The sequence below is a fragment of the Clarias gariepinus genome, chromosome 13 (assembly GCF_024256425.1).
Source record: "Clarias gariepinus isolate MV-2021 ecotype Netherlands chromosome 13, CGAR_prim_01v2, whole genome shotgun sequence".
Classification (NCBI taxonomy): domain Eukaryota; kingdom Metazoa; phylum Chordata; class Actinopteri; order Siluriformes; family Clariidae; genus Clarias; species Clarias gariepinus.
In genome coordinates this window covers 20,381,295-20,525,473 of record NC_071112.1, presented here as the reverse complement: position 1 = coordinate 20,525,473, position 144,179 = coordinate 20,381,295, and the positions used below count along the sequence as shown (strand labels likewise).

General features: G+C 36.8%; 6 protein-coding genes across 13 annotated transcripts; 2 read left to right on the top strand and 4 right to left on the bottom strand.

Annotated features, from left to right (window-relative positions):
* Positions 1–18,229: 18,229 nt before the first annotated feature.
* On the bottom strand, positions 18,230–22,826 carry colec11 (collectin sub-family member 11). Of its 2 annotated transcripts, none has more exons than XM_053510203.1 (7): positions 22,732–22,826; positions 22,027–22,172; positions 21,557–21,628; positions 21,111–21,182; positions 20,960–21,013; positions 20,751–20,846; positions 18,230–18,661 (listed from the first exon to the last, which is right to left on the bottom strand). In XM_053510203.1, the coding sequence occupies exons 2-7, from the start codon at positions 22,154–22,156 to the stop codon at positions 18,252–18,254; spliced, it is 834 nt and encodes a 277-aa protein (XP_053366178.1). In that variant the 5' UTR covers positions 22,157–22,172; positions 22,732–22,826; the 3' UTR covers positions 18,230–18,251. The 2 variants fall into 2 exon arrangements, with proteins under 2 accessions (XP_053366178.1, XP_053366179.1); XM_053510204.1 differs by having other exon boundaries at positions 18,230–18,643.
* A 19,702-nt stretch (positions 22,827–42,528) lies between these two features.
* Positions 42,529–43,649, top strand: htr1b (5-hydroxytryptamine (serotonin) receptor 1B). The gene has a single exon (XM_053510131.1). It carries the CDS (start codon positions 42,540–42,542, stop codon positions 43,647–43,649), a length of 1,110 nt encoding a protein of 369 aa, XP_053366106.1. The 5' UTR covers positions 42,529–42,539.
* A 20,194-nt stretch (positions 43,650–63,843) lies between these two features.
* impg1b (interphotoreceptor matrix proteoglycan 1b) lies at positions 63,844–85,868 on the top strand. Its single transcript, XM_053510002.1, is given in 16 exon segments — positions 63,844–64,062; positions 67,945–68,166; positions 68,751–68,917; positions 69,047–69,075; positions 69,653–69,684; positions 70,329–70,381; positions 70,473–70,595; positions 70,977–71,035; positions 71,730–72,232; positions 72,428–72,537; positions 80,173–80,377; positions 80,473–80,683; positions 81,197–81,382; positions 81,566–81,749; positions 82,486–82,569; positions 85,383–85,868. Coding segments are annotated over 16 exon segments (2,322 nt in total). The 5' UTR covers positions 63,844–63,992; the 3' UTR covers positions 85,467–85,868.
* Positions 85,869–86,278: 410 nt separating this feature from the next.
* On the bottom strand, positions 86,279–125,628 carry myo6b (myosin VIb). 3 transcript variants are annotated; one of them, XM_053510000.1, is made up of 33 exons: positions 125,523–125,570; positions 122,149–122,219; positions 120,880–121,021; positions 119,478–119,547; positions 119,314–119,387; positions 118,454–118,583; positions 118,252–118,357; positions 118,039–118,094; positions 117,858–117,955; positions 117,258–117,422; positions 116,579–116,659; positions 112,635–112,815; positions 111,072–111,216; positions 107,156–107,313; positions 106,739–106,830; positions 106,442–106,514; positions 104,849–104,976; positions 104,531–104,626; positions 103,993–104,163; positions 103,056–103,094; positions 102,229–102,322; positions 101,386–101,516; positions 101,215–101,292; positions 100,963–101,092; positions 100,452–100,542; positions 100,151–100,301; positions 98,567–98,775; positions 97,978–98,056; positions 96,602–96,762; positions 94,103–94,206; positions 93,702–93,833; positions 90,874–91,092; positions 86,279–87,349 (listed from the first exon to the last, which is right to left on the bottom strand). In XM_053510000.1, the coding sequence occupies exons 3-33, from the start codon at positions 120,994–120,996 to the stop codon at positions 87,150–87,152; spliced, it is 3,759 nt and encodes a 1,252-aa protein (XP_053365975.1). In that variant the 5' UTR covers positions 120,997–121,021; positions 122,149–122,219; positions 125,523–125,570; the 3' UTR covers positions 86,279–87,149. The 3 variants fall into 3 exon arrangements, 2 of the variants coding, with proteins under 2 accessions (XP_053365975.1, XP_053365976.1); XM_053510001.1 differs by lacking the exon at positions 122,149–122,219 and having other exon boundaries at positions 125,523–125,628; XR_008361866.1 differs by lacking the exons at positions 86,279–87,349; positions 90,874–91,092; positions 93,702–93,833; ... (7 more) ...; positions 101,215–101,292; positions 101,386–101,516 and adding an exon at positions 103,628–103,739 and having other exon boundaries at positions 102,273–102,322; positions 125,523–125,589.
* Positions 125,629–126,885: 1,257 nt separating this feature from the next.
* Positions 126,886–134,471, bottom strand: senp6b (SUMO specific peptidase 6b). Of its 3 annotated transcripts, none has more exons than XM_053510381.1 (18): positions 134,407–134,471; positions 133,840–133,980; positions 133,697–133,761; positions 133,245–133,345; positions 132,965–133,120; positions 132,577–132,610; positions 132,172–132,324; positions 131,849–132,027; positions 130,957–131,081; positions 130,767–130,883; positions 130,567–130,689; positions 130,394–130,486; positions 130,085–130,269; positions 129,282–129,328; positions 129,133–129,185; positions 128,933–129,001; positions 127,931–128,081; positions 126,886–127,202 (listed from the first exon to the last, which is right to left on the bottom strand). In XM_053510381.1, exons 2-18 carry the CDS (start codon positions 133,962–133,964, stop codon positions 127,068–127,070), a joined length of 1,911 nt encoding a protein of 636 aa, XP_053366356.1. In that variant the 5' UTR covers positions 133,965–133,980; positions 134,407–134,471; the 3' UTR covers positions 126,886–127,067. The 3 variants fall into 3 exon arrangements, 2 of the variants coding, with proteins under 2 accessions (XP_053366356.1, XP_053366357.1); XR_008361884.1 differs by having other exon boundaries at positions 127,112–127,202; positions 128,950–129,001; XM_053510382.1 differs by lacking the exon at positions 134,407–134,471 and having other exon boundaries at positions 133,840–134,001.
* Positions 134,472–135,842: 1,371 nt separating this feature from the next.
* On the bottom strand, positions 135,843–143,248 carry mapre3a (microtubule-associated protein, RP/EB family, member 3a). 3 transcript variants are annotated; one of them, XM_053509526.1, is made up of 8 exons: positions 143,133–143,248; positions 139,886–140,008; positions 139,598–139,743; positions 139,021–139,216; positions 138,099–138,235; positions 137,588–137,740; positions 137,090–137,158; positions 135,843–136,889 (listed from the first exon to the last, which is right to left on the bottom strand). In XM_053509526.1, the coding sequence occupies exons 2-7, from the start codon at positions 140,004–140,006 to the stop codon at positions 137,090–137,092; spliced, it is 822 nt and encodes a 273-aa protein (XP_053365501.1). In that variant the 5' UTR covers positions 140,007–140,008; positions 143,133–143,248; the 3' UTR covers positions 135,843–136,889. The 3 variants fall into 3 exon arrangements, with proteins under 3 accessions (XP_053365501.1, XP_053365500.1, XP_053365502.1); XM_053509525.1 differs by having other exon boundaries at positions 135,843–137,158; XM_053509527.1 differs by having other exon boundaries at positions 135,843–137,158; positions 139,060–139,216.
* Between the last annotated feature and the right edge of the window lie 931 nt (positions 143,249–144,179).

The window sequence follows — 144,179 nt, the reverse complement described above, 5'->3', positions numbered from 1 at the left end:
AAAAGTTCATGCGTTTCATGTGTGAAAATGATTCCTCAAGCTCCCAGAACCACTGTTTACAGTTTGAGTGCTGGGATATGCCCGGGCCATTAGGGGGAAAAATACACTCAAGGGATAACCAGGTAATTTAATACATTCAGGTAGTCCGCTGACTTACATTTATATGGAGGGGGATCCTAATACGTAGTAAACAAATAGGTCTTTAGACAGTGCTTAAAGAATAACAGCTAAAGACTGATAACGGATTTTATTTCATTGACCAACTGATGCAACACCAAATCATAACACTACCTCCAGAGGCCCTATGCATGATGATTCAACCTATTCATGCTCTTCACTTCTTACCCTAATGTGCCCACTGCTCTTGAATAGGGTCGATCTAGACTCATTAGACCACATGACCTATTTCCACTGTTCCAAAGTCAGATTTTAGCAAACTAAAGCCTACTAATTAGCCTTTCCAGACAGTAATTTTCTTATGGTCACAAAGCTGTTTAGTCCCAATAATGTAATTTTGTTTGTCACATTGTGCATGTGAAAATTCTTTTTTTTCAATGTTATGCATATCATTAATTATGCAACTTCACCAAGTCACGATTTTTGTGAAATTTCACCACATTTCTTTTACAAAGGTGACAGTTCAGCACTATTGTTCCAGATTTTAATAATTCAGTTATAAGGATAATGAAGGACAAGATAGATCCTTATTCTTCCAATTTCCAACTTTTCATCAATCACCTTGGTTGTTTTATTTGCTCAATGCAGGCCCTTCTTAAACCGTCTCTCTTTTTTTGGCCAAGCAGCATGTCTGTTGGAAGGATATTTTAAAAACAGCTTTACAAAATGCATTTTGACTATCAAGGCGCAATGGGTTAGGTGCTGTTGTTTTGGGTGTGGTTTGCCATAGAAGAGTTGCGCACAAAAGAGTGAGAGAGTGCAAACATAAATTATCTTGAACAAAATGATTTTCTGCGCACAAAAACGAGTTTGAGACCGCGCACGCAAGAGAGAGATTCAGCATGCACAAACGAGACTAAAAGCACGAAAGAGTAGTGCACTAAATATAAGTACATTTAAATTTAACTGATAATATACTGAAACTACAGAATATTAAAAATTGTATTCTAATGTATACTTTCTGTACATTTGTACAATTATTATTTTAAAGTATATTTAAAGTTAAATTCCAAAATTTGGTAAAAGCGTGATGTTAGTATACTTTTTATATATTAACTGATGGTACAATTTTTTGTTAGCATATTTTGAGGATTTCAATATATTTTTAATACACTAAAGTGTATTTTTTTTTCACTGGGGCTATCCATAGCACACAAATTTCTATGGCTGTGTACTGTATATGGTATCCTGATACTCCAGGGTTTATCAGTTTGTAGTTTTATTAAAGAATCTTTTCATTCTGTATGGTGTTCACTAGATTTCTGCCAAAGAATTCAGTAGAATGGAATTCTATTCTTCGTCAGTTATCAATGTTTGTTTATTTAATTTTAATCATGATGTTTAATCCTGAGGGTACTGTGTGTGAGGGATTGCCAGTTCTTTTCTTTGGCTGTGTCTGTTTCCTCCGGGTTTCTGGTTCCGTTCCAATTCTGGTTCCGTTCCAATTCTGGTTAATATTTTACTGTAGTTGGTGGACTGGTAACTCTAAACTGCCCCTAGGTTTGAATGAGAGTGAGAATTCCAGGATAGGTTCCTCAAAACTATCTGTTCACCAAAAAGTAATTTAGTGGGATCAGAATAATAAAAATAAATATATCTTTATTATCCTCAATTGTCTTTATTGATTATCTTTGCCCAAGCTAAGAGGTTTCCTTGCCATTCTCTTGCCACGATAAAACAACCACCACAACCTCATTATATCCTTCTGACTTTATCTTCACAGCCTGTTGAACTCTGGATCGGTCCCATGTTCAAATCCCAGCGTCACCAAGCTACCACCGTTGGGTTCTTGTGCCAGTAACCCTCAACTGCTCATACAGTATGTGTAAATGCCGAATGCTATTAATGATTTTTTTTTTCCATTTTACTCTGTATCTTCATCTTCTTTAATATCCTAAACAGTGCTGCTCCTTAGCTCCAGGCTCCTCAGTTCCATGCTCAGCTTACAGATTGTGTGGATTTCATGTTCTCCCCTCTGCATGTCTGTTGCTCAATTCCTTACAGTTTTCGTAGTAGTCCTCCCACTTCTCAGAAACATCTCAGTACTCTAGATTTCTCCTACTGTAGTTGTGAATAAGTTTTAGAATCTGTGTATATGGCATATTCCCTCCTGGCACCCAGAGTTACTAAAATAGATTTTGGATTCTCAAAAACATTAAATGGATGACTTCTATTTATAATAATGCACCTGTTTAATGTCGTTTTATGCTAAGTGCTATGTAAATGATTTTTGAGTTTTGCCCAATCATATATTTTATCTTGAGATGGCAGGGTTCTATCAAAGATAGAATGTAAGTACATATGTACTATAAGTACATGTTCTCTCTCTCTCTCTCTCTCTCTCTCTCTCTCTTGCGGGCACTTGGATGTTCTTTTTTATTCTGCATTACACACATGCACAAACATTGAGAGACCTCTACAAAGTTTACCCCGAACTAACCAAAGCCGTAGATTTTATCAGTAAGTAGAAGGGGAAGAGATTCCGAAAAGAGAGCAAACTATCTAAACTGTCTCACTTACACTGTGCAGTAAAAAGTTTTGGGATTTTTAAAACACGTTTCTGTTGTTTTGCTTTGTCTAGTCTGGAACAGCAGGTCATATCTCAAAGTACAATACTGTAAAAGAGGCAGCCATCAACCGAAGTCCAGAACTTTCAATCATGTTTTGAGTTACTAAGCCACTATTTGTCCATCTCTAATCCAAAGAAAAAAATAATGTCTTTTGGAACCCAAACTGGTTATCCCTCTTTTCCCTTTCTTCATATTTTTTATTGACCTCAATATTTCACATGTTGAAATTCTTTGTGGCTCCCCAGTGACTGATGTGGTATTGAATTTGTCTGGTTTCAATACATCCTGTGCACAAGCTATCAATCACCAGAGAGTTCAGCAAACTGATCATTTATTAATGAAAAAGAGCAGCCATGAATTTCTAACTGCATTCGTCTAGTCGTCTTATTTATCATACCAGATCAAACAATGGGAGTCAAAACAGACTTTAAAGGGGAGGCGGTTGCAGGGAATAACTTATTCTTAGGCAGACAGTGGAAGGTTATTAATGAAAAGGAAAAGACTAGGGGACTTGAATGAAGAAAGTGAGAGAGCTCAGTAGGGAGAGGAGTTATTGGGGGAATGATGCTTTGACAGCAGGATGCATGTCTGCATTAATGCTCCCACAAAAGGCAATTTCCCTCCAGCTGGCAGTGCATATCCACCATAGGTAGCAAGGTGAGCTGTTTTTGTCCCAAGTGAGGGGAAGGAAAGACTTAATGTATTTTTTCTGCAGTTCGGCTGCTGTTAGTTGCCTCCATAGAGAGGCTGCTCAGGGGCACTTCACTGATCTTCTGCTTCCACTAGAATGCACTCCAGGCTGTGGAGTTTGCAAACCCACTAACACAGGGTCTGGGGAATAGCTGAATATTTGGTTTGCTCTCCACTGGTGGGCAAGAAAGAAATAAAACAACAGACGAACAGATAATTCAACAGACATATAAGGCATATCTAAGTTCAACAAAGGTTCATCAAATACTTCCTGATAGAACAATTATAAAGAAAAATAAAATGCAAGATGCTTTGCGATCTTGTGCCAACCTTTGCAATTCACTCATGTGCCAATGTCCTCCGTGATGATGTCGAGTCAGTGAGTCTGTTGCCAGCATGGGCTCCCTGTTCCACTGACCATTCCTACCATGAGATCTTTTTTGAGCAAGTTAATATGCATTATGTGTCCAACGTCGGCTCCTGGTGATTTCTGCTTCTAATCACATTTTAGGTTTTACACGATCAAGCACAATCTTTGTTTCTCACTTTTGGCCTCCACAGTACATTATGTGCCAACGCTTTCTCCAGCATGACATTTTAAAAGCTTTAAATTTCCATAAGTCTGCCTTTTTCAGCTAACACTATAGTTGTGACAAGTCTCTACTTGGTCCGGTACTTTTGCAGTTCCAGTCAGAAGTTTGGAAACACAATCTCATTCAATGTTTTGAATTGGTTTCCACGATCTTGAAAGAAGTCCCAGTGGTGTTGAGTACTTGTTGGTTGCTTTTTTTTGTTTTTTTTTCGTTTCGTACCAAACCTCAATTGAATTTTGTTAGGGTGATTGGTGAGACCAGGATGAAGCACTCCTTTTTGGACAAATATCTCTTACATAACATGATAATTCATGACTGCACACCAGATGGGACGGCATGTCATTGCAAACTACTATTAGTAGCCATGCTGGTTAAGTGTGCCCTCAATTTTGACTAAGTAACCAACAGTGTCCCCAGCAATTCTAAGGTGCTGTATATTGGTGATTTCAAAGGCTGATCGTTCTAACACGCTTGTTCTCTGCTGGAAAAGTAAATCTTGGTTTTCCTTTGCTGGAACAGTCCTCATAAAGGCCAGTCTTATCATAGCATTTGATGGTTTTGGTGACCTTAGGGATACATTCAAAATTATTAAACATTCACTGACCTTAATCTCTGAAATCAATGATGGACTGTCTTTTCTCTTCACTTAACTGAGAGTTTCTTGCCCTAAAATGGATTTGTACTGTAGTCGTATTAGCATCAATAGGGCTATTGTCACAGCGCCCAGCTTTCTCCTGCACAAGACAACTGATGGTCTAAAGCACATTAAGAAAGCAATAAATGCCACAAATTGGGTGAATCTCTTGACAAGGTTTGTGAATTCAAATACATTCCAGGTGACTACCTTGGGAATCTGATGAGAGCATGTCATGAGAGTGCCAAGCAGTCATCAAAGCTAAATTTAGTTTAAACAGTCTAAAATACTAAACATATTCTAGCTGTAAACATCCTTTTTTTGTTTAAAACATAAATACATGTTTTTTTTCATAGTTTGGATGTGTTCTGTAGTAATGTACTATGTTGAAAATAATAAAAATAAAGAATAACCACAAAAGGAGAAGGTGTGTTCAAACCTTTTACTGGTACTTTGTTTGGTAATCTTTGCTTTTCTTGACTTTTTTCATTCTTATCAGGGTGTTTTACCCTGGCACAACTGTTCTTTAGATCTCAGAACTAGGCTTTCTATCTCAGATTATTCTAGACCTAAGAAAAATGAATTCTTTGATTAATACAAGTTGTATGGAAAAGGAGACAGGATGCAACCCTGCTGGACTCCCTTGCCAATGCTAAACCATTATGTGTACCATAGACAGTTCTGACAGTTGTTTCTGGATTTGTATACAGTAATTTGTATACAGGCCTCTGGCAGCTTCCTTTGCACAATTGAACTAAAGTGCTGCTGGAAGATCTTCAAAAGAATTTTACTCACATGGGAAGACTGCACGAATAATTTAAGCAGGCTTTGGTGTTGAATTTTTGTTAGAATTGAGATGAAGACCACGAGCATGTTCTCCAGACTTGTTGGCACAGAGCTATCACTGCCTTTGTTGATACCAGACATAGCAGTTCTGCTGACATCCCATCAATCCTGAAGCTTTGTCTTTTGGCAGATGTTCCATAGCCCAATTTACCTCTTCCAACAAGTGGTCCAGCTCCAGCATGTGAAATGTTCCACTGGGCTTGTCTCGTGTAGTCTTGTGGGCACACAGTTCTTCCATGTATTCCCTCTGCCTTTGTTGGATTTTGTGTTGGTCACAGAGTTCTGTGCAGTCTTTGTATTTTATTTATCCCTGTCTCACATTAGATGAAGGTCTAAGCTTTTAAATCTGATAGAAGATAGACTTGGTGCGATTATTTGGTTTCTTGTACAGAACATGCTTTTGGAAATGTTTTGGACAATGATGATGCTGTTGAACAACTTAAATCTGTTCTTGACCTTGACTGCATATTGAGGTGGAATTTTCTCAATGTTGAATTTCAGCAGCCTGGTCTTTCTTTTGATTTGGCACAACCTGAGCCTGACTTTGGTCACAAGCAGTTGATGACCCGGGAAAGCTATTACAATCATAATCAAACTCTTCAATTTTGGCCTGCACAGGATGTAATTTTTTTAGTTTCTATGCTGACCATTTAGAGACATCCACATATATAAATGGCTCCTGTGCAGCTTAAAACATGTTTATGATCCACAGATGGTTTTCCAGGCAGAATTGCACCAGACGGTGTCCTATATCATTTTTTTCTCCCAGATTATAATGTCAGCATCTTTAGATTTCCCCACCTTTGCAGTAAAGTTACCAATGATGTGTCCTTTTTGATGTTTGGTCAATTGCTGTTTGGATGTCAACATAAAACTGCTTGATTCCTTCATCTGATGCACCAGTGTGGTGTCGAGTGGCTGTCTAGTGGCTTTCCATGGATGCAGATGGCCATCACTCTGGTGGTGGTGCTGGCCCAATTTACTCAGGCTTGGGGTTTGGATATAGTTTGCACTATATAGTTGGTTAAAAAGCGCTAGCAATTGCTTTTAAGTTGCTGCTTGCTGGTATAGACTAGAAAATCTTCGACCCCAAATAATAACAAAGTATACAGCACTAATCAAAAGTTTGGACACATGTTTGGATTTATTTTTTACATTCTTCAAAAATACTGGAGATTTCAAAACTATGAGATAACACAGATGTTAATAACAGTCTGTAAGGGTTAACCCCTAGAGGGCGCCAATGCGCCCAAAGACTCTGCTGGTTTGTTGTGTTTTAGTTATAGTTTGTGTGAAGGGGACTTCATTTCCCATAGGGCACCTGGGTCAGGTGATGGAAGCATGCACCTGATCCAGGTCAGTCATTAGTTGAGTTATAAAAAGCCTGACTGAAGCTCAGTCAGGCGTGTAGCATTTGTTATGGTTATTTTGTGTTGGTTGGTTTCAGTGAGATGTTATATTAAAGATTTCTAAGTGCTCTTTGAAAAGAGCGTTTGTTTTTGCCTTAATAGATCAATAAAAAAGAGTTTATCTGGAAGTTCTCGTCTCAGCCTCTGCATCTATGCCACAACGCCGACACAGACAACCAGAACGTGACACAGTCAGTTATTTTAGGACATAATACTGTAAGGAATAGTTCTTGCAAGAACAGTATTGTAAATGCATTTGCAAAAATATAATGAAGAAACTGGTTTTTATAAAGACAATAGCATAAAAGAAAGACCAAATCTTACCTCTAATACAAATGAGTTAATTTAGTTAATTTAAATTTAAAGCCTCAAAAATCACCTATTAACAGCATCTTAGGTTAGAACCGGTATGAAGGCTTAACAGAGCATAAGTAGCAGACACATCTCAACATCAACTGTTTAAAGGAGATGATTGTATATTTTGGATGCCTTCAGCATTGTTTTACAAATAAAAAATAAAAATCAGAAAAGAGAATAGACTTAAAAGGTCTATCCAAACTTTTGACTGGTAGTTTATTAAGTCATATCAGTTGATATCAGTTATGTTTATTTGTAAAATTAGCAATCAATTATTTATTAATTAAGTATTTATATAAAGTATCCTGAATAAATTTACTGTATGTCCCACACATATCAGATAAGAGAATGTTTAGAGTATAAACCTATAGATTAAACGTGGTCTGAGCGCTGTAGGCTACATGTGTGCTCCTGTCAAAACTGTCTAATCATTGAGCTCAGACTGATAGAGCATCAACCATTCTGCTTCAGTGGCAGAGCTACTTTTGGCAGCCTGGATGATGCAACAAAGTTTATAAATAGTATGCCATATAGGCCATAGAAAGGTGATCATGAAGGGATTTCTGTTAACACACAAGATGAGCAGTGTTTGTCCACACAGAACAATATATTTCGGCAACAAAAATTAAATTGCTTGTACACCTCGTTCACATTACATAACTGTTTTGTCTTAATCAGAGTCATGGGCACATTTGCTTGTGAGGAATTGGGTTTCTTTCAAGATATGCAAACATGTAAATACACACACACACTCGCACACATACAGAGCTGTGAGAAATAAATGAAAGTCATCATGCTACCAACTTGAAAGTATTCATAACTGTTTTTTGTAATCAAGCAATGTTTAAAAATTTTAAGAAAACATGTTTTTTATATTCAAATCCTTATTTTTTTCAAACATGTGCATTTTTTTTTTAGCATCAGAGCTCTAATGTCACAAATCCCTTTTTGCACTACTGTTCTGAATCCAGTATTTTTGCATCTATTTAACAACTAGAGCAGGGATCTTCTACTGTATAACTAAGCAATTCCCTCTGCTTAACCACACTAGCTTGGCAAGAGACCAGATGAGGGTCAGAAACAACCCCTAACACGGACTGCTTCTCGAACATAGGAGGCTTACTGTACAGTATGTTGACATGTCTGAAAAGGGCAACGACTTAGGGCCTAGAGTGCTACTGTATAAGTTTATACAGTTCACTTGGCTTGGCCTACATAATAACAGCTGAAGTCATTGAATGTATGACAGAGGAATATTTGTTTTATCTGATTTAGCTGTACTCTACCCTCTAGTTTAACTTCCACTATTCAATCACTCAAATTGTCCAATGGCAGTGGGAAAACACACCATGATGCTGCTTTTATCTGCATCCCCAGTGGTGCCTTCATCCTGTCATTGCCATGCCACACTCTAGTGAATCTTAATAAATTAGAATAGCACAAAAAAAAATATTTTAGTAATTTATTTTAAAAAGCAAAAATCTCATATGTTCTAGATTAATTATATATAAAGTGAAATATTTCAAGGCATTTTTGTTTTGTTTTTTTGTTTTGTTTGTTTGTTTGAATTTAAACAATAATGGCTTACAGATCATTAAAATGACAAATCCAATATCTTGAAATATTAGAAGATCAATCAAAAATGCTTTTCTTATGCCTTCAATACTTTGGCATTGTGGGCAGGTGCTATGTCCTTCTGGAAATGTAAACAGGCATGTCCATAAAACTTGTCAGCAGAAGGAAGCACAAGGTTCTCTAAAAGTTTTTGTTAGATGGCTGTGTCCGGATAAGACAGAAGTTCTAGTCATAGGACCGCATACAGCTAGGAGTAAAATTTTAGATCACACCGTAACTTTAGATGGCCTTTCTGTTCCATCAAATGCAACAGTGAAAGACCTTGGTGTGATTATTGATTCCAGCCTTTCATTTGAAGCACATGTAAATAATATTACCAGGATAGCATTCTTTCACCTCAGAAATATTGCCAGAATAAGAAATTTATTGTCGCTAAACGACGCAGAAAAACTAGTTCATGCTTTTATCACCTCTAGGTTGGACTATTGTAATGCCTTACTGTCTGGTTGTTCAGCTAGATGCATAAATAAGCTTCAGCTAGTCCAGAATGCAGCAGCGAGAGTCCTCACCAGAACCAGAAGATATGAGCACTCCCTGTGAAATTTCGCATTGATTTTAAAATACTACTCTTGACATATAAAGCATTAAATGGTCTCGCGCCGCAGTACCTGAGCGAAATGCTAGTGTCTTACGATCCGCCACGCCTACTTCGATCAAAGGATGCAGGCTGCTTGTCAGTACCGCGTATTATGAAAAATACAGCTGGGGGCAGAGCTTTTTCTTATAAAGCCCCAAAGTTATGGAATAGTCTTCCAAATAGTGTTCGGGACTCAGACACAGTCTCAGTGTTTAAGTCCAGGCTAAAAACCTATTTATTTAGCCAAGCATTTTTATAAATAGATTTGCCATAGGTAAAGGAGCAGATCTGGGGGACTCATGGACGTAGAGTATTATGGTGAACTGGTATGTTTGGATGCTGTCTTCCTCACTCTCATTGATCACTCAGGTTTGCTGACGGTGAGGTGATTGTTTGCTTTACATGTCAGGAAGCCCTCATTTTTGTGTTTCCTTCTGGCTCTCCCTTTTAGTTATGCTGTCATAGTTAGTCCTGCCAGGGTCTCTGCTTGCACTCTACAGTTAATATACATTCACATTATACATTGTGTGACTGTGACCATACCTAACTGCCATCTCTCCTCTTCTTCTCTTTCCCCCCTCTTTCTTTTTCCTCTCTCCTCCTGTCTCCCCCTTTCACTCTTTCTCTCTCTCTCTGTCGAGCTACACATGTCGTTCCTGAGCTGCCAGTGATCCAGACTCCCTCTGCCCTCCGGACCTGTCTGACCCATCCTGGTGCCCCGCTTCTGGCTGAAGATCTCGTCACATGGATGCCCCGTGTGTCTCTCTGGGATGCGTCTGGTGTCTGGGGATGATTCTCTCTACCTAGAAAATGGTTCTGGCCTCGACTGGTGTTGGCAACTGTTTCTCTGGGGACTTGACAGTTCCATAGTTCATGACTGGAACTTCTTACAAGTCTACCTGGGTCTTCAATAACTACCTGGACTCCATATTAACATCAATTAACATCAGCTATTATAGCTGAACTGCCTCCCACCCTACACACTGTATAAATGCAGATCATTTACTGCTTTCTGTTTCACCCAAATGAGGATGGGTTCCCTGTTGAGTCCGGTTCCTTTCAAGGTTTCTTCCTATTACCATCTCAGGGAGTTTTTCCTTGCCACTGTCGCCCTCGGCTTGCTCACCAGGGACAAACTGACCATTTTGATTCATACAAATTCACATTTCATACAAACTTAAATAATTCTTTTGACTATGTAAAGCTGCTTTGCGGCAATGAAAATTGCTAAAAGCGCTATACAAATAAAATTGAATTGAATTGAATTGAATTGTGTTGACTTGAAGAAAACAGTGGACCAACATCTGCAGATGACATCATCATCAACTGTGGAAACTTTAAGCATTCTGTGCCTCTCCACTCTTCCTCCAGACTGTGAGAGCTTGATTTCCAAGTAAAATGCTAAATTTACTTTTATTTGAAAAGGAAGACTTTGAAGCACTGAGCTGGGTCCAGTTATTTTTCTCCTTAACCCTGATAAGTCACTTGTGACACTGTCACTTGATACTAGGAATGCCATAATTGCAGCCCTTTTATTGAAGATGCCTGCCATGGTGGCTCTTGTTGCATTTACTCTAGCCTCACTCTACTCAGTGTGAAGGTCGCAAAAGTTCTCTTCCATTCAACTTTACATGTTTTTGGGGGCACCCCGTGAACAGCCCGTTCTTGTGGAGGGTGTTAATGATCATCTTCTCGACAACTATCAAGTCGAGCAGTCTTCCTAATAATTGTGGTTGTGTGTGTAGTGAACTAGACCAAGAGATTCACTGTATGTATGAATAGTAACAAAATTAATCTCAAAATGAAATCTTAATATTTGGGGATACTGGATTTCTGATTTTCCAACAAAATTTACATTTACAAATTTAATTTTACATTTGCAATTAAATTACCACATATTTATACAGTACATCCACACAATTATAAAACCTGCTACAAAAAACACGGCAATCAAGGTATTATGAAGCAGGCAAATTATCTTAGTAATATTACAGCTAGGTGGCACCATGTTGATAACAGCTCAAGTATTTCTTTAAAACATGACATCATTGGATGATGTAAGGGTCTGGAGAAAGAAAGAAATGCATGGAAGGTGTGATTTGGAAGGGACAGCCAGGAAAAGCAAGAACTGAGACATTGTCTCCATCTGGTGGAAGGTCGAGCATCACCAATATACAAGATGTACAATGTTGCAGGTGTAAACTAACAACAGAATGCATTCGGAAATAGTATCAGCATAATTTAATATATTACGTTTTGTTCATTTTGGGAATGCATTTAGAGACACTGATAAGGGTCACTCTACTACTTACTGTTTAAGTATTTGAATGAATCAGGGAATTTGCAAATCCATAAAACGTGGTGCACCATTTAAAGTTTTTAACGAAGCCTTACTTTAGGAATAATCATGAGTCTTTCCCATTGAAAACTGGATGCTTGACGGGAATACACACTGAATGACACGAGTCCACCACATGGCAAAATGGAAACACATCCATACTCATTCACACCAAGGGGCAATTGTACATAGTCAATGCACCTGTTTGTTTATTTATTTGTTTGCAAAGGATTAATTTATGAATACAGAGGTCACCCACATGGACATGAGGAAAATTAACACATTATCTCAAGCTCAGAATCGAAACAGAAAACCCAGGATCTGTGAGGTGGCAATGCTACCCACTCATTTGTAAAGAGAATATGTTTTAAATTGCATAAAATATCAAAAGAATATAATAGTCAAAATTACAGTTCATTAAACTGTGAATAGGACTATTTCTATTCTGAATTAATACAGGTAAATGCGGAGAGATAATGCAGCTAAACCATTGCGCTTAATGACAATTTAATGAGACGTTGATGGCTCTTCCATCTTCATTCCACCAAAGATAATTTGCCACTTTCTCCAAATTATTTCCTCTTCTCAATCAAGTTGATGATGCATGAGAAGTCCATTAAAGAGCAACACCTATGGAGCGACCGCAAGAGCTTTATCACCATTGCATCAAATGGCACACACAATGTCTCCATTTTTCATGCTTAGAATAAACAGATGTCACACACTGCTCTATGAAGCAGTCCCAAAACAAACACTGCTGAGGGAGCACTATTTCTCCAACTCCTATTTGTGAGGTCTTATCTTAGTGTGGACTGTCCTAAAGCGCCAAGTGCAAACTTACACCCACAACTCTATCACAAACCAATTTATCCTCATTGTGTGGGAGTGAAGGAGGATTTCAGTATGCTCCCTTGACAAAAGTGCTCAGCCCAAAAGGCTGGTTGCACTTGATCAAGTGGAGCGCGCTTGGAGCTTTGGGACCACTGGAAGATATGGAGCCATGAGGAACTCAATGCCTCCTAGAGACAGTGATTGATGAAGGGAATCTCCCTGTGTGCGAGTCCTACTGCCAGGGATTGGACTGATTGGAGATGTTATTGAGATTCTGTGAGAGCAATATGTCTTTCATCTAAGTGATGCTCCATATACATGAACAGCAAAGAACAGAAATATTGTCAACGCATGCTTTTTCTTCCAATCAGAAGGGTAAAAGTGCACTCGCACTGAGCTTGAGTGGATTTCTGGTTAGGATGTATTAAGGTAGACTGTTCTCAGCATGATCTGAGTAACTAAAATCTTTGGAGACGATTCTATATTTCTTAATTATGTTTGTCTTGTACAATTTGTGGACATCTCCTAAGAATATTTCCCTTAATATTGGAGTTTCCATTCCTTTCATGGTTTCTTTCTTGTGGTGTCTCAGAAAGCTTTTTTCTTGCCACAATCACCTATTGCTTGCTCACTAAGGAAACAGATCTACATTTGGATGTCTCTTGTCTCTCCTTTCAGCTGCTCTCATTAGGAATCACCACAGTGAATTTCCTTTTTTCCGGATATTTGATTGGCACAGGCTTTACCCTGGATGCCGTTGATGATGCGACCCTGCCATTTTATCTAGACTTGAGACTGGCTGGCCACCCGTGTGGCAACTGAAACAGGGCCACCCACATGGCAGGCAAGTGTCCTACCACTGAATCACCAATGACATCTAGTGTTTAAAGTACTAAGTAAATAAACTTATTATATTTGCATTGATTACTGCTTTCAGTAACTTCTTCACTCACAACCGCCTGAGTAAATGAGTAGCTGCATACGAGAAACATTATCATTATTGCCATTTCCCCACTATTTTTACTTCTACTTTTTTTTCTTTTATTTTTATTTCTTGAATTTTTTCCTTTCTTCACAGTAAATTAATCAATGTAAATTAAACAATGCAACTGTAGACAAAGCAATTTCCCTCTGGGAATAATAAAGTTCTTTGAATCTTGAATCTTGAAAAACCTAACCTTTTTTAACCTTAACCTGTTTATGTAAGATGTCAATCACTGTAATATACTGTTGTGTGTTTTAAGTCTAAGGAGTGATAATTAATAATCATGATTATAATTTTATTATAATAATACTGTGATTAAGATTATAATTGTTGTTGGGGCTAGAATCTATAGCCTAGTGCTCTCACTTAATCCAGGTCCTGGTATACCTCTTTCCTGCATATTTCTGTGTTTTTTTTTTTTCTCTCTCTCTCTGCCTAACTCACTTAATTTATTTGGTATGAGCTTGATAATCAGCTCATACATTACATCTAGTGAATGTGGAGCAGGAAAACCACCAACTTGAAGTACGATGCAGTAGTACTCCAGGACCAGGAATAAGAAACCTATGGCTTAATGGAAATGGAACCATTTCTATCTTTAACAAAAAAATATATGTTATATACAGTATACAGTACAATATATATTATCTACTGTATGATTGTGTGGAAAATAAAAGGAAATTCTCTTAACTCCTGCCGCTGCGTAATACTGGCTGTTCTCCAGTTCTGGTGCTTCATGTACTGTAACAGCATCCCATCCAACAGACATGTCCTACAAGAGAATTATCAGTCCTGTAAGTCTACTTCCATTTCTATTTAAAATCCATACTGTATGTGATAGCAAAATGCAAGTATCCTTTATATGGTCAGCTCCAACATAAACACTGAACTTTCACACTTTATTTATTAAGCCGATTCGTATGTACTGTATTTGGGAGTATCTGGGCTGAAAGGAACTAGGACATATCTCCACTCGTTAACAAATGACTTTGTTAATCCGATGACATTTATCACAAGTCAATTTAGAAATTGTAAACATGCTTTAAATGTGATAAATTTCCTAAACACTAACTGAAGGGACCAACATCCCATGATGGTTTGTGTCATTTGAACAATTATATATTCAGGGCAAGAATGAAAACAGCAAATGATGGTCTGACTTGGACTTTTTATTTGTCATGAGAACTACACCTCACTTTTGCCGTAGGGTTGGCTATTAAAATATTTCAACAGGGAGAGACTGAAATTAAAACTCACTTGATGGTGCATGGCTCATTAATGTGTTTCCTCCAGTGTGCCAGGACAATTATTTTGCTGTGAACCACAGGTCAAATCTGTGATGGCGACAAAATGAACAGCTCCCTGCTGAGTGTCCGTTGGACATATTGAGCTGTCATTTATTTAGAGATTTGACATATTTCCACCCCTTTGAAGCATTAAACGGGCAGGCTTTGTTATTTGTGGTTCAGGTATTAGGCAGCCATAAAGACATGAAAGGTGACCAACAGTACGACTCAACCTTCATGCAGAATCAATCATAATTACAGAGAGACTTATTCCATGCTCAGTTAATCCTGGCCACATAAATTCAGGTGACAAATCATAAAAAAAAATACTCTGAAGCATAAAACGAATAAGGGCGTGTAGAAAACCAATCTACATTTACAACATCTCATAAGAGACCAGCAGGTGATAAACACCATTGCAAACTACATTTCATGATGTAATAAACAGATGATAAACAACATTACAGACCGCTTTCATTACGTGCACTATTATAAAGAGATGTTCTAACGAGACAATTATTCGACTTGAGGATACACAGCATTTTCATTCTTCAGCTGTACTCCTACAGACATGAAGTCATTCGAGCCCTGCAGTGGTCACACACATAATAGTAGTTCATTTACAAGAGCAATATTGATTTGAGGAAGCAAGTCATTTCTGAGTGCATGCTTAGAAATAATGGTGCACTGACAGACTAAATCATATTGCAACACTGTTACAGCTACAGTATCTCTTACTGAAATCTAAGTTATGTTTACTAAACTGACACAAAAAAATCTTAATGCAGCAAGGATCCATCCACTGAAAGACCCTGAAACACAATAGCTAGAATTTCTTTAGAAAACATACCCAGTGCATTTCCTCTAATAGGCTGATGTAATGTAATAGTAATATAGTTATACCTTTATTATGTGTTTTCAAGGTTAGTAGAGCAGTATTGTATAAGCGGCACCATTTTGTAATATCTTTTATACATTTTTTTTTATATTTCTATTTGGTGTCTTTGTTGCACATGCAGACTGTTTTAATTTGATTTTACAGGGACTTCATGTGAACTATTAGAATATCTAACTGTTGATTTTAACTAAAATAATAAATCACAGTTTAGTTTTGTTAGTTTTAGATATTAAGATGGATTTTTAGTGTGTGTGTGTGTGTGCGCGCGCGCGCGTGTGCAAAAAAAAGAGAGAAAAGCATTTTCTGCTTTGTAATTTTTTTTTTCTTTTTCTGTTGGCCAGAGCTTAAACATGCCAATTTAATTTTTAGCCTATTGTGACCTCATATACTGTAAGAAGATACTGTACTCTGCAGCAGTTTGCTGCTCAACTCTGCTGATCTCTTGTGGAGCACAGCTCGACAGTAGATCATTTACATAGACACCAACAAGGCTGAGCCTGCTTTTCTTTTGCAACATAAAAAGGCATTAGCATAAAGGTTATTTTTTGGTAACCACATTGAGTTATTTAGAAACAATATCTTTTGTATGAAGAATGGAGATTAAGGCTGCATGCATTCCTCAAAATTCATTTAAACATACAGAAAAAAAACATCAACCAGCACCTCACATCCACCTTTAACAGTTGTTCGGGCAATGTCTAGAAATCATGCATATGCCCCAAACTAGCTAATACATCATCACAACAAAAATTTGTGTAAAGACACAAACATGATTTTATACGGCGGTTTGGCTATCTCACTCACTCACTGAGTCAGGTCCATGATCCCACAAATGTCCAGGACATCCTACAGATGCTTGATAGGACCTGGGAATCTGGGAAAATTCAAAGCCAAGTCAAAAGCTTAAGCTGTCATGGATTCTAATAGCTTATACAAAAATTATAATCCATTTTATATCAAATCTATTAGAGAAAACACATGCTTTAACAGAAGAAATCAGGCATGTGGAATATCTGACAAAGCAGATAACATGCTCAATTTACCATATGTGCTTACATAAGGGATTTAGAATTAGTGTAGAATCGTTAATATTATATATATATATACACAAGACGTTGCATTTCTTTGTTTTAAAATATTTCCAAATTCTAAAAACCTTCCTTTTATTTCCATCTTTTAATAAATAAACCCAGCTTTCCATCGTAGTCTCAGACTTTTGTGCCGCAAATATATACTGTTTGTTTGTTTGTTTGTTTGTTTGTTTGTTTGTTTGTTTGTTTTGGTTGTTCGGATGGTTTTATATCTTTGCATAGACAACAACCCAACTGAGCATGTACAACAAGAAGTAATACAGTACATAAAAGTGAAATGCATTACAAATATACCCTTTAATAACTTTTATCTGAGATTTTTATCCCAACAAAATACTGCATTTATGTCGTGTGTTTCATATAGTGTATTTCAAAATACATACTGTATACAATATCTGTATATTGGTATCTAATTTTTAAATGTGATATATTAACAAAATCAGTGTTTTACAAATAATGCTGGATTTAAAAGCTTTTTTCTTTCTTCATTCAGTCCTCGTTGTGGCCTCAAGAGGGCAGCACAGTAAAATACAATTCAGAGTTATTTCTCAATAATTCTATCATGGCAGCACAGCAGCTTAGTGGTTAGCACTGTCGCCTTGCACCTCCAGGAGCAGGGTCCGATTACTGTGTTCATGGAGTTTGCATGGTCCCCCACATGCTTGGTGTTTTTCCTCCGAGTGCTCCAGTTTCCTCTCACAATACAAACACATGCAGATTTGGCTAATTTAACGCTAATAGTGTATAAATGAGTGTGTGAGTGTGTTTGTATGTGTGTGCCCTGTAATGGATCGGCACCCCATCCAGGGTGTACCCCACCTCGTGCTCTAAGTCATGCCCAGGCCCCTTGCAACCATTGATACAGAATGGAGCGGTATAGACGAATAAGTAAGTAAGTAATTCTTTCATGCTTAAGCAATAAAAATAGTAATAATCACTAATATAGCTTTATTTATGGCTTAATGTCTACAGATGCAAAATAGTATCTGATACGGGCAATCTATAGTTCATAGAAAATGAGAAATATTATTCTTTACCAACGTATCTTAATAATTACATTTATAAGCCCAAACATTTTGCACAAATGTTGGATATTTCATATTTGTATAACAATACAGCAAAACTATTAAGCCACTAAAAAAAAAATAATATAAGGAGGCCACTCCTCTTGCACTTATCACTATGTAAAGCATGTACATATCAAAATTAAGTCTCTATTGGCATTTCAAAATAATCACAATTCTTGCTGTGAGTTGTGAGCAACAATGCTACAAAACCCACTATTTAACCCCCCCCCACCCCCCCCACCCCCTTCCCCCAAAAGTTAAAGCTACTCAAATCATGTCTTTGTCAAACTCACACAAAAAATACATGGTAAGAGAGCAAGCCACATCAACCCACTCCCCCGAGGACACGAGTTCCACACAGTCCTCTTCGTCATAAGCATTATTGGGTTCTCCTTCCCGCCACTTGGTAAAGGTGCTCATAGGTGAGCGCTCCACATAGACAAAGTGTCCCTCATGCTCCAGGTCATTAATGCCGATGTACACTCTGCTAAGTCCAGCTTCTGTTATGTAGCCAGCAATAGCCCTGTTTGCACTGGCATCTTTGGGCATGGCCAGGTGCCCACCCCTGCCTTGGCAGTAGAGCTCAGCATCTCTGTAACGCTTCTCCTCCTTCACCAGCAGGTACACCTTACTGTCTGTCTCTTTAATGCCAGCGACAGCTGCAGGGGAGGGCAGTGCTGAAAAGTGAGCACTGGTATTTCTGTAATCACACTACAACACCAAGTATATACAGCAATGCATGGTATTAAAGTAAGACCAAGCCGTGACTGGTTTCTTTTATTAGAATGTGCACTAAGATTTAAATATTGTTGGGTCATTTATGTAACTGAGATAACTAACATGATTGAAACCTAAGATAACAGAAGCGAATTTCTGCCATTAGACAAAAAAATCTGCATCTTTTTATTACAACAAAGTATATATTTTAATGGGAAAATCCACTCACTAGCTACTTCATTAGGTTCAACTGCTCATTAACACAAAAGTCAGGAAAATGGAAAGAAAAAATGGGGAAAGGTGATTTAAGTGACTCGGAATGTTTGTTAGTGCCAGACAGGCTAATTTGAGCATCTCTGAAACTGCTGATCTACAGTACTGGTATTTACACACAATCATCTCTAGGGGTTTACAGTGAATGGGCTGGAAAAGAAAAAAATATATACAGTGAGTGTTCAGTTCCTGTCAACCTCAAACAGAAAACTGAGGCTACGATTCGCATGGATCACCAAAATTGAACAATAAAATATTTTTTAAAAGTGTTGCCTAGTCTGACGAGTCTCAGTTTCTGCTGAGACATTCGGATGGTACAGTAATTTGACATAAACAACGTGAAAACATATAATGGTAGTAGTGTAATGGTGTGGGGATATTTTGTTAGCACACTTTGGGCCCCTTAGTACCAATTGAGCCTACCCAAGTATTGTTGCTGAGTATGTCCATCCCTTTATGACTGCAGGACAATATGCAACGTCACAAATCTTAAATCATACAGTATCAAGTTAGAATCTTGACCATGACAGTGAGTTCACTGTACAGTGGAACCTCGGATTACGAGTAACGTGGTTTACAAGTGTTCCGGAGGACGAGCAAAGATTTGTAATAATTTTTGACTTAAAAAACGAGCGTTGTCGTGGTTTACGAGCACCGAGTATGTGTAACGCATGCGCTTCTTGTTTTGACACTGATCGTCGCATCATCACAACTGAGCCAATGGTTTTTCTCTCTCTGGAGCTGCGGGTATTCATCTGCCCTGCTGGGTCTTAGTGCTCGTCTCTTACTGGTATAATCAATCCGTGTGTATGTGTGTGTGTTTTTTTTCTCTTGCGCGGCAGTGTGTGTTTGTTATTTGTGTGCGCGCGTAATTTGACACCGCGCAGGTTCTCTCTCCCCCCCCCTCTCTCTCTCTCCCTCCCTCTCTCTCGCCTTTAATGTGTTTGTGTGTTTGTGTGTTTGTGTGTGTGTGTGAAACAGAGAGGGGGTGCTTTACTCACACACAACCGGCACGGTGTCAAATTACGCTTGCGCACACACATAACACACTCAGCAGCGCAGGAGAGAGAAAAACACACACACACACACAGCGCCTGTGTGCATAAATGGAAACACTTATCGTGATTTTCAAACACTGTCGGGATTTTCATTTTTACTTTTTTTAAGGTAACGTGCAGGTTAATTTGTTTTATTTTTAATTTATATTTTGTGTTAATTATTTTTATGTATTCATTTTTTTTGGGCTGTGGAACAAATAATTTTAATTTCCATTATTTCATATGGGAAAATGTGATTTGGTTTACGAGGTTTTTTTTTAGAATACGAGCCCGCTTCCGGAACGAATTATGCTCGTAATCCGAGGCTCCACTGTATTCAGGTGGCCTGCGCAGGCACCAGATCTTAATCCTGTAGAGCACCTTTGGTATGTGGTGGAACAGGAGATGGGCATCATTGGTGTGCAGCCAACAAATCTGCAACAACTGTGTGATGCTTCATGTCAATATGATCCAGAATTTCAGATAAAGGTGTTTCTTACGCCTTATTGAATCTATGCCATGAAGAATTAATGCAGTTCTGAAAACAAAAGCAGTGTCTTACACAGTCCTAGGTGTAAGGTGTATCTAATGAAGTGGCCAGAAGTGTATACTGTTATTTATCTCCGTATATGAAAGGCATCTTTCTAAATGTCATAAAAACAACATAATTCGTCTTTTTTTATAAAACATCCTTTGTATTTAAAGATTTTTTTTCTTGGGCTTTATTACAAGGACATACCTTTTTTAATGAATTTCAGTTCACTGGTTAACTGCGTCACCTGATTATCAACTTCACCAATCATCTTTCGTAAGGGAGCACACTCGCACGAGAGCCCTGGTACAGATGTCATCTCACAAAGTTAGTCAAATCTTTGTATATTATAAATATTATAGAATTAAATAACATTTAATTGTCCATCTGATTTTTTTTTTTTTTTTTTTTTTTACCTGGGTCTCCATTTTCACCTTTGGGGCCTGGATCTCCCATATCACCCTTTAAACCTATAAATAGATTGCACATGTTTATTAAGACTTTCAAAGGCATCGAAAAAAAAAGTAATCATTATCTTGAATTCTCTAGTCCGCTGGTCTACTTCACCTTTTAATCCAGGGGGACCCATTTTTCCATAACGCCCCATGATACCTTTTTGTCCTTTAAGTCCAGCGGGTCCTACAGTATAAGGTAAAAAAAATAATAATTATTAAAGTGATAAGATTAAAAGTGTCTAAAATGTTATGTTAGATTTATGGCTATGAATGCTCTTTTCCCATTTTTACAGAGTAATTACTTTATCTTCATTAAAGGCTTTGGTAAACACTTGTCATCATTACTGAGTTCTAGCTTTTGCAGTAAGGTGACTTTTGTACTCGTGAAACATTTTGCAATTTTGCACTTTAGTAATAGCTTGTAGTCACACTGTCCATGATCAGCTGAATTATATTTGGTCTCCTATCTAACCAGTCTAAGGTTAGACAAAGCTTTATTTTTTTTTTTAGATGATTTGCTACATTTTACATTTTCATTAACAATAAGTCATAAAGTACCCATCTCTCCAGGTGGCCCCACTCTGCCAGGTCTTCCAGGTGCTCCTTTCTCCCCCTTCTCCCCTACGTCCCCTGTAAAACACAAAATCTCAGCATTAATCCAACACCCCCTTTTCCCCACTAAACCAGTCATTAACATTTACATTTACATTTAGGCATTTGGAAGACGCTCTTATCCAGAGAGACTTACAAAAAGTTCTTTAAGTTTACATAATAGAATAAACACTTACACTGGGTTAATGAGGTTAATAACTAAGTGGCATTAGTCAAACAACTGGGAAGAGTTTATTTTATTTTATTTTATTTTTTTTATTTGAAGCATCTGCATTTAGCTGACACTTTTACACACAGCTACTGACATTATCTAAAAACAGATACCCCTGTAGAAATATAGATTAGGATAATGGCAGAATTTCACAATAAGTTTGTTAAAGTATTCAGCAGTGTTTTAGCTGTGTATTGTGGTGTACCTTTAAGTCCTGGAACAAGGATTTGGACTGAGCAGGGCTCCTCTGCCATATGCTGACCATAACCTGACTTTAGTAACATCAGACCGGCCAGCGTGACCAACACGCACGTCCCCGTGCTTTCTCCAATCATACTGGAAATACTATTTCTATAAAATGTATAAACAATTTTAACATTTAAACATTACAACATGTAATTAAAATACATTTGCAAAAGAAGTTTAATGTTGCATGAAAGCAGATAATGTTAACTTTAGTCAGTATTGTATAGAGAAAGTACCATTAATTCACATTAGCTGTGTCATTTCTGCTGTATAGTCGACATAATGATGGACTATGTCTCAGGCAGCAGTGGAAAAGCAAATAATCCTACTGAAAGATAATAGTATTTTTGCTTCTAGTGTGCAAACAAAAAGCCATACATGGAATAATAGCGCCCACGCTAACCGGTCACCAAGAGGGAGACCATATTTGCCAGGCAAATATATAAAGCTCCTCAACGGCTTATAACATTCATTATACTGTAATCCACCCTCATTTACAATCAGAGAAGTATAAAATAAAAAAGCTGACACCTGAAGGTCCAATACCTCCAACAGGAAGCAATTACTGATACCACATGTTTTATTAAGTCTACTCTGTTTATTAAATCTAAATAAATATACCTTACATCCCAACAGCAGGATCTATTACGGGGAAATGACTTACCATGTGTAAGAAACTCACACCCAGCGTATGTGCAGCACTGCCGTCTTCAGACTAAAGCCTGAGAGAAGCTTATGGTCATCTTGGCATGTCTCGTCTCTCACGTCTGCAGCAAGAAACAAGCCAGAGAGCGAGTGTGTGCATAAACACACAGATAAGACTAGTTCTGCTTCACTTCTCTCCGATAAGAGCATGCAAAAGCAGCAGGGTCATTGGCAGTGCTCTTCTTCAGAGATAGCCCTCAACTCAAACTGAGCCCTCACAGGCATTCCTTAAATTCATTAGCATTTACGATGCCTATGGAACTGCAGATGAGGAGGGAGGTGGATTTTCTTTAAGCCTCCCTTAACTGACTTTGTTTAACGCACTACGAACAAAATTTTATTTAAACAGAAGTAACAATTAACTTATTAAAAATGTATTAATTTATTTATGTGTTTTATATAATAAACAATCAACCAGCATCTTTATAGACATTAATTACTGAAATGAGTAAAATGAAGGCCACAATGACCAAACATGTTTGCATGTAGAACAGGTTTTCTTTGTTATCAACTTTCAGATGCTTCATTGTTTTTTTGCTAATTTAGTGGTCAAGGACTAAATAAGTATTATTCAATGCAGATGTTGGTCATTAACTTTTAAGCAAACATCAAATTACAAATTACATCTGATTTATTACTGCTGAGGTTTATTGCTTGTTAATGCTAACTAATGCAGTAAAAATGTTAGTTAATGGAACTTTAATGTAAAACATTACTGATGTAATGCATAAGAGGCATTAACAACAAGGGAAAGGGAGAAAAGTGATTTTACATCAATCTAAAGGATTGATGACTGAAAACAGGCTGCAGTGTATACCATCTTCCACATGGTGACACTACATGTATTATGATGGATTGCAGTATGTACACAGTGTCAAAAGATCCACTGGGATCCATGCACTCGATATATTCCAGTCTCTAATTACTCATATCCGCATAGTGAAAAATGTGTTTGTGTGCCCTGAACTTCACTACATCTCCAAGCTTCTCAGTGTGCGGTCTGGGTCTCTGGCTATTAAGTGCAAATGATCATCCTCCATGTGGTTAGAAAATATAACATTGATGAAGTAGCCAGTCATTTCACAAGTCGCCTACAGCATCAGTGCATTGCATGGGATTCTGTCACTGACAGCTGAAACTTCCGATGAAAAGAAGCATAGCTGTAATTTTCCACAGATATCAGCATTGATGCCTAAAGATCAAAATGTAATAACGTCACAGAAAAATGATTCAGTTAAAATGTATTTTGATCTGTAACAGCAATCAATTTAACGTGTGCTTGGAAGATGAAGGATAATGTAAATTCTCCAATGTCATAATGCATAGACAGTATAGTGTATGCTTTTTTTCAGGGTTAACTAACAGCACCTCAGATTAGAGCAGGTATAAAGACTTTATAGAGCATAAGTAGCACACACATTTCAGTATCAACTGTTTAAAAAACATTATTGCATATTTTTGATGCCTTCCACATTGTTTTATAATGCAAAAAGAAATAAAAAATAAGGAACAACTATGGAGGTAAAACTCAAGAACATTTGGAAATAGCCGATTTTATACCTATATACAGCCAACCAAATTCAATCTTTAACTTGTATTATGTTTATAAAACTCTCAATTCTCCCCACTGTACACTCTATGATTCAGAGTTTATCTGACAAATTACTTTCCCAGCAGGTAATACACTCCACCACTGGTGAAGGGTTAGAGAACAAATGCTTAAAAAGTCATTCTTGATGAGAATAAAGAGTCCTTAAACACATCCTAAACTTTATACCTATCAGAGTGCAAAAAATGCAAATACAGTAAAATGTACTCCAATAATCCAGAACAAAGAATGTAAAAAAAATGAGCTAGAGCTGGACATGTTCCGGCAAGTGACATTGCATCATAAAATTAAAGAGCCTATCAGGTGCCAGTACACAAACGCATGTGATGCAACATGCCTGTTTTCTGTCATTATGCTTGTTTATCAAAGCAGTATATCAAAGTAAAGATTATCAACAGTGTTGGGGGACGTTACTTTTTAAAGTAACTAATTACATAACAAAATTACTGTCTTTAAAAAATAATCACAATAGTTATATTACAGCGTTACTTTCTGATGATAAAAGTAACTAGTTAGAGTACTTTTCCATTGCAGAAAATGAAAACTCCTTTGTGATCCTAATGCATGTTGTTAAGACAAGACTTATAATTATTCTACCATCATCACTGAGCGAAGTTTGGCTCATAATCTGTTAACTACTAATACCTCTACATGCAGTTTTGCGCTGTGGCTGTAAGTACAATTCATTATGATTGACCGCAAGTTTTGTTGCTGTAATTATGTTTCCATATGGACCTTACAGAACTTTATGGAACGATGGGCGGCTCATCGTGCCTAACACTGTTTCTCACTGCGAGCCAAACTGCATAGGTGAGATAGGGGTATAACAGCAGGAATAACCGGGAGTGCGGGTTATCGGGGGCGGGGCTTGTAGGACGACTTTCACCACACACACACTAACGGAATCACTGCTCTCTGGCTCACTGATTACATAAATTGTCTGAATAATGGATTACATTTTTGAAAATATAACTAAATAACTGAATACTTAAATGGCAGACCTAACATGTTAGATTACTCGTTACATTAAAAAAGTAATCCAAGTACTCCAACACACCCAACAATGTATATCAACCATAAAGTACATTCCACATGCCGGCACCTAAATGCTTTCTTCAAAAGTGTATTCTCGTCACTGCTTTGTGACCCTTACACATTACAGCATTAAAACGCTTTCTTAAAGAAGACATGTCCTCTTTCTTTGTTTCAAAAGGGTCAAAGTTTTGTCCTGCTTCAAGCAAAAAAAATAACTAAGAATATTGCTGAAACTATCAAATAGGTCTTAACTGGAACTGTCCAACACATTATTACAACTATAATCTTTGAGGAAGAAATGTGGTCAGGAAAAGAAAATGTTAATTAAAGATCACTTAAATCCTTAGTGAAATCAAATCATTTAAAAACAGTATAATTCATGACCATGTTTAATAGTTTAAGTATTATGTAAAGAGGAACTCAAGGGATTGGTATTAAATTGCTGTGTGGTCTGTGTGGAAAACCACTTAACAAGGATCAGTGAAGCAAACTTTTTTTTAAAAAAGCCTTCGATTTGCAGGAGAGCATGAAGAACGGACTGTGGAGTGTTGGAAAAAAATCCAGACTGATGCACACATCAGGGTAAGAAGAGATGCGATGAAGTGATCATTTCCTCACTTTTTTACCAACTGGTCATACTGTGTGTGACAATCGTAATTTTATACCGTTAGCATTAATTAAATTTTATCTATCCATCCCTCTACAGTAGGAACCTCTGTAATTCAACCAGAGACCATGGAGGCCGATGGTTGCCAACTGTATTTATTCCTGTTTTTACGACCGTGTTAGGACCTCCGGTCAACAGTCACACACGCATCCACACACTTTGGGCAATTTGGGAATGCCAATTAGTCTAATCTGCATGTCTTTAGACTATAGGAGAAAAACGGAGTACCCAGAAAAAAAACACCAAGCAGGGGGAGAACATACAAACTCCATGTACACAGACCCTGAGGTGGAAACCGAACCCGGACTCTGGAGTTTAATGGCGACAGTGCTAACCACTACGTACTTATGGCGTCTATTATTATTATTATTATTATTATACAAACCCACAAAGACTAATCATTTAATTATGGAAAAAGAAATGCAGCAGGATAAACGGAAGAAGGGCCGGTCTGTTTGCACATAGCCGTGAGCTATAAACAAACGCCTCTGCTGACAGAAGATTTAGAGTGCGTCACTCTTACGAAGGAAAGAATGTTTAAACACTGGAAGAGTTTTATCAGAGGATGAAAGCTGGTTTTAAATCAGTTCTATTTACCACAGCATCTTCTTTTGATGCATTGCAAGACTTCCAGCACGAAAGACAAAATTTCGGCTTCCTTAGTTCACAAATCATTTTAGATTTTGACCTTTGCAGGTGTGATTAGATGATAAAGATTCGTCATATTGGTGTAAAATTGAGTCAAAAACAAATCTTTCTTTCTGCTCATTCTTGCTTTCTATCCTTTTTGTTGGTTTTGTATGTTAATTTTTTTTGTTTTCCCAGGCATCTAAATGCTTTATCTTTTTTTATGTAACTTAGAAAATCTAAATAATATGTGTCCATAAGATGGTTTGCACTTTATTAACATACACATGTACATTCCCATTTACATTTACAGCCTTTGGCAAATTATCCAGAGTGACTTTCATACACCGATCAGCCATAACATTAAAACTATCTAGGCTTTGGGTTCACCCTTGTGCCAAACGGGTAGCACTGGGACCTCACAGTGCGGTTCCACAGGGCCTCTGTATGTGATGTGATCTGCTGCCTGGCACCAGCAGTGGATCTTATGGGTTGTGTGTGGGAGCCTCCTTGGATCGGATTGGGATCTGGGGAGATAGGGTCAGTGGCCTTGGGCTATTTGCCAGTTGTGCTATGGGCTGTAATTCACTAAGTGTTCTGATACCTTTGTATTGTGGCCAGCATTTCCTTTTTTTCAGATTGGCTTTTCTGTTGGATTGGATCAAATGGGCTTTTCTTTAATCCCCATAGGCATGCGCCCAGGTGAGCCTTAGGTGCCCATGATCCTGTCGCCAGTTTATGGGTGTACAGTATACAGTAGTTTGTGATCAGTGCAGTTCAGTTCACCTGTCAGTGGTCATAATGTTATGGCTGGCCAGTGTAAGTGCTTTTAAGGCTTTATCAATAAAAACATCTATATACAGTACTGTTTCACTAGGCTATTGAACACAAGTTCCATCAGTCTAAAACAATGTGATGAGAGTGTTTGTTTTTTTTTTTGTTTTTTTTTTGAAGTACTTGGAAAATGTAGGCCATTCAAGGACTGCTAGTGACTGCTGTACAGAAATCTAGAGAAAATTCCACCAACAAGGTGCCAGAAGAGAAAAGAGTCTTGATGCATAAATTCCTTGTGGCCTAAGAGATAGTGGGAACCAAAAAACTGTTACCATCCTTTACCTAACTATTGATATTGAGGCCCCTGCAAGGCAAGTGGAACTGACTTGTGTTTCGACCTATTCAAACCAGACATGCAGTGTGATGTGGTCATCATCAGTTCACAAAACTGTCTACAAAGACAGTGATGTCCTGTTACAGCAAAAACACAGACAAAGACATGTTATAAATTTACTGTAGTAATAGCCGGAATTGGATAGGACAGGAGTGAGTATATTGTCTAAACATTTTACAATAATTACTCGGGTAATTACTGTAGATGACTGGAAGGAAAATAGGGTTAGGATCATTCTGTGATTCAGTATACCAAATCTGCAATTGAGCAAGAATGTTCTTGCAAAACAGGTTGGGGGTTGGGGGTTCAAGTTGCCACCGTTGAGCCCTTAACCCTATCTGTAACAGGGACACTGTACTGTACAGATACAGTGGGATATGTAAAAAAATATATACTGTGTTGTAAGGTACATGTGCCAAATAATTTAATCTTAATATCACTGTTAGCTGATGAGAAAGAAGTACAGCAGTGATTTTTCACAGATATGATGATTAATGAATCAATATTAAAATGTAAAGTTACAGGGTATAGACTAAAATGAAGAATCATTTTTTTAATGTAACATATGCTTGGAAGATGAAAGGTGATAGAAGCACACAGATACTTCCCAGTTAATAATGCATTTATACGGTATGTATAGTGAGTACTACAGAATGTGTTTATCAGCTACGCAAGCAAATGACTGCAGTTTCCCTCTTTTTTTTAATGTAAGCATTAAATGTTTCCTTCCATCTTACACACACACACACACACACACACACACACATTTAAGGATTTCTACATGGGAAGTGTATCAGATAAATCTCAAAACTCACTGTTCAATGAAAGACTTATAATTTTGTCCCTTTATAATACATTGGTGGTCTACTTCTGTGCATATTACATCTACCAAGTTAACTGGTGCCTTCTCACACTTATTGGTCAATTAATTAAAACACTCTTTATTAAGCTAAATATAAAAACATTTATTTAGAAATTTAACATTTACACAGATTTAGCAAACAAGAATAAATAGTGTTTCTTTTGAATGGATTTCTATGCTTTTATACTGTATGTACAGTATTAGCTTATATATCAGTAATATGAAATTACTGCCTTTTTTATTTTATATTAAAAAGCCAGTCATTTTAGATTATTGCCATTATAAAGGAATATTAAAAAATAAGGCAAGCCATTCCCTAAATTAAGACAAATAAACCTAATCACTCAGTTATGAGAAAGAAATGCTGCCAAATAAATTAAGGATGGGAAAGTCTGTCTGCGCATAACCGTAAGCTATAAACAAATGCGCTTTGTTAACAGATGATTACGTGCGCCTCACTTTAATGAAAAAAGAAGACTCTTTAAAGATTTTTTCAGAGAATGAAAGCTAGCTCATAATTCAGTTCCATTTGCCATGCCAACTTTTTTTTTTTAAATAAATATATATTTTTCTTGGTATACAAATTTTTAAAAGCAAGACAAAGTTTTCGCTTCTGCCTGTGTGTCCTATTTTTCAATAAATAGTAACCACTTTGTGTTTTGTGCTTTACCCTCAATGAACTCAGTAAATGCAAAAGTTGCTTTTATCATTGAGTTATCAAAACAAACATGTAAAAACAAAGACAATTAGATGACTATTAGTTTTTAATGTGATTAAAACCATTTTTAGAAAATCATTATAAAATAATAACTATAATAGTGCAAAGCAAAAAGAGTGCTGTAAAAGTCTTTATAGAGTACATTGTCATTCACTGTGATGGTTCCTGCTGCATTGTGTAGACAAAGCCTGTCTACCAGAGCCTTATATCAAATGACCTCTGCCTAACTCAGACAAACCTTTGTAGGGAAGTGACACATGCAGACTTTTCAGAAACCTTTATCATCATCAAGTCTATGTAACCAATCATATACCTTTAAATTCACTGTGACAAGCGTCATTTACATTATAAACTAAAGTAATAAAGAATATTACACCAAAGAAAAACTTAGATCTGGATAAAAAAAAAAAACATGAATAAATAAGTGTACAGTTACCAGGGGAATAAAAACGTCTCGTTCAATTACAGTTAAATAATTAGCTCTGAGTGCCACTCTGGCAATTATCACTTCTCAGTGTCAGGTTCACATGGTTTGTTTTAATTACCTGTAAACCACAGAATGGTTTTCATATTATTTAAAGACCTTTATCACCTGCAGTTAGTATCACAACCAGAACACTTGATTAAACACACTGCAACTGTTTTGCATTGGGACTCTCTTTGGAAACATTTGCTGCACATTTTTACTGAATTTCTTTTTAGAATTGTTGAGCATTGTTTAATCCGATAAGTTAACTTTGTCAAAACTCTTCATATAACTAGCACAACCGATTAAACCGTAGATCGTTTTTAAATCGTCTTGACACAAAACGCATCCATCGACAACAGATTTAAAAAGTCTTCAATACTTATCTCACTCACAAACAACCACCAGCAAAACTCTATGGATTGACCACACATTTTGCACATGCTACTATTTTAAAATTCTTATGTTCATTTGATACATTTGCTGTACGTATATGGTAATATCATACTGAAATTGTCAAAAATGGGTTCCTTCGGGAATCCAGCTGCAGGTAAGGCGTGAGTGCAGATGTGAAGACATGTTTTAAGTAACATAAATGAAACAGGAACAGCAGCAATCCAAATTGTGGCAAACTAAACATACCAACAACAGCTTGCAAGCAACAACATAACAGCAATACGCTAGCTAATTTTACTTAACAAGGTACAGGTGAATGTGATTAGCATAAAATGGCTGAGGTGCAGTGTATTCTGGGAAGTGCAGCCATACATAAATGTCTAGACCCAAAATACAAAAACAAGAGTCCATGGGCACCGAGACCCTCCAGAGGTTATCCTTGTCAAAAATATATTGAAAATCTAAAAATAAAAATAATATTGAAGAGAAAAAAATGGGAGGTGTGTGTGGGGATAGTGGAAGACCATGTCTGGAAAGGGACTGATGTGATGAATCAGGGTCTCCCTGTGAGGGGTTAAATTGAGGCTGCACCCAAACGTACCTTGTTCAACAAGAGCAACTCGTGTGCACATATTTAACCAATATTTCACCAATCTGTGTGTCATTTTACCATATCTACATTATTTCCTCACAGAGTGATGTCACTTTTACCCCTAAACATGGGTGATGTCACTTTTACCCCTATCGAACTCATTGTTCTTCAACCAAAGAAATGATTCTGGAGTCTGTTAGGGCCTTAGGCAAAAATCCGCAACGGGCATCTCCAACCAGCATTCATCACCATTATCTTATAAAAAAAAATTGTCAGCCCTCAAGGCCCCCCTGTTGGTGAGGGGACCTCAAGCAGTTGCCTTGCCTGTTGATATGCAATGCCTGTGCCGAACCCTATAGAGGAGTTTTTCTCCTCATGGGGAAGAGTTTGTAATTTCTGACAATTTTAGCATGATATTACTATACTGTATAAATGTATCAAACATCTTAATTATTATTTTACCAATTTTAAAATGTTACCATGTGCAAAAAGTGTGGTCAGTACATAATTTTGCTGGTGGTTGTGTGTGATGTAATGTGGGTAATGCTAAAATATTTTTCATAAGTAATGCTTATTATTATTATTATTATTATTATTATTACTTTATAATCCTGCTTCTTATTATTATTATTATTATTATTATTATTATTATTATTATTATTTTGTTGTTGTATTTCTTTATATATATTAATTAAAACAAATGTTAAGGATGTTCATAGGCTGTGAATGTTAATAGACATAAATAATGTGAGTTAAGGGAACCGTAATGTTAAGTGTTACCAGTGCATTTAACTCAACACATTATTACATTGAGTGATGAGAAATAATTGTGGGATTATCCAAGTGAATATAATAGATTCAAAGAACTTGGTTCAAGAACTAACATTTGCCTTAATATAATGTGTCTGATATTGATTTATCATTAATTATTAATTAATTTACTCAATCACTTACAGAATAGTAAGTAGTGTGTTCTAATTTAAAATAAAAAAATCAATGTGTGTGTGTGTGTGTGAGAGAGAGAGAGAGAGAGAGAGAGAGAGAGAGAGAATAAAAATGTCCTGTACATTTAGCAAAATCAAATAAAGTGTGGAATCTTATATTGTCAAGTAAATGGGAAAGTTTTAAGTTTAAAAATACAGTATATGAAGTCACACAAAACTGTGGAAAAAGTGGAAAAGCATGTCCTTGTGGTTACTGGGTTTAAAGTTTGCATTATTTTAAGATGCCTAAAGAATTATTAAAATAGTGCTGAACCTTTAACAGAAGACATTAATTAAAAAAAAACATGAATGAATGATCAGAGATCACTTAAAGGCTTGGTGAAGCTGCATAATAAAAAATCACAGCGAAAGTGAAAAAAAGGCTTCAGTTTGTGAGGAAGCATAAAGATTGGACTTTGGAGCAATGGAAAAATGTGGTCTGATGAGTCCAGATTGATCTATTCCGGCATGATGGCTGTGTCATGGTAAGAGGCCAAGCTTTGAATGTCCCTGCATGAATACAAGAACTCATAAATGAATTCATCAGTATTAAAACTATGCAGCTGTATACTGTATTAGTGTAACGGTGGCCCAACAATATATTAAAGCTTGCAACTTTTTCTGGCCAGGCAGTTTAACTGACCTGACCATAAGCCATTGAATATATATATATATATATACTCAGCAAAAAAAAAAATGTCCCTTTTTCAGGACTGTGTATTTCAACAATAATGTTGTAAAAATCCAAATAACTTTACAGATCTTCATTGTAAAGGTTTTCCATGCATGTTCAATTAACCATAATCAATTAATTAACATGCACCTGTGGAATGGTCGTTAAGACCTTAACAGCTTACAGAAAATAGGCATTTAAGGTCACAGTTCTAAAAACGCAGGACACTAAAGAGACTTGTCTACGGACTGTGAAAAACACCCAAAGAAAGATGCCTAGGGTCCCTGCTCATCTGCGTGAACGTGCATTAGGCATGCTGCAGGGAGGCATGAGGACTGCTGATGTGGCTATGGCAATAAATTGCCATGTCCGCACTGTGAGACGTCTAAGACAGCGCTACAGGGAGACAGGAAGGACAGCTGATCATCCTTGCAGTATATATATATATATATATATATATATATATATATATATATATATATATATTGGATTCATCATATTGTATACTGTACAGTATTACTACAATTTCTAGTAAGAATATGACTTTTTTTATTTATTGAAATATTCAGTAATATCACCGATGAACAAAGAACTGTGCTTTCTATTGATATACAAAAATATACTAATATTGTATTTTTACCAACTGAACTTTAAATGTACTTCAAAATATTTGTAGCTATAACTGTGAGCTGTTGAGTGTATTATTTAATCCCCTTAAAACTTAAGTGGCAAATATATATATATATATATATATATATATATATATATATATATATATATATATAAATACATTTTGTGGTCATAAAAACAACAGAAACGACCATGAAAGCATTTGAGCGTCTGTACTGTATCTGTGCTATTTCTTTGCCTACAGTATGTGCCCCTTTTTTTCTTCTGCTCAGTTATGTTTGTATAGTTGGGTAAAATTAAATTTTAAAAAATCAGTTTATTGTATTGCCTATTTTTGCAACACAAAAAAAAAATCCTGAGCCCAATATATACTTATTTAAAAAATGTAAAAATTAGTCATGCTTATATTTCAGGTTAAGTGGTAAAAGGTATAAATGCAAGCATGGCAAGTTTTGTCATATTTTTACAAATTCACTGTAGTAGTGCTTACACACAATCTCGCTTTTGTTATTAAATCTCAGTTCACACCTTGTGTACAGAAAAGAAATGTTACCAAAACTCTCTGGCCAAAACTCTTCTGTTTGTTTGTTTGTTTGTTTGTTTGTTTGCTTTGATGTTTTAATCAAATCAGACCAATCAGAGCTGCTGATGAGATGCTTGTTGCTTGCTGACTTATTTGCTTGAATGTATAGTACCAGTCAAAGTCAAAAGTTTGGATACACCAGTCAAATGTTTGGATACAGGTTTGTATTTATTTTCCACAGTCTACAATAATGGATATAAACTGGATTTTTTTTTTAAATATGTGAAATAATACATATGGAATTATTATTATTAGTAGTAGTAGTAGTAGTAGTAGTAACAACAACAAAAACAGTCAGTTATTTTAAGACATGAAGGTCTGCTGTTTTGGAATAGTTCTTGCAAGAACAGTATTGTCAATTACATTTGCAAAACCTATTAAGCACCATGATGAAACTGACTCTCATGAAGACCATCTCAGGAAAGCAAGACCAAAGCTTGAGGAGAAGTTCATTTAGAGTTACCAGCTGTTTGTAAATCACCAATTAACAAAGAGCACCTCGGATACGAGCCGTTATGAAGGCTTTATGAATCATAAATAACAGACACACCTCAATATCAACTGTTCAAAAGAGTTTACTGCATATTTTAGATGCGTTCAGCATTGTTTCACAGTGTAGAAAGAAATAAAAATCAGGAAAGACCATGGATTTAGAAATGTCTCCAAACTTATGACTGGACTTTATGTAATGTATTTCTGTAACCTTGTAAACATGCTGCTTTTAGACTATAAAAAACTCATTTTGCATTGAGAACAAGTAATAAAATAACTGTTAGAAGCTAAAAAGTTCAGTGGGGATATGTTTATATGGTGGGAGGTGTTCATGTGGATGACAGTGAGTTGTTTCTCCAACATGGAGCCTCTCCATGGGGATGCACAAGTCAGTGCACCCTCTCTCAGTGCAGTCCTCTCTCTTAGGAGCACCTGAAAGAAGATTATAATGTAACTTTAAAGCATAGTTTTAACTACTTAAGATTGGCTAGAATTATAACTAACTATACTACTAGTGCAAACTGAATAATTTCATGAATTTCATTCATGTATACAGGGTCACAAGAGGCTTAGAGCACAAAGCATCATGGTACACCCTAGACATCCATCACAGGACACACACATACTGTACACTCACTATGGGCAATTTGGGAATACCATTTAGCCTAATCTGAAGGTCGTTGGACTGTGGCAGGAAACCCACCAAGCACGGGAACAAACATACAAACAGAGACTGAATCGAACCTGGCCGGGAATCAAACCCAGACCCTGGAGGTGCAAGACGACAATGCTAACCATACAGCACTGTGCCACCACATTTTTAACATTTTTAACCAATTAATTTTAATAATATTAAAATTGTACATTTAATTAAAAGTTAGTTTAACTAATCACTCCTAATCATTTTACACATTAATATTGTTAAAGTGTAAAGTACAAAGTATACCTAAAGTTGTTCCACTTTTATGAAAAAAGTATTTAAACACACTTTAAATTGTGTTTTTTGTAAATATTTTATATGCTTAGCACAAAATTTGTTTTTCCACAATAACAAACTTGAAGTATGCCACTCAGTATTATGGCTGCAAGTACACTTTAGATTAAACGTACTTAGCATAAATTATATGTACTTTAGCTTAGCAGGATCATAGTTCCCAAAAGCTCACAAACAACAACAGTGTGTGTGTGTGCGCATTACTTGTTTGTTCCTTTGTAAGAAATGTGATTACACACAGGATGGATTTTCACATGGTTCAGACACCCTGGCAAAATCCTCCAGAATATCAATGAACTCGTCCCATATATCACAAACAGCAATGCATACCATTAGCCACTACATGTTCAAACACAATGTTATTTTCTTTTGAGAGAAAGGAAAGCTTTTATCCAAACACAACAATTCTTTACATCTGCAATCAAGTCACAAAAATCTGCAATCCAAGGAATCCAGCATTTTCATGCACCTGTTCTTTGTTGGATTCTGTTTTCCAGCATCTGATAAAGACTTGTTATTTTATACATTAGAAAACCATTCACATAAGAACGGGTTTATTATGCATACTGTGTAGACTTGGATAAATAAACAGAAATTATCTTATAGCATACACAAAATACCTGTATGTGAAAGCAAAATCCAGCAATCAGTAAGGGCTATGAGGTAATGCATCTCCATTAGTCCTGAATAGAGCTACAAACAAACCGGTACTCTCATGACCCACCATAAAAAGCCTAATGGACAAATTGATTTGGGGGGAGGTAAAAAAAAAAATGACAGAAGAAGGAAACCCAAAACAGAGATAAAGGGGATGATTGTCTCTTCTAATGACTCTAGCATCACTGCCAACTCCAAAACAATTACTTGCCCCCTTAAGACAGCAGTGATAAAGATGATCAATCACCTCTGATGAAGATGGTGGGAAAAAACCAACAACATGAATCTATGCTGTGCTATATTGATACCTATTCAGGAAAAAAAAACATTGGAACATTTGTTCTCTACATAAGGCATTAGAAGAATGGAAGGGCTGTCAAACAGATCAATATCAAATCTGACCATTTACACAATTAGATAAGGAGCAATCTGGGGTGCTATCAACTCTCAAACTCAATTTTTCACATCTAAAATTTCCTGTCCTCTTTTTCAGAAGTGATAATTTTAGCATAGGGGATTGGACCTGAACAACTGACCTAGAATCAGCTGCTCCGATTCAAGTGTCAAAACATTCAAATGTTCAACTGAACTCTTGAGTTTAATTGCATTAATACTCATTCAGACAGATTACGTAAACAAATTATTGATTTGTGTGTTGTTGTTATCATTTATTTATTAAGTAGACACTTTTCTCCGAAGAATTTTACAGAACACAGTACAAGATTATTTATGGCAGAAATAAAGATGTTACATAGTGGTAGAAATAACAGCAAAAGTGATCGTATTACCTAATTTTATTTCTTGATATTCAGCGAAAGGTCTAGTTTTGATAGCCATCCTGTGCAAGATTCATAAAAAGAGCAGCAGGGAACAAGACACACTAATGGAACCCATATAGAGACACTTATGCTTTGTAGGTCACTTCCCTTAGGTCAGCTTTTACAATGCCATGAGGACAAACTACCATTAAGAGTAGTCAGAAACCAAATATAATATGAGTAAATATATTCTAAAAATGTCACTTCATATCACAAACCCATGTAATGAAATGCAGACTTCAGGTATCCACTTTTATAGGACAAGCACATGACAAAGATTTTTCTACTACTTTTCTCTAAGCAGTTCCAGCCAGATGCAAAGCCTTGGTGTAAATGATATGTGCTCTGCAGTTCTGCCTGACTTGCAGCAGAGTGGAAAAGAAAGAGGGAAGATTATAAGAAGGTAAATGGACTTGGGAGTATGTTGAATAGCCTCCAGGGAATATGGGATTTTTCTCTCGAGCTACAAACTGGTGGGGCGTTCAATGAGCACAAACAGCTCCAAACACTTGATAGAACAAGGTCTGACTTTTTGACTGCAAAAGAATTGAACTGGGATTGGAATGTACAAGTGCATTATAATGAGGACTTGCAGTGTCCTCCCAAAATAGCCTGGAGAAGAATCACTCACTCACTCATCTCCTATACAACCTTATCCTGTATTCAGGGTCGCAGGGACCTATGCCAGGAGGCTTAGGGCACGAGTCAGGGTACACCCTGGACAGGGTGCCAATCCATCGCAGGGCACACACACTCACAAACGCTCACACTACGGGCAATTTGGGAACACCAATTAGCCTAACCTGCATATCTTTGGACTGTGGGAGGAAACCAGAGTACCCGTAGGAAACCCACTAAGCACGGGGAGAACATGCAAACTCCATGCACACAGGGACGGGAATCGAGTCTGGCCCAGAGTCGAACCTGGACCCTGGAGAAGAATCATGTTTTGTATAATTTATACACAAAAACATGATCCACTTTAGTAATTTAAATTTTTTAAAACCATTTCAATATCAACTTTAAAAAAGGAGACTTTTGCATAATTTGGATATCTTTAGAATTGCTTTACAATGTAAACAAAAATAAAAGTCAGAAACAACCATGGAGTTAGAAAGTTATCCCAGCTTTCGAGCGGTAGATACATATATATACCCTGTACTACAGTATATAGCGAGAGAGAATATATAGAGATAGATCACTTTTTAAATTGAGAACAATATAATTACCATGCATAGGTTTACCATAAACCTTCTGACTTTTGACTTAAAATGAAAAAAAAAGATCAGACTGATTTTTACATGACTATATAAATCAGACCTCTGATCTGATCTGTCAACATACAAGAGCAACTTTTATGTGGGGGTTAGCCAGCCTGCTGTAATGTAATTCCAATCTCTGAACAATGTTAGAGCTAGGAGCAGATCAGAGTTCCATCTGATCAGTTAAAGGATAAATCAGTTACGGCTTTCTCATGCTTGGGAGTTTTGCTCACTCTACGGAGAGTACTCTCCTCCCATTACCTCAGTCATAAGAAGATTAAATGGTGATGGATCACAATTTTACTGACAGAGGGCTCTATTGAGTCAAATGTAAAAATATTGCTCAGAGGAAATTAGCCTTGTGTATGTGTATATATATATATATATTCAGAGAATGAGACTGACAAATAAGCTTCATTATTGTTTTATTACTGAACACTAGACAACATATATCAGATGAAATGAAAGAAAAGCTTTCAGTATGAATTTCTTGTGTTAGTGCCATTGACTGTAATAACACTGCATTACATTTTTGTAAGTCGCATAGGATAAGAGCATCTGCCAAATGTCTAAATGTATATGTAATGTAAATACTGCACATAGTCACTCTCTTCTGCATTACTGTAGAAATACAATAGATTTATTTGTCAATTATTTGCACTCTGCCCTTTTTAAAAATACATAACATACTTGAACCATTGAGTTATTTATTAAATCATTTCTCATGCACCATTGTCTAATATCCAATACAGCTCTGACTATGAACATCATATTCTCTGCATATGTGCATTTTTGCACTTTTGATTTGTTTTGGCAATATTTTCAGCCTCTTAATATAAATTGTACAGAATAATGTGTGAATGGTTATGTAAAATGTCTTTTTTATGATCTGAATTACATTGAGGTTTAAACTTTATTTCTAAAATCCACCCAAAGGAATTAGGTGGTACCTACAGTATGTATGGACTTAATAATCATTGCAACAAAATGAAGCTACATATTGTACATCCTAAATGGACTCGTTTACATTTAGTGCTTTAAAAAATCCTGTTCGATATGTCAAGATGCTATTGGACCTTGTTTACCCTTAAATCATTTACAACATTCATTAAAAAGAATAAAAGTTAACATGTGTAATTTTCATCTTAAACATGTAGAAATTCCTTATGTTTTTATTAACTAGTGCTTTAATGCTTTTAAAATCACTGACACCCCTAAAATGAATATTTAATGAATTTTTCTCTAGAATATATATAACATGATTCAGTTTCTTCCTGTTTGTGTTTGAGGCATTTGTAGACAAATCTCGGACTCTATATTCTCAGGTTTATGCATGAGCTTCAAATCCTGTTATTAAGATGGCCAACATCAAACACTGATTTTGTGTCCCTGAGACCATTTTTGTGGGGATCCTTTCTTGGGATGTCGAGATGTTTAGTTGCAGTTTATTGAAAGGTTTTCAAGATTCTTTTTTTCTAGAGGAAAAGTACTTGTCTTAATTTGAGATGCAAGTTTAAAATGAAGTTCATTTTAGTTCATTATGCCTATTCTTTTTGTCAATAAGTCTGCAGTGGACTTATCAAAATAGATAATTGTGGTAGCTTTGTTATTCACACAGAATTTATATCCTATATCCTATGTCCATAAGTTTGTTAGTAAAATGTAATTATATAATTTTATAATGTGTTTATAAAGTTGCATAAAATATTACAAAATGCAGTAATTAAAAAAACTGAATGAATCTCAGTTTAACAGTCATTATTATATTAATTATGAAAAGCTCCAAAGGCACACAATAGTAAATTGCATCCAAATCATAAAAACACCACCAGCAAATATTGCTTCTTAAGCGGTTTATCAAATCAAGTGCCTCTGTTTCTCTCATGATGTCTGCTAACATTTAAACCAACCACCAAGTCTTATTATGCTGAATCAGAAACACATCCATGCATCGGTTAGTCTGACACAGCCTGGCTGCATGATTTAATCCTTAAAGAATAGTGTTCAGGTTAGACAGCTAAAGACCATTTAAATGGTCACAGGGTGCAGAACTCCTGCTGAACATCCAAATTGTATATTTTAGCTATCTTAATACGATTTTGCATTCACACATTTAGAGCAAAATGGCACTCAGTGAGGGACCAGGGATAAAAATTCATCGTCCTGGCAGGCAGAGAGCAGACAGCTTGCTATTTAGGCATTCTTCAGCTTCATGCAAACACAACAGCATTAATGAAGACAAACTGAGCAAACATTTTTTTTTTTTATTGCATGTTATAAAGCTGACTTTTGAAGGTCAGCTTACCTAAGAATTGTTATTAAAGCCTCTATCAAATCACATTTGCAAAAATTGACAAACCACAGATATTTATCAATATGATTAAAAAAAAACTGTAACACTAATCAAATTATTTGTATTATTTAAATGAATAACTGATGAGTTGTTTAATGGTTAACAGGCATCCAGCTTATTCATAGCCATTTAAATTTTAGCTTTATTGCTAAACATAGAAGGCTTACTCTTTTTAGAATATCTAATTCTAGTTCTTAAAATGGTTTAGCAGACAGATTGCTTAGCTAATTTATATAAAATGAAAAAATGTGTAAGTATGCAAAAGGACAGAACTGAATACTATTTATTCCCTGACCTGTATGACATTCTCAGGAGACAACCATTCACTCAGCCCAGAGGGTGAGTTTCATTAATAAGTGTTCCTGTTTGAGTGTTTGACAGTGCAAAGTGGACATTATAGACTCTTAACGCTTTCCCAATAAGAGCAGGGTTTAGCCACAACTTAAAGCTGAGTCATATTACCAAACAGTTTACCTTGTAGTAAAGGACTAATGTCTTTTTAGATTTTTCTTTACAAAGAGCACAATGATCTTGTCTGTGGATCAGGGACATCATAATAACGAACAAATACACACAGGTGATTGCATAAAGGTGCTGAATAGGATAAGAAATAATAAATTACTAGTTTGTTTAAGCATATTTTCCACTCTGAGAAAATAATCACCTAAAATATTTGATGAAAACAAAACACCCAAGTATTTCTTTGACTGTCAAAAATCTGGCAATTATTTGTACAAGCATTTAAGTTTAGTATAGCCTTCATGCTTATCATATACTGTACAAACCAGGACTGCAGCTAGAACTATGCATGTTAATGTATACATCTGCCACCTTATTTACATTTTCGCATATTACATAATACTGCAAAACCAGACGAATGAAAGCTATTCAAATTTACCGTCTAGATCTGTGAGTTTCTGTCTTCTAACTTAGACAGAGCTTCTATTTGAGATTAACATATGGCTTGCAAGCCAATGAATCAACAAATGGCTAAACAAATAGTAGTAAAATTTATATTACAGACTGATGTGGTGGATATTGTCTTTTATAGTAAACTCAAATGCCACAGTGCTCACTTCTGGTGTTGTTGGAAGGAGGGGAATTAAATGTTTCAGCTAAAAACAAGTCTTGGTACACATTTTTAGTCAATTGGTTTTAAAGTTATGGGTGATCGGTGTGTACTGTATATAATTATAGACAATTTAATTTGTTTAATGTCAGGTCAATCCACTTGAGCCAATTTGGGTTTCAGGGTCACAGGGGGCCTGGCGCCTATCCCAGGAGACTTAAACACACTCACATGCCCATGCAGACACTAAGGGCATTTAAGAATGGCAATTAACCTAATCTGCTTGTCTTTGGACTGTGGGGTTAAACTGGAATACCTGGAGAAAACCCATCAAGCATGGAAGAACATTTAAACTCCATGCGCACAGACCCAGAGGTGAGAATTAAAACTCTGGAGATACAGGGCCACAGTGCTAACCAGTACAACACTGTGCTGCCCTTGTAACATAATGCTGTGTTCAAAAAAAAAAAAATTACCTAATTATAAACAAAAAAATATTATTGGTTCGTTATTATACAAAGTTTCTAATAAATACCTAACAAGCTGAATCTTTTGTTTAAGGGCAGCAAATATTAAATGCTGCAACAAGAATTAACCTCTTCTGATGGGTTCTTACCTCTATATATGGATGTAGGGACGCTAAGACCCAGCAGTGCCTCCTCTCCCTCAGTAAGGTCTACAGTCATCATCAGCTTTAAGTTCTCCATCAGAAACGGCTGTAGAGAGGCAGGACGCGGACGCGCAGGTTTCCCAGTGACACCAGTGCACACACTGCAAGGGGAAAAATCACATTCTGGAAGTGGATCAGGAAGAACAATGACCATGGATGCTGTTCTATTTAATCTATGCAACTTTTCAGGTGTTTTATTTAGTTGTTTATTTTTGCAGTAATCAGGTTCTTAGGACTTGCGTGATATACATTTTTTTTCCATTTATACCTCAATTACTGGGGAAAAAATGCCTCTGAAACAAATTGACTGACTCTATTGTTTTAGAGATGGTTCAAGACCTTGCATCGTCAAACCTGTTTTTGTAAAAAGAACAATATGTGTTGTGCGCTGATATGAGAAGAAAATATAAAAATCACCTGTCCGTGCGCTTTTCCTGTCTGCTATGGAGCACTTCAACACACCTGCAACAAATTATGACTTGGAACCGAACGTCATCAATGCTTCTGAAGCGTCGAAAACTGCTGCAAAAGAGACAAGTGTGGCTCTCCAGGCGACTGTAGGCTCGGTCCTCGGTGCCATTACGCTCGCCACGACTCTCTCCAACGCGTTCGTGATCGCCACCATTTCCCGTTCGAGGAAACTGCACACGCCGGCCAACTTTCTGATCGCGTCCCTGGCGCTCACCGACCTGCTGGTGTCCGTGCTGGTGATGCCCGTGAGCGCGCTCTACACGGTGAGCCACACGTGGAAGCTGGGCCAAGTCGTGTGCGACATCTGGCTCTCGTCGGACATCACTTGTTGCACGGCGTCTATACTTCACCTGTGCGTCATCGCCCTGGATCGCTACTGGGCTATCACGGACGCGGTGGAGTACGCGAAAAAGCGCACCACAAGCCGCGCGGCTGCCATGGTAACCACAGCCTGGGTGATCGCCATCTCAATCAGTCTGCCTCCGTTCTTTTGGCGCCAGGTGAAAGCCGGAGAGGTGACGAGCTGCGAGGTGAACACGGACCACATCTTTTACACCATCTACTCCACGTTTGGCGCTTTCTACATCCCGACGCTTTTACTCATCGCCCTGTACGGGAGGATCTACGTGGAAGCCAGGCGACGGATCTTAAGGCAGTCGCCGAAAAAGTTTGGAAAGAGATTCACTTCGGCGCAGTTAGTCTCAAACTCGCCAGGATCGACGTCTCTGACCTCGGCGCGGCAGGACGACGCAGGCTCGGTGATCAGCGACAGTCAGGTCAAAATCACCGTGTCCGACTCGCTTTTGGAGAAAAAGAGGATTTCTGTAGCCAGAGAAAGGAAAGCCACGAAAACTCTGGGCATCATTTTAGGAGCGTACATAGTGTGCTGGCTGCCGTTTTTTATCTACACCCTGCTGGTGCCCCTGTGCCCTTCATGCCATGTGCACCCAGAGTTATTCGACTTCTTTACGTGGCTCGGCTACCTCAACTCTCTTATCAATCCAATCATATACACCATGGCGAACGATGACTTTAAAAAGGCTTTCCAAAAGCTTGTGAGCTTTCGATTTTGCGTGTCATAATGTAAAGAGGCAAATTTTGTCAAAAAAAAAAAAAAAAAAAACTCATGCAGGATTAAATCAGCATTCGTGTAGTCTAAGAGTTGGTGTCCTACTTATGTATCACCATGCGTAACCAGCAGCCAACAAAGCATGCAGCATTATTGTGTGTTTCAGTGTTGCATTGTGGTTATTTTGCATTTAAAAAATAGATATAATATCCTTGCTGCTAAGCAACTGGTGAATATTGAAATGAAATAAATCACTGAGTGCTGAATCATCGGTGCAGCTATAATACACGTTATTCTTTTCTTCCATCGTTTCATCCATTCATGTTTCCCAGTGTCCTTCCTTGATACATTCTAAAAACCATCTGAACAATACAATAAAATGTATGACACAACCTAGGAGCAAAAAAAGACATATTATTAGAGCACTCACATTATATTTGATGTACACTTACTACCAAGTGGCAGCCTTTTTGACCAGCCTTGGCCCAAAGTTTTAAGAATGACATAAATATACCTTTTTTATTTTAAGTATGATGCTTCATTGTTTTAAGATCTGATCACTCTGCATAACATTCTAAAGTATATGCCAATTGCCATCATAAAAACTGAGGCAGCAGACTTTGTGTAAATTAATATTTGTGTCATTTTCTAAACCTTTGGCCATAGCTGTTATAACTTTTAATGTAAAAGTAATTTCCTTGGCATGAGAAGGTGCTATCTGCATTCTGAGCAGTTTTGAGACATGTTTGTACTCCAGACAGCAAAACTGTGCTCTGCCTTTAATTTTTCCCATAAATAGTAAAAAAAAAATTAATCACTTAAAAATACTTGTGTTGTGTTAATATGCTGTTACTGAATAAGAAATTGGGTGGTAATAATTTTCTAGTTTTTTAAGATTTAATTCTGACAAAAAGAAAATCAGACATCATAATTCCAAGTGGGCGAAATATGTTCATAATTCGAGCAAACTGGGAAAACACTAAGCAGTAAACAGTGTTTGTCATATGTGTGTAGATCCAGTTTGGTCTTTGTGTATTGAATTAAAATCCCAGCAAATCAGCTTAATTCAATGAGAAGTCATATTATCCAAGACAGTACTCAACAATGTAATATCCAAAAGGATTTACTCACCACTGACATTAATCAAAAGATTCCAGAAAAACGAATGCAAATTATGTACAATAAATGCATCAGGAAAGTAAACCACAATTACTACATACAGTATGAAAATGATTGATTAATCATTGTGTGCACAGCAAATGATAATATTGATATTGAGAAAAAAAAATTCTATTCATGAAAATTGTCATTGGATAAACAAAATGCTGGATTTATTTACTATATATTCAGTTAGCGGGCTGTGAAATCTCACTTGGCAAGTGACACCACAGGTTAAGTCATGCTGCAGGCCTGCCAAACACAAATGGAAATCGACCGAAAATCCTTGGTGTAATTGTTGTTATTTAAGCCATTCCTTGAAGCTTTTTTGATGCGCATTAAACAAAAGGTTACAAAGCTCAAGTTTCAGACTCATATAGTTATATATAGGATAAGTAACTCAGCATACTTCAATAATGCGAGCACTTCTACTTTCACTATCACACGCTGATCTAAAGAGCTCTATTAAGCTTCCTGCTATAAGAGGATGAGAAGTGAGCAACAATCAAGAGGCCAAGCCATTAAACTGGGATAATGACTCCTATTTTCTTCTACAAATATAATACATTTTATAAATTCTGAAGGTATGGATGTGCTTGCTGTGAAAATAGGGTTAGTTCTTCATAATCTTTGACCTTTGACCTATGAAAAAATGGTCATACAGTATGTGGCCACTACTGCAGTACTTTCCCCAAGGAAAGGGGGGCCATTAGAGTCATGCATGTCAAAAAATAATCAGTATGGGTTTTTGTTTGTTTTCACTGAGGCATCAAAGATAATACATTCAGTTAAAGTTATCCAATTACTGTCTATCTGTTTCAATGGTGGTCCAGCAGAATGAGACCATCACTGAGAAGAAATAACTTAGAGGACTATTTTGAGCACAGTAATGTCACTAATAAGATAGTGTGTGACAATACTACAGATGCAACACAGTTGTCATTTTCAAACATCTCAAACTTAAGCACAGTCCACCATGGTATGCATCTAGTTAAAATTAGTCAGTTCAATCAGAATGACGGCTGATGTCTTTATGTTAATCATGTCAATAAAGTGCTCCAACCAATTATCCTATGTAAACACTTTGGCATTAAGATTTTTCATTTGGTTTTGTGTAGCACATGCACAGACACACTCATTATCTTCCACCTTGCAAACAATAAACTAAAAGACCTTGATATAATACACATGCACAAAGACAGCTTAATTACTGCTGCACACCAATATCAGTACACTGACATACAGTATTACAAAGACATGTGATGTTATACCTGAAAATATAAATCAATATTTTTTTACCTTGCTGTAGACTCTAAATACAAGAAAATCCAAAGTAGAAAAACTGGTATTTGGATATGCCCCTTTAGACTAATTATTCTCTTAATGGTGCATTAGTTCCAATTAAAATAACTTAATATAAATTTTATAAATATTGGTAGCAGGAGATATCATCCAAGCAAAACACATCACTAAAATATTTCAATTGTAGCCAATTATCTGTCACAATATGTACACACCTGATTTGAATGTATAATCAGATATATGTCTGTGTGCATTTGTTTTTTCTTTTTTATGACATAGTTTTAGGAATTCTTTTTGATAAAATGCCCTTGGGTCTTTAATAGTGTTCTACTTTGGAATAATTAATCCAAATAAAAAGCATGTAGTGCAACTGTGGAAGAAGTATAGGACATTTGTGCCAATTGCACAGAATCCTTATGCAATCTCTCCATTAAAGCTACCCCCTGACAAAATGCTGCATGTCAGAAATGTCTGCTGAAATGTTTGCTGAGGGAGGTTACGGGCTCTCCCATACAGCATACTACAGTTTAACTTGCACATGTACTTTTCAGAACTCAAGCCAGACTTTTACAATTTTAATGACAGTCCTGTCCAGTCTGTTTACACCAGGGATTTTATTAGTTTAATGATCATGTTTATGTCCTCTTGCCACACTTTACAGAATAAATATTATGTGCTTACAAGAAATACTCATGCAAAAATACACTCCATAAATCAGCTGTAATTTAATATAATCTCTCTATAGGCCATTTAAATACAGAGTGCCCCAATAGTCTTCCAAAAATGTTCACATTTAGTCACATTTTTGTTCAAAATAGTTTAACTGTCGCTTATTTTAAGGAATACAAATAAAGTGCCATTACATGCATAACATGTACTGTATAAACATGAGTTCATAATAAGTTGGAAAAACAATTCCATGTGTATGTTAACAAAGAAATTGCAATCATGTAGAAAAAGCTTTATTTTGCCTAAAGTGTTAATTTTCCCCTATATAGAGAGACTCCTGTTTTATATTCTACTCTATTATGTCAGTGACATTTGTTAACATCTCTGTATTACACAGGGTGATTGTCCAAATGTACCTGTTTTGAAAGAAAAGTAGGGCTTGAAATTTTGTTACACTAGCCAGTCGTGGGTGAGCTCATACATATGAAAGAGGGCAGCTAGTGTTTGCTCTGAGCATATTACGTTGCCCTGTGAAGCAGCGTGAGCAAGAGTTCATAAAGGTAGCTGTCTTTACATGTCTTGGAGGAACTATACCCAACACTATCTCCCTGCCCTCTTTTTGATCTCCATGTGTTGTTTGTTCTGTCATTATTTGAGCTGTCTTTGCAACTCAATTACAGATAACCACATGTTGCCAAGATTCTGTACTTTTCTTCCCATCCTGGGGAATCTGAAGATTTTACCAGCTTCAGTAGATAAAGGCCAACCCTGCGAGGATCCTAAGCCATCCAGAGAAGGAGCAGCTCCAGCTGGATTCTGCTTTATGATGGTTGGAGCAACACATCCTGCTCCTGTGCTCCCAGTGATCCAGACCCCATGTGCCCTCTGCACCTACTGACTCGTCCCTATGCTGAACTGGACTTCATGTTAATTTAAAGAATTTCTGTTACATTGTACTTTCAGCTGCATAACACACATGGTTAGGGTTAGGGTTAGGGTTATATCATCTCTATCTGTTATCACCCAAATGAGGATGGGTTCCCTGTTGAGTCTGGTTCCTCTCAAGGTTTCTTCCTATTGCCATCTCAGGGAGTTTTTCCTTGCCACTATCGCCATCACCCTTGGCTTGCTTATCAGAGACATTTCATTCATTCATCTCATTATTATCTAGACACATTTTTTTCACACATACACAAATTTTTATTATTTAAAATATTTATATTTTTATTATAATTTTTATTTATTTTTATTATTATTTTTTATTGAATTTCTTTCATTTTTTTGAAGCTGCTTTGAGACAATGACCATTGTTAAAAGCGCTATATAAATAAAATTGAATTGAATTGAATTGAATTGAATTGAAAAGATAGATATCCAAAAGAGGTTAAATCATATAGAAATGTATGCTAGTTTGGACACACCTAATTTTTTTTCTGTATTTTTATTGTTTTCAAATTGTACATTAATACTGAAGACATTTAAATTATGAATCAAGAAATGTGATTGGATTGTGGTATCCAGGTCATCTGGTGCAACACTCTATCACTCTCCTTCTTGGACAACCAGCTCTAACTGTACATATCTTAGAGGGGTGTTTGGGGTCATTTCCTGGTGTCCTGGTGTCCTGCTGGAAAACAAATGATGATCCCACTCAGTGCAAACCAGATGGGATGGCATATTGCTGCAAAATGCTTAAGTGTCCCCTCAATTTTGAGTCACCAACAGTGTCTCCAACAAAGCACCCTACTCCATCAAACCTCTTCCTCTATGCTTTACACATTGAAGTGCGCATTTGAGATTTTTTGTTCTACCTACAATGTCTTTGTTAGACAAAAAAATTTCATCAGACAAATAGAGTTTTCTACTGATCTAATGACCTAATGATGAAGTTATTGTTCCAAGAAAGTCTCTTTTGCTTGCTGTTCTTCCTAAACAATGGTTACTTTGCCATAATTCCAATTTAGTTTTATTTGTTTAGTGCTTTTAACAATAGACATTGTTGCAAAGCAGCTTTACACAATCAAAAGAACTTTTATTTGTATTTATTTATTTATTTGATTATGCAGTCTCCCTTGAACAGTGGATGTTAAACTACTGTATGTCTGACAACTCTGAAAAGCATTTATGTGGGCTCTAATATGAGGTGCTGTAAATTTATCCTTTGCAGCAGAGGTAGCTCTTGGTCTTCTTTTCCGGGACGGTCCTCATAAAAGGGAGTTTCATCAGAGTGTTTGGTGGTTTTGGCAACTGCACTTGGGGATACATTTAATGCACTTGAGTGTTTTCGGACTCCCTGGTTACATTGATTAACTTTTTTTTTTCTTTACTGAGTGGTTCTTGCCATAATATGGATTTATACAGTAGTTGTAGTAGCATTAATATGGGTATTGGGCACATTAAGAATGCAAGAAATGTCACAACTGCCTCTTGACAAGTCACAATTGAAAACCATTCCTGGGTGACTACCTTGTGAATCTAATTAAACATCCTGGTGCAGTCATGAGACATTTGTGAATCTGTGTACCCATAACATCATTTACAAAATGGTGGTGTTCCTGGGTATCACAAGTGACACATACAGTAGGGCCTTATTTCTAAATTTTACAGGGAAATGGCAGGCAATTTTCAAAATGTGTTTTATGTGGTTTGTTTTGTCTGTGTTATACAGTATTCCCACCTAATTTCCCTTTAAGCTTTCTCAGCTCTTATGGGTTAATCCCTGTCTTTTAAGTGAACACTATCGCACAAATGCCCTGTCACCCTCTTCTTTACCTCTGTATTTCTTGTCTAGTATCTGAAAATGAGAGGAGAAATTAAAAAGTTGTTTTCATCCTTAATCATGCTACTTTCACATGCTATAGGCGCTGTTAGTGATGCCGATTCGCTTCACTTGTCTGTCACCTTCTATTGTTCCAGACAGGTTCATTTTCAGCACCTCTGGTGCTAATCACCTGTTATCAGAGCAGAGCCTGCTATCTTGTTTTGTTCTCTATGCACTACTGCGGATCTGCGGCTCTCAGCACCGCAGCTCAAGGATCAGCTCTGTATGACAGCTTGTTAGACTCAAGGCCAACTCTTAAGGAGTAGAAAATCTACATAAACAGTTTTCAACAAACATCTCAGTCAAGTATCATTAGTGTAAAAAGTAAGCAAATAAAAAAACAGTCCCAAAAAGGCTCAATGTGATTTTTGTCATTAATTATTATATTCATTTTAAAAGTATCTGTGGTGGCCCAGTTTCAACCTATTACAGCATGTAAGGGCAATGTGATGCTGGAGGTTCGCTCATGTGAGCCAGTGTAAAGTTGCTCTGTGTCTTGGGAGCTCAGAGCTAGCAGTTTCAAACCTTGCCAGACAGTATGATGCAACAAGAAGTGTGAATGATCATTGAGAGTCTGGGAGACCACTTGTGACTACTTCTGTCTAAGACAGGCAGCACCTTCGTGACCATTTCAAAGCATGTGCCGAGGTGCACAGCTTGTGTCCTTGTACAGACAGGTTACACAATACTAAGGATGGTCACCTTTAACTGTTTAGACATTGTGTCACTTTGCTGTTGTTGTTGTTTTGATTGTTTTTAGTGTTTATGTTTATATAAACACCCAATGCTTACTGTTTGACTACCCTTTACCCTGCTTTGCATTTTCATTATTATTATTATTATTATTATGTGGATTATTTTTACAAATAGTACTAAAATATGTGATAAGCTTTTTTAAGCCCAGTGCACAAATATGGGTAAATTTGATTATATAACTTCATATACATAAATTTTAAAATACATATTGTTGTGCATTCATGTTTAAGTCCGAGAATAATCCCATAACCAAAACATTCCATGAGTCATCTATTATGGGCTATGAAAAACGGACAGCTTACTTAATTTTTTGTTCACTTTCCTACAGCATTCCACAACACAACACTGCTAGCCAGCCAATTAAGTCTGGGTGCGAGAGACGGCCCCGTCACACTACGACCAAAACCTTGGTCCCTACGTTGCAAACCTTGTTCCTGTTAAATAGGGTGCCAGAACAGAGAGGAGTGCTGGGTTTCCCCTGGCTACATTGTCCCTCACATCACTCAAAACCCTCACATCGACTGGCTGACCTGTTCTGTATCGAACTAAGCTGCCTTAAGGTCGCCCAAACCCCAGTCCGCGCTCCACACCTGGTGGCATGTCTATTTAACACTAGAAGCGGGAGTGTCACCTACTTTTAACGCGATTCACGGGTCATTTGACCGCCTATTGTTTTGAATTGGAAGCTGTCGCTGACACACAATGATTGCTAGATGGCCCTTTTCTCCGAAAAATAGTTTAGCTACAAGTTCAACTTGCACTTGGACAATGCGCCATTCGTTCGCTCCCTCATGAGTCCTCAATAAGGGCAAAGGCCCCCGAGAGGAAATAGGTTTTTTAATTTTAGTTTCAAGGTCCTCATTCGGTCTTGCAGAGACAGCAGAGCTCTGTTTTTTTGTGTTTTTCAGTTTTCTTTTGTTTCCTTTTAGTTGATTAATTAATAACACCGCGCTATCTCCAAACAGAAAGGTCTTCCCGTGCATATCATAAGCACTCTCACAACCTTCTGTTTCATTGGGCTCTTATAAGCGTAACATCTTGTGGTGCAGTTCTCCAACCCGCACCATGTAACAATAAGAGCCTTGAATACAGTAGTTGCATAGTCACTGCAGTGATTAATATTTTTCAGCTGGCAACAATTCCTTTAAACTTGTGCAGTGATCAACGTCTCATTTCTTAAATAAACAACCGCATGTCAAAAGACATATTCAATGGTCATGGGAAAGATGTTACTGTATTTCAGAAGCACCAAATTATTGGGCTGCATCAAACAAAGAACAAAAGAACAAAAGCTGGCAGAGGAAGTGTGATGCTCTGGGCATTGTTCTGCTGGAAAACCTTGGATCCCGGCATTCATGTGGATGTTACTTTGACATGTACCACCTACCTAAGCAATGTCTCAGACCAAGTACAAATTTTATATATTCCATAATATGAGTGACAAAAGTATAATGCACCCTGCCACACTGCAAAAATTGTTCAGGCATAGTTTGAGGAGCATGACAAAAAGTTTAAAAGCAGTGGTGTGTTGGCATGGGCACACAGTGACAAACCCAGGTGGGCTTATGCATTAGTGGGCCTGTCACTCAAGTTCTAACTAAAAAAGGAAAGAAAAAAAAAACTAAACAAATAAACTGTATAACCTTTTTATTAGCCCTGTCTGTCTCTGTCCACTGGACCGCATGGCTATTATTCATGTGTGCATGAAAGGGTACTGAGGGCATGTTTCACTGGCCCTACTGGCTAATAATAGATTAATGCATGCTAGTTAATATGCATTTACATAACAGAGTACGCTGCAGAAATATGGTCAATGGAGAAGAAATCATGGAAAAATGAAGGAGGCTTCCAAATGTTAAAAGATAAAATAAATAAAGTTGACCTAATGTTTGGCCCTTAACATCAAGTGATTAGATCAACGTTAAATTATAGGTTAGGTTACATATCCAGTTGTAATTTGTATGTGCTCATTAAACATCCCCACTGTTGGACAACTTTAATAAGAATTAGCAATAATGTAAGACCTGTGGGGTTTTTATTTTCTTTCAAAGTTAATAAAGATAACAATAACAATTTCTGGAGAATTATTCACCTTAAAACATGACACAATATGTGATCCATAGCTAGATCATCCCAAATCATTAATCCCAAAGGGAATCTGTGATGCCACAAAAACAGATTCACAAATTATACATACAAGGTGCAAACAAAGAAGATATGAAAGAATATTACAGCACTAGGGTAAAATTTAAAATAGCTTTAAAAAGAAAGTATATACAGTATTCCAAGAGAATATCTAGAAAATACCTACAATAAAGTGCACAATAGTGTAGTCAGGTGAATAATCTAAGAACTGGATATTAAGGCACTTAATTAGGTTATACATTGCATATTTTGACATAGTATAAAAACACTATGCACACCATGGAAGTTTGAACTGTGACATTATTATGCACATTCTGCACATTGTCTTGCTCATGTCATGTAATGTCAATGTAATTTCATACTTTATAGTCTTATTAAAAACTCTTGTTTTTCATTGCTGGTTGTATAAGCATTTAAATTCAAATCATACTGTTTATGACTATGTATGTGACAAATAAAATTTGAATTCGATTTTACATTATTATTGTACAGTGAAACCTTTGAATCCGAGTAACTGAGTCTCTAAGCGTTAGCGAGACGAGAAAAATGCAAAAAAAAGAGCGAGGGCTTGATATGTAAGTAGTATGCATTTGCTTTGTTGGCTGATCGTCACATGATCACAACTGAGCCAATGGTATTTCTCTCTTGCTCGCTGCGGGATTGTGGGTAATTGTTTCCCATGCTCAGTCTCAGTGCGTGTGCGTCACCCGTATAGTTAACAATTCATCAGTTTTCATTACTTTTTATAGGGAAATTTGCTTTAATATATGAGTGCTTTGATATACAAGCATGCTTCTGCAATTAATTATGCTCACAATCCAAGATTTAACTGTAGTTAAATAACTGCATTAAGGTACACCAACAATATATGGACTGTTGTAATATTTCAAATAGGTAAACATTACAATTTCTTATGTAGAGTACAGATTTCATGTATGCTTTTTCATTTAAATTGTACAACCCCCCCTCCCCCCCACCCCCAAACACACACACACACACACAAACACACACACACACACACACACACACACACACACACAAACACACACAAAGATAACCAACACCCCATATCTACCCCACCCAATCCCCTTCTCGCCCCCAGTGTGTATGTGTCCAGTACATCCCTGGTTCAAGGTGGCCTCTAAATTTCCCAGATGGCATACATGTTGAGTGTCTGTGGGATGCTTGAAAAACAAATTTGATCCATAGAGCACCCACCACAAAATTTAGGACAAGGATATCTCCTTATGTTATTAAGTATCTAATGCTTATGTCTTGGTGCCAGATACAACACCCAGCTGTTGATGCTTTGGTTGTCGCCATCATGGCAGGAGCTGACTCTAAATCTAGGTTATTCCATAAATGGGTAAATTAAAAGAAAATAAAAAAAAACGGTGCTGGTTGTTGTTACCTATTTAGCTCAGTTACCACAACATGTCTAGATTACCTTTAGCTTAGCTAAATGTTAAAGTAGCTTACATTAATTTATATGCTAATGTTAATTGCCATTTGATTGTCATTCCACATATTGTGATATGCCACCACTTTCTTGTTTTCTTGTGGTAAGTTCAACTACACATATTCCAGTTAGCTGGTTAGCCAAAGTGATACATGGCAGACCGTTTGAGGTTTGACACCTGCAATACAGCTGTTACTTAAATCGCCCCCACTCCTAATTATGCATAATTTTATGGCTTAATGTCATTTAACTAAAGAGTTGCCCCTTAATAGAGTAGCGATGAAGACCAAAATGTTTTGGCACTTCTGCATTGCCCCATGTATTCTACAACTATGGAACAGTGTTTTCATTTTTATTGTTTATTACCTGAGATAAAAATGACTTAATTGTCAAAAGTCCTATTGTCGAATTACCTTGTTTCTGTCTGCTCTTACAGACAAAATTCAGGAGCTCAAAAGTATACGAACACCAAAGCCAAAGACATTTAGTCTCAGTTTTTCAAACCTCCACATAATTCATGTTACTATACATTTCTTGGTGGAAGTCAGATAAGACATCTACTTTATTCATTTCTAAGGTTAATTTTAATACAGTCAATTAGAGACCACTTTAATTTAGCTTTACTTCTCTATAACACAGTTCCAGTAAGTCAAATGCTTGTATACACCAAGATTTCAAAAATGTATGCATTGACTTCTGATTGGTCAAATGCGGGTTGGGCAGTAAGCCAGACAGCAGTCATTCCCAATCTGTTAGTGTGTGTGGTGTGTGAAAGTCATCCTACAACCCACGCCCTCGATTATTCCTGCTGTTATACCCCTATCCCATCTATGCGGTTTGACTATGCGATGACCGACGAGCGAAAAGATGGAAAGGGGTAGGGGTGGAGATAGGGGTATTAGTAGTTAACAGATTATGGGCCAGACTTCGCTAAGTGATGATGGTAAAATTCTAAAAGGTCTTGACTAAAACAACATGCATGAGAAATCACAAAGGAGTTTACACTTTCTGCAATGGAAAAGTACTTTAACTAGTTACTTTTCTCAAAAAGTAATGCTGTAATGTAACTGATTACTTTTTAAAGACAGTAATTTTGTAATTAGTTACTTTAAAAAGTAACGTCCCCCAACACTGGTCAAATATCATAATTAAGATTTAACTATTAGTCTGCTTGTGCCTTTTTTTGGGGGGGTCCTGAGCTTTTCTGCATTCTTTAAATTCCTACTTTGGTTTCATCACCCCAGATTTCTATAGAAGTTCTGAATGACTCATGCTCTTTGATGTAATAAAAAATGGACGTGACATGTATGTACATTAAATTTCCCCAGAAATTATTTTATAACCTATGTTGTTGTCCTGCAAATAAAGTAGAGACCATTAAAACACTCCATCGTGTGTTTCCCAAGTACAGTGAACAGATGTAGTGGTTCACTCTAATTGGCTTTATGTAAGTGCTTAATTATTGTGCAGGACAGGTGCATCACAAAAATGTTTATAGAACATGATTATTCTTTTTTACTCTGGCACATGCATTGTTTTGCAACACCTTAATCAAAGTATAGATAAAATTACATTTAGGTAGTAAAGTTTTAGAATCTATCTTTAGTTAGACTTACTGCATTTATCACTTTGTCATACTGGCTCAAATTGAGCCACAGCATCCCTGGCTGACACACATACAGTATGCTGCGAATGTTTGACCATGACACACTCCTAAGGGCAGTGAAAGCATAATCTCTGCCAGGCAGACTGACCATTTTCACATTGTTCCCTTTAAGCAATTTGCCGGTGTCACTAGCCTTACAACAAATCCTTTATTTTGTTTATGTGTGTGTGTGTGTGTGTGTGTGTGTGTGTGTGTGTGTGTGTGAGAGAGAGAGAGAGAGAGAGAGAGAGTTATCTCATTTTGTAAAAGAAGCAGTGTTAAAATCAGAATATAACATAGAAGCCAGTATTCCCAAAGAGTCCCACAATTACGTTGTTCCTTTCGTCTCATATAACAGTACTTAACAAGCTTAAGTTTACACTAAACTTCTAATTGGTAGAAGCTACAACAAGACCGCAATATTACTGAGTTCTGACTGACAAGAATGAAATTCTATGTTGTTGCCTCTTGAGTGTCTTTAGAGATAAAGACTGTCATTTACAATTTTTGGTATGCACTAAAGGAATAGGCAGAGAAGAACTTTTTGAAATCTAGGAAGACAGGCAAAGTTTTGTAATGTAATTGACTTCACCCCCTAGTGTTTTATGAGCATCAGATTTGTAAATCTGCAAAGTCATCAGAACCTCAGAAATGCCCAGTAAAAGAGAGATTGCTTTTTTTTTTGCGTTATTCATTACTGCATTACTATTAATGAATTAAAAGTTTGTCTACTGATTAAAGAATAATTACAATATTAAATTTAATTATCTGCTCTTGCCTTTATAATGCTCAAACAGGGTCAACACTTTTTATCTAAAGGCAAAGCAATGACATAGATCACCTAATGGGGTGCACTAGAATTAGGAGCTTGGGAGAACTGATTTTTTATATAAAAATCTGTGCCAAGTGCCATCTTTAATACTCACACAGGCTAAGTCTATTATGCAATAATTACTATAGTACTTTGATTTTCTGAGCCTTACGGTTATCATGTACAATGACTTTCGCACACAAAGTGCTCGCTGCTGGAATCTTTTTCTTTTTATGTGAGTTTAACAAGGAACCCATGCAATCTTCAACACTGCTACAGCCTTTATAAACCTTTTCTTCAATTATAAAGGGCCAGTTACTAAAATACAGTCATTTCACAAACTTTGACAGGAAAAAATGATTACATGCACACACACATGGTCACAATGTTATAGTAAACAGTGAACGCGTGCATGGATGTTGGCGATACAAGTGTCGCACATGCACTAAGACTAAGCACGGGAGACAATTACCCACAATCCCACAGTGCGAGAGGAAGAAGAACCATTGGCTCAGTTGTGATGATGTGTCGCTCTGCGAACAAAGTGTCATGCTACTTGCTTGTTTATCATGTTAAACATTTTGCTCATCATGTAAAACACTTGCAGACCAAGTCACTCGCCATCCAAGGTTTTACTCTATACTTGTATACAGTGCTGACAGAAGGTTTTCAGACCCTTTTAGGTTTTCTACATTTTATGTTTCACACTCATCTTAAAATGTGTTTTTTCTTAATTTATTATTATTTTTAAATACTGAAATATCCTGTTTGCATAAGTATGTAAACAACTTGTTATAACACTTGCTATTAAGCTTTGGCTCATCCTCCTTCTAACAGTGGTTCTTGAGATGCTTCTACAACTTGACTGGAGTTCACTTGTGTCTAACTGACCTTCAATGGACATAATTATAAAAGGCACACATCTGTCTATATAAGACTCAAGACACAGATCTGGTAAGGATGGAGAAACCTTCTGTAGCAGTAAAATTGTCCAAGAGCATGTTAGCCTCTATCATACTTAAATGGAAGACATTTGAAACAACCAACAGTCTTTCCAGATCCGTCACCTAGCCAGACTGAGTATTGGGAACAAAGGGCCTTGATCAAAGAAGTATTAGGTAAGCAAAAACCTAAGCGTCATTAGCCTGGGATGATGATTTCCATTTTACCAAGACAATGACCATTGAGCATTATGCCAAGAAAACACAGGAATGGCTTTAGAGCAAATCTGTGATAGTCCCCGAGTGGCCCAGTCAGAGTCGGGACCGGAACCCAATAGAGTATCGGTGGAGAGACCTGAGGAAATGGTATGCACTGACCTTGACAGATTCTTCTGTCAAGAAGAATGAAAGAAAATTCCCCAAACAAAGTTATGCCAAGCTTGTAGCATCATTCACAAACAGACTTAAAGTTGTCATTTCTGTCAAAGGTGCTTTGGCCAAGTACGTATCATTTTGGCCAAGTGGTATCAAAAAGGTTTAAGACTAGTTTTTTTTTAAACATGCCAATAGATGGCAGCCAAAGGCTGCACTCACCATAGCGGGGAGCACCAACCTTCGTGAGTCAGTGTGCCAAAAGACATCATCCTCTGTACATCAGGAGCTGTTAAACTAGTGATATTATGACCACATGCTTTACCATGTCTGCAATTTCATCATGGACAGCACCCACTGTACTCGCAAGGTAATAATAATAATGTAGCGTTTTACCGCCAGAAAGGATGTTGGAGAGACAAGTGAGCTTATTTGCTGCCCAATGCAATGGCTGGGAGTACTTTATTTTACACACAGCATGTATAGCAAGAGCAGCCCATTCACACGAGAACCACATCCAATTCAGCCTTGGCATAAACCGGAGCACATTCAACAGGTCACACACACCTCCACACACAAACAGGGCCGAAGCCACTAACCCAAACACCCTTTCCCAACAGGGTGAACACATAGAAACCCCCACAAGGCATGCTGGTCGTCAGCCGTCGCCCTGCCCACGCCACAGTAATGTATTAATAACTAAATAATAAAGTGATAAAGTGTTTTTATATAAACAGAGCTACAGGGGAAAAAAAGAAATTGAATCCATTTAAAGATGACTGTGAAACATAACACAGTGTGAAAAACCATCTTAAAAACATTTCGTCAGCGCTGCATATACCTTGCCTTGTCGTAAATATATTATATAGCCTTGCATATCGCTCCATAGTTATAAGAGTAGTATTCTATTGAGTGAAAAAAGAGCCCTTAATAACACTGGGTGGAGTTTAGTGAGGTTACCTCCCTTACATCTGAAGGATGATCCTTGTTGTCAATTGTCCAGTCTCAAGTATTTCTCCTAGTAAATTTTAGAAACGAATTAGAAACATATCAGAGAAAATATAAACGAAATTTAGGTTAAAATGAGAACTACAGTTGTGTCTCCCAAGTTCTTTGATGTTCAATGTCCAAGTTTTTTGAATTATCATACAGTACAGAATACTAGGGGTCAATTTTGTACATTACATTACAGGTGTAATGATAAATAAAACCCTTAAAGTCTCTACAAATTATTCAAAACCTATAAAGCTTTCAGCAACTACAGTAAAATGGTAGTTATGAGAGTAAGTCCTACAAAGTATGGACCTGCCAGTGAATCATAGGAACCGATGAGTTATTTTTGTTACCGGTCAAAATAAAACTGATTAGCATTTAAAATCTTTCCTGTTTATTATGAGCAACCTGCTAAACCCTATCTTTTACCATGGTCATGATTTCACACAGGAAATGAAGGTCAGCATAATGGTGTCCTTTCCCTGATGCACAGGTCGGTATGTAGGTTGCACAGGACACTTTTTCTTCCTGTTGTTCCCAGTGCTCATTAAATAGCATTAATGAATGGAGTTACAGGTCTTAGCCAACCTAAAAGGAGCAGCTCTAACTGAGTGAGCATCATGCACAAAGAATGAAAACCCATGACAACACAAAGTGCTTTAGCTCATTGGCAAATCCCCTCCATGCAGCACAAGATTGCTTGAATACCACTGCACAGTAGGAGGCTCAAAACCGCTGTCTAGAACTAGAAGACTCCCCATGGGCCTAATTTGTTCATCAAAATGGCAAAGCCTATTAGGACATGACTGTAAAATGCATTGTTCATCACCTTAGCTTTGGTGATTTTTCTTTCTAGCTATCTGGCACGATTATTAGGCAGTCTGTAACAACTCAAGAACAGCTTATGCTGTAGTGTCATTTGTATTCAAAAGTCATGAAAAGGCTCTTTACTGACCTTGAGCTGTATAATTCCTGTTGAGATTTGATATCTGATATCTTCTACTGTATACCAAAGAACTGGCCAATCAAGAGAGAGAAAATACTAGAGGAATTGATAAGGTGCGAAAATACAAAACAAGATTAAATTGTATGGGATTTTTAATATTTTAATGATTTTTTTCCCTGACCATTTCACCAGTAAGTGAAGTTTCTGGGTCTATACTAAAATTAAGGCTTAGCATTGATCCAAAATACAATTTAATGATGGTGTTGTACATCCATGAACCCGTCCATACATACATACAGTACATACATGCATACAATCCTGAAGCTTTGATTGGAGTCCACCTGTTTCTAATTCACTGGACATAAATAAGAAAGGAACAAGGTGAAATGTAAATAATTTATGTCATAGAGAAAACACAGCCATAAGCTGAGAGAATTTTCTGTGCTTTGTTCAAAACCTTAGTGTCAAGACACAGATCTGGGAAAGTATACATGACAATTTTTGCACCATTGAAATTGCCCAAAAGCACTATACCCTCCATCATTCTCAAATTTGAAACCACTAACAACCAAGTGTCCGTTCCAAACCGTCTTTCCTGATTTGGCCACACAGAGTCATCAGGGACAAACAGCCTTGGTCAGACAGGTGAACGATAACCCAACTTTAAATGAAATTATGAGATTACCATCAATGCAGCACTCCACCTACAGTAGTAGAGAGTGAGTTTGATATTTAAAAAAAAGTATATGGTTTCCAACTCACAAGAAACAAATTTCTCTGGTCTGATCACACCTAGATTGAACTATGGTGGCTTCAACTATTTGGAATTAGGAAATCGGGTACTGTGCGTCACCCTATTAAAATCATCCCTGCAGTCAAACACTGTGGAGGCAGCATCATGCTGTAGGGATTTTTTTCCTGCAACTGGGACTGGAAGACTAATCAGTATAGAGGGCAAACTGGATGCAGAAAAATAAAGTGATCCTGACTGGAAACTTTCTCCAGAGACTGGTGCAAGGTTTTACATTTTAACAAGACACACAACTATAAAAGTCCTTGAGTGGCCGTGCCAGAGCCCTGACCTGAACTCACCAGAGCATCTCTGGACAGACTTGAAAATTCTTGTGCAATGATGCTGCCCATTCAACCTGGATGAGCTCAATTCTGCCAAGTAAAATAGAAGAAACTTCTAAAAGACATGCGTGCCAAGCATGCAGCATCATTCACTAGCAGACTTGAGTCTGGTCATTGCTGCCAAGGGTGCTTCAACCAAGTAACTAAGTGATGGATCTGAATGCTTATGTAAATACAATATTAATTTTTTTTTGTTAAAAAAAAAAAAAATTTTAAACAATTGTTTTTAGTTTATCATTGTAGAGTTTTTTGTTGACAATGATGAGGGGGAAGAAGTTACATTTATTCATAAGATGAGTGTAAAACATAACATAAAAAATGTGGAAAACTTAAAATGGTCTATACTATTTTTGATGAACATTAATGATTTACATGACACCCAATAAATCAGTTTTCTTTCTATTTTACAATGTAAAATCTGTATACCCAATACATACACTGTAAAAAGTTCATAATTTTAACAGGAAAATACAGTATAAATGCTACAGAATCAAACCGTATTTTACAAAACTTGGGATAACCGTAGACTTTACAGAATAAAATTATAATTAGTTTTACTAAGTAAGACCTTAAATTTAACAGTTAAAAACATAAGAAAAAACTAAAAATTAGTAAAAAAAAAATAATAATAAATGGCAGCTGTGGTTGCCAGAAATTTACCATAAAAAATACGGTAGCAACATTATTGGTTGTACGGGATTGCACTCATTATAATGTATATTTTACAGATTTTAATAGTTTTTTCTACGGTTTATAAATAAACCGTAAATTTTACGGTAAAAACTGGCAGCTGCGGTTACCAGAAATTTACCAGACATGCACGTGCACACTTTTCCTTCCCTTTTCCCTTCTTCCCTCCTTTAACCCTTTCCTTCCCTAAGTAAAATTACCCTTTTGTGCCAAACCCATTACGAAATACATGAACATATTTAACACCCTGGTGCAGTGTGCACTTAAAAACCACAATGCAAGACAGAGAACATAAACAATTTTAACATGTGTGTGATAAAATAATTTTTAATTAATAATAAAAAGTAATAAAATAAAGTAATAAAAGTCCTTCTATAAAATGATATGCTTAGATTGTTGCCCAAAACGCTTAAAAATGTCCACCCTGACACTTGTATATTTGATGTTGAGAATTTAAATTGTTTTGCTGTCTTTATTAAAAAAATACATGGAACCATGCTGATGTCCGAGTCTTGGATACATTTTTATGGGTTTTGATCGTTTGATTTAGGTTTGTATTCATCAATTAGTATAAAAGTACTCTTTATAGTTTCTTAACAGTAAAGTCCAAATGCTTAGCAATGTAACTTCTATCTCTTTTAGCTCCCAGCTAGTGTGATAAAATGATGCTTTCACAGAATTGCTGAATGAATTCACTGTGGTTATTCATAATTTAAAAAAAATAGTCCAACAACAATAGCGATTGTGTAGCAAGCATGGTAGTGTAGTGGTTAGCACTTTCACCTCCAGGATCCAGGTTCGATTCCCGGCCAGGCTCGATTCCTGTCTCTGTGTGCATGGAGTTTGTACTGTATGTTCTTCCCGTTCTTGGTGGGTTTCCTCCAGGTATCCCCCCCCCCCACCCCCAAAATACAGGATAAAGTTGTATAGACAATGAGTAAGTTCTGAGCTGAACCATTATTACAACATAAATCTTTAAATTAGACAGTTCTGAGCTGTAAAAAAAATGGTTATGATGCGTATTTGTTACAATGTAAACCCTGGAATTTGACGGGAATAAACTGTTTTTATAACACCATAAACATTTTAATTACTGTAGACAGTTATAAACTGTAAAAAAAAAAAGTACATTATATACAGTATACAGTATAATGAGTGCAATCCCACTCACAGTCACAGATGTCATTTATTTACCATAAAATGTACTATTTATTTTTTACAGTGTAACAAATCACAAATAAACAATCATGATAAAGTTTTATTAAGTGGTACATGATTCAACACTGAATAAAGTCTAGAGGAATACTTAAAGTTATTTGCAGAAAATATAATTTGGGTTATAACAGCAAAGCATGCAATCAACCATTTTCAATCTGTTCATTCAGCCTACAAATACAATACAAAATTAATAATTAAAAAAATAATGTTGTGGGAATAATAAAGTCAGATATCGCTGAGAACAGAAATCTATTAAGTTTTGATGAAAATTCAGTGAGCGCCAGCAAAGAGCTCTTTATTTGCTCTTATGAATGATGCACCATATGAATGATGGTGGGATTAGAATGGATTGAGCCCATATAGAGAGCCCTCTGATTTATCTGCCTGAGACTACAAAGATAAAGTTAAGAAGTATTTGATTTTGAAGAGAGCTCCTTTGAAACTTAAAAGGAGGCTAATTTAAGATGTTGAAGTGTTGAGTTGCAGGAGAAATGTATCGTAGTCTCATTTTGGTTTCACGCAGACATCATAGTTGTCTAGGAGACATAAATAAACATTTTTCTAATTGTCTCTTCCTCTTGGTGTGCAGTAAAGGCTCATTTAAATGTTAATAAAAGCAGAACACAGAACACAGTACACACACATGCAATCATGCACCCACACACACATACACACACACACATCTAATGTTTAGTTTCTATCAGACAGACACACACTGTCACATGACACACAGATCTCACCTCCTCTTGGCAGCCGGCAGAGTTTGGCATGCAGCAGAACATTTGGCGAATCGTCTGCTTTGAGGCAGGTACTGGGAAGCAGAAGACAGATAACACAAGAGAGGCAGGAGCGCTTGCACTGGTCTGGTTGGGAGTGAAAGTGTTTTGTTTATACATGCTTGAGAATGCAACTAAGAGGATGACGATAGTCTGCCACAAGCAAGCGACATGATTAGGAGGAGTGGGTGGAACACAGATGACTTCCAAAAAAGAGCCTATATTTTTAACCTTCACACTTCTTCCCATCCATCTTTAAGACATAAATGGCTACATTCACACACATTTTTTTTTCACAACCATTGCAAGGACTTACACACACTCCTGCCCTCAAGGATCAAATCTTCACCCAGGAATCTGCACTCATCGATCAACTTTACTGCAAGCAACACCTTTTGTGGAAAAACCTTCACACAGTGTTTGTGGAAGCATTAATTTTGCACTGAGTGGACCTAAGATTGTATGTCGCTATATCTCTAATTTTTAATGTGACTGACTTGTAAAGAAAATAAAGACCGGCATGATGGCCTTGAAAAGAGGACTATTCCTCACCTTGTTCTTGTTTACCCTCCAAGCCAGCAGAATCAAAGGTAAGTAGCAGTCAGGAGGAAGGTGTAAAGCTGTTTGCAGAATGGTGTTTGCTTGGCTTATTTGCACCCTGTCGCACACTTTAATAGAAGTCTGAACTGTGCTCCCAGTCCATAAAAGATATAGTGCTGAGTTTTAAAACATTTATTACATGTCCTACCTTTATCACCTTACTGTCTCTAATCATATAGTTGTCATCCTGCCCATTTTTTTTCTTTCAAGTTACAATATTCCATGTTGTGATCTTTGCAAAGATTTAAATTATTACTCTGGATACTTTCGGAGACAGTTCATCCTGGCATTTAGCTAGTTTCATTAATTAACCCCCTTAAGGCCTGTCCAGACTTTTAGTCGTCTCCGCATTGCATATGTCCTTTAATAGTCTCAATGTATATATTTAATAATTTGTAACCATTGCTGAATAATGTGCTTCATGATAAATAATTGAAAAACAAGCAAGGTGGTTAACAAGATAAATATTCAGGACATAGATTAATGCATTTTAACTTTATTGAAGATAAAAACACAATAAGCTCTTAATGGCAGTAGCCCCTACACTAAACCTTCAGCGTTACAACACAAAACAAGACTTACATATGCAATATAAACAGCTAAAACCAAGCATTTGCACTCAAGTCAAACTGTTACAATATGGTGAAGAACTTGTTATTGCATTTTTAAAACTGATTTCTTGTCCTTGCCATTATGTTTGGGCATTCCATTCATCAGCCGAGTAAAACAAAAGGCTATTTGTTTGTAGCAGTGTGAGACACTAATCGCTTCTGGCTTGCTGCTGTTCTATGGGGCCTTCACAGCTTTCCCAAGTATCAAAGACATTTAACTTAAATGTGGGTATGAAAAATTAATAAAAGTTCACTTATAAAGGTTTTTTTACCGTATATGTACAATGATTATAAGTGCTTATGTTTGTTTCATGGTACTGCTTTACCACATTACCACTTTTGACCAGCATGGTAATTTTGCCCAGATTATTCTTTTTTACCAGAATGAATAAATCCATCCCAGGTAGCAGACAACACTGATCTGGATCCGACTCAGATCCTTTTTGCCTCCGGCAGATTCACATCACATTTGCTGCAGATCTAGATCAGAGTCCTGCTATCTGGGATGCTTTTACAATTAGATTTTTTAAAATCCGTAAGAGTTTTATTGCCAAGAACGCTTGCACGTACAAGGAATTTGTTTTCAGAGCTTCCAGAACAAAACAAATGACAAGATAAAACAGCACGGCACTTTTATTACATTTTTATTAAAAATGTAATAAAAAAAAGGTTAACATCAAATGGAGTAGGGTATAGGGTATATTTTCTTCAATATGCCGGCTTGTTAATTCGCTAATTAGACCTGAGAAGATACATAAAATGCTAAATCCCAGATGTGTGTCTTTGAAAACTTCTTTCTTTCTGACCTAGTTCCAGCTCTAAACCTTCTCTGGTCTTTGGTCTTTGTAAATCACATGAATTAATTTGATTAGATATGCCTTAAGCAGAGGATCAGAAGCAGAATCCATGAGAGTTAATGGTTAGAAAAATAGAAAACCAGAATTAATCACTGCTGAACTGTTACATTAAATAAATAAAAATCCTGCTGGAACACCTAATTTTGTATGCATCAGTTGATGACCTAAAACAAATTAATTCATGATTTTAATTAACTGTGGTGTAGTGAAGTTCTTATGTAGTGAAATAATGTGTTTATAACTCAACTACTTTTAATGCTAGTACAGTAGGTACAGATCTGAAAATGCTGGTTGCTAAGCAAGGCTTAATGTCTTAAGGTCTCTGCAGTTTGGCAGCTGATATTACAATGCAACACTATAGAGACCCAGTTCCGGATGAATGAAACGATTCTTTAATGACTAAACAACATTGCACCACCAGGAGAAGTGAAAGACAGCCAAGAATGGATTTAGTTTCACAGATCAAATAAGCTATGACCTAATTTATAGAGCATATTTCTACAATAAACTATTCAATAAAAGCAACAAGATGGAAAAAAAAAATCTCTGAGTAAGCCAGTATATGTGCTTTTCATTTGTTAATTAATTAATTAATTAATTTATTTATTTATTTATTTATTGCATGGGCAGTGTTGCAATGTTTAGTAATGATTCACATTTAATTTTATTTTTGTGTTAATCAAATCAGTAATCAATCAATAACATTCCATGGAAATGTGGTGGATACAATATATCATCATATCTGGTCTCCATTTACATTAATGGCAATGTGTTTTTACAGTCCATTAACAATCTCTTCATAACTTACAGTCCACATTTCATACTCTTCCCACATCGCTTATCATCACTTATGCATATTGACATGCTCAGATTAAACATTGTTCACATCTTAAGGAAATCTTTCTAAGAAATAAAAATATCAACACTTCAATTATAATTACAGCAATTTAAATCACAATAAATCATAGAACATATTTTGCTTTGTTCTAACCATTATTATAAAAAGACACTATTAAAATGTTTTGTGGATGACTCCCATATGTACAGTATATACTAATAATTTTAAATTCTCAAAACTATTTATATCAAGTGCCCCTTTTTAAAGAAAAACTCAAACTAGATACTGTTCCCAGTGTTTGCAAATGTACTTAATTTTATTTAATTAATTTAACATAAACATCCATCCATCTACTGTAAGAATTTTTGTAGTCCAACTAGGAACCATGGAGGTCAATAGCAACCATTAAAAGCCAGTGATAACTATTGTATTTATTCCCATTTTGACCTCCGGTCAACACTCACAAAAACATTCACACACCCGGTAAAAACCCACCAAGCATGGCGAGAACATGCAAACTCCATGCACACAGACTTGACAAGGGAATTGAACCCTGCACCTGAAGGTGCAAGGCGACAGTGCTAACCACTGAGCCACTGTAGCATCCTAACATAAACATACCATTCAAAATCATTATTTATTTTGATTTTATTTATACATAATATATATTTTTCTGCCCTTAATTCAAATATGTTAATACATGAGTCATTTTCAGTGTAAGAACTGCTACTATAATTAAAAGGACTATAACATTTATACTGAACATCCGAACATTAACACTTATTTCATTTAATTAAATTCTATTCTATAATTGTTATTGTCGCAAAGCAGCTTTACATAATCAAAAGAATTATTTAAGTTTGTATGGAATGTGATTTTGTATGAATCAGAATGGTCAGATAGTCCCTGATGAGCAAGCCGAGGGCGACAGCGGCAAGGAAAAACTCCCTGAGATGGTAATAGGAAGAAACCTTGAGAGGAACCAGACTCAACAGAGAACCCATCCTCATTTGGGTGAAACAGAGAGCAGGAATTGATCTGCATTCATACTGTGTAGGTGGCAGGCAGTTCAGCATAACAGTTGATGTTAATTGATGTTAATATGGAGTCCAGGTAGTTATTGGAGACTCAGGTAGACTCATATGAAATTCCAGTCCTGAACTATCCAACTGTCAAGTTCTCAGAGAAACAGCTGCCAACACTAGTCGAGGCCTGAAGAAACCTTGAGTCGAAACTGTCCCCAGACACCAGACACATCCCAAAGAGGCACACAGAGCATCCATGTGACGAGATCTCCAACCAGAAGTGGAGCACAAGGATGGGTCAAACCATCAATAAACCTGAGTGATATGACTTATGGCCCTGGTGTCATATAGAGGAAGATGGGTTTCTTTTTCATTGTGGTTCCTCTGATTTCTTTTTCACCACCATCACCTCTACCTTGCTCATTAAAGATTAACATATTAATTAGGATACATTTCTGTACAACTGTTTTATATCTTTTTTTTTTTTTTAAATATCCCAAAAAAACTTAACTAAGCTGAATTGCAAAACTTTTTTTTTCAGACTTCAGTAGGAACCATTTATCAGGGACCAGAAACATCAAATATGGACATTTCTACAAGGCCTTACAAGCAGCCAGGCATCTGGCGGCTGTCCGAGATTCACATCTCCTGAATAGGCTTCGAGTGAAGAGATCAGCACTATTCAGTACAGGGGTCAAAGCATGTCCTCACGAGAACATGGAAGAGGTCATCACCAACCACAAATCATATTACAAACTGAGAGGTTGGGCATCACACATTGTAACTGATGAGGGGAACAGAACCAAAAATTAAGGCTAAATTTGTCTCCAGCAGAGCATACCTTCATAAATCATATTTAGCATACCTGTCATCAGAAGCCTTCTGGGACAGGAAGCTGCATTACAAAGGCCAAAACTGCAGGAGTGAACCAAGAGAGTTAAAAGTAGATTTTAATGAGTTGAGCTTGTAGATTTTGAAGTTTATTCTCCTTCAGGTAAAACTTAAATATACAGTAAGAAACAAATACTGGAGGAATATTTGTATTATCATAAGTAGCAGCACATCTCCATATCAAAAATCAGAAAACTTAAAAAACATATTTTAAAAAAGAGAAATTATTGCATATTATTTCATATATTATTCAAATGTCTACAGCATAGAAATTTTATAGAAATAAACCAAATTCAGGAAACACTACGGAATTAGAAAATGTGTCCGAACCTTTGACTGTGTGTGTGTGTGTGTGTGTGTGTGTGTGTGTGTGTGTGTGTGTGTGTGTTGTATGCTAACGAGATATGAAATGTTCAGACTATAATGATGGTATACTTTGTGTTTAATACTAAATAGTCTGCCAGGAAGCTGTATGGGAGGCATACCAAATTTTCCTGGACAGATTACCTGACACAATGGAGTTCCAGCAGTGGGTACATGCCTGCCAGACAGGCTCACTGTGTGTGGAGGACTTGGCCCATAATTTTAGCAGCACCAGTGAACACATGGACATGGTGGCCAGGGTAAGGATATTGTAGTAAATAACCAATAAAAGTATAAACACCTAAAAAATTTAATATCAAGCAAACACATAACATGTATTTTATTAGTTATTTGATTTATTGTGTTAGTCTGGTGTTTCTTGTCTACAGAAAGTGAACATTCAAGAAAACAAAGATCAGTAAGTATCCAACAATTATGTATACATCTTGGATTGTTATTCAACTTTTTAAAAAATGACATCCGGTGTGTTAGGACTAGTGTACATTTTATGGCAGTGTTTAATATGAGACCTTCACCTGCTCTGTTTTAAATAATGGCACACTACTGTAAATATGTTAAATATGACACGTTGTGTCAGTTTAATATAAATCTGGGTATCGTATTTACTAAAGCAGATAATTAAAATTAACAAAGGGGTAGGTATGGTTGTGTGGGCTATTCTTTAACACTGAAGCAAGCGTAAAATGCCTCGTGGCCCATGAATGGTGCTGTACCCTTCTTTGGCCATGAGCATTCATTGGTCGAGCACAACATTGTAAGGTTGAATATCAAAATCCTAAGGATGAAATAGTACTAAACCATAATAGGTAATTTAAATTAAATTCAAATCCAAATACAACTGTTATACCTTTAATCGTATATTCTTTGTAACCAGGAAACCCAAAAAATATTCTTGTCGAAATGAATCAAATGAAATTAAATGCAACAATTAAATTAAATTTTTGTTATTGTTGTTGTTGTTTTGTTTTTTCTAGTGCCATGACTACATCTGTACCAGGCAAGAAATGTACACTCAAATTATATACTATATATATATATACTATACTATATATACAGTACGGTGGAACCTTGAATTGTGAGTAACTTAATCTCAATGCGAGTTTTTTGTCCAAGTGTAGTGACTGTTCTTTAGTACCTGTACTGCATCAACAGCCCCAGTGAAGATAAAGGTTAAAAAGCCTGTAGCAGTGCGGGAGATTCCGTTTAATTACAATTCAACGTCAGAGAAATCCTCAAAAGGAGGCAGAAGCAAGTGTCATTAGACAGGTTCCCTGTAAAAGAAGTTTTCTGGCAGAGCAGTGATTCCGTTAGTGTGTGTGTCTGTGTGTGAAATTGGTCCTACACAGTAGCCCCCCTCCTCCTCCTTCTTCTTTTCTTTTTACTCCAGTCATGATTCCTTTCAAAGGTAAAGTAAGGTAAATTTGCTTGACTTTATATTTTGTATAATTTTTTTTGGATGAATATTTTTGGATAGTGGAACAAATAGAGTTTCCATTATTTCTTATGGAGAAATTCGATTTGATACAGTATATGAGTGCCTTAATAAACAAGCATGCTTCTGGAACGAATTATGCTTGCAATCCAAGGTTTACCTATACTGTATATACATTTCTTTTGGTATTTATTGACTAATGAGTATGGAAATTTCAGGTTCAAAAACTCCACAGGTGAAATTTGCCATGGATTCAGAAAAGGTATAAACTGTGCTATTGTGCTTTATAAGTGTAGAAACTTGATCACATAAAACAAAATAAAATCCATTAAAAAATCTTTTTTATTTTCCAAAAAAACAAGGTCCCACCTCAACAGCACATAATAGAGATTAGTGTGACCTTAAAAGACCCAGAATACAGTCAGCAACTGAGAGACTCTAACAACTTGCAATATCAGGACGTCCACTATAGTCTTCATGAGCAGGTGAGGTAAAACCTGTGGCATCCTTTTACTGTGTCTTAAACACTGAGGTGTGTGTTTTATACTGTAAATAACATCCTTCAGTCATCTCTGTTTGTGTTTATGATCAAAACCAGTGATTTATATGTGAGACCGGCAGGGAAATGGCCTAATTTGATATGTGTCAAAATAAATGTCGTCCAGTGCCTAATTCTTATCTAGACGGCTTGTCTAATAAAAACCAACACGAAATCATTTATACTGTACCATTTGAGGTGCCAAGTTTCTTTACTCATCTTACTGTTATGTTTATGGTTATGGCCGTGGTATAAGACTTCTTTGTATTGTTTTTAGGTAACATTTCTGCACTTGCGTCTAAATGACAAGCTGTTTATATCTTTGCAGATGCTGCAAATTTTCAACAAACTTTCTGGATTTATAGAGATTCGACTGCTGGGAATTCAGTAAGTAGTAATTTCCGTCCACAAATTACTTTCTGCTGAACATGAAAATCGCACTTTTGGGTTAATAGTTCTTTTTTTTTCTTTCACTTAGAGATTTAAGTACAGAACAAATGAGCAAATTAGATGTACAGAGAGAAAGCCCTGTGCTCCAATTAGACGATGTTTTTAGAAGTACCAATTGAGCTAATTCTACTCTAGGTATAATGAACTGTGCATGCTGCTAAATGTGCCACTAAAACTGCAGTAAGGCAATACTGTATGTAACACATACAGGGATGTTATTGTCCAGTCTTAAGGTAACACTTCTCACATGTTACAAATGTCAAAAAGTTAAGCACATTCTCCTATAACAACATAAAAAAATTACAGTTCATTTTTAGCAAGAAGCTCTTGAAGTTGTATGAGTCTGACAAGCGGGAAAAAATGTCAGTCCCAATAAATTTCTTTTCTAAATGTAATATAAATTTATTTCAGTAACATTCCTTTGCTTTTATTACTGCCTCCAGTCTTTTTAACTAACTCTCCTCCTCCACAGCCCACCACTGAAAAACTTCCACATTTTTAATGATTTTGTGATGTTTTTGGTCATTTTAAGTTAGAGGCACATATATTAAAATACACTAATTATAAATTGACAGTGTGTACTAACGCATGAATGAATGAAGTAACAATTTCTTTTTATACAAATAAGCAGACCTGGAAGTGTTGCAATACACTACGCTGTGGTGTTTGAGACAGAAGTAGAATCTACAGGAACAGGTCCTCCAGGGACAGGTGGGGAATCTGGCACAGAAATAGCCTTGAAGAATATGATATTAAATGCCCTGAGGGAGGATACATCCCTGCCTTTTAATATCCATTTTCTCAGCTTCGAAGCAACCACACAAGTTCACTCAAAAGACCTACAAACAGACAAGCCAACACATCTACCTAGGATTATTAGCAAGCAAGCAGCAGCAGCCATCTCTGAGGAGATTACTGAGTCAATTACCAACTCAAAGGAAAAGGCAGCTCCTAATGGAACTCAAGGGAAAGATAAGGAGGCAATGGAGCGCGCATTTCCTGCACAGGAAACATGTAAAGATCTGCCTACTGTAACCACATTGGTGACCATTACAAAGCCATCTCCACCTGAACCAAGTCTTGGCCCCAAGCTAAGGGAAGCTGAGCAACAAAAGTTGTTCACTCAGCCTGAAGGTACTGTAATGCACTGTTTATAGCTACTTTAAAACTACTTGTAGGACACAGTTCTTCTCATATAGCATAATGTAAATAGAAAATGTATTTATAATTTTAAAATGTATCAAGTGCAAAATGAAATATATCAACATTACTTAGATTTTTAGTGTGCATAATCTAATATTAGTGTGTGTTATATCCTTTTTATTGCAGGATATAAAAGGAACATTTCATTGGATTCCACATTAAACAAAACCGAAGTGGACCAGGCCCTTAAAATTCCTGCTATGACCAGTTCACTAAACTTGAACTCCAGCAAAGCTGTAAGAGCATCTACAGTACTTTAAATCAGTATTCAGACAGTTTAGTTGATGTATTAGAAGCTTAATTTAAAGATTAAATATCAGTTATGCCATACTTTACCCCAAATGATGTGCCTAAAGCAGAGGAGGCAGCAGGCAATGCCACTGAGGTTATGGATGTCATTTCTGAAACTCCTGAGCCCAGCAGTTTCACAGAGAGCTCTAAGGTATATAGCAAAAATGAGCCCACAGAGTTAATAAGGTTTTCTCTTATACCCAGGAGTAAAGAAACCATACAATGTATGCTGTCTGCCTCAATCACTCAAACTATATCTTCTGTAGACTTATACTCTTTGCCTTCAGACTTATCCAGTACCTGAACTTTTTTTCAATAAGGATGGACAATCTATACAAACCCATTCCTCTCGTTAGACCCTAGCATGGGACAATCCGGATTTTAAAGCTTGCCATCTAAGAAAGACGATCAGAAATAGGAGCTCATCTAAATATATGTCTTTTGAGCCATTCCTTTAACTAGTAAGTAGTCACTTTTCAGATTATTTCAGATATTTTAGTTTTTGCATAATAGACATTTTTTTAGTCAATATGCAAGTTTATATACATAATCTATATACTGTAACTTCAGTTCGTACTGTAACTTCTACAGTCTTTTTGTTAAAGGGCACATATTATACCACTTTATAAAAAAAGTTACCTAAAAATCTGGCATGCATAATTTTTTTGCTGTTTAATTCCTTTTTCAAATGTGCAGGTATAGTGTCTGTAGCTTTAAATAAACTGCACTCAAATGTTGCTCATAGGAAGTGCATTCTCGCAGCCAAAAGAAGCACCCTAACATAAACATACCAAGCCAGGACCAAAAACGTCCGTGTTCTAGACTTTATCAGGCAATTTGGACCCATTTTCATACTTCATCACCTAAATATCACAAACCAAAAAAATAACAAACAAAATAAGGGGGAAATATATTTACATTTATGATGACAGTATCATATCATAGTATTATCTTCAGTATTTAGCAATATAAATGTTAAAACACAACAGCTGAAGAAGGATGGGGTAGGACGTGAGACCAATTACTGTAAAATCTGAGTCTAAATAATAATGGATAATCAATTATTATATGCATGTGTATATACATAACTATATCATATACTGTAGGCCTGGTGGGTTTCCTCGGGGTACTACACAGTCCTCCTTCAGGCCAAAGCCAAGCAGATTAGACTAATTAGCTTTTTTAAAGTGCACGAAGTGTAAGTGTGCCCTGCGATGGACTGGCACCCTGTCCCTGGTGTACCCTGCCTTGTGCTCAAGGCCTCAAAGATAAACGGTGAACGCTGTATTATTGAAGTAATGAAGTACTGCTCAAAAAGATTTACTTCCACTGCATGAAAAGAGGTGTATCTGTACTAGAAAACTCCCGTATACACCACTGATTTTTGGAAGTATCTACAAGTACCACTGAGCATATACATCAAATTCCACCAAGCTAGGATACTTCCGGATTGATACCAATTCGGATGTATCTTGCTGAGGAATCCTTCCATGGTACAGCCATTTGTTGCCATGGTAAATATTCCACTCAAGGATTTTGTCAGGGGACACACCTCAAGCTCCATTTGTATTTTACACCTTTGCACAACTCTGCTCTTCCCTATTGTTTTTTTTATCTCAACATTGATTAGTTGTTTAAAAAAAAAAACACTTCCAAAACCCTGACATCTATTGGGACATTACCCAGCCACTACTTTTTATTCAGCCCAACCCCAGCCCTCATAACTTAGTGACTTAATTGGTTATTGGGCAGGTATGTACATAGACCCTATACATCCCCCACATCCTTTAAAAAATGACAATAGAATTGATTCTGAATTATTATTATTTTAATTAAACCCAACATTAAAAAATATACAAAGCACAGTACGAATAAGGAAAAAATATATAAGGGTGCAATTAAATTAAAGCAATACTAAAACAAACATGCACCAGTGCTTGTTAGAAGTCCAAAATTAATGTCCTTCTAGCTCGGTCCCATTAGATATTACACACTGATGGCATGGCACACAATGGCATCCTCCTCATTGGACATCAGTTCCGGCATTGCAGTCAAAGAGTAATTCCTCTGCAGTGTCACATAGTTAATCCTGTAACATGCTGGATTTTTAAAAAAATCAGATAAGTGACAGAAACAATTCCAATTATTAGAGGGACAAAAAGAAAGGGACATGAAAATAAATACAATAAGAATTTCTGATACCCCTTATACACTCAGGGTCTGCATCTGCAAAAGTCATCTTTAATTCCTCCAGCAGATTTGTCATCACTGCCTGATTATAAAGTAAACTTATTCTGTGTGGAAAGAGAGTAGTGTCATTAATTACATTTAAAATGATGATGTAAAACCCCATACATAGCATGTAAAAAAACAACATTCTTTCAATCAACATTCATTCCCAGTTTGTATTTATGTGGGTTGTTTTCTTTTATGCACATGGGTTGACTCTTCCTGCAGTCTTCGCTAATCAAACTTGCCTCAAATGCATCAAGACGCTGGATAACTTCTTTAAGAAAAGAGCAGTGTGTGCAGCTTGCTTCTCCTTCAAACTCACAAGCTGAAGAGACAAAGGCACACCATGGCCAATCCCCCCACCCGGCTATGATAAGAAGGACAGCACTTCTTTCTGCTAGTCATTAACATACAAAAGGCCTTTACACCTTACAGCCATCACCTCTTACTGCTAGCTGTGAGAATTCCTGAAAACTTTCACTGATTCCCGTATACATCCACATACGTGAGGTATCTGGTCGTTTCACAAAATTTCCTTTTGCATGCTGCCTTTCTAAGCACTCTGCCTCATACTGTACATCTGGCAAATTTAAAGTTTGTTGGGGATTTCCCATACCATATTGGTCTGGATACAGCTCTTTTCATGCAGTGTGCAGTATACTGTCAAATAATTCAATTAAAATACATATACTGTATGTTGCATCCATAATCACTTGAGTGTTGTTGCTTTTATAAAGTTTTTGCTTGACATAAGCCTTTTCGTCTGTGCTCAGGACGATTATTTTAATGTGTGACATGGATGATTTCCCTCCAGGAAAACAAGCAATGGGCAGCTTGTTTTTCATTTGTTTCATGCTGCGTGGTGGGGAAATGTATGAATCTGCACATGATCTGTGGTGCTGTAAGAGCAAAGTTTGATTTATTATTGCTGACATTGTCAGCTGTGACTAACCCCAAATTATCCCTGTTTCTAAGCTGCATCTTCGCTGTTACTAAAAAAGTAGTAGTCACCTGTGGGGACAGCATATGAAATTTTGGTTAATGGACCAGTTGCATGCCGTGGACAATCTGTCACAAAAAATATCAAATTTTTGTCCAAACGTATCTTTAATGAGCTCTGTGTCACTCAATGTTACTAAAACATCTGTCCTTCACATGCATTTCTGCCTAACTAGTTAGGAGACATTCAGAGCTTTCCTAAGTTTGGGTGAAGATAGGAGTGATTTCCTATTTTGAGAGTATTGATAAATTGCTCTCACTACTACAGTACACCTAAAAGCAGGACCAAATTTTCCTCACTCCAGAAGTGAGTTCTTGCTCTGAGACATAGAGTGTACAGGCCCAGGCCCCCGCAACCGTGTAACAGGAAAAGCAGTATAGAAAATAAATGACTATTCTCCCTGTATATTTTGGGATTTCTCCCTTTTACTCTGACCTCCCAAAACCATGCTGGTAAATGGATTGACTACATTAAAATTATCCAAAGGTTAGAATAAATGTGTGAATGTTTTATGGTGCTCTGTGATGCCCTCCATGGTGTATACCTGGTTCATGTACAGTGTTTCCAGTATAGGCTTCCAGTTAATTACAACCCTGACCAGGGAAAGTGTTTACTAAAGGTTGATGAAGAAATTAAGTAAATAAGAGAAAGTTTACTGCAAAAAAAAGACCACCCTAATGAATCCTAACTTATTATGATGGAGGGGTTTGTATACCCCATTAATAATATGAGCTATTTTATAGCAAGACAAACTGTTTCTAGATGAGAAACCAGACTAAAGAACTAAAGACCCTAATACCTTACCCAAAACAAGTAGACTGAGATTCCACTCTGATGCCGGACGTGGGGAGGGAGCTTGTCAGTGAGCACTTGGTGGTCAGGGCCCTACCCATGGATGAGGCATTGGCTATAGGAATATTGAACATGATCATGCTGGTAGTCGTCAGAGCTAGTGTGGGAAGCTGAGCAATACCAAAGTACACCTAAGTATAGTTGGGCTTACCACATCACACAACAAAGGGTTTAAAATCAAACTGCTGGAAAGGGGTTGGGCATTTTTACACTTTTGAGTGGCCCTAGGTGGGAGACACAGAGCATGAGTCCCTACTCACGGCCCCTAGTTTGGTGCCAGTATATTGTAGTTTAACCCGGTGAGCAAAAGGGTCACTTCAGTTTAGTTTTATGATCGACTATTTTGTGGTATACTCAAATTTGTGACCATATGTTCTGGACATTAGGGTAAATTAAGGGACTGAGATGTCAACTGATTACCACATGGTGGTGAGTTGGATCAAGGGGAAGGGAAAATGCCAGACAAACTTGGCAGGGCTAATAGTGTAGCAAGGGTTGGCTTGGAAGCATTTGGCAGAAGTCCCTGTCCAGTTGATCTTCACCTCTTATTTCCAGAAGCGCTTCTCCTGCATTCCAAGGGAGTCTGGAAACATTGATCCAGGATAGTTCTCAACTAATGAGCAGGATGAATGTAGCTGAGGCCACTTGGTTGTTTGTGGATTTTGTGGCAGTAACTCCTGCCTTCCAAGTCACAGTGACACACCTCCCCTTTAAGGAAGCAGAGCTAAAGGACTCAAAGGAGGACTTGCTTGTCACTGGGGCTAAGTTCAAAGATGTAGATAATTCACTTCTTAGGTGCAATCGTTAATGGACGTGGGGGTGGGGTGGATGAGGACGTGGCTAATGCCTCTGTATTGGCAAACTGAGGTGATGTTATCTATATTTCTTTACAGAAGATTTGTATCAACTTTAGGGGGATCACACTCCTTAACCTCCAAGAAAATTTTTTATGACAGAGTAACAGATAGGAGTCCAGATGCTAGTCAAACTTTATGTTCAGGACGAACAATGGACATTTTGTCCAGCCACAGAATAATAGAAAAGCTCCTTACCCATTTAAAAGGCGTCTAACCAATTTCCTTAGTGGGATCTTGTGGAGGATGCTTAGAGAGTATGGGGTGACAGGCCCAATATTACCCATCATTAGATTACTGGATTACTGAAGCGAGAGTGTTGTCCATGTCTCCCATGTATGGGCAGACCTGTTGTACTCTGGCAAGTCTCCTCTTTGTCACCACTTCTGTTCACAATTTTCATTAATAGAATTTCAAAATGTAGCCAAGGGAAGTTTAGTGAGCAATTTGGGAGTTCAAATTGGCCTCTCAGGATCTTTGTTATTTGCAGATGATTTGGTCCCATTGACTTCATTAAGCAGTGAATTCCAGCATACTCTCTGATGGTTTGTATCTAAGTGCATAGTGCATGGAATAAGAGTGAGCACAACTAGAAAAGTCTGGATTGTCATCTTCATGTTGGGAATAAAAAAACTGCCTCAAAGCAGAAGACTTTAAGTATTTTTTACGACCTTTTTCATGAGTGTGTATTGAGAGACAGACAGATCAGCGCAAATGAGCAGTCATGTAAACTCACATAGGTGAGACAAAAATGTATGGGTGGATGGATGGAAATGTACATTGGATACAATGGGAGTGCATACACTTACATCAAATCATCAATTAAGTACTTTCATACAGTATTTGCTATGCATACTGTACTGATGTGTAGAGATAAAGACTGAATAAATAAAATGCAAATCAAAGTATGATGCAAATATTGTTATTCTAAAATTTAATTCCATATTTATCATTAGATGCAGTGTATCCATTTGTGTTTCATAGTTAAAAAAAAAACTTTAAAAGAAAGTTTTTTTTAGACTAAAGTACATAAATAATCTTGGCAGGCTGTGTTGAATAGGGTGCTCTGCATGGGAGAGCTCCTCCTGTGTAGCATGATTCTTTCCCTTTTGAGAGATTGATCTTGAGAAACAAAATAGTTATAACCTATAAAGCAGATTTATGTTGTTTACAGGGACTTGCTGAAAGAGGATAATTTACTCCCCTCTCATTTTCTCACAGATTGGTGGCACATTTTAGGTCATTAAGGGATGAACAAGTATAATAGTGTACTTGCAAAGATTTGATGGACAATACAAAGACACCAATTTTATATGTTTTTCCATTCTTCACTTTCTTTCTTACCTTTATCTTTCAGTCATTCTTGAGAACTAGGACACAACATGTCCAGCTCTTAATATTGTGGGTTTTTTTATATTTTTTGATTATGTTATAAGCTGAATCAACCCAGCAAGTTCTCAAGAATGATTGATTTACCTTTACATTACCTTTTTATGTTCTACTTCCACATTCCTTTATCTGTGCTTTGTAACTACTGTATTTATGTATTATTTTTAAATTATTTATAATTGTTTGAAGTGCAAATAAAATGTATGATATGTATACTTAATTACAATTAGAAATTAAACAATTACACAAACAATTAAAGAAATTGTTACTTTTTGCTCTTTGTATTGTTAAACGGTTATTTAAATGTAGTGCTTGTGTGGTAGTGCTTGGGGCATGTTACATGTTTACATGTTCACCCAGTGCAATTTTGTCTCAGCACCTAAGATGTCACTTCCTACACCCCTTCAGTGACAGCGCAATGACTGCATGTCATAACATGAAATAGGCTCATGTGCTTTTAATTGATATTGCATTTTAATGCACTTAATTAAATTCATCGATCTAGAAAAAAAAACTATATTGAGTCAGATAGTCATCAGCTATGAGCACTTGAAGATAATTCATTGTTGTTCTAGTTCAAGTTGTTCTAAAATAAGGTGTTTCCTTTCTGGAAAGTGTGTCCTTCTTGGAAATCACGGACTTCATTTAATTTGAAAACTCTTGTTAAGAAAAGTTTAGCTCATTTGATAATATGGTTAATACTAATACATTTTGCTAATTTATCCATTAGGCTTCTCACCTGTCACAAGAAAGGCCCAGGTTTATGTCCCAGTAAATAGAATATACTTTTAATTTATTTTATTCAGTTAAAAGCTTAGTATACGTTTTATATATTTCTCTTTGATACAAATGATTGATACAAATCTGTGTACTGTATATAGCTTAAAATAATCACACAAGATCAAAAGGCCTTAAAAAAAATTTTTCTCTCTCCAACACCTCATTTTCACACAGGAAAGCTGTTGACAGAATGACGCAGAAGTACTAATGAAATGCAAACACCTACAAAAATTGCTTAGGGTTTTTTTTTTTTTTTTGTACGAACTGACAAAAAATACAATTTATTTCCAAGCATAAATTTACTAATCACTCATATGGTAATTAACTTCTCTCTGGCTAATAGAAAAATCAATGAATGCTTATTTGTTTCTTTTTAAGGAAAATGATAGACTGCAATATATTTGGGGGTATACTGTATATTGTACAGTTGATCTATGATTCTACTGAAAATTGTGCTATGTTTCTTTCTTTAGTTGCTCCTATTTCTACAATCCAGTCTCAATGGATTTAAGGAGCTACATATCCTCACCTTCAGAAATGGCAGTGTGGTAGTAAACAACAAGATGCAGTTAGCCAAATCAGTAGTGGATAATATTACCAAGGCTGTGCACTGCACTCTTGATGACTTTAGTAATGCCTCCTCAAAGAGAATGGACAGTGAAATGGACAACCAGTCAGGTATGAAGGTGATGGATCTCTGCTTTACCAATAAATCTTCCATGGCTAAAGGAATCAATACTATAAGAATGGTCTGCATTCTTGATCCTCTATAGCTCATCATGGTGATCCATGTAAGTACATGGATTGTAATGAGTTTTCACACTGTGTGGTGAACACACTGACTACCGAGGCTGAGTGTGTGTGTGATCCTGGCTACAGCACAGTGGATGGTCTGCCCTGTCAGAGCATTTGTAACCTCCAGCCTAACTACTGTCTCAATGGGGGACTATGTGAGAGCATTCCAGGGCATGGAGTCAGCTGCAGGTACATGAAAACTCTGATAAAAAATAACAATAATTATATTCACCGTAAAATCATTACTCATCAGTAATTAGATTAGTCATATGGTCATGTAAAATTGGATTAAGATCTCATATCATAGCTTCTGGTAAAAATATATAGAATTTGTACAAATGACAAAATTATGTATTGTCCATGTTACAAAAATGAAAGCATCCCAAGTGTTATTCTGTTAAAAACATAGTTTGCAACTATATTACATTCCTGCTGATAGAAATCACATGTAGTCAATAGAAAGCAACTGGGAATTCCATCTCATTGTGTTTCACCATGTTTTTTTTTCTTACTTTACAATCACGTAATTCTTCTATTTTCAGAGGAAGTACATTATAATTACATGATTTTATTTTATTTTCAGTACTTTTAATTAATTAATTAATTAAAAGAACAAGAAATCTGATTAATAACCGATGCATTTATTTTTACCTTTACTGTTTACTTGTTTGACTCTAACAGGTCTAACTCTAATGTTTCCAGATGTCCTGCAGGTAAATTTTGGTACTATGAAGGAGCGCACTGCAGCGATCTGGTGTCTGTGCCCGTCGACCCATTCATATTTGTCCTTTATCTGATGGGAAGTCTAACTGTGGTGTGTGCTGTGATAAGCCTGTTAGTGTTAATTAACAGGAAATGTATAAGGACCAGAAAGACAGTGACACTAGTGTAAGTCTTCAAATAAGTATTTGTTTATTATTTATTTTTAGTATTTATTATTATTATTATTATTATTATTATTATTATTATTATTATTATTAATAATATTATTGCACTGAGGTCGCCTGTGTCTGTTTTTTTTTTGTTGTTGTTGTTGTTTTGGTATTAAATCTCTTTTTCTCTGTGTTACAGGCATTCAGACTCATCCCTGTGTATGGACGGATTTGTGAGAGTGAATCCAATCTTTGAGAATGATGATGGTGTCCTGACTCATGTGTCCAGCATAAGCTATCCCACCATCACTGACTCTGGCTCCCCTCAAAGCTCTGACCAGGGCTCATTTTACTCACTGGATAACATGCCTCTAAGCATTGAGGTAAAGTGTACAGGTCAAAATGTGTCTTAACAGGATAACTAGATCTTACAGCTATACTAACAACTGTCTTAAATGAACTGACTCACTCCATGGCTAAAAGTTATTGCAGTGACGTTTATACCATACAATCTTAATGATAGTTAATACATTGTATTAAGATAATTTATATAGATGGTACAGTATAATATGCTGCAGATGTACACAAGTTGGCTGAAGATACATATTAATTTTTTTTTTATGAAATATTAAAACTATCTGAATTTAGAAGCATGGAACAAATTCTCAAAGACATTGTATCATTATGCAGTTCTTTTTAAACATTGACAGCATAATAATTGTGCTTTTTTGGACTCCAATTCAAAGTGAGCTTATTAGATATTCGGATGTCTGTACGAGGTTAACTAATTAAGGCAGAATGAACAGGAAATGAAATATTAACAGTTCTTAACTGTCCTTGGTTATCTGAAAAGACACTTCCTGCATTATTATACTCCAGCGTATGCTTACCACTAATTTTAGTGATGTCATGAGCACATCACTAAAATTCAAGGACGGATAATAATGCATGTTTGAAATTAATGTTTTGTTGCATTGAAATCATTCTTTAATGAACTACAGTACATGGTAAAGCTAAGCACATTTGTCATAACATGCATAAAACATGAATTTGTCCGCTTGTTTGTTCATAAACATACCCTAAGTTTATAATCATGACAGGCTGTGATTATGTTCACAGCTTCCCAGGCAACTCTACACAACAAGGTCAGAGAAGTTGGTATCAGAACTACTTGGCTTCCATCACTGCATACCACATGTCGAGGTAAGATTCCAAATTTCCCAAAGTAAGGCAATTCTGTTATTCGCAGAGACCAAAAAGGTGGATAAGAACATTGAACTCAGCTCTGTATCTTTTAGTTTACATACTGTTAAAATATCTGACAGATTCTACTAAATCATCGCCTTTGTATTAGGCAAACACAACCACAGACAACAACATATAACTGTGCCACTATGCTCCCATGTTCTTTTAAGACAGAAGATGCTTTCCCCTGCCAACTGTTCCAAACACAGAAGAGATCATACTTGTTCAGTCTTCTTCTAATTGTGGCATCATGGGCTTTAACAATTAACATGCTTAGCGAGGCCTCTAGGGCCTGAGATGTAGCTCTTGGGTGTTTTTGTATTTCTCTAAGCATTGCACAGTCTGATCTTTGGGTGAATATGCCTGGACATCTACTCCTGGGAAGATTGCCATGTGTCTTGGATGCTTTCCACTCGCAAATACTCTTTCCAAATTGTTCGGAAATTATTTTATAACCATTTCCAGATGGATGTGCAGCAACAATTGCTTCCCTCTAAAACCATTGCTTATCTCGTTCCCTCTTGGCATTCTCTTAACACACTCACATAAATGCCCCGGACCAGCAAACTGCCAAAACGTTTGCTTTTATAGAGGTCTACACACCTGCTGATGATCAGTTAATTAAGGGCTTATGATTAGCAGCACCTGGCTGCAGCTTACCCTCTTAAATACCGTAGAAGCACTAGGGGGGTACTTAGTATTACCCACATTTCTTTTCTTTTTTATTAAATAAATAAAGGCATGTGAGAAAAATGTTAGATATTATCGCTCATCTGAGGTCATATTTGCCTAATACTATGATCAGATTATTTTTATTATGTTATTACACAAAACCATATAGAATTAAAGAAGGGGGTACTGACCTTTACTGATGACTGTACTGTATACAGTGATAGAACTACTGGTGGTGGTTAGATTTTGTTAAATAATAACCACCATGTCATGTTAGCAGCTCTGTATAAGTCACTACCTAGGGTGTATAAGATGTTAATATAAGATGTTATTTGATACCCTACATAATCCGCTTATCTTTAAGTAGTACAAAGTCATTTGGGATTCAGCCTAAACATAATCGTAATCATAAACAAGCTAACCAACATTAACTGTGCTATTTGTGCTGGTATTAGTAAACATTCTGTTGTCAACGTCCTGATAAGAAACAACTTGACTTAACTTGAGTGTGGGGCAAATAAAGTTCACATCCCCTCTCCCTGCAAATGAAAGAGAAGTAGTCTTATGCATAGAAGCTTTTCTGCATGCTCATCTGCATGCTCATCTCTTTTCACCTAAAGCTCTTTGTTCTTTTTGAACAAGTCACAGCTACTCATTTAAGAACCCTCACATCTGCTTATTTCTTAGATCTTCATCTTTCATGGTCCCAGAGTTGGTCCAAGTTAACATACTGTAGGTCTCAGATCTCCTCAATAGTGTGTACTGTACAGTACGTAAGTGCTCCAGCTGAAATACCCAACAGATAATGCATTTTTACCTATCTCAAACTCACTTCTCTAAATTCTTAGTTTCAGTGAACCTTTATCCAGAGCGACTTACAGTTTTATCTCATTATACATCAGAGCAGTTGAGAGTTAAGGGCCTTGCTTAAGGGTTCAACAGTGGCATCTTGGTGGGGTGTGAACTTTGGATCTTCTCGACTGTAATCCAATCTTTTAACCACTGAGCTACCCTATCCCTAGTGCTTATGTTGTTTGTTTGTTTTCTTTGTACAGTACATGCATCGGTCTGAATGTCTAAAATGACTTAAAAGTGAAATTTGAAATATAGTTGCAAGCAACAATGAGCGGGCCCAAGCACCTTGCACCATCGCCTCCTGGGTGCATGACACAACCTGTGTGATTTTTGAGCACGTTAAGACCTCCAAAAACCCATGTCTGAATGTCTAAAATTTCTTAAAAGTGAAATTTGAATAATAGGACCATTTTTAGATTATATTTTTAAGAAACGTGTATCTTTACATTACAGTGATTTTGAACAAGTGAACAGGTCACTAATGTCAATCCAAACAAAGTAGGCGAATTGTATTATTTAGACACGGAGAACTCTCAAGTTATATCTTGGATCTTGGTAACCACTTTTCCTTTTCATTTAAAGGCTAACATTTTATTATTATGTAGTTTTTCAAGTTTAATGTTCCAGATAAATTATTCAAATTAAAGTTAGTAATTATAAAGTTGGGGTTGAAATATCTGGGTAATTATTAACTTTGTTCATGATTTACAAGAAGAGGTGAAAGAAAATGGAATGATATATATTCACTAAGAATTTATTAGGGGTGGCACGGTGGCTTTGTGGTTAGCACTGTCACCTTCCAACTCCAGGGTCCGGGTTCAATTTCTGGCAAGGTTTGATTGCGGCCTCTGTGTGCATGGAGTTTAAATGTCCTCCCCAATGCTTGGTGGGTTTCCTCTATTAAAGAAAAAAAAAATTTACCCTAGGGAATTTTACTGAGGGACACAGATGACAGGGTCAGAATTTAGAACCAGAGTAAATCCATAAACCTATCCAGCTTATGTCAACTAGAAAACAAGAGCTAGTGGAAAAAGTTAGTCAATTCAATACAATGGCAGATCATAACATACACACTGGGGGGAAAAAGTTTTCAAGCTTCAGTGAGTGTAATATCTGAGCTGTAATATCGTCTATAATATACAGTATATTTTAAATGATGTCAAGCACATTCAGTCTTAGTTCTCTAATAAAACTAAAATCCTGAACGGTGTAAATATTTTACTTCTACTTTTTTTTTTGTTTAGACATGGAGGCTGTCTAATGAACACAGGAGGTCATGTCTTCTAAAAGGGTCTGACGCGGATGGTTTTGAAGTGAGTGTGTTATGACTGTGTTAATTCATGGCCAGTAACAATGTACTGTATGAGTTTACTATAGCAGCAACGGTCACTAGCAAAAAAAGATGTTGTTTGAGAGTTCTAATGTGCCTAGATAGACCCCTGTTAAAAGCTTTTCCCCTTACAGTGAGGTATTTATTTACAAATGGATGCATTTGGTGGTTTGCTATTAATTTGACAATAGTGGTGAAAAAAGTATTAAGACAAATGTTTTAATGACATAAACTTAAGTAATGACAATTAAGATAATTTATTTCTTACAATGAAATTACTATATAACAATCAATATTTAGTATGAAGTGCTTTATTTTTCAAAACCTGCTAATTCTGTATGAGCATAGTCAAAAATACATCTGAGTTAAGTAAACTGGCTAACTATAAATTCTTATTCTAAATACTTAGCACAAATTCAGTCAGATTCAAACTAGTGACATTACTTGTTTTGTGCACAGGGAGAACTATAGTATAATATAGAGCATAATTGATGCTGTCTTAATACATTTGGTTATCTTTGTATTCCTTAGATACTAATATATCAATTTATAAACATATGGCCTTAAAAACTAATATGGGAATATCAGCTTCAGCATTGTAAGATTGATAGATCTACTTTTATATGATTATGAGAATCTACTTGTTATATCCATTTGTTAAATTAAAATAAATGGTATAAACAGAGCTTCCATGTCAATGAATTGCTGCTGTTACAGATATGATTTGTGATTCATGTACCACATGACTTTCTTTCTTTAAATCAGTACATTCCCAACAACCAACAGATGTAAATAAACACACAGTAACACTTTTGTAAGGTATGGATTTATTCAAATTGAACAAAACCACCAACGTCAAGTATTTCAAGTCTACTGTGTCACTAAAAACATGCTTATAGAGGACACAAAGGTCTGACTAAAAAATTTACAATGTAATCAAAAATTGCAGGCAACCACACATCAGGTTAGAGTAAAAGAGTTTGTGTTTTTTATATGGTAATAGATTTGTTACTTTCATGTAATTACCGATTTTAAAAATTCGTTTTTACAAATGCAGTTTTATTTTATTTTATTTTAAATGTAATGATACACATGAATCATTACATATCTTTCATTCGTTCTTCAAAGAGCTCAGGAGCTGTCTGTGATATTCTACAGTGTGGAAACAGTCTAGGATTGATATTACTGTAATATTAACAATGACGTACAAAATGAATGTACTGAAAAGTTACTCCAGGGATGAAAAGCATTGCAAGTAGAATACTTTTAAAAAGCAGAGCACAGAGTAAAAGAATAACACCCACAATCTTTAATAACAATGATAAAGACAGTGATGATGTAAATAACTGAAATAAAAGAACAGAATCAGACTCTGTGACCAACAAAATACCCCTTAAAATAACAGACAAAATGACAAACGCATTGGACAGGTCATATTTGTAGGAACATGCACCAAACATGCTAATTACCACAGCAAAATTAATAGCAACCAAAAACAAAACAATTTTAAAATAGACGGGGGAAAAAAATCTACATTGGTCATGAAGTCTTGCTCATATGAGCATGTAGCTACTCACTAAGACAGAGAGGTGTTGGTCCATGTGTTTAAGCTCTGGTGCACTAATGTGTCAGTACAGACAGTAAGGGCTGATAAAGGGCTACAAAGAAATGAAGCTGCTTTTCATTTGAGCAGGTTCTGGAGCATGGCCGTGGCATAGGTGAGCCGAGCCTGTTTGCTCTCGATGGCATTCCGTAGATATTGGATCCCGCCGCAGCGCTCCCAGATCTCCTCGAACTGGCGCGGTAGAATCTCTGCTCCACGTTTTCGTGTCAGCCCAGTCTCCTCCAGACTCAGCTCACACATCTCCATATCATCCTTTCCTAATAACACAGTACAACAGAAATTATTCTAAACACATGCTAGAAAATATAAAAGCAAGCACTGTTAATACAGCGTTTTATTTTAAATATCAGGCATACCACTTTTCAACCTAAAATTTATACCCAAAAAATTGCCCTTTTTAAAGCAAAGAAAGCAAGTGAGGTGATTGCTAGGATTACTGGAATTTGGTTAATACTGTAATTGTCCAACATATTATTCAAACCTGTTCACAGCTATGTTTAATATTTAAAGTAAGAGCATTTCTACACACAGTGCAAGAAGAATTCACATGAATGGGACTAAACAGCGTCCATAAGAAAACCACTTGTTATTGAGACTGATTTAAAAAAGAATCAATTTGTTAGGGACCATAAAGTTTGGACTTTTGAGCAATGGAAAAAGCTCATGTGGGATAATGAGTCCAGATTGACCCTATTTTAGACAATGAATATGTCAGGGTAAGAAAGCAAGTACATGAAGTGATTCATCCATAATGCACAATGGTCACTGCACAAGCCTCTGGAGGTAGTGTTATGAGATGGGGTTGCTTCAGTTAATCTGGTCTATGCTCAGCAACGTTTTGTTGCAATAAAATTAAGTCAGCTGATGCCCTGAATGTACTAAATGACCAGGCTATTGTATCAATGGATTGTTTTTCCCTCATGGCACAGACATACAGTATTCTCGGATGACCACAGAAAGATTCATTGGAATCAAATAGTAAAATAGTGTTTCTAGGAGCAGAAAGAATAATTTTCACATATTGGACAACATACAGTATGGACTTCAACAAGACGAACCCCTTTAAATGGTCCTTTATGGAGTAATTCGACTTTCTTAACATGAAGAAAGTACCATGCTCAGAGCCATCTGTGGTCCAACAAATTATTAGAAGGGGGCAACATTATAGGCCAAGCAAGGTATCTTATCCAAATGCTGTTATGCACAGTGTTACTTTAATTTAACAAAACTATCCTTTACTATCCTTTTTTGCTCACCTTGAATTTGTGTTTGACTGCCACCAATGGTGCCAAAATTAAAATGTTTAATACATCTAGAGATAAATATCAGGAAATATGCTCATCCATCATAAAAAATTGGGACGGGCTGCAAAAGCAAGAAATTTTGAAAAGATTTAGCTGGTTTGAAAAGATTCATTTGTGAAAGAGTGTATAAAAAGATTGTGATACACTTTAAAAACACCATTTCTCAATGTCAGATTGCAAAGGCTTTGCAAATCTCATCATCTGCAGTGCATAACATCATCAAAAGATTTAGAGAAACTGGAGAAATCTGTGAGTAAGGGGCAAGGCTGAAGACCTCTGTCGGATGCCCAAGGTCTTTGGGCCCTCAGACAACATTGTATCACTTATCGGTATGATTGTGTGATTGACATTACTAAATGGTCCCAGGAATACTTCCAGAAAATACTGTTGGTAAACACAATCCGCTGTGACATCTGCGGATGCCAACTAAAACTCTATCATGCCAAAAGGAACCATATGTGAACATGGTCCTGGAGCGCTGCCGTGTCCTGTGGGCCAAGGCACATTTAAAATAGATTGTTTCAAAGTGGAAAAGTGATCCATGGTCAGATGAGTAAAATCTGATTCCAGCACATTATCAGTGTTCAGTTCAAAAGCCAAATAATCTGTTGAAAAAACACTCTGATATATTGGGATATATAAGTGTATACAGTATGGGCGGCTTGCATGTTTTGGAAGGCATTATGACTGCTGAAAGGTATACAGTACTGTATGAAGGTTTTAGACAATGTCTATTTTAGGGTAAGCCTTGTGTATTTTAGCACGACAATGCAAAACCACATACTGCAGCTATTACAACAGCATGGCTTTGTACTAGAAGAGTCTGGGTCCTGAATTGGCCTGTGTGCAGTCCAGATCTTTCACCTATAGAGAACATTTGGCGCATAATTAAACGAGAAATACATCAAAGACGACTACAAACTCTTCAGAAGCTGGAAACCTTTATCAGGCCAGAATGGGGCCAAATTTGAACACCAAAACTCAACCTCAATGCTCAGACGCCACCATGGAAAACATGCCCCCCGTTTCAACTTTTTTGAGACCTTTTTGTGTCATAAATATTTGAATAAGCTCATTTTGTTCATAAAATTGTAAAGTTTCTCAGTTTAAGCATTTGGTATGTTCTCTATGTTATATTGTAAGTAAAATATTGCCTCTTATTAATTGTCAGTTAAAATATTTGGTCGTTAAGTTTCCAAACTATGCCAACCTTTCCGGAATTCGGCTTGTAGAGCTGACCAAATGCAAACCCATTTCTAATATCTACAAATTTAGGCTCATTGCTATTAATGTGTGTAGACCAGTTAATAAGCATTTATGCAAAACATGTTTAAGCCTGTTGCACAACTTCTTTGTTCAGAACTTCTTTGTTTGCAAATTAAGCTCTTAATTTGTGTAATTCATCCTTTTAGAGGTAAGATTTGAGTTTGGGTTTGGGCATTTCAATTGGTGTAAATCGACATAAATACAGCTTTGAAAAGCCCCATGTCCTGTCAATGCTGTCCAGAACCTTTTATTATTAGGGCTTAATAGTACAGTCAGCTACAGAATTATTACATGGCTAATCCATGTAATCTCATGCTAAAAATAAAAGAACTAAAACAACCGACTGACCTAAATCATTGGTGATATTCATTAAGTCTTGTTGATGAGAGCAAAGAGCAGGATATCAATTCTCAATAACACATTTTTCTTTTATTTCTTTGCTATAATTCTTCGGAGTCCTAGTTGCCCTTTTATGGACTTTCATTTGTTTAATTTCAAACCTAAAAAAACTAAGACATGGTGACATGAAAATGCTTTGTTTTTGTATTGCAAATCTAACAACCTCCTCCCTTACTGTGGGTATGTGTCTTTTTCTTGGTAGGCATTTGTTGGCAGTTGTCTCTTGTCTTATATTAAGAAATCAGAAACTAAGGAATCCGTGGGTGATTGCTGAAGAGTGCCTAACTATTCAATGTTAACCCAAATAAATGACAATATAATGTGAACAAAATAAATGGTAAATAAGTAATGGCAGATCATAAGTAAATGGTAATAAATTTGGTAAGGATTTGTTTAAAAAATTTTAAATGGTGCAACTAATTTATGTTATATATGTGTTTGTTTAATTATTTAAAATGTTTGTCTTTTTTAGATTATGTGTGTACTAGGTGAAAGTGCTGTTAAATTCGTTGTTCATTTAATGTGCAATGACAATAAAACTTCTAACTAACTAACTAACTAACTACTATACCAATTGTTTCTACAGGCCATAAAGAGGCCTTGTGGAACTATTTTTTGGTGTGGTGAAGGTGGTGGTCTTGGTGGTGGTAAAGGGGTGGGGTAAGGAAAGTTTGAAAAAACTTCATACAAAGTTGACTAGAAAAACATGGTCTTTCTTACAATCCTCAGTTTCAATTTCAAAACTCATTATATCCAAACGTTAGGTTTGAAAATCCTAAATTATTCCTTGAAGCTCTGGAAATCTTAACTACCTGCAACCAGTAGAATAGGCTGTTTGTCTGGGTGCAGCTCCATTTGCCTTGCGATCCACGGACCGTCAAAATGAGCATACCACCATCCCTTCTTCTTATTCTGTGGGTCTTTATACTGGTCAGCAGGACGGATGAAAGGGATGCGAAAGTAGCGCTGTTGCCTATTCACAGCAATCTCGTGCTGTCGGGCAGGAACAGGAGGAGCTGGGTTCTGTTGGGCTGGAATGACATCACCAATAAATTTGAAAGTTTAAACAAGCAAGTAAAGTAATGTACACTGACCAGCTATAACATTAGCTCATGGAACACTGCTTTAACACTGCTTATCGATTTATATGCCAGTAAACTGGTAACTACCCAAGGCTCATTTGTAGGGAGCAAAGGCTAAGCTGTCTGGTCTGATCCCACAGAAATGTCAAGGCTGGCTACGATAAAAAGGCAGCCAGAATACTTAGTGCACCAGACCCCACAGCGTCCAGGCAGGCATAGAGCCCAGGGCCGCCGATCTGATCTCCAAATTCCTCAGATCTCAATCTGATCAAGCACACATGGGAAGCACCAGACAAACAGGTACGATCTACGGAGGTCCCACCTTGCAACCCACAGCACCCAAATGATCTGCTTCCAACATCCTGGAGCCTGTGTTTGTACTATATACTGTATACTGGTTCTGATCTCTAAAAATACATGGCATTCATAATTTTAAAAAACGTTTAAATAAACTCTTCATGGAGATATGGTTAAAAAGATTTGAGGAACAGTAATATTGGTAAGATAGTACCTGATTTAATCAGAGAAATAATATTAGCGCAAATCATAAAGCTAGAAAAAGTAACAAAGAATATGTGTCTCGAACAAAGTAGGCTGCTTTGTGCAACCTCTTGTGATCACTTTTCACATGGAGAAAGCAATTGACAGGGAAGAAAACAGGGTATTGTGGCTTTTATGATAAAAAACAAAAAGAATTTTAATTCCCTAGAATCACCAGTGGTTTTTGTGAGTGCAGTTAGCTGTGTGCACATTAGGAAACTTAATCAGTATCCAAGAGGCTCCTTAAAATCTGTGGGAAATTCAGAACCAATCTGGTTCACCTGTGGTTTGCTCCAGCATAACAAACAAACATGGATGCAGACATACATACAGTTCACATACAGTTGTGTTTAAAATAATAGCAGTGTGTTGAAAAAAGTGAGTAAAGCTCCATATCCCTATAATAACTTTTAATTTAAATTACTCAAATGCATTGGACACACTGCACGTTCTATTCTGAATCACAACATGAAGAAAATGTGCTAAATGTATTATTAGTTTACAGAAAGTGAAGAAAAACTAATATATTAGTCCATTTAGAAAAATAGCAGTGTCATCACTTTACAAAGTGATGAATTTACCGTTTAAACAAAAATTCTTGACGTTTAACCTTTCTTGTGGATCTCTGAACTAATATTTAGTTGTATAACCATGGTTTGTGAGAGCTTCACATCTGTGGAGTCAACCAACTTCTGGCACCTTTGAACAGGTATTCCAGCCTAAGACAATTGTACTACATGCCACAATTCCTCTGCATTTCTTGGTTTTGCCTCATAAACAGCATTTTTAATGTAGCCTATAAGTTTTCTATTGGATTGAGGTCTGGGGATTGGGCTGGCCACTCCATAATGTTAATCTTGTTGGTCTGGAACCAACATGCTGCTCGCTTACTGGTGTGTTTGGGGTCGTCTTGTTGAAACACCCCTTTCAAGGGCATTTTCTCTTCGGCATAAGGCAACATGACCTCTTTAAGTACTGTATTCTGATTTACTCAACTTGACCCATGATCCCTGAAATGTGATAATAGGCCCAACACCATACTACGAGAAGCATTCCCACATCATATGCTGATGCTTCACTGACTTCACAGTGTACTGTGGCTTGAATTCAGTGTTTGGGGTCGCCTGACAAGAGGGTGGTCTAGACGGTGGCCTCTAGACCCAAAAAGAACAATCTTGCTTTCATCAGTCCACAAAATACTGCGCCATTTCTCTTTAGGCCAGTCAATGTGTTCTTTGGCAAACGATAACTTTTTCAGCACATCTTTTTTTTTTTTAACAATGGGACTTTGCGTGGGCTTCTTGCTGATAGCTTAGCTTCACATAGCCATCTTCCAATAGTAACAATACTCACATGTAAGTTTGGATGTTCTTTGATCATGCTGGAAATGATCATTGGCTGAGTCTTTGCCAATTTTGTTATTCTTTGATCCATTCGAATGGTAGTTTTTCGTTTTCTTCCATGTCTTTCTGGTTTTGGTCTCCATTTAAAAGCATTTGATATCATTTTAGCAGAGCTGCACTTCTTTGTAAGAAGAAGTTTTTTTTAATTAAATCAAAGTACGCTGTTCTTCTGAACAATGTCTGGAACGACCTACTGTATTTTTACTCTGATTTTCTAAGGGAAATGCACAGGAAAACCTTTTCTGCATTTATTCATGAATTAGGGGAACTTGTTTGACACCTGTTTTTCACAGAATAATTTACCTCTCTAATTGAACTCCACGCCCCTTTTCAATTAATGATTCAATTACACAAAATCAGGTGCATGCAGGTCATGACTGTTGGGTCTGTTGGTTTTTTTATTACTCCACTAAACCTACAAGTAAAATATTTACCATGAAGAAATATAATTTCCTACAAAAACAATTATTGATCTGGTTACTGGTTATTTGATTTTACAAAGGAAATTATGAGAACCTCTTAATTATCAAAAGTGCATCACTATTATTTTTTAAGAATTCTGAATTACATGCTGTATCCACTGTGTATGAACTGTGTGCAACAGTTCTATATTACCATATTCAGTGACAGATTTGGGAGCTCTCTGCTCAGACTCAGTGTTGCGCTTCTTGTTCTTTGACTTCCAGGCATGGTAGACCTTTAGACGACGATGAAACTCCTCTCTGCATGCTGCCAGTAATTCAATATCTAAAGTATAAGACGCATGACAAAATGGTTAAACAAAATAACAGTTATGATTAATTATCATGCACAATATTAAATTTCGTCATAGCAAAGAACTAAGAAATACTGATCATATGGTTATTTTATTTATTTATTTATTTATTTATTCTATTACTTTGTGAAGAAGAATATGCATTTTCTAAAAATCTCCTCACCAAAATGCATTTTCTTCCCCAAAACATCTCTTCTGGCTGGAAAATGTGAAAGAAGCAAGAAAGACACCCTGTTCTTACCACAGGAGGTGTTGATAGCATCTCGAAGCTCTGCATATTTCCATTTGCTTAGGTCATGCTTTTTTACCCCAGTAGCTGCTTTGCTGGCTTGGACTTGCGGACCCCTAAAAACACAAAATCATTTACATTTAATCATTAGTAAAATGCAAGTGACCTGCTTACAGCTTGCTGTTTAAATAAACCTCATTTAGATTATTTAGGCTGAGGGTGAAAAAATGCCTCCCTTGGAAACTTTCTAAAAAATCTACAGTTTACTGTCTCTAGTAATTAGAGACCAAATCAATAAGGCACTGAGACAATAAGGCTGTGCTTTTGCAGTGTTGAGCTAGTGGGTAGCTAGTTCAGGCAGTAGAAGCCATAAGCATGGAAGGAATGTAAAAAAAGGCTGCAAGAACAAAGAGAATGCATGTGGATACGGGATTTAGCAATAGGGTAAGGATCATGCCTGTTCTCTCTGAGAGTTCAATCAAAGTCAGGTTTTACTGCTTATTAACCAGAGCTACTCTCAGTTCAAACAGATTCTATGGCACCACAAAGTCAGATGTGATTCATAATTCCATTCATCTTACTATGCCCAGCCTCTGACAGAACTGCAAATTGTGTCAATGGTACAGTTAGAAGAACACAGCCAATAAGTCAATGAGGAAAAGTGAAAGTTAATAGAAGGGCATATAATAAAATCAGTTAGCGTCATTCCTGAACACTTCTGGTCTATTGGCATAATACCAGTATGCAGTACTTGTGTGATGTAGACCAATGTGTACAAAATCCTGAAAGTAAAATGTTATAAATAATGTTTTGGTGGGCAAATTAGGATTGATTAAAGTTTACAGTGAAAGTCACTATTCTTGCAGTTTCAGCAGGAAACTTTAATACTTACAGGACCAGTCAAGAGTTTAGACACCATTCAAAAGTTCAGACACAAGTTTGGATTAATTTTTCTACGTTTTACGACAATACTGGAGATTTAAAAAAAAAAAACGGTCAGTTGTTCAGTTCTTGAAGTGGATTTGCAAAACCTATTAAGCTCCACCATGATGAAAATGGCTTTCATGAAGACTACCCCAGAAAAGCGAGACCCAAACTTACCTTAGCTGCAGAGAAGTACATTTAGAGTTAACAGCCTCAAAAATTACCAAATTACAGCACCTCAGATTAGAGCCATTATGAGGGCTTTACACAGCTAGCAGACACATTACAATATCAGTTTTTTAAAGCAGTTCATTGCCTTCAGCAATATTTTACAAAGAAAAAAAACATGGATTTAAAAGATGTGTCCAAATTTTTGACTTGTAGTGTATGTAAAAGTAATTTGGTCCACTGTAATTGTAATTTCTTAGAAGCTTCAGTTGAACACATTTTAAATAAATAGCTCAGCTTATAATTTAGAAAGAAACATTCAACATTTAATCTTTATAAGAAAGTGTTGGTCCGGTTTTCACTGGAGCAGGCAAACTGCTTGTTTAGAAATGTTGCAGAGAAGCTGACACACACATACACAACTTCTTGACTTTTTTTTTCTTACTCTTGACAGCTGTTAGTAGCAAAGCTACTTTGCTCAGACTGTCCAACTGTCAGACTGCACAAATGCACATGGAGAAACAAATTTATAAGCAGAAATGACTGAGCAAAAGCAGTTCACTTATTAGACTAGAAACTTTAAATGTAACATAAGTAACTGCATGAGCTAAATTAAGTGACACAGTGATCAAGTGATTAAATCTGACCTTGGAGGGGAAAAATATAATTTGTAATTATTTTGTAATAAGCAAAGTGACGATCTATTTCATGTAATCCTTTAAATATTTTACCGAATATGATGATTAATAAATAAGTGTCGTATTTAGGCTAATATTAACCCAGAATTTGGCCAATGATTATGACTGCTTTATTGCTGAAGATTGCAGTCTAGGTTTATGAAAGATTTAGAGCGGACAAGAGAACTTGTAAAAAAGCATTGGCCATAGTGAGTTAGAGTCAGGTAAAGCAGGATTTTTCGCATTTGCCCTAATTATACCTACGTGTAGAAAAAGCAATGCCAGTTAGCCCATCACTTGAAATAAGAATGTGAGAAAAATTGTCTGGTTACTTATGACCAGTGTAAGAAAGTATTGAATACTGCTTTTTTTATGAATAGAAGATTAAAGATACAACCCTCTTTGCAGCATGTCTAGCTTCAATCATCACATCCCTTCACAATGAACACATACTCTGTAGGTCCATGTGGCAATTGAGCCAGGAATAAGCTCCCTGGGGGTGAACACAATGTTAGTTTGAATCACAAAGCCTTTTTCCAGTCACAAAGCTGTTTACTTGGCTGCAGTTTGGGGTTTTATGCTATTTCACAAAAGCAGCAGGGCAGCAGGCTTTTTTCATACAGAAGTCTCAGTGCGAGAACATCTGCGGTTTGTAGAATTTTGTGGATCTAACATTACCTGACATTTACTTCAGCAGTGACAGGAAAGCGCTGCTATGCGTATGTACTGTATGTTTTTCTACCTGCGTAGGCTGAGGTCCATCTGAGCTTCATCTTGGATAAGTTCAGCTTCATTCTGAGCTATCCTCATGGCCAGTTCTCGGTCTCGCTTTTCCTGCTCCAGTACTGCTTGCCTCTGAACCTCCTCCTCCCGTTCTACAGCCAACTGGAGGTCCAGTTCCACCTGCAGCACAAAAAAAAAAAAAAAATCACATGGGGAAGATTCTTATTGCAGCTACAGTATATGTCTGGATTACATTTTGCCTTTCAGTGCAATTTGAAAGAAACATTATACAGATTAATACACTACTTACCATTCATTGTTGATTCTGTAATGCTTTGCCCAGGTATAATGATGAACTATTTGAACTATTTTATCCTATTTAACAACTGCATTTTCTTTATTAATTCATTTAAAAACACTACTTTATTGAAAGACATGGATAGATAGACATTTATGTACAGTATAGATATTTATCTTAAATCTAAAATTTCAACTGCAACATATGCATATTATACAATGGTTAGTATTCCCTTTTATATTTTAAAATATTATTTCAGTTTGAGGTTATAAAAATAATCCGTGTGTACAATGTTTATTTAAAACCTGCAGGTCTTTTGTAAATCTGACTGCACGGATTACCTAGTTTTGAGTTTTTCATGAATTTCTCAAATAACCTCTCACCATAACAGTAGGGGATCTGCAGTGGGATCCATCAAACAGAACATTTCAGTAACACATGGCTTTAGTTTGAAAGCAGAGCTTGTAAGAAATGGTAAGCATGACTGCTTCACTGGAAGCTGACCCTGGGGTCGACAGGATATGGACCTTATCCAGACGTTAAGCATGCAACCTCTTTTAACTAGTGCTGGTGTCAGAACAAAGAAATGGTTTGACATCTGTGCAAAAAAAAATAAAAAAGCAGCCAGGCTATAGTAGTAGCTAATAAAAATTTTATGTAATTATACAACATACAGCACTGTGCAAAAGTCATAGGCACATGCAAATAAATGCTTTACAGCAAGAACCAAAAATGAAGAAATAAGAAATACATAAATAGGCCCTGTAAACCCCAACAAACAGTAATCAGAAACTAAGTCAGTATTTCGTGACAACGCTTTGAAGACCTTTCTGACATAGAAATATTTTTCTGAAACTTTTTGGAAATCAGAAATCTTTTACCCGCTTAATAGAAAAGTCATAAAATAAGAAAAAAAAAAATCTACAACAAAGGCAGTACTAAAGTGCAAAGTTTTTTTCTGTAAAATACATGCTCTAAACAAGCCTGCATGAGAGTGTGTGGAGGAGTAACTTGCTGAATGAATGGCAGATGTCAATTTAGGCCAGCAAAAGAAAAATAAAATCAGCCAATGTAGTAAAAACGTAAATGTGTCATACCTGTAGGATTCGCTCATCCTCTTCATGCTTCTTCCTCTCTTCTTCTTCCTGCTTCCGCTTCTGCTCCATCTCTGCTTTCCTGTGGTAAGAAAAAAAACATATTCCTCCAATTTTGTTTGCTATTTCCAGCTATCCAGATCCATCTAAATTAATAGCACTAAATTAATATCGACCTTTTAAATATTTATTTTCCACTATCCAGGTGTATACAGTAGGTGGATAACTTTTAATCCAGTGACTTAATGAGTAACATACTTTTTGCAGCATTTTTTGTACTATGTCAAATCATTTTCTTGACAGCGGCTAATTTTTTCAAAAAGTCAGGTTATAATAATCATAAAAATTTCACGTAGGTTTATTGTAATAAGGATAAAATAAATGGAGAAAGGTAGATTAATGGTGCCAATGCACTCGAAATAACATGTATTCTTTATCTAGAAAAACAGATTTACAATGTAAGCAAATAATAGTATGACAGGAGACCATGTAACAGAGACAGGACATTAGAATGTAATGCTCTTCTACAGTATGTCATAGAACACTGATGATATAAATGAACAAATCCCTGCAAAGATTAAATCAGACTTACATGCGACGATCATCTTCCTCCTGTTTGCGTAACTGTGCCTCTTCTTCACGTCTCTTTCTTTCTTTATCCATCTCTTCCTGGATGTGTTTCAGCCTCTCCATCTCCTCTTCCTCCTGCTTCTTCTTCTGCATTGAGGAAAGCAGCTGTTCCGAGCGCTTCACCAGGTCCTCATATGCCTGTTCAATCTCTGTGCGGGTCATCACCGTAGTCTTTGAGATAACAAAACACAAAAATGGGCTATTAAACAGAACCAAAATGCTGGAAATACCCAGGATACCTGATTAGATTAGCTTTGACTAAGGAGTCATGTAGAAGACATTTAAGTTGTCATGTGTGATGAGTTAAACATTTGTGTCTCTATTTCTTCTCTACCATACTTCATCACCAGCTAATACACTTTTACAAATCTGCCATCAAACTTAAGCATTTGTGTGCCTCCAGAACCCCTAAAACCAGATACCAGAATTTTTCATAATGCTACAAATTCATAAGAGTATCAACTAAGTATGCATGCTTTCAGATGTCCAGCTACCAACAGTCCAAGCAATTGTAAGCTAAAAGGGGGGGGAGTAAATTCCCATGTAATGCTGGCCATGTATTGCTCATTTATCCCTGCAGGTATACTCTCCTAGCAAAAGAAGACAACATGACTTGGTGTGTCCCATAAAAGCTTAGCTTGCTTTCATATCCTGTGGGTGTGATTAATCCAGAACACTACCTTAGTACTGTCTAGCAGAGGGACAAAGAAGTACCAAAGGGACCAGGCACTTATACAGAGGCTACCGAGGCAGTCGAGTGGAAAAGATTCAGCTCTGGTGTCAATCAGTTACCACTGAGGTGGAGAGGAGGGCACAGTCTCTGAACCTCACTGCCAATAGCTCACATTTGGTCTGAAACATGAAAGCCTTCTCCCCAATGTAAGAGTAAGAAACGGTTTAGCCGTCAAAAAGTCCACTCTAGAAAAAAAGGCTTAAAGGTTTGGAATGTGCAAAGACTACTAATGGATAGAGCAAGATTAAGATGATTGAAATTTTAACATTAATTTATTTCCTAACACTCGGAGGCCAGTCAAATTATATTAGTGTTTAATCATACCTGCTGGAACAAGTCGCACACAGACTTGGTCATTTGTACTTTGTGTTTTGTCCTGCTAAGACATTAACCACAGAAACCAACCATCTGCTTTTATGCTAGGTTAAATTATTGTGCAATATTTCCAAGCTGCCCAATAGTCTTTACCTGTCACTACAGTGAAGATAACTGAAGTAAAACAGGGACCTATGCGGTGATCTGAGAAATTCTACCTTGTGCTGTAAAATAATACATGCACAAAGATAAGAAAATTGCAGATGGCGCTTGAGACAACAGTCCAGGCATAGCATCCTTAGTTTATCTTCACTAGTCCATGGACAGACTGGTGCCTGATGTATTATGAATGGCAAATTGACACCAGGCTTCTAAGGCATTAAAAAACAACACGTCACACACTTACAATGTGCCTTGTCCTAGATTAAAAGATTTCATCAATCTAGTAATTACTTAATGAGGTATTTTCTTTTAAAGCATAACTTTCATTAACCTCACCTTAATCTTAGCCATGAGGGAGTTGATGGACGTAGCCAGCTCCTGAATCTGCTTGCTCATCTCCAGCTTGCCCTCTTTTAGACCACTCACAGCCTCATTAAACCTTTCCATTCTCTTCTTTAGATTCTGAACCTTTACCAGACCATCAACACTGCAATGCAATGGAAAAGCCAATCCAGTCATAAGGAAATGTAAAGTAGCAGGATGGATATAAACATACCAAAGCTACTGATACATATGGTTCATGAATGATGAGTTAATGGGACATAAGTGGTTTGAAACCATGAAGAATGGCACCTACCGAGGCTTATGTCTCCTCTTGCACAACCACATGCGAACCGTTTTCTGAATTTTAATGCAGGCGATGGCCCTGTACTTGATTTTATTCTTCACTGTAGGAGAAAGGAGAAAAGATGGTGAGAATACATGTTCTCATTTACAAAGCATAGGCAAGACTTTCAATTCACAAATGCCCTGTTGAGTCTTCCTAGCAAGCAGGCGAAGATCAATAAAAGACATGTTTTCACTGATATAACATTTTCAAAAACACATAACCTTTTTCAGGAGCTCAAGAGATATAAATGTTTTCACCAGAAGACCTGGGGTGATTTTATTATCTGGGCTATATGTCCAGACTACTACTACTACTGAGATGCAGCTTGCTAAACTTACCATCATGAATGGGTCAAAATTTACTCATTTCGAATAAAATATATGTTCAAAAAACTCTCTATATAGATATTAGACAAGTAATTATTAAAGCTTGCTTATATCATTGATGGTGCATAACCAGCATCCCATGGAAAACTTACACTTAATGACAGACAGTCCGCACCACTGGACCTTCTTCCAGCGGCTGCACACCAGCCACTTGTTGACCCGTTGGACCAGTTCCGCCAAATGATCTGGGTCAGACCTCATGATCTGGTCAAACTCTGCAAACTAAGATGCGTATCGCAATCAGCTCTATGTTCCTACAGCAATCCCTGCACTTTTATATTCCATAATTTTTTTTTTTTCCAATTCAAAGCCAAAACAAGTTTGATTTGACAATTTATGCTCACCTTGCCAGGGCGAAAAAACACCTTTGTTAGTCCAAACTTGTAATCACTGTCGTTTAGCCCCAGTGCTTTAAATAGAGCCTGCAGTGGATACATTCCATGCAAAAGGGTCAGAGACAGAAAGCTCTAGGGAGAAAGAAAAAGCAAAAGCTGCAATAAAAAAAAAAGACTTACCTTACAAAAAAGGCGAGGGTCAAGTCTGGCAAGCTTGCCTGGCAGGTATTGCTTGTACATATTATATAGCTCGTGGAAAGGAGCTCGGGAAGGAAACCCCCCCTGCATCAGATCCAGTACTGAAACCATTCCTGGGAATAGCATAGGACAACATTGGTGTTTAAAAAGAATTTGACCAACATTTGACCAAGATCGATATGAGAATTCTATTGTGCAAAATGTTTCGAAAGTCAAACCAAGGGGTTAACATAAATCACTATGTTGTTCACAAAATGTTTTGTTGCCTATACTGTGTGCTTGGATATATTCAATGAAAGTAAAACTAATAAATCAGGATCATTTCACGTGCTAACCTTATTATTAAGGTTAGCAAAAATAATGAGCCTTCACACATATACCCGATATATTTATAGCTTGTTGGCTACACTCATTCTCTAGAGCTACTTTGTGTAGGTCTTAAGTGCACCAACCATTAAGTGCAACAACCGTTTCTAAGAAACAGTTGCAAATGCAGGCTATGACATGTGAAAATGCTCATTAACAAAGCCCTTCCAGGCTAAGACCACCCTAGGAAGATAATGAAAAACAAATCACTGCTCTTCGCATTTGATGCATCTACTCAGCGGGGTATATACTGTATATATGTTCTAAAAAAAACAAGTGTTGAGATTGATGAGACATGATTATTGGTGCGAGGTCGAAGAAAAGACACTGAAACTCTACTGGGAATGTGGAGAAAGTCATAAACCTTACACAAAATCCAGGCAAGAGCAAAGAACATGCAATGCAAAAAATCTAAGTCTAAAATGGCAGTGTGTTGCAGATGCACTCAAGGACTCGTACCAGAACATTGTAGTTGTGACAGAATCTGTGCTCCCTCAAACTGGTGGCTCACCATCTTTAGGTTGGGTTTCACACAGCGGATGAAGCTGGATCCCTATGTAAATATTATATCAAACCAACAATTCAGATATTAGTTATCTTATGCATTGTGTTAGTGAATGAGGTGTTTAAAAAAAAAGAAGAAGAAGAAGAAGAAGATGATTATCTTATTATAACTTCTGAGTTGGAAAAGGAAGTCAATTTTCCTACCTGGGATGTTTCACCCAGTCTTAGCCATGTTTTAATGACAAATGTACACTGCCTGGACAAAAAATAAATAAATTAGTTGCACATGCCAACTGTTTCGCCCTTGGCTTTGATTACGGCACCCAATGTGGTGGCAAAATCAACCACAAGTGAATAAGTGGTTTTCTTATGGCCACGTACTGTAGCTGTTTCATGCCACTCCTGGGAGTTCCTGTCACATTGTCCATGTCAAAATGCACTTACTTGCACTATTAAATATAGCCCTGATTTTTGCTGCTATCATTATCATGCAATGTCACCAAGCATTTAATTGATCTCCAATTAAAGTCATTTATGACTATTTTTAGACTTTCCTTATGCAAAGTTGACATTGTAGTCCTAGGTGCTACTATGTTGCTTTAATTATGGTGTGAAAAGGTCTTAACCCAGTTTCAGTCATTTCAGCAGTCTTTTTTTGCTGCGTTGTTTACTTGATCCTGGCCTTTCTGAAACACCTTTTTTGGCCAGGCAGTGTAAATGAAAAACCTGACACTGTTGGTTGACAGCAGACATAATTTAAAGGAATGGGCACAGATACTCACTGTGCTGCGAAGCTTTTCTAGTAGAAGAATCAACTGAGTCTACAAAATTGAAAGAAAAAGCATTTAGCATTTTGAAGTGGGTATACAATACAAAAATTGAGTTTGTTCCATGCAAACTACAATCATAGACGGCAGCAGGCATATAAATGCATATATAATGGGAAGTGGTGGGAAACATGCATTGTGCCAGTAAGCCTGCATGTGAGCATCTCACTGCTGTGTTGTAGTACAACCATACCAACAACTCAGTGAGAGAGGTTAAATATGAGAATCTGTTACAGGAAGAAATCTCTGTTGTTGTTGCATGGTTACACAATTATAATTTTCCATTTTCCTTAAGGCCTACAAAATGAATAAAAGACAATAAAATGTAAATTCAGCACTACAGTGACGATGAAAAGACTATTCAGACATCATGAAGCTCTCGCACAAACAAGAAGGTGAACTGGAAGCAGAAAGACAGAGCAGTGAATGTAGGTAGAGTATGTGACTGGGTTTAGACTTGTAATGGCGGGGTGAGACATGGTAAACTACACCTCTTCCTGGGGTTACATTTCTCAGGCCAGTCTTACCCAGTTAAATGTTTTAGCCTTTCTCCTTTATCTTCTTGTTTCTGCCATTCTATATTTATATTTAAGACATACAAGTTTTTTTCTCAAGGATGGAGGAAAAGCAGGAGAAGGTCTAAGGGGGCAGAAGGAGAGGAAAACAGGGACAGAAAGAAAAATTAGAGAACCAAGCTAAAAGTCAGGAGGTCAAGTTCACATAGTCTTTCTCAGACATTTATCCTACTTTACTAAAAAGTGAGGGAAAATTCTGAGTAGAAACAATCCTTTGCAGTTTTGAAGGACCAAAATGCATTTTCTAAAACTTTTTTTATGCATCTACAGTATGATAAACCTGGTCTTTTCGGATCATCTGAAAAGCAGGAATTCACCTTGAACTTGTTTCCTACGCTGATGAAGCTCAGTTTGCCAGCCTTCTGCTTGAAGTCCTTGGAGTTTGAGTTGTTCTCAAAGAGATTTCGGACGAATTTGTCCTTCGACTCGCATACAAGGCACTCCAAGGACATGTGGAGGGCATCGTTATTCTTCTCCACGAAACGGGTCTGCACAGATGTATAAACAGTCAGCGTCAGGCAGAAAATAAGGCTATACACATACATTCATTCAATCTCAGTCAATTATACTGTAGTACACGATTACTTGAAAAATACTATTTTTGTTATAAAATTTTCACCATTATAACTGACATCACAATTCTTAAAAAGCATTAAATGTAATGCTAAATATAATGGGCATGTAATAGTGAAAAGTAAAGTAAAACTAATATGCATGAATAAAAATTATATTAATAAAATATTAACAAAATACCTAACCTTGACATAGACATAATTTTTTTTAATTATTATTATTATTATATTAAATTAAACAGTAAAGTGTGTCTGCTCTAATACAAAGACCAAGTTTACGTACAGTCTCATAGCACACGGCTCCTGCAAAATGCCTGATGATAAATCCTTCATCATCCCTTAAATTCCTGTGGACCGCTAGTTTGGACTTTCTTGGAATCTAAAGAAAATAAATTACAATTCCAGCTGAATCAAAAGATCAAAAGAATTTATTTAATCAAAGATATAAAACAAATTTATATATAGATAGGGTAGATAAAAGCAATTAGTGTGGATACTAACATCATCAATGCAATCGCTAATTAACATCTGCCCACACTTATTTAATTTATTTTCCTTTTTCAGATTTCAGGATTGAAAACTGTTGAAGGCCATAGCTAACCGTGAGGCGGAAGTGGTCTTTGTGCTTCGTGTGAACAGCCTCAACAAAGTGCTGGTCACTGGGCTGTGGTAGTCGGTTCTCCTCATCAAGGATGTCCAGAATTCCTACCAGTTTTGCCTCAATAAGGTCTACAGAGGAATAAACAGCATTAGAAATTGCAGCATGCAGCAGAGATAGCACACTGCATTAGCATACGATGACCCAGCTGATCAGCTATTATCCAGAGCATGTCCGTCCCAAAACAAATTTAATGGAATGAAGGCGAGGAGCGCTTTGCTATATTTGGTATTCAGAATGAGGATATCTACGAGTTGCATTATTCATCAGCAAAACATGCAGGTGACCGAGGACTAGACACAGACACATTCATGTATTTGCATGAGCAGACACCTGTGCTTAAATGAGAGCTGATTGATGAGGGGAAATAGAGTCGAGCCCCCGTGTGCCCATTTGCAAGTCACTAGGATGTGCAATAGGCTGAATTATTAATGGAAGCATTAGCATGGCCTGAGCCTCTGAATGGAAAATATCTGTAAGCGTTGTGCCAAGTGCCTTGTCCTGTTAGATGGAGAACTGCTATCTAGGACACAGCTGAGTCCCGTGAAGTGCTGAAAATAATGTTAACCAACAGTTCTGTAACCTTTGCAAAAAATACAAATGAAGACTCAAATACTTAAAATGTATCTGACAATGTGTACATTGTGTACAAAAATTACAGAGGTATGTGTTCATATGTGTTACCAGATACTCCTTAGAGCTGATTCAGTATTTTGCTCTTATTGTCATCATAGTCCTAGATACTGTATGTATGCAGCCCAGTCTAAAAAAAATTAATAAGCCCCTGGGAGCACTACAGTAGGAACGGTGTGCCAAGAGAATAGGTTCCCCATATGTCTATAAGAAATGCAAATTTAGCTTCGGAGTCAGCACAAAAAGAAAGAGTGCTAGAAGAATTGGGTTTCTATGTACAGTCAGCTACATTGGTGGACAAGTTGCTTTATTAATGTAGTTGGCTAAGTTACTGTGCAAGTTAATGTGATAGAAATGTACAATTATATTCAAAAATATCTTGTAGATATATAGCTTGCTATACTACAAAGGAAAAGCAGATGAGCTACACTGATATGCTTGTAACTGAGGTCAATTGTCAGATTATTTGTTCTTCTTGTTCAGAATAAAACTAATGAGAATATTTTTTTGTTAATAATAATAATAATAATAATAATATGATGATGATAATTAGTATAGCATATGAAGTTCATCTGCCAGTGCTCAGTTAGAATTGGCAAATAAGAATACAGCTAACCTAGACCTGAACCTGGCAGTGCAGTGACACTCAGCCATTTACATGAATTTCAAACTTATAGACCTTTTTCCTCTCATGTACATCTGACTTATTAGCAGCTACAGTAGGAACCACAGATACAGTATGTGGTGTATGTTAAGCTAATAGAAAAATTAGGACAAAATATTATAGAAACTTAAAACCTGTACTAGGGCAAATGCTACTGCTTATTATAAGCATAATATAATGCATTACTTAAAATAGGTAAGATAGTAAAGAATGAATGATACAGGATCAATGATACAGACCTATGCAGTCCTGATTATCAACATAATGAACTTCGTTTACTCCCAAGCCCTCTTTCTGATACAGTTCTTGTTCCTTAAAATCATAAGAACAACAGCAGGATTATATTTCACAAATCATGGAACAAGTTAAAATTCTGTTATAATTAAAACTACTTATAAAATATAATGCAAAATATTAAACAAACAAATATATTTAACAGGAATGTTTGCTTGCATTGCCATAATATTTTCCAAATTAACAAAATCAAATGGCTATTTCTTAGCACAAAAATTAAGATAATTGACGAACTTACATACCTCTTTCAGTATGCGCTCATTGAAAAACTGTTGCAACTTTTCATTACAGTAGTTGATGCAGAACTGCTCAAAGCTGTTGTGCTCAAAATACTCTAGAGGTAAACAGAGATCATTGAAAAGTTGAATCATTGAAAAGTTAATATTATCTGAAATCATCCAATAAAACAGAATAACAATATTAATAATACACTGTGTGAAAGTAACACAGTTTAGACAGGACTGCACCTTTCAGTTTCTTTTCCCCTTGAAGAATGAAAAGAATGAGACAACTAAAAGTAACAGCCCTTAATCGGTGGCTCTTATGAAAGTTCACAGCAAGGTTATCATGCAAACAAATAATTTATAATGCTAAACTAAGCTTCCAATAACACCAAAATGGCATAAAGATCATTAAAAATGTAGATAAACAACACTCACCAAATCCAGCAATGTCTAGAACTCCAATGAAGTTTGAGGAGGTCTCGAAGGGGAAGCACCGGTTGACCCGCGTGACCACATGATCGAAGAGGCGGCTGTAAATGGCCTTGGCTAGTGCATCACGCGCATTGTTGGCCTGCTCTACCTTCAGCGGCACCCTAGAGAACAGTAAAGTGGGCCAGGAGGAGTCAAAAACTGGGCCAGAACTCTTGTTAATGTAAACTCATCAATATATGTCACTTCAGCTTTATGTCAACGCATCTCAAAAGTTGTCACTTGACACTTCTCCCTTAAAGGCATTCCATCACTGCTAGATAGTTCAAATTCAAAAACTAAAGAAGAATTTTTAAAAAATGCACAGCTTAGAATTATACAATGTGGATATTTTCTCTGAACATTATTTTGAAGTGAGGAGAAAAGCCTGTGGCATTGTGCTGCATTCCTGACTCATCTCCTGAAATCAGTCTAGAATTTCGATGGAGGATAAGAACTTAAGGGTGTTCTTTTTCATGGCATACCTACTGCTTTCCATATGAAGCACAAAATTTCAGCTACCACAACCCATCGAAGGCTTTGTAACGAAGTGTTCCAAGAGTGATAATATTTCTAAATTTTCACTAGCAAAGCAAAAAATAAACTAAATATTTGGTCATGTTGTGCCAGGAACATTACTTACTCTACATTATGTTTTTATTCATAAAACCGCTGTATAAAAGCAACAGACCTACAAAAATCCAGTTTAACTGCACTCTTGATTGTATATGATATGATATTGTTTAATTTGTGTCCAGGGTTCTTAAATAAAAGTGTGGAAGCTGCAGAAAGGTCTGTGGATCAAAAAGCAAATTACACTAGTAGATTTTATACTTAAGAGGTAATTTTATATAAGAGGTTAGTTCTAAATGATTATCTCAGCTCAAAGTCTGCACTGTTTTAATTAATTCATTATTTATTCATTCATCCTCTATACCGCTCTGTAAGCCTATCTCAGGAGACTTGTGCATGATGCAAGGAATATTCTGGACAGGGAGGGAATCCATCGATGGGCGCACAGTGTGGCAATTTGGGAATAGCAGTTAAACTGCATGTCTTGGGACTGAGCGAGTAAACCGGAGCAAAGAGAGACCATGCAAACTCCATGCACAGACCTGAGGCGGGAATCAAACCCTCGACCTTGGGGGTGAGATGCCACAGTGCTAATCACTGAGCCACCATGTCGCCCATATTACTGTTTTCTTTGAATTGAATATGTTTTTTTTTCACATATTGTCATTATGAACTGCAATTGCAATCAACAATAATAAATTCTCAAAAATAAGACATGTCAGTATCTGTACAGGTAGACATACAGTATGTTACAGGTACAGCACATCTTTGAACTAAATGTTTAAAACCCTGCATCTGAGAGACAAGTGATGTTTAACTTATCAAAGCCCTTTGCAGCATACCCTTATTGGAGCAGACAACCTAGTACTGTATATGACTTTGCCTATTTTATAGTGCCATAAGCACTAAATTGATAGACCTCAAATGCATCAAACTGTTCCAGCTTTTTAGGAAATGAAAGTAAGATGAATGTTTTACCATCTGACAAAATGATGCTAATATTTTAAGGCATAAACTTGAATCAGTCGCTTTAGTGATGCTGGAAAATGACCTTCACTATTCTCCACAGAATATGATATAAACACATCACGGCTGTGTATTTGTTCTCAGAGAAATGAAAAAATATGATACATGCTTGTGAAACTCAAGACCTTCTCAGAGACACCTTCTAACAAACATCTGTCCTCAGTTAAATATTAATCGACCAAGCTTCGCCACATCACTCAAACAAAAGCGGATTAAAGAACTCTGAAGAGCACAGAATAAAAAAGGTCAATACAGTGAAACCTCAGCATGCAAGTAATGCATTTTGTGTGTGTTCCACAATACAAGCAAAGTTTTTAAGACATTTTGACATAGAAATTGAACAAGTCTTGGTTTACGAGTGCCGAGGATCATGTCCCGCATGTGCTTCTTGTTTTGACGCCGAGCATCACCTGATCACAACTGAGCCAACGATTTTTCTCTTTCTCGCGCTGCAGAATTGTGGGTAATCGTCTTCCCTGCACAGTCTTAGTGCGCATCTCTTACTGGTATAATCAACATCCGTGCACGCATGTACTGTTTACTATATCACTGTGACCACGTGTGTGTGTGCGTAAAACAAATTTTATTTTGTGTCTGTATGCGTGTGCGTACAGCGTGCGTGTAAAGCAAAAGCAAGTCTCATTAGAGAGGTAAAAAAAAATTCTCTCTCTGCTCAACGCTCAGCCTGCTCTTTGTGTCATTAACGAGATTTCTTGTTTATTTTTCCGATAAAAGTGTTTCCATTGTGTGTGCGCGCGTGTGTGAAAAGATTGAAGGAAGGGTAACTGTGTAAGACGAGAAGGGGAAGAGGCTCCTTACTTTAAATTCACACACACACAAACGGAAACACTTATTTGGCGGGACTTATTTGGCAGGTTAATTTGTTTTATTTTTGCTTTATATTCTGTGTTAATTATTTTTATGTATTTATTTTTGGGGGCTGTGGAACGAATAATTTGAGTTTCCATTACTTCTTATGGGAAAATTCGATTTGGTTTACAAAATCGTGTTTTGGAATATGAGCCCGCTTTTGAAACGAATTATGCTCGTAATCCAGGGTTCCACTGTATATTTTTATATTTATACCCTCTTTCTACACCTTATCACTTGCTCTTGTACTGTAGAACAGGAAGTAATAAAGGTTAGAATAAATTCTGGATTTATAAAAAGAGTTAAATGCCAAATGCAAAACATCCTCTCTTAAGCCGTGAATAAAAATTTATCTGCTTAAGTACAACAGAAGCCTTTAAATGCCAAATAGACTATTACTCGGCCTTAGCTAATATGGCTTCTAGTAGTGACTACATCACTTAACCAAAGAGGCTAATATTGGTTATTTCTTTGGAACTCACGCTCACAATTACAATTACAGAAAGAGAATTTAATAAGAAGATGTGGATTGGACGAACTGATGACAGGTAATGCTAGAGGACATTCACATCACAGGGGAGTGAGCTGTGATGAATATGCTGCAGGAGCCTGTTAGGTTCGAGTGGAGCTATCAGCACAGGATACAGCACACCACTGCTCGTCATTTGAAGTACCTTAATGCGAACAGACACTTGAAAATCAAAAACGCAAAAGCAGCCTGGCTCTGGATATGCCGCTGAGTGACTGCATGCAAAGAAAAGGTTCACTGAAATGTATTAAAAAAATTATAGACGATAGCCAGGATATGTTTCTGACACTGATGTGACCTTAATACAAGACCAAAGATCTGATAATATACGTCATTAAAAAAAAGCCAATTATCCACAGAACCTTCGAGCAGGGAAAATGCAGGTTACAATACACTGGAGTCTCAAAACATTTGAATGACCGTAATAACATCCTGTTTGGAATTACGTTATAATGCATGTTTTCTAGCAGACAACAATGAGTCAAGCTATTTGTTCTTAGGACATTCATTTTCCACAGGTTCGATAGTATGGGGTGTGAGCACAGACAGCAGAAAGCAGAGTAAAAGACTGAAATGCATTAACCTTTCGCCATACAGAAACATGAGTAATGTTATTAATCCAATAATTCAATTAACCCTAGGCATTAATTTAGATCAATAAACATTTATATACCTGTTGTGAAAGCTCTGATATTTACTAAAATATAACAAAATGTTTTTCAGTAAGTGTATGATTTTCTTTTTTTATTCTGTATAATTACCAAGTATATTCATCATACAACGAGGTTAAATCTAACAAATAATCTATTACAGCCTATTCTCAAGGAAAGATTCGCATCACTGAGGAAAAGGGGCGGGTGGTGGTTGGTGCAAAGTGACTCATACTTAATGACTGTGCCTTTTGTGCCTCCTGAAGTGGTTAGCATGACCCTAGTGGTTAGGCTGACTCTCAGGTCTTCCTGGTCCAGGCCGAGGAGCTCAGCGCAGTACTGCAGAGTCTGATTCGACTGGTTCTTCAAAACACAGCCACCTGCCAGCCAACATAGAAGAGAACATTAACGCAACCTTCAATGTGTCACATGACAAGATTTATACCACAATCTGTTTTAATGCCTAAATCTGACTTGTCAGTAAGTATGCATATATTTAGGCTCTAGTATGTATCATTTTATATACTTCCTATAGTAGCAGCTCATACACAACTAGAACTGGTGCCCCGCTTCTGGTTGAAGATCTCGTCACATGGATGCCCTGGGTGTCTCTCTGGGATGTGTCAGGTGTCTGGGGATGATTCTCTCTACCTAGAAGATGGTTCTGGCCTTGACTGGTGTTGGCAACTGTTTCTCTGGGGACTTGACAGTTCGATAGTTCAGGACTGGAACTTCCTACAAGTCTACCTGGGTCTTCAATAACTACCTGGACTCCATATTAACATCAATTAACATCAGCTATTATAGCTGAACTGCCTGCCACCTAACACACTGTATAAATGCAGATCATTTACTGCTTTCTGTTTCACCCAAATGAGGATGGGTTCCCTGTTGGGTCCGGTTCCTCTCAAGGTTTCTTCCTATTACCATCTCAGGGAGTTTTTCCTTGCCACTGTCGCCCTCGGCTTGCTCACCAGGGACAAACTGACCATTTTGATTCGTACAAATTCACATTTCATACAAACTTAAATAATTCTTTTGACTGTGTAAAGCTGCTTTGCGGCAATGAAAATTGCTAAAAGCGCTATACAAATAAAATTGAATTGAATTGAACAAACTGGATTGCCCATCATGCTACTGTACATAAGTTGCATTCAGCATGCATGAGCACGGTTTGTTGTGTGTATTTCCGTACATATCAGATTAATGAGCTATTTTATATACAGATATTGACGAAATGTGCCTACAGTGAACAGTTAAAATATTTATTAAACAATCTCTGGGAGTGCGCCCTTAACAGAAAAACATGTTTGTAATTATGTTACACTATATTAAATAACAGATTTTATTTCTCATTTGAGAAGCATGTGAAAAACAAGATGACATTGAACACAAGGCTAAAGACATGCCATACATTCAGTTACTTCAGTTGTTAATCAGCTTGGTTAAAAGACGCCCTGGTGCCTTCTAGTAAATGGAAAAAGGCTGATGCCGATGCACACCACACTAATGAGCCCTGTTGAGGTGAAGTGTTATACGAGTGGGTAAAAGTGTGAATGAGTGCATGTGTCTAAAACCAGATGAAAAGCTGAATGGCTGAACAGTGTTTCTTTGTACCAGTTTAATGTTATTGTAAATGTTTGTAAAGTTTCTATTTGATGAGTTATTTACACCTTTATGTTTATGTACATTAAAGCCTACATTAACAGGGCCGTGAGCCTGTGCAAAGCATTTTTGTTTATGTAAAATGTTTACATTTATACATATAATAAAGGAACAAAAAAAAGGCATGATCTACCAGAGGTGCTCCCGGTTTCTTCAAAATCTATGTTGCCAAGATGCAGGACTCCTGCCACCACTCTGAAGAGGTTAAGCTTCTCCGTGTCGTCAAGGCCGATCTTTTTCATGGCCATGCACATTCTATTAAAATCCCCCACATCATCCAACTGGGGGTCTTTTAGAGATCCCACTTTCACTTGCTAAAAAAAAAAAAAAAAAAAAACATACCACAAAAATATCAGTCATTTTAACAGGGTTTCTGTTTCTTTTTTCTCCAGATTCCTAAAAGCAATTTAGAATATAGTACAAAAATATAAAGCAAATGCTAAAACTTAAAAAATCACAGCATGAACACACTTCATTCTATGTACCTGAAAATACAAGTCTATGGTTCATCTTGGAACAAACAATGTATTTGAGTGTTTAGTGTGGCAGCAATCCATCCTACTTTGGAAAAATCCTGAGCTGTACTGAAATTAACCATGAAGAATCCCTGATATCAAACAAATTACACTCAACAAAAATACAAACGCAACACCTTTGTTTCTGCTCCGATTTTTTATAAGATGGACTTAAAGATCTAAAATTCATTCCAGATACACAATATTACCATTTCTCTCAAACATTGTTCACAAATCAGTCTAAATGTGTGATAGTGAGCACTTCTGCTTTGCTGAGATAATCCATCCCACCTCACAGGTGTGCCACATCAAGATGCTGATCTGACATCATGAGTAGTGCACAGGTGTACCTTATACTGCCCACAATAAAAGGCCACCCTGGAATGTGCAGTTTTTTGCTTTATTGGGGGTCTGGGGACTCAGAACCGGTCAGTATCTGGTGTGACCACCATTTGCCTCATGCAGTGCAACACATCTTCTTCGCATAGAGTTTATCAGATTGTCAATTGTGGCCTGTGAAATGTTGGTCCACTCCTCTTTAATGGCTGTGCGAAGTTGTTGGATATTAGTGGGAACTGGTACACGCTGTCGTATACGCCGGTCAAGCACATCCCAAACATGCTCAACGGGTGACATGTCCGGTAAGTATGCTGGCCATGCAAGAACTGGGACATTTTTAGCTTCCAAGAACTGTGTACAGATCCTTGCAACATGGGGCCGTGCATTATCTTGCTGAAACATGAGGTGATGTTCATGGATGTATGGCACAACAATGGGCCTCAGGATCTCATCACGGTATCTCTGTGCATTCAAAATGCCATCAATAAAATGTACCTGTGTTCTTCGTCCATAACAGATGCCTGCCCATACCATAACCCCACCACCACCATGGGCCACTCGATCCACAACACTGACATCAGCAAAGCGCTCACCCACACGATGCCACACACGCTGCCACACACGCTGCCATCTGCCCTGAACAATGTAAACCGAGATTCATCCGTGAAGAGAACACCTCTCCAACGTGCCAGACGCCATAGAATGTGAGCATTTGCCCACTCAAGTCTGTTACGGCGACGAGCTGAAGTCAGGTCAAGACCCCGATGAGGACGACGAGCATGCAGTTGAGCTTCCCTGAGACGGTTTCTGACAGTTATGCAAACCAATTGTTTCAGCAGCTGTCTGAGTGGCTGGTCTCAGATGATCTTGGAGGTGAACCTGCTGGATGTGGAGGTCCTGGGCTGGTGTGGTTACACGTGGTCTGCGGTTGTGAGGCTGGTTGGATGTACTGCCATATTCTCTGAAACGCCTTTGGAGACAACTTATGGTGGAGAAATGAACATTCAATGCAGGAGCAACAGATCTGGTTGACATTCCTGCTGTCAGCATGCCAATTGCACGCTCCCTCAATGCTTGTGGCATCTGTGGCATTTTGCTGTGAGACAAAACTGCACATTCCAGGGTGGCCTTTTATTGTGGGCAGTATAAGGTACACCTGTGAACTACTCATGTCAGATCAGCATCTTGATGTGGCACACCTGTGAGGTGGGATGGATTATCTCAGCAAAGCAGAAGTGCTCACTATCACACATTTAGACTGATTTGTGAACAATGTTTGAGAGAAATGGTAATATTGTGTATCTGGAATGAATTTTAGATCTTTAAGTCCATCTCATGAAAAATCGGAGCAGAAACAAAGATGGTGCGTTTATATTTTTGTTAAGTGTACATCCACCAAGGGCCAATGCACTGCATCACATTATCTTTAATCTAATGCATGAGATTCAAATCCTGAGAAGTATTTCAGATGCCAATTCAAGTACGGTAAAACGCTTAATTTTGGAGTGGCCCTTGAAGAATGTAGTCCAGCGTGCAAGAGATGGGTCATGTTTTATAAAATGTACTATCAGTGAAAATCTTGAAGAATCATGCAACTCATTCACAGCAAACTCAGGCTTGGGAAAAAAAAACATTAAAGTACTGTACTCAGCACTAGCCCTAGAAACAAATGATCACCTTTTTGTCCTGGATTTGAATGAGAACAAAAGAGAGTAATATTCAGTTATAATCACAGTGTAAGAATATTTTTTATTTAAATAATTATATATATTACTGACAATTTTACATAACATGCAAAATAATTACTGGAGACATTTAGATTCATATCACAAGGATCATGTATTATAAAGGACCCATGTGTTTAAAGGCCTCTTGGGTTGTTTATAAGAAACAAATCTTCATGCTGACCTTGCCAAAATGTTAGGGATTATCATCTAAATCACCTGTATTAATATGCTAAAAGTTATATTGTAAAAATATCTAATGAACACACTGATCAGCCATAACATTGAATCCAAGTTCTTAATATTGTGTTGGTCCACCTTGTGTTGCTAAAACAGCTCTGACCCTTGTAGCATGGACTCCACAAGACCTCTGAAGGAGTGAAGGTGGCATGAAGATGTTGACCCCGCATTATTTGTCATGTTCCTCAAACCATTCTCAACAGTTTTAGCAGTGTGGCATGCACATTACCGTCCAGCCCATTCTACTTAAAGCAGCCACTGTCATTAGGCAATACTGTTGTGATGGATATGTGGGTAACACCCCTCAGGACTCAGGGTTTTCTTTCAGAAGAGCACATTCCAGTCACTGGACCACTTTTGGTTGATACTCCAACTGTTTTGGAGATGCACAAACTCTTAGCAATCACAATTTGCCCTTTATTAAGGTCGCTTTAATTTTTCCTGCTTCCAACACGTAAGCTTTAAGAACAGTTCATCTACTGCCCAATATATCACACTTTTTAACAGTTGAAGTTGTAACAAGATCACCAATGGTATTGACTTCAGTGAACAGTGGTGTTAATGTTATGGCTTATCTGTGCACTTAGATGCAAGAGGCGTCTGGATCATTTTGAAAGTCTCATAGTTCCTTTTGCAAGTCACAGCAACAAAGTTGAGTGACTGAAAGCTTTAGAGATTTAGCTATTTAATGAGAACAAGCAGGAGATGGAATGAATAATTACAAAACAAATGCAGCAAAAATTATTTGAATAAAGAACTTCCTACAGGGATTATGCTTCATTTCTCATAATCTACAAGGGAACGAGGCAAGATGACTTTTTACTTATTGCTTCTGATAACAATAACACTCAAGTACTACATAGTAAACCACATGCACATTACCAAAAATAAGTTAAATACAACAGACATTTTCAGGTAATTCTTATGCTATGTCATAACTCTATGGTAGCAGACCAAATATTCAGTTTAATAAAAGACTGGTCAACATACACAACCTACAAAAATTATGTAAAACAATTCCTGTTCACACATGACACCTTTATCAGATTAACATAATTATTATTAACAGTTTATCCAGGAAGCATCCAGTAACTTCTGCCACCCCTTACTCATCCTAATTTAACCACATGGCTACTTTCACTTATACTTCGTTATCAACTAACAGACTGTTAATAAAATGTATATTTGTAGATAATGCATCAGAGTTCATGCATAAAAAAGAGCAGGATCAAATGACGGCTTGCTAATGCAATACGTACCTCAGGACTCTTCCGGTTCTGCATGATCTGCTTATCTGAGTCTTTGCTTGCAAAGTATCTTGTGCAGCCACGATTCAAATACTGAATAAAAACAATGATTTTTATTGGCAAGATTTTACAATTTTGCGCTACATGCCTGTAATATATGAGCTTCATATTAGTTGTGATGCTGATGATGACACCCAGTTGTGCATTTTCAAGTAAACTCTTAAAAACTAAATGCTTAAGCAAATATGCCATCTAGTGGCAGCACTGAGACACCAGCTGGAGAGAGTTGGTCTTCGAACCAATAATTATAAAAAACAACAATGATACTGAAATTATGAAAAATTAAAAACACCCTATTTTCAGAAAATTGCCATTAAATCTTAACAAATTCCACATAAAATCTAGATAATGTTATCACACATGGCTTCACTGTGGCACATTTGGTAATCTGGGTACTGTAAAACAGCATGTCAGAGGCATTCAGACAGCAAGAATAATTCACACATCTCAAAATGGTCCAATTATCTTGGCTTAATGAAGCATATAAACACAAGTCTCCAGCTGTAGATAAAACTTCCTCAGACTTCTGATTTCAAATTGTGTTTGAGATGGCAAATTGGGAGAAAGTTATTTTGTGTGTAAGAAAGAGAAAGACACAGACAGGCAGGCAGACAGAGAGACAAAAACCTACCCGGAAACTGTCAGGTGAATTTAAGTACAGCATATTCTTGATGTCTTCAGAGGCCCCGGCGCAGAGACGGTAGAATATGTGATAATTGCGTTCATCTGAGCTCTGCATGCAAATGCGAGACTTCTCTAACAGATAGTGTGATACGAATCCACCTACGACTGCGTTCTGCATAGAAAAACGAAATAAATTACATTTAAAATTAGAAAAAAATACATACACACGCTTATACATGCACACAGTCCACTATATTAGGAACACCTGTACATCATAAAACCTGTACATTAATAAAATATTCAATTAGCCAATCATATGCCAGCAGCACAATGCCTAAAACCATACAAAAGCCGGACAAGTTTCAATTAACATTCCTGTCAAACATTGGAAAAAAGAAACTAATGGATCTTTGTTTTTAACTGTCGTACCATTGTTGGTACCAGGTGGGTTGTTTTCTGTATTAGAAACTGAGAATTTTACACACAGTCTCTAGAGTTTGCACAAAATTTTGTAAAATAATCTGTAATAGTAACTCATTTCATTTATAATAAAAAAAATCATTATTTATAATAAATCTACATATACATCACAGCAGAAACGTTCTACCTTTTCATTAAAATGAATTTCCACAAACTTTCCAAAACGGCTGCTGTTGTTGTTCCTGACTGTCTTTGCATTTCCAAATGCTTCGAGCAGTGGGTTTGCTGCAACAGATTATACAAGTTACATAGACATCTATACATATTAAGAGGCACTTAAAGCTTTAAACAAGCTTAATTTGACTTACCCTCAACAATCCTCTCATCGATATCTTGACCAGTACCATATGATGTAGTTAAATACCTGGGGGAGAGAGAAATTCATCAACTAACCAATGTAATAAAATACCTCCCAAGGCTATTTTCAGCACCAGTGTGACCTTATTAAGTTTTACTATGTTTTCTCTTTTAATCCATTATCTTCATGTTCATTACATTTATTATTAGCTAATCTACCAGACCTGAGAACAAACTTTGTGTTTTCAGTTTTTCCAGCACCAGATTCACCAGACACGATAATGGACTGGCTCATCTTCAGCACCTTCATGTCTCGATATGCCTTATCAGCTGGCATGGAAAGATACATGGGGAAAAGTGAAAGGGATTGATTAAAAAAATAATAATAATTTCAAACACATTTTTTTTATGATATCACACATTTACCAATAGCATAAACATGAGGTGGGAGGGTTCCCAAAGAGCGGCCCTGGTAGCTCTTGATGGTCTCAGGGGCATAGAGTTTAGGAATGTCATAGTAAGGGTTCACAGCAATCAGGATGTTAGCCACGAATGTCTGAAAGAAACGAAACATGGCAAAGAGCACTTCAAATGAAGTAAAAGACTAGGAACGCTCTATACACTGAAGGCGTAACTAAAAAAATCTACAGGCTAGCTGACATTTTTCTGCAAAACAGTCCGGTGTTTAGAAAACAATCAAGCGACCACTGTAAAAACTTCCCTTAGCAGCCCATTAGTGAAGGTTTCACAAACAGGCTCCTCTCCACCTGCTGCCGTTCAGGGCTGTCAGGTTAGCCTTTCCATGCTGCTTAGTGCTACCTCGCAGGACCTAATTAAGTGCAACAGGCAACCCGATAGCGTCTGCGCAGGATTAGCTAGGTCATCTGAGATGGGCAGCCACAGAAGGGCAGAGCCTCTACACTCAACATGACACACACAGCACTGACAGCAGGTCTGTGGGCTACAAGGGGGCCATTCTCATGGGGAAAAGCAGGACCATCAGCCCTTCTTTAACAAAACATATGTTCAAACCTCCATGGTGTCCACTCTAAATGAACATTTTATTGCAGAAAAAAAAAGTCAGAAAAAGTAATTTTATTTTTGATAGCAACTGCATTCCTAATAAAACAGATAATTCATTCACAAAATATATTTGCATATAATTAAAACTTAAAAGTCATGACACTTACTGAGTAGTCAAATGCCAAATTTCTTTATGTTACTGGGGATTTAGTGTAGCAGCCAAAGTGTTACCAGAGAATGCAAGCGAAAGTAATCTGACTTACATAGATCAGGTCTTTACTGTAACGAACCCGTACATTGTTGAGAAGAGTGGCTTCGTTTAAGTACATCAAAGAACCTAAAGATGACGCAAAATATGATAAATTGCACATTTATATTAATGCATGCATCATGGCATTTGTCATAATTTACTTTTATAGCAGCTTACAGTTGTCCTCTACATGTTTGTTGACATCATCCTCTGCTGGGAACACTTGGCTAATGGGAGCCAGGAAAGTCTGAAAATTCACACAGAAAATTAACAACTTTTATTACCTTGCCCACTTCCATAAAATATTCTATAATTGTTCAGTACCTTGCCAGATATGATCTGAATCATGGACCCATTACCTCAACAAGCACAAAGAAAATAATTGTTTCTCAAAGCAATAGCTATGGGGTATTTCCATACATGGTAATTAATGGTTGGTTTTAAAAACTAGAACTGCGGTTTTATAAAACAATCCTAATAGCTGTTGATTGGCACACAAGATAGTGGCTCACTATCATAGGGAGCAGTCATATCCACTACTCTGTGAGAAGTTAGATGTAGTTTCTCTCCCCCCTGTTGTTTAGACAGTAAATTGTCAGACTAGAAACATTGCTGCAAACGCTGCATGAACAAAAGATACATTGATGAAGCTGCCCAGGACCTGAGGGATGTAAATGTACATTAGCCCTTACCATCCCTCACTGGTAGTTGTTATGTTATAAGTGGCAACTAGCTAGCGGTACAATGGATGTATGCATTTTTTTTATAAATGTATGTGTATATATATCTCAAGGGTTTATATTACAGGAGACCCATCATACACCCAATGTGCATGAAGAAGACTGACCATTCCTTTTCTTTTATTAAAAAAAATTAATTAAAAAAAGAGATCATACCATCTAAGTATACTGTTCTCAGCCCTGGAAATTTAAGAAGCAGATCTGACTAAGAAACAGATCATTAGACTGCTTGGTGATGCATTCCAAGAATAAATCGAAACATCTGACAAGAAAAAGGAGGCAAAGTTATAAAAGTAGTATCAGTTTTACGCTACTGTTAGTACACAAAGCAAAGCCTTTGCCTGCAGGACAGCAACACAGGCTGATTCTCCCAGGGGGTGACCAAAGCCCAGGTGGCTTACTCGTCTAATGAACCCAACCTGAAGGTAACATGAGCTGCACACCTGCTACAGGTACGAGTCATTACTTATTAACTAGCTCTGCAAGCGACACCCTTGTACAGCACAGGCCTAAAACAGTTTGCTCATTTGGCTTGTTCCCTCATTCTGGATACTTTCCTAGGTTTAAAAAAAACGAACAACAAAAAGATTCTAGATATTTTATGGAGGGTGCTATTATGAAAAATGCCATGGCATCCTATTACCTATAGAACAGACGATTGTCATATAATAATAGATTTCATAGAACACATGACTATTTATTTGCATTTTTCTAACATAAACTGTTTAAAAGACCACATTTGTATTAATATGTGCAGTACAGTTTAGCACAGCATGTCCATGATAAGTGAGTTAACAATCAATTAACTATATGCTATAGGTTTCTGTTGGCCGACTTACCTTGCCCCTGTGACTCAGTGGTTCAATAGTGAGTGTGTCAGCACCGATGTCTACTATCATCCCCAGCTGGAACCCATCAGTTGGATGGGGTGCCCACACAGGCTTCCCATCATCCATTGCACTACACAACTAGACACTGGCTCTACAGCACACAGAGGTAAAACGCAAGCAATTAATGGTGGAAGCCAAAATTTGGATTACATAAACAAAAAATACAAACACTTTCCCTTTACCCTCTAATCATGATAAAGATGCACACCATCGGAAATAAAATAATCAAAGCTCTTATTAAAAAAAATAAATAAATAAATAAAGAGTATTGTGGGATTGCAACAAGGTGACCTAGTTTACATTACATGCTCCATACATAGTAATGAAATGTCTACCAGAAAGAACACTATCCAGCACCAGACACCTCAGGTGTGCGCTCAAGGCCTGGTTGATCTATGCTCTTGTTTCAGTCCATAGCAAGTGCTACCCTGATCCACATACAATGCACCATATTAGAAGCTTTTGCTCACGTCCTCAGAGATTCCCATGGCTCAGTTCTCAATTCGTTAGGCATCACTTGACTCAGCATGTTAAATGACCTCATTGTCTGCTCTGCATAAAGTGCATCTGTGCTAATGGACTGAACCTTGCTCGGGTTGTTAGCAAGCCTACATGAACAAACGGTTTAGAGCAGAGCTGCTCTGGGGAGCCTTTGTTCTACTCTGCATCCCTCAGTAAAAACAAGTGATGAGAAAAAAAGATGTCTAAATATGTAAAAAAAATATATATTTTAATATGTTTATGTTGGCTAGGCTAATATATTAATGTGCATGTAAATTCAGTCTTCAAGATTCTGCTATAGAAAATAATCAAATACTGGCAAACTTTTTTCCCCAAACCTTATGAATAAATAATGTTTTGCAGACTGACTACTCATACTTCTGTACCTTACACCTGGAAACATGAATCTAATACACCTTTAAGAATAGCTTAAGGTACATAATTGCGGTACATAACTTCTAATCAGCCAGATCAAAAAACACCACTTGCGTCTTCCCAAGTAAAGAAATAGTTCGCACTAAAGGTATAAACAATATATTTTTGATATGACAACTGCAAAAACACCTTTATTTTAGAGTTACTTTAGCATATTCAATTATTTTATCCAGACTGACCATGAAGAGGTTTTATAAATATGCAAAAACATTACTATACAAGTCGCTCAGAACATCGGCCCAAAAAGCTCCATTAGTACAATAGATGAGATGAGGCACTCACGTGATAGTTAGATGCTCTTCCTTAACAAAGTAGGGGAAAGCTCACCAAGTCAAAATTCACCAAGTATGATACTTCATGCAAAAAAGAAAAAAAAATAATTTAAAACTCAAAAAAAGGAAATGACACCTAGCTATCTAGGTATTTGATCAAATGAACAAAGGTTCTTCCTACAGAATATGAAAATTAATAGTCACAGGCAGTAAAATTTTATTCAAATGATTATACTGTCTCATTTGCCTGTGGTCCTGTATGGAGAATTACTCTAAGCAACAGTTGGAGACAGGAAAACACATACCAGTCCAAAATATTTATTTACTTGCATATCTGTTTATCTGACTCTTTTGCCTTTGTAACAGGATGTGTGATAATATAGTAATTAACAGCACTGCATGCATGCTTTATGACTGTATTGCCCTAAACTTACACACAAAGACTGGAAAGACTGACATAGGCATTACTGAATGTAGTACAGTGGGTTTAAAAACAACATCTTCTCTACAAAAGCAAGATCTGAAAAGTGATAGCCAGAACACAACAAGAGAAAAGTGTATTGGGTGTATTGTGAACATGTGAGACGCAACAAAAAAAGTATATAAAGCTTGTAGGACCTCTGGATGGTGAATAACTTTCTGTCCAGACTTAATGCTCTCCCCATGTCTCTGTGGGTTTCCCTTGCTTTCCCTCTTGCTGTCCTAAAACATGACTGTAGAAGGACTGCCGATTCTAAATTACAGTAAGTGTAAGTGTGAGTGTATATAAGTGCAAGTGTGTGTGCATATTGTGCCCTGGGATAACAGGAATCAGTTCTGTATCCACCAAAACAATAATCAGGATACAGCAGTTATGCAATATAGATATAATATAACATTACCGTGGACATGGACATTGTGGTTCAAATTACAAAATTTGTTTATACTGTAGAAATAGAACCAGATCAGTTCTCATAACTCTAGAGCAGGTGTAATTGATCAAGCATGCCTCTGAGAATGGGTGGCATTGGTCAGAATTCTTTCCTGAGTGGGCTTGGAGTGGGATAAACAGTTTCTTGCATGCCTCCATGTTATATTTTTTTAAATAGGTTCAAACTAAAGTAAGACCCTATATCACCCAACATGATGAACTTTACACAAAGTCAACAAATATCAGGAGTCTGAGTAGACACCACTACTCTAACCACTTTGCTGATTTGTGTCAAGAACAGTGACTCTTAAAGTTGCTTTATCATTGTGAACAATGTAGTCTGAACTGCAGCCAAATTCTCATCAAACTACATCAATGACACTTTAAGAGCATGAGGCACAGCAAAACCAAATGAGTGTGAATTACTCTGTATGTGTTTAGGACAGTACGTATTTAGGTGGCTGTGTAACTTGTATATGTATAAGCCACAGTCCTATTTAACACATTTATTGAAGCAAGTCTTAGCCAGATTTGGTAAAATTAGAGATCAAGGTAAGAGCACACTGTCATTAAAAGGCATAAAATATAATCACAACACATCGCTGAGAGCACATTTTAAAAAGTGATAATCCATGTTTGTCAGCTCATGCTTTTTGCACTGTCCATGGGGAAAGTGTATTAAACTGCTTACTTATGCTTCAGAAAATAAACCCTGTCAGCATGCCAAGGTCAGATATACACCACTGTTCTTTACCACAGTTAATGAAACGAGATCCATGATCACCAGGAACAAGAAAACTATTTGAATATTCCCTGGTGCATACAATATAGTGGTTGCTCATGGCGACAGCGTGGGGTCAAAGAGCAAGAAGTTGTTTCCTGTGGCACACACATATAAAGCATCCTCCCCTCCACCTCCTCCCCAATTTCCTGCTACAAGGGATATGGAAAACACATTGTGATATCTGCACTAACCTAACAGGATGCCCTGCTTTCAAGTCATTCTTATTTCTTTCCGAGTGTATAAATAGTTAGTGAAATATATTGTAAAAAATATATTTACGCTATGTTCACACAGTAAACGAAAGTGGCCCGTATCTGATTTACTGGCCAAATCAGATTTTGGCCTTTAGATTTCTGACATTACAGATCATGTTTCTAAACTAACCCACATTCACAAGGGAACAACAGGTCAAGCTATGCGTTCATGCTCACTGTAATAAGGGCATGCTATTAAACCACATATTTGGTTTGTGTCCTTAGTTTTCTTTGTTTTGCATTTAAACCTCCTTTAGCACTTCAGCCAGATTTTCCTATGGCTGTGCTTAGAGATTTCTCATGAGTTCTTTTTAAACATACAAAGATTTTAATAAGCACCTTCTAACCTTCCTTATAAAGCAACATTATTCTAGAATTTCCTTCAGGATCAATAAAATATCTATCTATCTATCTATCTATCTATCTATCAATATACTGTAAGTGTTTATGAGCTCTGTTACCTCACTATAGCATAACTGGAATCTTCATCACTCTCATTCTACATCATTTCTAGAATAAAATGATTATGAGTTGAGTGTCGAGTTGAAGTGATGTAAAAGTTACATGAATTTCAATTCGACTGATCAGACAAAACCTTAAGGCAGGAGCAGCTCATTGGGTAAGGTGTTGGGCTACTGATCGAAAGGTTACAGGTTCAAACCCCAGCACCACCAAGTTGGCACTGTTGAGCTCTCTTGAGCAAGGGTCTGAACCCTCAACTGCTCAGATACAGTATATAATAAGATAGCAATGTATGTAGCTCTAGATAAGGGCATTCGACAAATACCGTAAATATAGATCAAATTTAGGACTACATATGGAAGTGAAAATAAGTAAAAATCGAACAGATCGTGATTGGTGCTATTCACACTGTTGTGAGTAAAAAAAAAAATTTTTTTTTTAAACAGATCAGAGTCATGAATCACATTTAAACTAAGATCATTTTTTAAAAAGGTGCAGATGTAGACAAATGACTCACATTAGAGAGTCACACATTACAGCTGGCTTTAGTGTAAGCAAAAAACAGACTTTTAGAACTTAGGAACTTAAGAACTTGCTTTTCCATCATCTGTTACATGTACATTTTCCGCGCTTGATGGCATAAAGAGAAAGAGCTACAACAACGGGTTACAATAACAAGAACTCCTTTGACAGACCCGCCATAGTGTACAGTATGACGAGTTATCCCCAGTCGTTTAGGTCGTTATTTTCGGATTTAACGCGCGGCTTTCGCTTGTAAGGAACTTCACAGCGCGTAAAGTTGCAGGCAAAGATACATATTAGCATGTTAGCTCGTTTCATCGAGCAGCATAATAAATAATTCGTCCGGTTTCAGCAGTGGCATGAGCTAGCCGGGTTCATTTACACACACACACACACACAGCTTTGGGAGTTAAGGAACAAATGAGTAGGAACATAGACACAGCAATACTCACAACACGAGCTCTTCCCTCTGCGGAGTGTGTGCTGGGATGCGCTTTAGAGCGGTTATGTCCTGCTGACGCTGACACACACACACACAGCTCCCGGTCGGGTTCTCTAGCTCTCTCTCTCTCTCTCGGATTGAACTCCTGAGAAGGGAACCCGCGGTGACGTCAGCGGGAAGCGCGCGACGCCGAATGCACCGTTAAACCGTCTTAAAGCGCAGAGCACTCAGGAAGTACCTTCATTCCCGCAAATACTTAAAAAAATATATCCTAATCGATATTAAAGAAGCTCTGTCGTGTGATTATACTATATTTCTGCCATAAGCTTCAGTGTTACAGTTGAGCAGACTTACTGCAGCAGTGTTTGGCATGAACAGTTGAGCCGAAGGTGTGCCACAAATGCAAATGAGAGATTCATGAATTTTTCAATATGGGTGTAATTTAAAACTTTTAGAAGTATTCCTGAAGTAGAAATCCAATACTCTATTGAATAGCGACTCTGTTTGTAAATCTAATTAGGACACCTGATCCCTGTCTCCATTTGCAACTGCCTCAGGTTACTTAGCAATAGATGGCTGTAAAAGCGTCGTTTACATGTTTACACTGGACCTTATTTTTCCATGCTGCACATTTCTCCTATTATAGCTTAGAACAAAACATATTAGTGCTAGGCCTGTTGTTACCCCGACTAAACATGCATTAAGTGATTGGGTCATTACTAAACTGGAAGTCCCACCTCTCTTGTAGGTTTAACATCATGATCTTAGGAAAATTTGAAACAGCTCATGCTGACTTTAATATTAGTTATCCAGTGCCACCCTAATTCTGATAAACTACACATAATGAAGCACAAGTGTGTGTGTGTGTGTGTGTGTGTGTGTGTGTGTGTGTGCTGAGGATATCATGACAAAGAAAGTGAATTGATCCACATAATTATGTAAACTTAAACAATAATTAATTACCTACAACATGACTTTAATGTGACATTTATAATTTATCACGCCACAACATATGCTAAATGCTTGTCCATGCACATCTTTTAACCAACCAAGTATTTTTGTAGTTGCACATATAATAAATAAAAAAACAAATAATAAATGAACATTTATTATTATAAATGAACATCTGTTCTTTAAAAAAAAAAAATGCTAGTTCCATGCTCATGTTACACATTCCATATGTTGGTTTATTTACAGGGCAGATGGATAATTCTAAACAGGATAGGACTACTAATAATTGATTAACACCACCTAATGAGTAGGACATGGCCTACTGTCTTATTACTTTTAACCTATTTTTTTCAAAATACAAAAAAAAAAAAAAACACTAATTACAACTGAACCAAGGTTGAATGAAAATACAGTATCTAGTTAAGTCAATAAACCAAACAGATTTAACTAAAATATTTATTTTGCAATATACTGTTTTAATTATCTTACAAACAAAGTCTTGCATTGTCTTACAGTAACACAGAAAACAAAATCCTTCCATCATTACAGACGTTTGAAAGCTGAAGTTGTGTTTGCAATATTGAGGACAATCTCTAGGAGGCACTCATACTCCTACTTCAGCTTGTTGTTGATGGAGTCTATAAATAAGGCGTTTAATTTTTTCCCGCTTTTTTTTCACAAGTCTTTGTGAAAACCAGTCCCTCAGATCCATGGACGAATGGAACTTTTTTGGTGGGTTCTAGAAATTATATAATATTAAAAAAATAAAGGGAATTCAAATCAAGTCAAAGTAAATAAAATATAAGGGGCATTCAAGTCAAACGTCTCATGAACAAAGCGATTGACATTTACAGACGATTTCAAGCACAGTATGGTGATAAGACTCTCAGCTGCAGTAAAACATCTGAATGGTGCAAACGTTTTAAGTAAAACCGTTGTCAGTGAATGAAAATCTGGAGCCCACTGCCTATTCCTTGATGGTGGAAAAGAGGGGGGAAAAGTAATTTTAAAAAATCCACAGATAACGTGTCATCAACTTCCGGCAAAGCCACATCTGTCAGTGGGAACTGTACAAACAACCTTTCATGAATACTGCTTGTAATTACAGGAAATCATCTGGGAGGCATTTCCACATCCCCAGTACAGTTCTGACCTTGATTTCCACCTGTTTGGGTCTTAAAATGAGTTCCTGGGAGTCCAGGGTGAAGTAGGCATTTCGATTATGGCTCTGGTGTCCTGGGAAAACTTTCTACATTTATGGTATTCAAGCACTAGTAACATGCTGGGATAAGTGCATTAGTTCAGCAGGAGATTACAAAAGAGAAATGAACACAGTTTTAAGTCCCATTAATGTGTTCTGTTATTCGGCACAATCAAAAGTTTTACTTGAATGTCCCTCATATTTTCAATAAATCAAGCTGCTGACAGACCAAATTAATAAAGTTATAATCATAGTTGCATACTCACTGTAATGAAGCTTTCCACATACTGCAAAACATAAACTCCACAATCAGTATGATTATCCTGCTGCGGGACCTGTACTCTCCATCCCTTCATGGCTCGTTTCCCAAAACTCCACACTGAGCCTTTTCTCACTCGCCACTCCATCTCCAAATACCTTTTTATTTATGACATATAAATACACAAGAACACAAACATCCCAATTCACATACACTTTTTGATAAAGTGGTTAAGTATATACACTTGTATAAATATGCACCTGCACTTTCATGCAGTTAGATAATTATTCAATCTTGTAGCAGCAGAATAGTGAAAAAAAAATGCAGATACAGGTCAAGATCTTTGGTTAATGTTCAACCTTAAAGTGGAGTAAACTTGGGAACTCTGTTACCTTGTGGTGTGACAGAATGATGGAACAAAAATAAAAATCATATGAGAGAACATTCTATATAATAAAATACCCTACATATTAAAAAGCAGACTTCAATAACTCAAATAAGCACTCTACAACTATGGTTTAAAAAAAGATTCACAGAATATGTGAGACAGCAAAACTTTTTGCTCTTGGCTTAACAGAATTAAAACTTAATTTGTCTTGTGCTACCCCATCCACTTCCAGGTTTTATGTTTGTTCATGCAAGATCTTTCTCAGCTCACAGTTGTAAAGAAATTATTTGAGTTACTATATGTTTCCTGGCAGCTGAACCAATCTAGTAATTTTCCTCCAACCTTTCAACAACTAAACATTTCCACCCACAGAACTGTTGCTCATTCAAAGCTTTTTTTCCCCTGCACACCATCCTGTATAATCTTTAGAGACATTTATATGTAAAATATATAAAAAGAAGGAGATGTTCTTTTAAAAACTTTGGGTAATCAAAAGTTTTGGAGCAGACAGGGCTTGACTAATTTTGGATTGGCCTGGATTCATGTGCAAGCAGGCAGAAGTGAGAAAAAAAAAATAGAAGAACAATTCAAATAATTAATTAGATTTCTTGAAATATTTACTCTTGGAGCACTTTTACCACTGTTGGCTTGTCACCACAGCTGAGGGAATCCATAATGAGAATACAGGGCCTACAAATGCATTATAAAAACACAAAATAAGATGCCAAAAATAAAGTGTAGCCTAACAATATTTTTAAAAGTCTGCTTTGATAGCCAAAGGCATGTTATAGAGAGACATGAGACTCGAGTGTTGTACTTACCGTTTGGCAGTAGTATCACTTATCTTAGATGCATATTTGCTTGTTCCATCATGCTACAAAGAAGGAATTTAAAACGTACAATAAGCAAAACAAACTGAAATCAGTTAAAAAAAAAATCTATGGAATCAAAATCACATTGACCAAATTACCTGAATTTCATTATCTGAAAGAAAGTAGAACCCTTCATCCATCTCACCTAGCAGAAACACCATGTAAAGACTGAGAGGAGGGTTATGTTTCACCACATTATTTATTAATTTTATTTATTTTTTTATTTTAAAAGCAACTGCACCAATTTAGACTTGAGATAAAAATTATAAAATAATAAGAACCCTGCCTTATGGTCATAAGCAAAACAAACCTTTGTTTAAAAGATACATATAAGCCAGCACAGTTAAAAGTGCTTTTTTCAATCATATGCGAAATAGGCAATTCTAAGTGACACATTTACTGAGGCCAAGAACTCCATTATTTTTGGATTGTCGATTCAGTTTCATTTACAAAGATGTCTCCTTGCTGGCGCATCACCCTGTACAGTAGATGCCACAGAGATCAGTACACAGTTTGGGTACTACTATACTTTTTACTTATTTAAGATAATAATAAGCTTTTTCTTATTAAAGAAATTTCTCAATTTTTCACACCCACACATTTTATTATGACTCATTTTGGGTAGGACACCTAATAATACAGTAGGTGCATTATTATCAAAATACAGTCACTAAAAATGACCCCAATTGGGTAAGAAACATGCCTTCTGCCAATTTTTTTTATCTGAATATCTGTAAGAGTTAATGAATAAATATTCAATTAAAATTGCATTAAATTTAATATGGTGCAATCCAGCATAATCCATCAACAAATGAAATGTGCCAACAGTGCAGTGTCACCATATTTATGCACTGTCCTAACAGGAATTTGAACAACCAATCAGCACTGAGTGTACTGTTACCTTCATCTGTACTCCAGTTGGAAACCTGCTCAGATGTTTGGTGTCTGTAGAAAAGTGACATGGGGTTTGAAAAAGGTGAACTGGGAGTAAACGAGTTCTCCTCATTCTTATTCTTACAAATATCCATGATGGAGCAGCATGATGCTTGGCCCGGGAAGCAGATAACAGCCAGGTACCAGTGAGCACTAAGAGAATATTTTAATTAGTTAACATAAAAAGGCCCAAAAAGGCTTCAATCTGAAACTGATATTAGACATAAGAAGAGTTACTCTACCTCCACCGAAAAAAATAAGAGAAAGAAGAACTCACGACTGGTTAATTGGGACAAAAATAAAGTCTTTCTTGAAAATATCAAAATGTCTGGTCCATGTTTTCACCCGGTTATGCCTCCTCTCTTGAATGCTATGGAGATTTTGGCAAACATAATATTTTAAAATGCATAAACATCCAATAATTGCATGGTCTATAGTTTTCAGACTTACGATAAATCTGTGCTATCTGAATCCTCTTTCAGGTCATCCTGAGTGAGACTATTGTAAAAGAAGGAGCTAAACACATGACACCTCTTGGAATCCTCCTCCTTTAACTTCTTACAAACCAAATATCTGAGATGCAAACAAAATATACAATAAACAAAAAAAGTCTTCTTAAACAACACCCACACATTAAAGCTAGCACTTACTTCAAATAGAAATCTATTATCACATCATTAAGGAACTGGCCCTCGTCGAGACAACCGAGGTCCTCCTCTGTGATGGAAAAGCCACCCTTAGCTGGGGGAGGTGGGTATATGACCAGTCTGGAGAGGAAAAGCCTCTAGAATTGCTACTAAAATCACATCCAATTAAACACATCAAATTGAACTCACTCACATTTTGGCTGATTGAGTGTGTGAGGATGAGCCCTTGATCAGGTCATCATCTTCACTGTCTGAGACACTCAGGGTTGTTATGCCGCTTTGAACATTAGTGGGTGAAAAGGCAACCGAGTATAATTCCTAATCCCAACACAAAGGAAGGAGATAATGTATAACATCTACCCGTTATAAAAAAATCTTTTAGATTAACAATATTGATAAATAAAATAAAATGAAACACTGAGGAGAAAAAGGTGCATGGTAAAAAATATCAGTAAATCAACACTAAAAACCATAGTTGTGTTTAATACTGAAAGTTAGAGCATTTCCCTATAATGTGATAAGAATTTACAGGATTGGGACTGAACAGCTATGTGGCCATAAGAAAACCACTTCTTACTAAGATTTACCAGAAAAAAGGGTTCAATTTGTTAGGGAGTTTAAAGATTGGACTTTGGAGCAATGAAAAAAGCCCATGTGTTCGGATGAGTTCAGAAGTCAAGTTTAAAGTGATGTGCCTCAGGGTAAAACGTACAAGTGTCTCAAGGTGACCAGCCTCTAAAGGGAGTGTTATGATCTGGGGTTGCTTTAGTTGATTAGGCCTAGGCTCAGCAAAGTTATGTGGCAATAAAATGAAGCCAGCCGATGAAGTGAATCTACTGAATGGCGAGGTTATCACATCAATGTAATTTTTCCCTGATGGTACAGGCATATCCCAAGACTTAAATTGTAAAACAGTTGTGCTACAACATAAGGTATCATTTTTACCCACAAACTGAGTCAAATCAAAACTAAAGCTAACTCAATGAAACCTTGTGTGTGCAATTTCTTTTTTCAGCCAGGTAGACTCAAACAATGAAGGAATTCATTCTTTAAGGTAGAAGATTCACAATTCCATGACAAGTCACCTTGTGAGAACAGTTGTATCCCATTAGTCTGCTGGTCGCTTCCTCACATGCAAGTTTGACAAAGAAGTTACTAAAATTTCTAAGCCTGCCGATTTCTGTAAATATTTCTTCTAGCGTGGCTTCCTCCAACACTGTTGGTGCACTCTCAAAGATGATGATGAGGTATTTTTCTTGTTGATCTGTCAGGGTAAAAAGAAAGCAACAGGAATATCATTAAAAATGATGGAAAATCAATATAACATTTATAATGGATATGAAAAAAAAATCTGGTTGACCGTTTTAGGGAGTTAAACTACAGTATGTAAAGACTTTCAGATACTAACTCTTGCTCTGATCTGACATCCCCATATCTGTCGACATGGCAAGCTGCTCTCTCAGATGCCAAAGTGCTGGATCGTTCATTTGAAGAACCAGAGCTGCCACTTCATGTCCCTTGCACCATTCACAGCTGGTGAGGTTTAATGCCTGAATCCACACTTCATTTAAAAAATAAATAAATAAAAACAAACACACAGGTCAGCAGGTTTTAAGGAGTTAATAATTTGGTTCCAAATAATAATTTGGTGCAATACAATTTTAAAAAGGTCAATAAAAAGTTCATTTAAATTTAAGGACAAAACTGATGAGATAATATACTCATTACCACATGATGAGAGAATACTGTAGGACTGTTTTTTTAAGTATGCAAAACAATACCCACATTACTGTATCAATCATGTGCATCTTACCTTTGTTTGTAATCTCAATATAATCCACTGAAAACTTAAACAGAAACACAGACTAGTTAGTGGTTGGGCATCTCTTTGCACCAACAAATACTGTGACAGTGGAATAAATATAAATTAGTTGATCTTTAGAATAGGCCTCTTATATGCCAGGAACTCTAAACAGCAAGTAGAAATATACACTGGATAGGATGCCAAGTTATTTCAGGGCAACACAAACATTCACATACAAAGGCCTACCAGCTGCTAGTGTGTGTTTAGGTGGTAGGAGGAAGCTGGAAAAACCCAAAGGAAATCTACTGTACCTACTTGTGCACCAAAACTAAACACAAACAGCATGGTGCTGAGAATTCAATAAAGTCTTAAAATCTGAAAAAAACCAAAGACTTACTGTGACAGGCCCTCTAAATATAAAGTCTAATGTTCCAAGTTTAAGACTTTTGACATTGAGAGTAAGCTTGTTGAACCCTTCCACATGTGAAGAAGGTAAATATGAGGCAGAGGCTGAAGCCCTTGCTGTGTGTTTTTTTGGCAAAAGGTATCCATACTGCAGGAAAAAAAAAACATGATCATCACAGTACAGTATAGGACAAGAATTACGATGCTGCTTTAATAATTGTTGACAGGAAACTACAAATAATGATGTATCCAAAATTAATCTTTCATAGTACCTGATCCCTCATGCGAAACTTTCGTGGAATGTGCAGAGGCTGTTTATCCATGCATGGTGATAGCTCATCTGAGGTACAGCTCTTTGGTTTACCAGCCTGGTCTGTTGTATGAAAGGTCACCGTTATTCAAATATCTGAAACATCCACATTCTACATCATATTTACTTACTCACACAACAAACTCTTGATAAGTTACTAGACAAGACACAGCACAAATGCATTCACATTTTCCAAACAGTACTCTATTAGTACTAGTAGGACTTTGACCTTACAAATCATTCATCATATATAAAAAACAACAGAAAGAAATGCATGAACTTCAGTGTTGTAGTGATGGCTTCAGTAGGTCTAAAGATACACCAGAGGTCTTGCATGTCTGTTTGTTTTTTTTTTTTTTTTTCAGCAGACAAACACAAAAGGAAAGCATAAGTGGGTGCAGATCTAAAACTTACTCATTTTATTCGAGAGTGCTGATTCGTTTATCTTAGGGTCCTGCACCTCATCATTGCTGCTAATCCTGCAAGCGGTAAGCCAGTGAGAAATTTCTGAGCCTTGTTTCATTTGGACAAATTTGTTATACACTAATAAAGCCAACCTTTGGCTCCTTCCAGACAGTGCATACTGGAAGTGACGCTTTTTGAGGACAACACCTTGTGAAGGAGGTGAGCAATGGTTAATGGACAAAGCAAAAATGTTACTTCGCCCTAGGATTTGTTGCATGCTTGGTGAGGGCTCACTGCAGGACCAAGAAACAATTTTGTAAGTAAAAACACAAACAAGTGAAATGCCTCATTCATCCACTCTGAAGTCAGAGCAGTCTCACCAACTTTTTAGATTTTAGGATGAGGTAAAAACAAACAAACAAACAAGACATTATATAGTCCTGATAAGATGTCTTTGGTTAATTTATGCTGGTCCTAAAAATAAAATGTATATATTTCTGATATCTTAATCAATACAAAGTACCTGATAAATAAGAAAATAAGAGTGCTAATGTAAGATACTGTAGCACTAGCTTTGAAAAACTAGCTTTGCATTCTTAGCACAAACCTTTGTAATTACTGCCTGAAACGCAATCTGGTATTATTTACAAACCTCATAGGCTGTAATTAAGCTCCACTAAGTTAGCTTTAGTTAGCTGTCCGTTTAGACGCTACTGTACCTTAACAGTCTACAGGACAGAAGTGGCCCTTGATAAAGGGTTACTATTCATCTGTGAGCCTTCTGGTTGCGCGCATGCGCAGACGCAATCAATTTATACAAACAGGTGTTCTGTCATTAGTTTTTTTCCCTCAACCGGCAGCAAAAATGTATAGTTATATCAGTCAGTGCTACTTTCTTACCATATCCTACCTATAGATTTACAGAATAGTTTTATTGGATGTAACATTTACTGACATACTGGTATCGCTTTATTTTCTTAACATAGCAGAATATAAAACCTATCGCTTTAACACTTTAGCTCTTTCTTTTCCATTAATCCATTAGTCGACTGTTAAATTAGCCATGCAAATAAATTGTACACTAAAGCTTGCACACGATTAAAAAAATAATATTAAACATGAACTGACAAGTCGTTGGGAGTAGTAGCGCAGATTTACGGGCGGGGCATTAAAGAAGAAAATAATAAATTGATCGCATTTGCGCATGCGCAACAAGCACAAGGCGCACAGATGGTTAGTATTAGTAAGCTTTTAGGTGAGTCTAGAAACTCTGGAGTCGACTGTGAATGTGAGTAATGGTAATAATAAGTAATGGGACTCGATGTACAGTAGTTTTCACGTATGTTTCCTTATTCCAATAACAGGACAAAAAGGGAAAAATTTAGCAAAAACAATGCAGTATTATTGACGTGCGTGATACAGTTGAAAATACAGTTTACTGTTGGTCCAGGGAGTAAAAAAAAAAAGCTCTGCGGCCCCAATTGAAAACCTGCTGTACTCATCTGAGTAACGAGTTTAATATTTGAATTGTTGGATTTGGTTGAAGACATCCTTTTTTTAAATGATTGTAGATGCACGTACACATTGCGCCTGTAGAGGGCACTCGCGAGTCTTGCGTTTACTTCGGTCTGTGTGGAGTAAACAGACATTGTCCAAACCTGTTAGAATTTTACATTTCTATAAGTTATAAGGAATAAACTTTTATTTTCTATTTCTGGTGCTTCCATTTTTTTCCAGGTGGGTTTATTTATTTTGTAATCTCTTCTTATTAACTGCTCCTTTTATCCTCCTTGGCTATGTTGTTTTTAAAAATAGTAAACCGACCACAAATGTAAAATCTAGTTTCAGGAAGCTGATTTTTTTTTTCTTTTTACCAGCAAAGAAAATCTGGTGAGGACATAGCTCACACATTCAATTTAAAGATGAGTGGCTGAGTACAGGATTGAACATGAATGCTGAGGTTGCAGTAAACACATCTTCCCTAAACCAAAGATGATGTAATGACTTACAGTAGCAGTGTGTACTCTTGTACAGCATCCAAAGATCCCACATGTCTTATATATTAAATGAGTCAGATAATTCCTTTATAGTTCTTAAAACCCAGACTTGCTCTAATGTTTAGTTATGAAGCCATCAAACAGACTTGGAGACAACCATTTTTACAACTGTTTATTTACTCAATAAAACGCAAAACAATTTATGCAAACTACACTATTATGTCCATTTTTTTTGTAGACAAAACAAGTATGAGTGAGACAGTCCCAATGCCAATGGGTGAGGATTCAGACTGTAAAGGCAGCACAATGCTTTAGGCAAACAGCATTCAGTTCCTTCACATCTGGGCCTTAACTCCTAACATAAAATATAGTCACAAAAACACAGCTCATGCTATTCAATAGCAGAATAAAATAAATAATAAAAACAATATACACAGATGCAGTAAAATTAGCAGCGAAGCCTTAATTAAATGCCATTTGATCAGTAGTGTCACTGTTTGGATTAATCAGTATAAAATACCACTTTTCTTTCCAACAGTTGTTTCATTATCTAACAGTGCAAGCAGTATTGAATCAAACAAACTTACCCTAATCTCCATTAAAAAAAATAATAATACAAATATATCAATCATTCATTATACTTGTATAACATTCACATGCTCCCATTAGATATGCAGTAAAACTTACTAAATGGTAAAAGGGCAATGTGTTACATTCTTTGTGTTTGGTTTCTTAACTATTTCTTTTTTTTTTCTTTTGTCTTTCCACACTTCCATTATTAAATCTCTGTAACTGCATAATCCAAAAACACCCAAAATAGCAGATCCAAATGTGGCAGACTGATAGAATTCACAGTATTCTTATTTGTTATTGTGCGAGCTTGTCAGTAAAATAAATGTTCTGTAGAATGACTGTAATAAACAGAGCAAGTGCAGAGCAATGACAAAATATGCAGGAGATCTAAGGCAAATAACTGCATTCCAGGCAGTATCCCCCTTTTTTCCCTTTTTCTTCAAAAATACTTTCTCATCGTACCATGTACAGTACTGTGTTAAGTCCATTGTGCTACCCTCAGTGTCTGATGTCATGTTCATTCTCCATGTCGTAATGTAAAACATGCTGAGATGACTAGGATACATCACTGCTGATGCTGTTGTCTGGGGGTAAGCCGGGTAGTACTGGGCCTTTGAGGTGTAGTGCATGAACTGTAGTAGGAGTAGACAAACAGATACTTAGTACATACGGGGCATCCATAGATACAAAGGTAATGGAGGAGATATCAACAGCGTGCAATGGGGGAGTAATTCCAAAGTGAAGGCAGGGGAGGGAGGAGAGGTTAGTTGGCAAGAGAATTAGGACATGAAAAGGGAGGAAAGGAGGGAGAGATGGAAATGGAAAGGATCACTTAGTATTCATCCTGGTCCAGGTGGGCCTGCTCATCTATTTCCTCATCTTCTGGTGCTGCGAATCCTTCCTGCATTCAAAGAAACATGGCATTTAATAGAGTTAATTCTCGTCTCCCTTAAATTTTTTAACTTGCATTCAAATTAGCAAGAAACAAACTGTTCAGATTACTTGAAATTACTATTTTTTTTTATGCCGTAATTACTTTACTAGAGTAAACGTTTTTGAGAATTTACTTTTTAAATTAAATTGCAAAAAAAATAAAAAAATCAATCAGCAACGTCCTGAGCTACTACTGCCCTCTTACTGTTTCATATTTAATCTGCATTAAATCTCAATTTAAATGTTATACTGTCGCTTTGTCACTAGATGCAGTTCCTAAAATCATGGCTCTGTGTTACACACACACAAATAAAATAATAATAATTGCTTTGTCTTGCCAGTGTGAACTATCACCAAATTATTCTTTACTTATCCATTCTAATATCTCCAGGCATACCTCTGTGGCATAAAGGATGTCAATTATCTTAGAGAGGACTGGGTTGTTTTCGCTCTCGTGTTCCTGGCAAATCAGTTCAATGTCTCGCAGTTTGCTGAAGTAGAAATCTCTTTCCTTCTCCAGACCGTCTACAGTTAATTTCAGTTCCATTAACTTTGCAAAAGAAATGGGGGAAAAACACGGAAGGATGACTTATGTTACTACAGAGAGAGGGCAGGCAGAGGTAGAGCTATTGTGAGGAATATAGGTCATTATAAACAAGCCAAACATTTCTGAACCCATGATGAGAATAATGGACAATCATTACAGGATGTATTGTAATCTTTTGCTACACTACGACTACAGAAAACAGGTCACTTATCTGTACAAACAGAGGAGATAAATAGATAAATAAATCTGTTGTTATAGATTTGCAATTGTGTAGAATTATAAGAAACAATTATACATCACCCAACTCACGTGAAACACTGGAAGGCAGATTAAGACGTCCTTACCCTCCCAGTGACTCTACCTGTTGATTAAGCTCCATGATCTCAGCATCGCCACCTCCATTCCGAGCGAGACTAGGGTTCTTCCTGACAGGTGGGTTCATCACCCTCTGTGGTGTGGGCATGTTTTTCGGTACTGTTGGTGATGTTCTCTGTGGCCCTAAAATGAAATCAACTTTAGTGATGGGACATAGTCTTAGAACAACCAAGCTATATAAAGGAGATATTGTTTCATGCAGTAAGCTGATGTACTTTAAATATGCAGAAGTAGCAACGTTTAATGACGTGCCAGGCTAACTCGGGTGTTTAAAGCCTGAATAAAGATCAGCCTTCTAGTCTAAAGCTGTTGCATGGACATTTTGTTAATTCTGTAACATTGGTTAAACTCAAATAGGAACAGAAATGCCGTAAAACATTAGCTTTCCAGGCATGTTTAACCAAAGTTACATCATTATGAAAAGGTATTAGAGACTGAATTGTAGACACATTTCCAATCCAGCCCAATGACATCACGCCAAGCTATAGTTTAATTTGCAGGGGTGTTTTTTTATATATATTTTACGCATAATATTAGAAAGTGTCTTACTCAATTATACAATTTTCATAGTACTTGCTAAAAAATTTTGTACACAAAGACTTTTAATAATAAACACAAAAATCCTTGGAGTACATGTGAATAATTAGTTTTTAGCCTCTCCATAATTTAAAACCATTTGCCCAAGTCATCACTGTGCAACTTTTGGGGTTAGTGTCATGTTTGCATTGAGAGTTTTCTCAATGGCACTGAGCTGAATATTTCACCACAAAATGCGATTTCACACTATTCACTTTCATGGAAGCTTGAGCATGGAGCAGTCATTCCCAAGACCGTGCACAAACCGGCCATTTGCAGGGTAGAAGCTCAGCGATGGATGCAGCAGAGGTGCAGTAGAATATTATGGTTACCTGGACCAGTTCTCTTGGGTTTGTGGGTAAAGTGTTCACCTGGATTCAGGGGAGGAGCGATGTCTTGGCCCTGTCTAGCTTGAATAGGATCATACTCTTTTCCATCATAGTTGGCATCAAAGAATTTCTTGAACCATTGGACAAATTCAAAGTTGTCTTGGAACTTCCCCTTTACCAGCTTTTCCACTGGGATTATCTGATTGGGTAAGAGACAAGACAATTAATTACGAACAGACAAGTCATTCAGGTAATTTTGAAACTCTCAGAATATTAAATGTAGTCAATTTAAGCTGTCCTATAATCTTGAAGCCTTATTGACATTCACTGCCTTAGAACTCAAATTCTTAATTAATATCAAATTCTCAGTCTGCACAAGGTACAGACATTTTTATATCAGATACATTTGATACATTTGATACATAATCAAATATAAGGTCACTATAACAAACCTTTCTCCCAATATACTATTATATTGCTTATTCATAATGCATAAAGTGATTAACATTATACGTCATATTACTAAGTAGTAAAATTAAATTAAATGACATGGCACAAAAAACAATAAAATTAGACTAACTTTGTCCACACCCATCCTCTTGAAAGCTGCCTGGAGAACTTTAAAATTGTGTATATACTCGTGTTCCAGTTTTGCTTGAAATTTCACCTTCTTGAGAAAAATACACCCTGGGAATAACATGTCCATAAACTGACAATATGCTGCACCTACAGATAAATAAAAACACACCAAAAAAAAAAAAAGTCATTCAGGGAGAGTTTTATGGGGAACCGATGACCAGCGCAGTGAATGTACAGTAGCTCAGGTGAAATTGTCAGTCTGATCAGTGCTGAACATGGTGAGACTCACCTGAACATAACTGCTCTATTTTGGTGTAGCTGAGCTGGAGAGAGTCATTCACCCATGCCAGCATGTCATGTCGGCTCAGGTTCTCGTTGGTTACAGACGTTGAGTATACATTCACCGCCATTCCTTACAAAGAGGAAATGATGTAAAGACAGTCAGTTATTATTATGCCTGGCTGGACATTTGAGATTGGAATTTGAGGGACCAATGAAAAGTAAACATTTCAATGTGAAAAATAGTCAAATGTCCTTTAGACAAGAAGTCTGTTTTTTTTTGTTGTTGTTGTTTTTTAGGTGATTAATACTGATCAATCATGTGCAGTATGACAGAGATAGAGGTATACTATTTTCAAAAGGAATCCGTGGAAAATTTGAGGTCAGTAAAGCATAGTTAGGGGAGCTTTTTTATTTACAGTGGTGGAAATCCAACCTGCTCTGACTCTCAAGTCAAATATTGAAGCATGGCCAGAAGACCTTACTGTCATTAATTTCATGCAGAAATGTGTTTTTTGGCTTCACCATAAATATGAGTTCGGTGATGCTGTGCTTACTAATGAAAGCCAGTTTGCTTCAGCTCACTGATGCAAAACCTAACCATATTTACTGGCTTTGTGGATGAACTTTGTGCTTCAAAGGTGAATGAATGAACAAAGCACAAACACGATAAAAATGTCTGTGGTTTTCTGTTTTTGTTGTTTGTTGGAAATCCAACTCTTCCTCTTATTACAGTATATTTTACTTTGTACAGCATATTTTACTAGTTAATTTTATTTTTAAAGTATTTCTTATTTTACTTTGTACAGCATATTTTACTAGTTAATTTTATTTTTTAAAGTATTTCTTTCATTCCTATTATTTCTTATGTATAAGCTTTTACTATTCTTTTCTTTTAAGGTCACTGGCAGTCGTATAAGCATTTCACTGCATATCGTACTGTGTATGACTGTGTATGTGACAAATAAAATTTGAATTTGAAATCTCCATCATTATCAATGATATTATAGTGACTGGCCTGTTTGATCAGTCACTTGAACTGAATCAACAACTCGGGCCTAATCCACACATACACATGTTTAAAAACAGGTCCGTTCACATACTGTACTGTACAAACTTAGTTTCAGGTCCCTGAAAAGGGACTTTTTGGAAATCTCATACCTGGGTAAAAATATTTAGAAATTTAGTGTTGACATGTGGACAGGAAAAATGCTGATTTTGGCTCTGTATGCACTGTATGCCATGTGTTTTACGTCAGAGCGTGACACACTCAGTGAGAACTTTATTCAGGCTTCTGATTGGTCAACATGACTTTGTAGTTAGGGTTATATCAGTGTCTACTGGTTTGACATGCTGTGACAGCATATACTGTATTTGCATTTTCATGTAGATAGATGGAGAACGAAAGAGGAAAAGCCAGACATGCAAGAAGCGAGTAGACACCTATAGTTTTATAGTAAATATGTATGTATCAAAATGTGTTAGCATTTTAATTTAACTATTATTGAACTTTATACAGCTTTAAGCATGCCTAGAAGTGGAAATTTCCCAACACTGTTTGTCTATGTCTAAAGGAGTTATTGCTTGTATCCCATGAGGTAAAGTCAAGAATAAAGCAGAATAAAGAACTTTCCAGAACATTTAAATGGTTTGTGATACCTGTGTCACCATGTGTTCTTGACACAAGTGTTACAAACAATTTTAATGTTCTGGAAAGTTCTTTATTCTGCTTTAACCTTGACTTTACCTCATGAGGTCAGTAAGTGACATCTAATAAACATCCTGGTGCATTCATGTGACAGTCTGTGAATTTGTGTGCCCATGACATCATTTCCAAAACGGTTTCGTGCCGGGCTAGCACATGTGACAGAGCTAGCTAATAAAAAAAAAAAAAATTCTGAATGAAAGTTGTGTCCTTTTTTTTAAACTATTCTAATGATTTAACAACATCTTACTTTTTATATTTTAACTGTTCTGACTGCATTTCTTTAACAAATTGATATAAACCAAATTAAGAAATTAATACTGTGAAATATGTCACATTGGGCATTTAACCCTAAAACTGTCAGGGAAAATGCTATGTGACGTCTTTACAAAATGCGTGTGGTCTGTGTTATATCCCTCATGATTTCCCTTAAAGGAGAAATGAGTATGGACTCTTTTTGGGGGGTTATAGCCATTAAAACAAAATCAACTTAGTATTAATAACTAGTAACTATCTATATATGCTGCATATATTTTATTATAAAACAACAAGTGTCTGTTTACTTTTTGCATGTTGCATGATGGGATGGGTGAAATGTCGAGTTAAAGAAGTCACTGGTTACAAAAAGCCTGAGAAGACCTCCTCTGCCTAGGTCATGCATTTGATTCTGTGCTGCACTGGGACGAATTACATTTAAACACGCACACACACACAAACACATGACCTTTATCACACCTTTACACGTAGTGGCAGCAAATCAATGGTTCTCTGTTAGATTTGGGATTGGTGATGCCGATCTGCAGTGCAGCTGAGTTTAATCTTGCAGGTGTTTAACACTTGACTTAGAGATGATTTTTTTTCTAACCCTGCCCCACTGCACGGTTAACATGCCATCGCACGCGCACTACCCCTCACTCGTACATAACAGACCATTTATTGGTGAATATTTACAGAAGAGAAAGTACGCAGTTAATATTTAATTGTGTCTAAACATGTTGTCCTGATAAATAAATGCCGTCTGATTGTGCTTCAGCTGCATTGCTTTATTATTAAGAACAGTTGCAGTGTGCATGCTTACTGTAAACCCATATTGTTCTAACGCTAGATAACGACAGGACAATCCCCGTGCAAGGCTTTTTTGAGATTGTATGTAATCAGCTGAGTCAGGGAATGTGCAGGCACACGGACAGGGCAGACAGCAGCGTCAAACATTACAGACTGCAATGACTTCCAACACAGCCCGCAGGCCCACGCCGTCATTGTCGTCTGTAAGGCTCTACAGCAATCTTATTTACATCCTGACTTTGTTTTATAACATAATAACTGCACTACATGTCGTACTTGCTAACTAAAACTAAATAATCAAACGAAAATGAGTCCTGCCAGGCCGCCGCGCGCGCTGCCCACTCTGACTGTAACCGCCGTTCTCCCCGACTGGACACTCAAGACACTCTCTCTGAGCCACAAAGGCCCAAGCGCGAACCCGACCCAAGCTAAATTTTATAGCCAATAAGCAACAACAAGACCAAACGCGCAGGATTTCATTACTTACTGTAATGTCTTTTTGCCTAGGTTTCCGACGTAGCCTACGTAACGCCTCCTGTCAAAATTCCAGACTAGCCCTGCTGCTGGTTTAGCGGTTACAGCGCGGTGCAGTGGTTTGTAACGGGCCGCCCCCGTCGCTACTGCGCATGCGTCGGACTGACCGGCGCCCCGCCCCTGCCGTTTATATGCTCGAGTACCACAATAGTTATTAAAGGCTGCTCTCCCAAAAGTCTCTATTACTTTTAACGTTTTTTAATTTAAATGTGTTTTTTAAATAAATTTACATTTTCCTTAAAAGTGCACATGCAAAAAACCTGATGCCATAAATATATTCATGCATATGAGAATGACACAAATATTAATTCAGTGGCCTCAGGATGCTTTACTGTTGGCGTGACACAGGACTGATGATAGTGCTCACCTTCAAACATTCTGCAACATCAAGACGTGCAGCAAAAAAATTAAAATAAAATAAAAATACCTTTTTTTCAGGTAAAAACACCAGGGACAGATCGATATTCTGCTAAGGTACAAGGATTAGACTGCTGAAGGTTTGAGTAAAGTCATTTTCTCTGATGAATCCCCTTTTTGATTGTTAGGGGCATCCAGAAAAAAAGCTTGTCTCATATAAAAAATATTAATTTTGCATAGAAACACAGCCATAAATGAAGAAATTCTAAGTGGTTTAACAAAACATTGCAGTTTGGGGTTCATGACCAGAAAACTCCAGACCTTCATGAGAATTTGTGGCCGATCCTCAAGAGGCCGACAGGACAAACAAAAACACAGAAATTCTGACAGATCCCAAACATTGATTATGCAAGAACAAGATCTTTAAAAAGAAGGGTCAACACTGCAAATATTGACTCTTTGCATAAACTTAATGTACACTCAAAAAAATTAACATGGCAACCTGTTACATGTACTAAAATGTAATATGTGTTTTGTACATAATAATTTCATGTTTCCAATATGAACATGAATAAATTATGTTTTATTTGCATTAAATTCAACAACTTAACATTTATTAGATTCAATTATGTTGAGATAAACC

Coding starts and splice junctions, on each gene's coding strand:
- htr1b (XM_053510131.1), top strand. CDS start 42,540: ATGGAGCACTTCAACACACCTGCAACAAATTATGACTTGGAACCGAAC.
- colec11 (XM_053510203.1), bottom strand. CDS start 22,156: ATGATTGGAGAAAGCACGGGGACGTGCGTGTTGGTCACGCTGGCCGGT. Junction 21,629..22,026: donor CCTTGTTCCAGGACTTAAAG/GTACACCACAAT, acceptor TGTGTTTTACAG/GGGACGTAGGGGAGAAGGGG. Junction 18,662..20,750: donor ACTGAAATTCATTAAAAAAG/GTATGTCCTTGT, acceptor CTCACTTTTCAG/CACTGCCCTCCCCTGCAGCT.
- senp6b (XM_053510381.1), bottom strand. CDS start 133,964: ATGCAACAAATCCTAGGGCGAAGTAACATTTTTGCTTTGTCCATTAAC. Junction 132,325..132,576: donor TATTGAGATTACAAACAAAG/GTAAGATGCACA, acceptor TTTTAAATGAAG/TGTGGATTCAGGCATTAAAC. Junction 130,884..130,956: donor CACACTCAATCAGCCAAAAT/GTGAGTGAGTTC, acceptor TTTCCTCTCCAG/ACTGGTCATATACCCACCTC.
- myo6b (XM_053510001.1), bottom strand. CDS start 120,996: ATGGATGATGGGAAGCCTGTGTGGGCACCCCATCCAACTGATGGGTTC. Junction 104,627..104,848: donor AAGACCACTTCCGCCTCACG/GTTAGCTATGGC, acceptor TATTTTCTTTAG/ATTCCAAGAAAGTCCAAACT. Junction 100,543..100,962: donor CGGACTGTCTGTCATTAAGT/GTAAGTTTTCCA, acceptor TTTCTCCTACAG/TGAAGAATAAAATCAAGTAC.
- mapre3a (XM_053509525.1), bottom strand. CDS start 140,006: ATGGCGGTGAATGTATACTCAACGTCTGTAACCAACGAGAACCTGAGC. Junction 139,217..139,597: donor AGAGGATGGGTGTGGACAAA/GTTAGTCTAATT, acceptor TTACCCAATCAG/ATAATCCCAGTGGAAAAGCT. Junction 138,236..139,020: donor ACCCAAGAGAACTGGTCCAG/GTAACCATAATA, acceptor ATTTCATTTTAG/GGCCACAGAGAACATCACCA.